The sequence below is a fragment of the Galleria mellonella genome, unplaced genomic scaffold (assembly GCF_026898425.1).
Source record: "Galleria mellonella isolate WM207_F2 unplaced genomic scaffold, CSIRO_AGI_GalMel_v1 utg424, whole genome shotgun sequence".
Lineage (NCBI taxonomy): Eukaryota > Metazoa > Arthropoda > Insecta > Lepidoptera > Pyralidae > Galleria > Galleria mellonella.
Window position 1 is genome coordinate 2646240 of NW_026442097.1, and position 114768 is coordinate 2761007.

Consider the following 114768-nt stretch of genomic DNA (forward strand, 5'->3'; position numbering starts at 1 on the left):
TAGCAATATCTATATGTTTTAGTTACAATATGTATATAGTGGTTCAATAACGATTATCATAAAAGTCTGTTATCCAAAAAACATTTTTTGAATAACACAGACTTTTGATATATTCGAAAATAGATATCCGACCGATATGGGCGATATCGAAATGTGTGTATTGGTATTGTAAAATCTTTATTTTACATAGTTCATACTGAATACATTAAAAGATTTAATATACAATGGCGGACTTATCCCATAAAGGGATCTCTTACAGTCGACCTTTGAGAAGCTGAAGGAAAACTGTAGAATGTACAATATGTGATGACAGTTTTTCCCGCTATCAGTGTCCAGATACAGATCGGTATCTATATTACCTATGCCTACTAGACAATCCATAGATATAATTTAATACCTTTTTTGTAAATATATACATATTATATACATAGAAAACACTCAGATCAATACAAACAGACACACTCCTAAATACAAATGTTTGGATTGTGTGAGCATCGAGCCCGTGACCATCGGAAGACGGTGTGTTATACACTGCACCACTGTGGTCTTGCAAAAATCACAATAATCTGATATTATTGTGAAATTTAATAATATATAATAATAAATGTAAACACCTGTATTGACATACAAATTTAAATACATTGATATAAAGGAAAAACCAAGATTCACGATCCCATACAAAAGTGGCACTTAAAACTGTTCCCAAATTAAATTGAACAAATAAAGTGGCCGTTTCTTGTCAGCCAACAGCAGTGAACATTATCAAAGCTTGCCAACGCGCCAAGCGTTTTAACTTTTTTTTTTATACAACTTAGAATGGCAAACAAGCTGACGGCCCGCGTGATGGAAAGTGGTAACCGTCGCCTATAGACATGAGCAGTACCATGGACATAACAGAGTATACTGTTTCGCCCATGATACCTCCCATACGTTGCCATTTCTGAGGACTCAAGTGTTATTCCTCTGTACCCAGTAAATTCACGCCATATCCCACCCGTCAAACCGAAACACAGCCATGCAAACACAACTGCTTCACGGTTGAAACAAAAATGAGACAGAGGTACACAAGCAATCGACTTTTGTACAAAGTCTCCCTCTGGTATTAATAAACCCTATCACCCGCAACACCGGAGACATCGCAGGTGATGCTGGCCTTTTAAAAAGGAATATGCTCTTTTCTTAAAGGTTACGATGTCGTATCGGTTCGGAAATACTGCTGCTGGAAGTTAATTCCAAAGAATGGTTGTGCGTGGAAGAAAGTGCCTTGAAAAACGCACGGTGGAGGACCGCCACTCGTCCAGATGGTTAGGATGGAACTTTAATTAAGTAGTGTATAATTTGGTTAAATATTTGCTTTCGATGTACACAATTTTTAGTACGATTGTGTATCTTGTGTTTTCTTTATATCAATGACGAAATGATATTTATAAATTATAAAAATGTTTAAATACCACACAATATTTAGTCAAGAAATATTATTATATTAATAAATAAACACTTTAAGAATCACAGCGCATTTAATTCCTAAAAATGGAAGTCTTTGTCCACTTTAAAAATAATATAAACACCTAAAGTGGATAGTGGTTGGTCGCGTTTATAAATTCACATATCATGAAATAATACCGTTACGTCGGATTCTACCGTCACAATCTCAACATCTAATGGCGTCCTTTACCAGTCAACCATGAGGCAAGCAGAAAAAAAAAATATATATTATATCGCGACGGTAAAATCGTACGATATTATATCGTACTACGATCAATTATAAAACGCTTAAAAGGAAACTGGGATCGATTCTGAAGCACCTTTCCTATTAACTTATATTTTAAATTATAATTTCGCGAAATTACTATTTCATGGACCATCATAGACTAAAAAATTAAATAATTTTGACTTAAATCAATTATAAATTTTGTTTATATTGGTCCTTGGTATATAGACTTCAATGTCGATATATGGTGACTCCGTACGGGCAAATACAGTGTAGGACAACCCTCCTACTACATAGAGTGACGACCTAAAATGCATTGCAGGGAGTCAGTGGCTCGGGACCGTTCTTTATGGCAGTCTACAGAGGAGGCCTTGTTCAGCAGTGGACGAATAATGGCTGAAATAATGATGAAATAGACTTGGCTGTTATATTAAAGTGAAATTCTTAAATTTAGAGATAGGTTTAGAGCTTCAGAATCGATCCTAATGTTTATAAAAACTACTATTGCATATTTTCGATCTCCACAAGTCATTTCACACTTGCTAATTTAAACTTTATACACAGTCTCACATTCAGTCTATATACAGCTTTATTTACAGTAGGAATAAAGTACATATTCCAATATCACTTTTAATAAATGTAATACATACATTCTTTTAATATCACTTTTTTTTAATTAAATCAATGTTATGGTCCTTTCCAATAGGGCAGTGATTGTATATTTAGCAAAGGTTGTGACAGTAGCTCCATCTAGTGTTCCCGGTTCGGTACTAACCCTAAATGGTGTAATCTCCGCAATGGTACCATTAGAGGTGTATAATATATAGCAATAACTATATATTGGCCCAATAACGTATATATTAAAAAAGCAGTTATCCAATATATAATATTGAAATGAATATCTGCCTGGTACAGACATTATTGGAATGCTTGATGACCTTTTTTTACACCAGCAATGTCCAGAGAAACCCAATATATAGATATCAGAACGGTATAGATATTACTCACGTCTAGGTGTAAAATAACAATTTTATGGGTTTGACAACCCTAGTGAGTCGTTAGGAGTCGAAAATACAGGGTCAAATCCAATTAGAGTTATCATTGTAAACTCAAACCCCAAATAGGAGTCATACTTCACCGGGAGAGCTTTGGGTCAAATTCCAAGTAGTACGTTCACTAGACGGGCGATGTAGAATCTCGATTAGGGTTGTACCTTGTGACGGTGAAGATGCGGAGTGTAACCCAAATAGGATTGTCACTAGTGGCGGGCGTGGTGCTAGCCCCAAGTGGGGTCATGTCCCCGGCGGCGGGACGTCCGCTAGCCCCAGCTGGGGTCGTACCCGTGCCAGGCGCCGGCGGGCGCCAGCCATACCCGACGGCCGCGAACGAAGCATGACACTACGCCCCTGTAGGCCGTACGAGGTACGCCGCTCTGTATAACAAACGATATCTTCACGACAGGTCTTTCACGAGGTAGACACAGAGACCAGCCTCTCCTAAACAAGTGGCGATTTAATCTATCGATAGATACGTTATCACTGCCGCGGTTTTCATTTCAATTCTCATCCCAAAATCATATATGAGCTAAAGTTTGCCGGTTATTTGCTGGTAAATCTTGGAGTAAAAGTAACTAATTCATTATCATCATATCAACTATTAAAGGCCTACTACTGAACATAGGCTTCCCCCCACTAGGAATTTTTGCTAGCAGTTGCCACGCTTGGCACACGGGCTGGCAACCGCAATTAAGCTTTCGTGATGTTTTAATAGGGACGCTGCTGGTCATCCCTCGAGCATTAAATTCACTTAGTCGCCTTTTACGACGCTCTTACGACATAGGAAAGGAAGGGGTAGCTCATTCTACGCCGGGACCACACGGCGAATTTATGTGTCGTGGACTACTACAAACTACTCACTCTAAAATCGTCCATGAGTCCAAGTTTCTTGGCTGCTTTCTGGTAAGTCTTCGCGTTGGAGTAGCTCACTCGGACGGCGGGAGGGTCGCCGCCCACGGGCAGGGACACTACCTCGTCCGCGGTCGACTCGGGCAACGAATACACCGTCGACATTAGGGCTGCGTCGTAGTTTTCCTGCGAGGCAATCAATATTAAATGTTAAAACGTTAAAAGCAAGCACTGTTTTCGCTTGTACTGTATTTTCTAATGACTACATAATAAAAGGATCTACATAATACGTCACCAATTCTGAACCGATTTTAATTATACATTTTCTAATTGATAGGGTACTGCTTTTTCAAATATATTTAATATATAAAATTCTCGTGTCACGGTGTTTGTTACCAAACTCCTCCGAAACGGCTTTACCGATTTTCATGAAATTTTGTATGCATATTCGGTAGGTCTGAGAATCGGCCAACATCTATTTTTTACACCCTTCAATGATAAGGGTGACCCACCCCTAAAAATTTTTTTTTTATTTTTTTGACAAGTTTTTTTATTTTTATATGTTTTTTAAGCGCGATTTTTATATCCCGCAATAGGGCTGCAAGATGTCAATCGAATATAATAATTCTAATACGATAAATTTTCAAATATAGTTCTAAAAATATATATATATATATATATATATATATATATATATATATATATATATATATATATATATATATATATATATATATATATATTGTAACTTGTTTTCAAATATTTGCACGCCTGACCCAAGTAAATTTTCTTTCTTTTAGTTTATAAGATCTAATGTTCTATACATAAAATCATAGAAAATAAAAATATTATTATTACGTACGTTACGTATTTAATTGTATATATTTTTTCTTTAATTATATATATTTTATAATCATCATTAAAATAAGTACTAATTACATTAGTATTTTTTGTATAATATCTATTTAAAAAAACTACTATGGACTTTTCATTCAACAGTGTGTTCATAATGCGAGTGTCCGTGGATGCGTGCGTGCGTGCGTGCGTGCGTGTGGTCGTGTGCGTGTGTTCACGAATGAAGTAACATACAGCTAGTTACTATATATAATTTTAACGTAACAAATACCTTGAGTAAGTAAGTGAGGTTTAGTTTAGTGAACTCCACATAGTCCATGTTGAGTTGCATCGCACGAAGGTGCATATCGTAGAACAATCCTTTACTCACGCCCACCTGCGAAATGCGAATTAATTCTATATATATATTTATATACATATGCTAAATATACTAATACATATATTTACCAGAGGGAGATCGATCGATCAAATATGTTTACAATTGATTGACTTATAAAGTAGCAAACATAAAAAAAATACAAATGAATTGAGAACCTCCTTCTTTTTGAAATCGGTTGAAAAATAAAATCTTTCCTCTTTATAACATTAGATAAATATAATAAATATGAAACATTAAAACTATATCGACGTACCTTTCCGAATGTGAACGTCCTGGATATCTCGGGACGGATGCACGCCCTGCCGTGTGTGTTCTCAGGGTTGCGCAGCCAGTCGTCGAAGAATCTAGAAATAACAGAAATAAATTGATTGATAAAATTTACAATATCAACAGAATTTGAAGCCGCATCACTCAACGAATCAATTAATCAATCATCTTTATTCATATACATATGTTACAGACACTTATGATACGTAATTTTATAATTATAATAATTACTATATATATATATATATATATATATATATATATATATATATATATATATATGTATATATTTCATTCTCACCTATCATCTTTCACTGGTGCCCTGCCAACGTATACCGATAGCACAGGCGGGGTTAACATACCATTATCATCATAAAAAAGCCCAAATCCAAAAAATGATGATTCGATGCAACACTTTGACAGTACCCGAATAAACTTCTCCTTAACCTATCATCTGTCACTGATACCCTGGCGTCTGATATTCACGCTCTAGGCTAGCGCAGTTTGAGCTGAAACCACGGAACAGGACCATCCCTCACTGGTGTCTCGCCAGCGTATACCGATAACGCAGGCGGAGTTACCATCCATAAAAATCCCGTACCCGGGTAGAAGATGATGAGATACAGCAGTTCTGGACAGTACCCAATTATCTTCTCCCTCACCTATCATCCCTTCCTGACATCCTGGAGTCTGATACTCATGCTCCAGACTAGCGCAGTTTGAAATGAAGCCACGGCGCAGAACCATCCCAGTTCCTTACTTAATCTTAACTTCATTCTTACCTATCTTGTTCAGTTACCCTGGCATCTGATACTTACGCCTCAGGCCAGCGCGGCTCCAGCTCGAGCCACGTGTCCCGGCGTAGGGTCCACCCCAGCCCCGGGAAGAAGTCGGTGCGATGCAGCAGCTCGGGCCTGGTCATGTCTATCACATCCTTCTTGCCGTTGTCGTTCCATGCCGATATACACCTGGGTAGTATTTTATTATTTACTAGCTATATCCCACGGCGTCACTCATGTGAATTGGTATATAAAAAATGCTATGTTACTATTCTAACAAGCAAACTTACTTCGACATTTTTACTAAGTTAATTCTGTTATGTCCAGGGTACTGTTTATGTCTATAGGCGACGGTTACCACTTTCCATCAGATTGGCCGTCAGCTTGTTTGCCATTCTAAGTAGTATAAAAAAAAATTATTAAAGTGAGTTTGTTTGTTTGTGTGTTACTTCTTGGCGCCTTAACAGCTACTAATTTGTCATACAAATACTATTTGAGATAGGGAAGGACATAGGCTACTATTTCTTATTGTATTTAATTAATGAATGAACGTGCTATGGTCACGCAGGCAAAGTTGCGGGTAAAAACTAGTTTGAAAAAGATTAATAATAATTAAAATAAATCATAACCTAAGACTTGGTCCCATCATGTTTATATCGTTTCCGCATTTGTTGGTAGCAGAGCATGATTTCAATTAACGAGTTATGGGCCCAGCACAACAATACCATATTACATTTATTAACCGATGTTGATAAATCTTCTATTTACACCCATTTTAATCTGATATTTTATGATGTTTCTTTTTATTGTTTTTGAAACGAAATCTCGAAATATTTAATCTTAATTCGTATTAAAATGTATGCTTACCAGAGACTGGGATCTTTAAGCAATAGTGGATACGTGCCGCGGAAGTATTCGAAGAAGTCTTGCGATATGTCCAGGTCGTCTGCGAACAGCAATATAGGCCAAATCATCATCACCATCATCGTATGGTGGTCAGGGCTCTGCCGCTATAAAATCTTACTAATACAGGAGAGTCTTTATATCTATGTGTCTTTATGTCTATGGGCGAAGGTCATGTTTAGATGAAATGATAACTAAATTCATTCAAATTTAATTTATTCTATTAGTATTTTACAAGAGACGAAATCTATGACGGAGATATTGAAAGCTGTATATACATATGTATGTAGTTTTTACCCCATTACGGAGGGAAGGGGCGTATGTGCTCTGATATAGAATGGGCCACCCCTTCTTTTCCCGTGGGTGTCGTAAGAGGTGAATAAGAGAGGCCGAGGGATGGGCAGCAGCGTCCCTTTTAAAACATCTCTAAAACTGCGGTTGCCAACCCGCCTGCCAAGAGTGGCAATTACTGGCAAAACTCACCTTATGGGGAAGGCTCATGTCCAGTAGTGGACAGTTAACGGTTAAAATAATAAGGTTATTGTCGAATCCATCACAGTGGGTCAACTGACCTGCTTTCATCATCACCTATCATCGTTCACTAAAGCCCCGAGCGAGGTTGCCATTCCATTATCATCCACAAAAAAATAAACATTTATTCCTAATAAGTGATAATATTAAAATACCTCTGGTATTGCAGGCGTTCATAGGCTACGGTAATCGCTTACCATCAGGTGGGCCGTATGCTTGTTTGCCACCTCAGTGGTATAAAAAAAATATTAAACACAACACATAACACGATAGATATTTAAAAAAGGTCAAATATTAATATATTTATAAATAAACAGGGTGAAGTTGTACGTAAAAATCCTCATTAGGTATTACGGTCGTGAGCATATTATAACTGACCTTCGACAATAATCACGGCTTCGTGTCCCAGCGTGTTGAACACGTGGTTCAGTGCGAACTTGTAGTGGCGCGCAATCTTGTAGTACCCCCTGAACTTGACCTTGGCGCGGGGCAGCGGTATCTCCGAGAGGTCCGGCTGCCGCACCACTGTGATCGTGGGGTCGGCATTCGTGAAGTTTTTTATCACCTGGTACGTGGCGTTGTGACCGCAGTCCTTGAAGATAAAATAAAAAAAATTGTCACATTTTTTTTTTATTATTATAAACATTTACAATAACTTTTAGCAGCAGCGTCCTTCTTAAAACATCAAGAAAGCCTAACTGCGATTGCTAGCCCGCCTGCCAAACGTGGCAACGACTGACAAAACCTCTCTTATGGGGGAGGCCCATATTCAGCAATGAACTGTTTTTTTTATGGATGAAAATGGTATGGTAAGCCCGTCTGCGCTAACGGAATACGCTGGCGGAGCACCAGTGAAGGGTGATAGGTGAGAATGAAAACAGGCCAGTTAGCCCATCATGATGAATTCATCAGGAATTAACCATGATAGTTTCCAGGGGGAACCGCGAGGAGGTCGACCTGGTTGGGTATATTGCTAGCAATGGGATTCTCAGTCTCCATTACTAACAATCCCTTTCCCCTCAGCAATGAACTGTTAACGCCTGATATGATGAACGACGGAACATATTAGGACAGAAGGAAAGAAATACATATTTTTATTCAAGTAAACTTAGATTTAGTGGGAGGCCTATGTCCAGCAGTGGACGGATAATGGCTGGAATGGTGATGATGAAACTTAGATTTAAGCAATACTAAATAGTCTTTTTTTATTATCGCCCATTCGGAACGCAATTTCAGCCAAGAAGAACGGACAAGAAACTCAGCTGTTGCTTTTTTCATAGTTTAAATTATAAAAACAATGAATTTGTGTGAATACAAACTATTAAACAGTATTAGGTCATAAAATTTTTAAATATATAATATACATATTTAAAACAGATCAATAAGTGCTTTATATTATTCTCAATTTCGTGTATAATATAGTATATGTCATATATGTGTAAGTATATTTGTTATTCATATATATTTATTCGTTTATATATGTAATTTTATTATGTATGTATATCAATAATTACTAGTACCGCATTCGAGTATTCTGACACTTCCCTATGGTTGACTGGGAGAGAGTGCTTTTAGCATTAAGTCCGCCATGTACACATATTTGTACTAATGAATAAATAAATAAATAAAATAAATCAATTACAATAATGGAAATTATTAGTTTAATCTTAGTATCACAACATCGTTTACGCTAAGTATATTATCGCTTTATTTCATTATGCATTTTTATAACTTGCCCATAAGCGCTTATCTGTAAACGGCTTATCTGCAATGACCTAAATCGACAGTTATGTTTGTTCTATTCTAATACAATACTACAATCTAGGTGTTTTAATGTCTTAATTCGACTGTTTTCAAATTGTTTATTATTTCGTGCTCCTATCTACCATACTAGGAGGACAGTCCCATTCGTGTTTCAACTATAAAGCAGTTGTGTTGCACGGCTGTGTTTCGGTTTGGTGGGATATGGCGTGAATTTACAGGGTACAGAGGAATAACACCTGAGTCCTCAAAAATGGCAACGCACGGGGGTATCATGGGCGAAACAGTATACTCTGTTATGTCCATGGTACTGCTCATGTCTATAGGCGACGGTTACCACTTTCCATCAGGTGGGCCGTCTTGTTTGCCATTCTAAGTTCTATAAAAAAAAACCCCGCCAGCGTATACCGATAGCGCAAACCATTACCATTCCTTTATCATCCATTAAAAACTATTCCCTTACTATCCCATTAAAAAGCACCATCTCGACGTGTACTTACCTGACTAACAATAATCGGGAATGTATATTTGTCTGGTCTATACTTCACCAAGTTGTCCAGGCATCGCTTCACCGTGACCCTGTCGCATGCTATAAGCAGCACGGGCAGAACTACATCCGCTGTATCTGAAATGAACAAACAAACATAAAATTCTGAAACTTCTTTTGCATTGAGCTAATGTTTTTTTTTACAGCACAGGGGGCAAACGAGCAAGCGGCTCACCTGATGGTAAGTGACTACCGCCGCCCATGATCACCCACAACACCAGCGGCATTGCAGGTGTGCTGCTGGTCTTTTAAAAACGAATATGCTCTTTTCTTGAAGGTTATGTTGTCACATCGGTTCGAAAATACTGCTGCTGGAAGTTGATTCCAAAGAATGGTTGTGCGTGGAAGAAAGTGCCTTGAAAAACGCACGGTGGAAGACCGCCACAGTCCAGATGATTGGGATGAAACTTTAGTTTGTGACGGGTTGTATGTGAATATATGTATCTATGTATGTGTTCTTTCTATGTATATATCAACATATCATCCTTTAACTGTCCACTGGTGGACATAAGCCTTCTCCATAAGGGGAGTTTTGCCAGTAGTTGCCACGCTTAGCAACCGCAGTCAGGTTTTAGAGATGTTTCAAGAGGGCCGCTGTTGCCCATCCCTCGCTATCCCTTAGTCGGCTTTTACGACACCTACGGGAAAGGAAGGGGTGGCTTATTCTATGCAGGGAAGACACTACAACTATATATATATATATATATATATAAGTTGCCACGCATGGCAGCCGGAATAGCAACCGCAGTTAGGCTTTGGAAACACTATTATCATTAATGAGTGTGTACACGAATTATCCATTATGCTGTGTGGATAATGGCCTAACTGCGCTCACATGCACAAACAAAATTATTTCTCGACATAGTTTCTTTAAAAGAAAATATAAAGATTTGCTTTTAATAAACCCTCACAAATATTATTATCTTGTTTTTATATTATACATTTTATTTTTATTTCAGCTGTTAATTGTCTAAGCCTTCCCTATAAGGGGAGTTTTGGCTGGTAGTTGCTACACTTGACAGGCAGGTTGGCAACCACAATTAGGCTTTTAGTGATGTTTAAAGAGGGACCCTATTGTTCATCTCTTGCCGTCCCTTAATCACCTCTTACGACACATAAGAGAAAGGAAGGGGTTGCCCATTCTATGCTGGGACCACACGGTTTTTATATATTACTATATCTTAATCAGTATTAGCTGTATCTCGTGGCGTCACATGGGAGAATTGGTATATAAAATATTCTATGTACTAAGTTAGGGTATAACCTACCTATGTAGGGGGAAAGGGATTGTTATTAATGAGGATCTGACAACCCTATTGCTAGCAATATACCCTATCAGGTCAATCTCTATGTGGTCCCCCCTAGAAACCATCATACTGAATTCTAAGTGTATTCATCATGATGGACTAACTAGCCTGCAGTTTCATTCTCACCTATCATCCTTTACTGGTGCCCTGCCAGCATATAACGGTAGTGCAGACAGGATTACCATTCCATTATTACCCATTGAGAAAAAAACCTACCCCTGTACCCATTTTTATTCAAATCCATTAAGTAGTTTTTGTGTGAAAGAGTAACAAATATTCATTCATTGTGTAATAATGAATGGATACTTGTTACTCTTTTATTTTTGTATTTATTTTATTGATAATATAGAAGCCTTATGATGCTATCCTGTCTACCTGACCATCAGTCACAGCACTTTATCTAAGCAGCTATAAATAATATTGATTTTCAAGGGAGTTAAAAAACAAAGAATATTTTTAATATAGTTGTATTTTTTTTTACCTCATAACTCAGTCAGTTTTAAACCCATTTGGAAAATTCTTTCTTTATTTAAAATGATATACTTACAGATTTGTCCCCTAGAAATAATATCAAAATCGGTTTAGTACTTTTTAAATGGAAATAACTAGTATTGTCACAATTAAAGTTAGTTTTTTGTGGGACACAATCTTTGATTAATCATTAAGTTTTCCAGCAATCCATATTTAGATAAGAAAATATTTTACCAAAGGGAGGCTTTGTACAAAAATTGCTCGCTTGGATACTTCTGTCCCACTCATGTATATGCTGTCAAGCAACTGTTCTTGCATAGCTGCATTTTGGTGTGATTATAATTCTAACTAACTGAAGAATGAAATATGAAATGATAACGAAATCATATGGTAGGGCAAGAGGGGAAGGGATTGTTTGTAATGGGGATTAGTAGCCCCATTGCTAGCAATAGTTCCTGTCGTGCCGACCTTCTAGTGGAAACCATTATACATACATACATATCTGTCACGCCTGTCTCACCATTATACTTAATTCATTATGATATACTAAATAACCTGAATTAATTTTTAATTGTCATCCCTCACTGAGGCTCCATCGTTAGCACAAACAGGGTTACCATTCCATTACCACCCATCAAAAAAATCACAGGCTAGGGAGACTGCATAATAAAGTCCTCAGAAATTGTAATACAGCTGTCACAGTGCATCCTGTGATCTCTGTGATGCTGTTCATGTTTAAAGATGACAGTCACAACTTTCTATCAAGTAGATCAGTAACTTATTGTCTATTCCAAGTTGCATTAAAAAAAACTTACCTGGCATCAAGTTCCCTTCATTGCTGCTATCCTTCACGCCATCATTAACCCTAACTTTCTTCAAATGTTCCTTTACTTTATCCAACAAAATACGACTTTCACTCAGTTGGCTGTCCATTTGTTCTTGTAAATGATCTATCTTATTTTCAATATCTAACAAACTATGCTTGTTGGAAACCGTCTTTGGTAACTCTATTATTGATGAATGGGACACAATAAACCATAACAACACTAAAACGGCACAAATAATCAGTAGTTTCTTTATATTCACCCGCATTTTGAATGACAAAATTCTAACTCATAACTATTTATTATGTAGTCCAAGGCATTACCATGATTGTTACGTTGCAACGTTAGACGTTAGACCGTATTATAAACAGTAAACATATTCGTTTCGTCAACAGGAAATAGTAATAATTCTTCAGTAGCATAGAACTTTAGAGTACTACTGAAATCTGATTATAAAATAAATTATCTCAACTGTATATTGATATCAATAAGTAAAGATAAAAGTGACAGTTAATTAGTACGGTATTTAAGTTATAATACGCTAAATTATCATAATTATTATTCTATTCATGGTCTCAAAACAATATAACAAGATCGCAATTGTGAACTGGGAACAAAAGTGAATCGAATTGACAGTGACAGTTAAGACACTAGTGACACACAACATCAAGAAAAACTCAAAGTCAAAAACGAATGACAGCTTGTAGTAATCAACCGTTATATTCTTAATCTATGGATTACATGTTCGTGTATCAATTTCGCAAACAGTGGCGCTTGAAAAATTTTCAATGAATTCTAGATAGTATATACTTATTGTGATTAATTTAAAAATACTCTGTAGTTGCCTTATCTGTGGTAAGAAAGAAATGTTTTTATTCAAGTAAACTTACATTTAAGCATTATTAGTAATTTTTTTATTACCGCCCGTTTGGAACGCAATTTCAGCCAAGAAGAACGGACATGAAACTCAGCTGTTGCTTTTTTCAAAAAGTTTAACAATATAAATAGTGAATTTGTGCGAATACAAACTAGTAAGGGATATCAGATTATAAATTTTAAAATATATAGTATATAATTAAAACAAATAAATGATTTTTTTTCTTTCTAGGTAAATAAATCGGTTGCAATGACCACACTTATGTCTGGAATTATTAAAACAACAATATTGATTTTGATTTTCTTGTTTTCTTATATATAAGAACCATAAACATATGTTATTAAATCATAAACATATACATATATGTATATGTTATAATTTGTGTGCTGTAAGTAATACAAATAAATTATTCATCTATCTAAACATTATACTTGTTTGAATAAATTCATATCTCGGCAGCTAAGACACGCAAGTTACATGCTAAGTTCCGGGTCATAAATATTTGTGGTAAACATTTTTTATAACAAATTTTTGGTTCGTCCCCGCCTCATCGACAAAACAAGCAATGTTAAACATCTGAAGAATTTTGAGTTTTATTTGATAATTGGCATTTATGATAAACACGTTTCACTATTTTTTTTTATAATGGACGATAATGGAATGGCAACCCCATCTGTTATAATGGTATACGCAAATATCATTTATGTCTGCGACTGAAGGACTTGTATCCATGGTCATGAATAAATTTAAAAAAAAAAATAATGGTATACGCTGGCGGAGCACCAATGAGAGATGATAAGTAAGAATATAAAGGCAGAAAGAGAGGAATTAATAGACATCAATAATTTACAGACTTATTCTCGTTCGATCACATTTCTTTATATCGGTCTCAGCTCAAGTGGCTTTCCATTCGTAAACGCAGAAACGTTAGAACTCTTTGTACCCTCTACAGTCTTCTTCGAAACCCCCAGTCTCCTAACTACTTAAGGAGTAAATTTCAGTATCTTTTTGAAACTCACGATCGTAACCTTCGTTTCAATAATACTCTCCAACTATCTATCCCCTCTCATCGTACTGGTTGCGCTTTAAACTCTTTTCTCCTACATTCTTCACGACTCTGGAACGCGCTTCCTGATGATATTAAGTGTTAATACTTTTTGGTTGGTTCCAAATTTTAAATGCGGTGTGACACCTATTGCGTGTTGCCTAGCAATTGTTGACTGTCGTTTATTACGAAAATAGAAAATTAGTAGGTGATTTAAATATTATTTTATTTAAACATCAAGTGATATTGTGTGTTCATTTATATATATATATATATATATATATATATATATATATATATATACGAGGTCTGTCCGGAAAGTTCGTATAAAAGTGTTCTGGAATGCGAGAAAGAGGAGTGGGGAGGCCAGGTAAGCGCAGGACCCCTTCCTTATGTCCCTAACAATGCTTCAGTTCTGGTCTGACCGCCGTGCGGTGCGAACTGGCTTGTCACGCCATCTGTGAAGTTACCTCTTAACGAAACCCCGTCGGCATGGAGCCCGCTTCCGTTGAAGAGCAGCGCGTCGTAATCAAGTTTCTCTCGAAACTCGGCAAGAATGGCCGTGAAATTTTTGCCGATCTCAGAACAGTTTATGGGGATGATGCTGTGAAGGAACCAACCGTCCACAAGTGGCTAAAAAGATTCAGAGAGGGCCGAGAAAGAGTTCGATGTTCGGGGGATTGTCCATCAAGAATTCGTCCCTCCAGGCCAGACAGTTGATGGAAAATTCTACGTCGATGTGCTCAGACGCCTCAAAGCTCGTGTGGCACGAGTTCGTCCAGAATTGGCGCGAGAGGGGCGTTGGATTCTTCACCACGACAATGCCCCTGCCCACACCTCTCTTGTTGTCCGTGAGTTTTTGAGTAAAAATTCCATTACGGTGACCGAACACCCCCTATTCGCCGGATTTGGCCCCGTGTGACTTCTTCTTGTTCCCAAAAACCAAATTGGTACTTCGGGGGCGGCATTTGGGGGACATAAATGAGATAAAAAAAGCTACGACGGGGCAGCTGAGAAACCTACAACCAGAGGACTTTCAAGGAGCCTTCTCACAGTGGAAACGGCGTTGGCACAAGTGCATTATGTCACAGGGGGAGTACTTTGAAGGGGATAAAATTGATTTACCTGAATAATTGTAAAATAAAATTTTTAAAAAACTTTTATACGTACTTTCCGGACAAACCTCGTATATATATATATATATACACGGAACGATCTTGGCGCAAATTTTTTTCATTTGAAGTTCGTTTCTTAGAATTTCGTGGACCACGGTTTTGCCCAAATTAAGCTCTTCAGCCACCTGTCTGACCGTTAAACGACGGTCCCCATTAACACAAGTTCGAATTCTTTCCACGTTTTCGTCGGAATGTGAAGTGGAAGGACGTCCTGAACGTGGGTCATCTTGAACGCTTTCTCGGCCCTCTCTGAATCTTTTTAGCCACTTGTGGACGGTTGGTTCCTTCACAGCATCATCCCCATAAACTGTTCTGAGATCGGCAAAAATTTCACGGCCATTCTTGCCGAGTTTCGAGAGAAACTTGATTACGACGCGCTGCTCTTCAACGGAAGCGGGCTCCATGCCGACGGGGTTTCGTTAAGAGGTAACTTCACAGATGGCGTGACAAGCCAGTTCGCACCGCACGGCGGTCAGACCAGAACTGAAGCATTGTTAGGGACATAAGGAAGGGGTCCTGCGCTTACCTGGCCTCCCCACTCCTCTTTCTCGCATTCCAGAACACTTTTATACGAACTTTCCGGACAGACCTCGTATATATATATTGTGTTATTTGTTTGAACCTTATAAACTGTATAAGTGAAATCTACTGACAATTCTGCTAATTCTTACTACCAATCTTTGAAGAGTTCCCTTACTGTTCAAGGAACAAGGTTCAAGGTACGAATTTCTTTAAGTTTAAGAGAGTACCGACTGAACAGTCTTTCAAAAAAAAACGTTTACGCTTACTTTTTTACTTTATCCGAGCAGTAAGTGCTTTATATTATTCTTAATTTCGTGTATAATATAGTATATGTCATATATGTGTAAGTATATTTGTTATTCATATATATTTATTTGTTTATATATGTAATTTTAGTATGTATGTATATCAACAATTACTAGTACCGCATTCGAGTATTCTGACACTTCCCTACGGTTGACTGGGAGAGAATGCTTTTAGCATTAAGTCCGCCGTGTACATATATTTGTACTAATGAATAAATAAAATAAATAAATAATTTGTAAATATACCACTATTAAAAATCAGCACACTGTCTTGTCATGAGCGTTCATCTGTCAATTTTTAAAAACAATTGAACATTTTTAAATATCGAATCAAACTGTGTCCTACATAAGTTAGCTATTAAAAATCGAACCAAATGTAATAGTAGTTAAAATCATATGTTTCCAATACACCAAAAATAATTGCCTACAGCTTATTAACTAATTAAGCGACGCAGCGTAAATTAGAGGCGCCGGGGTCGCATACCGAAACGATTTCAACCGCAGGTCGCGGGTTCCATGTCAAACAACGCGGAAACGGTTGCCTACACTGAACTGTCAAATATTTATCTCCTAGTTGGGTTCCGTGGGGTGATAAAGGACCTGTATTTATATTTTTACATATTCTTTTAATGGATGATAACGGAATGACAACCTCGCCTGCGCGGGAAAGAAGGGATTGTTAGTAATGGGGATTATTAGCCCTGTCAGGTCGACCTTCTCGTGGTTCCCCCTGGAAACCATTGTGATTGATTTATTGTTAGATTCGTCGTGGTGGGCTAACTGACCTGCTTCATCCTCACCTATCATCCTTCACTGGTGCCCCGCCGGTGTATACCGATAGCGCAAACAGGGTCACCATTCCATTATCATCCATTAAAAAAAAATCTCACCTGCGCTAACGGTATACACTGGCAGGGCACCAGTGAGGGATGACCGGTGAGAATGAAAAGGCAGATCAGTTAGCCCATCGTGAATACACCTGGGATTCAGCAGGATGGTTTCCAGGGAGGACCACGTGGAGGTTGGACCTGAAAGATATTGCTAGCAACGGGACTGGTAGTTCGCATTACGAACAATCCCTTCCCCCTATCTTTACACAAACTAAACTTTCATCTCAACCATCTGGACAAGTGGCGGTCTTCCACCGTGCGTTTTTCAAGGCACTTTCTTCCACGCACAACCATTCTTTGGAATCAATTTCCAGCAGCAGTATTTCCGAACCAATACGACAACATAACCTTCAAGAAAAGAGTATATTCCTTTTTTAAAGGCCGGCAGCACACCTGCAATGCCGCTGGTGTTGTGGGTGATCATGGGCGGCGGTAGTCACTTACCATCAGGTGAGCCGCATGCTTGTTTGCCCCCTGTGTTGTAAAAAAAATCTTTACATATTAAACTTTTAATATTTTTATTAAGTAAATGTAAAACTGTAAGTATTATATATTTAGGGCTTTTTTTATACCACAAAGGTGGCAAACAAGCATACAGCCCGTCTGATTGTAAACGGTCACTGTAGCCTATGGACGCCTGTAACACTAGGTATGTCACGTGCGCGTTGCTGACCCTGAAGAAACCTTAATATACCCTTTTTGAAGAACCCCATACTGTAGCCTCTAGAAAAAATCTCGGCAGGAGTGAAGGTTTTTTTTTAAAGGGTGATAATGGAATGGTAACCCCGCCTGCGCTAACAGGATACGCTAGCGGAGCACCAGTGAAGGGTGATAGATGAGAATGAAAACAGGCCAGTTAGCCCATCATGATGAATTCATCAGGAATTAACCATGATAGTTTCCAGGGGGAACCGCGAGGAGGTCGATCTGGTTGGGTATATTGTTAGCAATAGGATTCTCAATCTCCATTACTAACAACCCCTTTCCCCCCGGTGTGAAGGTATTGTTAATAATTGTGATAAGTGGCTTCATTTTATATCCTGTTACATCGTCCTCCACGATACCTACGTAGACGTTTCGTAGACAGATTAGTTTGGAAAATCAAGCAAACTTTCTACTCTGAAATAAAACGGTAGTTTAGTTTCAATCATCATAAATATGGAATCAACACGAATCCTAACTATTAGAATAAGAAATATATATACCTACCTGTTATCAAGTATTTTGAGTTGTGTTTTATTTTTAATGGGTGATAATGGAATGACAACCCCACCCGTGCTATAGGTATACACCGGCGGGGCACCAGTGAAGGATGATAGGTGAGGATGATGAAGCTCACTGCCCTAGTGAGCCCATCATGACGAATTCAATAAGAATTGTTCACGATGGTTTCCAGGGGGAACCACGTGGAGGTCGACCTAATAGAGCAAATTGCTAACAATGGGGCTGTCAAACTCCATTGTTAACAATCCCTTTCTCCTCAGTATTATAAGTTGATTTAAATGTATGCTTCATTGGCTGTCCTTAAATAAATAATAATAAATATATGTCCATGGTACTGCTCATGTCTATAGGCGACGGTTACCGCTTTCCATCCGTGTGGGCCGTTAGTCTTTGCTATTCTAAGTTGGATAGAAAAAAAAAACAAAGGACTACAGAATTATTTTTTCTTTAGCTTTTTTCAATCGACTACAAAAAGGTGGAGATTCTCAATTCGATTGTATTTTTTTTCATGTCTCTTACCAAATTACTTCGTCAGTAGTAAACCGATTTGGAAAATTCATTTTTTTATCTGAAAGAACACACGATTACTTACATATCGGTCCCATAGAATTTTTATCGGTCAAATAGTTTAGTTTTTTAAACAAAATAACTGGTATTGCCATAATTGTAAGTTAACATATATCCACTTAATTAACCGTAAAAAATAGGCTAATCAAGAACTTTTTCCTTTTAGGAGTCCCTTGAAATAATGTGCAAAACCGCATACAAGTTCACCGTAATCCTAACATGGCAGTTTATTCATAACGCAGAGCATCAATCAACTATGAAAAAAAAGTAGAGAAAAAAAAACTAGCGCCATAAAGGAACGCGCTAATTATGACAAAATATGTCGGTTGAATGAAAGGGCGCGCGGTTTTGCGTTATTTATTGTTTTTGTTATAAGAAACATTTGTTACAGTTTTAAAATCTTGCTTTTGCTAATATATTGTGAAATGGCAATTTTTCATGGTTGGTTTCGCTTATTTAGACTTTTAATAATATTTTTCTACGAAGCGCATCAATTATATGAGTTAACATCTACATTTCGTAAAATAGCAAATTACTTTAATTTCGTCAGAGTTCACGATTAAACTAACTTTTTCGTTATGACGAGATGTCTACTAGATACAAAGTGATTGCAAAGTTATATAATTATTATATTTTTTTATAATACCTAAATATTGTTATGTTAGCCATTCTAAAATGGCGAACATGCTAACGGCCAGTTAGAGGAAAGAGTTAACTATCGCTTATAAATATGGACAGCATCGTGGGTCACCCACCCACCTCTACGTGTCATTTCTAAGGACCATGGTGTTATGTTTCCATACTTAGTAATTACACAAAAAGAATAATCATAATTTAAGGTTTTACAAAAAAACATCGACTTTAATTATGGTAAATCCAGTTAATTTGATTTAAAAACTAAACTACTCAACTAATTTTAATAAAATTTTAATGGAACTAACCTGAGAGTATATCCTTTCAAAAAAAAAAAAAAAAACTATAAATCGGTTTATGAGTAACGTAATTAGGTAACAAAAATAATTAAAAAAAAAACATATGCAGAAGCTTCAAGTTGCTCAACGAGCTATGGAAAGAGCTATGCGCGGAGTTTTTTTGTGTGATAGATTCCCAAGTGAGAATCTGCAAAGGGACCAAAGTAACCGAAATAGCCTGAAGAACAAGCAAGCTGAAGAGGCAAAGGGCTGGCCACATAGATCGAAGAATCGACAGCCGATGGAGAAGAAAGGTTCTCAAGTAACGACTCCATAGAGGCAAATACAGTATAGGATGAATCCCCACTAGATAGAGCGACAACCTCGAATGCAGTGCAAAGAGCCAACGGATGCAAGTAGCTTGGGTGGAAGTGTTCTTTGTGGTATTCTAATGCTTAAGTGAACAGTTTATGGCTGATATGATGATGATGATGATGAAACATAAAACAATACAATCAAATTAAGAACTTTTTTTTTTGAAGTCGTTTGAGAATCGTTACGTTGCCACATAATAAAAAATTGTGCACCCCAAAAAAACCGAGTTCAATTGTGACAAAACCAGTTATTTCCTTCTAAAATCTAAACTACTGAATTGATTCTGATAAAATGTCTATGGGATGAATCTGTAAGTATATAATTTCAAATAAAAAATAAATTGGTATAAAAGGCACGGAGTTATGAGGTAACAAAAATAAAAAATAAAAAAAACAACCGAATTGAGAATTACCTTCTTTTTGAAATCAGTTGAAAATATAATCATTTAAAAAGTCCACCAAATCAGTTGATCATTATACTGTTACCCGAATAAATCAATTAAACAGTCGCGACTTACAATAAATCCGTCCATGCCAACTCGTGTTCTATTTCAACCACATGACGCGTCCAATTAAACAAACTAACTAAATAATTATCACAATTAATGAACGCGCACATATCTCACGGGGATCCTTAAATAAATTCCAATTTGATGTACAAAGAGGCGCGCGCGCATCCGTTCTCGATCCAGACACACCCACCGACTCCCATTGGCTCCACTCTAATTATAACACAGATGAGATTCCAAATAGCTATTTGCAACGTTTAACGCTGCACGACAAGAAATAAACTTTATAAACAACACTATAAAGTTGAAAATCGTAGTTGATGCTTTTAAATACGGTGAACAAAAGTGTCATCCGAAAAGACGCCCATTAGCCGAAGCTTTCCATCTTCATTCTGTTCAGACACATCTTAAGAAACAAGTGCATGAAATTTGACGGCATTCTGAACCTTAATACTGTAGAGATAGGGACAGAAACTCGGGTACAAATCATGATGTTCCACAGAAGAGGCAGTTAACATTCTCGGCGCAGTCATTTCAGCGATCCAATTTGACAAAAACGGATCGTTAAAGCTTCGAATTGGATTAAATTATTGCGTGTCAGTTAATACTCCCTCTCCTACCTGATTTTGGATGTGACGTGAAGAGAAATCTGTTGTTCATAGTGTCCTTTGACTCGATATAACGCGGACGATTAAAAAAAATTAAAAAAAAAAATTAAAATGAGTACGCACGAAACAGAATCGTCGATGGATGTCGACGATAAAGAGGAAGATACGAAAATCGAAAGAACAGAAACGAAATTGACTTTTTCCATTGACAACCTCCTTGCAGGTAAATTTGAGAAATACGGTCAGGCAAAGGAAAAAACTAATACGGATAGTGAAAAAGTAAATCCTTCGACGAGCAGTGTCAATTTGGATTGTTTCGCAAGTTTTAAAGAAAGTGATGTGAATTGTGCTTCTGATGATGATGATGGAGCGAGCACAGTGAGTTCGGAGCCTGTTGATGTGGAAAATTCAACAATAGAAGATCTCCACGAGTTTGCCGATGGGAAATCGGACTATCAACAATCAGGTAATGATAAAGCTTTCAAAGAAATTTACATTAAAAATTATACCTATAAATCAGAATACCAGAATTAAACAGAAGGAGATTTTGTACAAGAGTCGTTTACTTGGACAGCTCTGTCCCATTCGTGTTTCTACCGTGAAGCAGTTATGTTTGCATGGCTGTTTCGGTTTGAAGGGTGGGCTATGACAGTGAATTTACAGGGTATAGAGGAATAACGCCTGACGTAGGTGTAATCAGGAATAGTAATGCTTAGGAAGTATGATGGGCAAAACAGTATACCCTGTTATGTCCATGGTACTGTTCATGTCTATAGGTGACGGTTACCGCTTTCCGTCAGGTGCGCCGTTAGCTTGTTTGCCATTCTAAGTTGCATAAAAAAAATCAGAATACTAGGCGACTTTTAGCAAGTGTGTTTTCTATCCAGTTTCGGTAACAAATCTTGTCTCGAGTCTGAAAAGTTGAAGTCCCCGAAAAGCGTTTTGTAAAACGCTTCCTTCTATATTTAGGGGATATGGACTTTTCTGTGGGCTTAAAGTTGAAGTCACAGTTAAAAGAGCTCACCAAAGTTGGACTGGGGTCAAGTGAAAACACGCGGCTAAATAAAATAATATATAAGTGAGAGGAATTAGACATTCTTGGCTTATTCTTAGGTAATACATAGATTTAGAAGCCGAGAATAAGTTTCTTATTTATTTATTTACTCTTTATTATATATATATATATATATATATATATATATATATATATATATATATATATATATATATATAGCGATATATTAGCGATAAGATAACCTTGGTGAGAAGAAAAGAATAAGACAGTAGCTATTTGGCGCAAGAAATATAACTATCTAATAAAAAAACGCTCGTGTTAAAAAATCATATGAATACCATACGTACACCTAAGTAAATAAATAAATAATATTACAATATATATTATAAATGTATTATGTATTTTATATATTTACTTATGTAATAGGTATATATTATTATAAGTACTTAGGTAATTAGGTTAATTATTATAAAAAACCTTCTAAAAGGTATTATTTGTTATGTAATAATTTGTTTTACCAATAGAAGTTATTGCTACCATATTTTTTTCATATCACTTTAATTTTGTGGCGATTGGCTGAAGCTGTAATTTTTATTTGCCCAGCAAATTCGTGACGCGCAGACGCACAATTCCGAGTTATAAATTCAAGTAGGTAATATTTTAATTCTAGTTAGATACTAGAATTAAAATATTACCTACTTGAATTTAATTGTAATTTTAGACACAGTACAATTAAAATAAATACACATAATGTTAACAGAGATTTTAAAAAATAATTGTTCGGTTTCTTGCGGTCTCTTCTCGACAGATAGACTTTCCGAGCCCTGCATTTATAAAAAAAAATGTCAAAAAAACAAATCTATTTGAATAAAAATGATTTGAATTTGAATTAAATATTTTTTTTTTTATTTTTTTTTAAATTTAAACACATCTCGGTGTTCATAAGTAATTATCAATCTTAATTTTGTTAAGTAACCAGTCACTGTATTTTTTTAAGCAAAATCTCTCCATTGGTATATGTATCTAATATTATTTCCCAAGAAAAGAGGCGTGGTCCCTTAAAAAAGGTGCGATATGTGCTCTCAAACATGTCCTTGCTTACAGCTGAACGCACGACTCCTAATCATGGGGTGAGCACCAGATAATTGGTGGGTATAGCCCACCCGGCCTCTCTTTAAATATGCCTATGAATCTATTTTGTTACTTTTTTGATAAATTTATTATATGTGGGGGGAAAGGATTGTTAATAAAGGGGATATAACAGCTCCATTGCTAGCAATATACCTTATCAGGTCGACCTCTACGCGTTTCCCCCTGGAAATCATCGTGGTGGACTCATATCGAATTCATCACGATGGACTAACTGACCTACATTTTCATTCTCACCTATCATCCCTCACTGGTGTCCCGCCAGGTGCAGCGCAGGCGGGATTACCATTCCATTGTCATCCATTAAAAAAATATTATATACATTCTTATATATAAAATTCTCGTGTCACGGTGTTTGTTACCAAACTCCTCCGGAACGGCTTTACCGATTTTTATGAAATTTTGTGTGCATATTAGGTAGGTCTGAGAATCGGCCAACATCTATTTTTTATACCCCACAATGATAAGGGTGACCCACCCCAAAATATTTTTTTTTATTTTTTTGACAATTTTTTTTTATTTTTACTTTATTATAATTTAGCATTGAAAAATACATACAACTTTAAATTTTCACCGTTTTACGATCAACCCCTGTATTTTAATCGCGATTTTTATATTTCGCAATAAGTGGTAAAACAACGTTTACGGGATCAGCTAGTATATATATGTAATTATTTATATTTATAATAAGTTTACTATTGTAATCTTTTGGAGGAAACAATAAAGAGTATCTATCTATCTATCTATATTTTTTATCGATAATGAATGTTAGGTTTGACGTGACAAATTGACATGACAAAAGTGACATTCAGACATTCCCTATGACGCTGGCATAGTGTTGGTAATGACTAGAATTGTTTTTATACAACTTAGAATGGCAAACAAGCTGACGGCCCACCTGATGGAAAGTGGTAACCGTCGCCTATAGACATGAGCAGTACCATGGACATAACAGAGTATACTGTTTCGCCCATGATACCCTCCATGCGTTGCCATTCCTGAGGACTCAGTTGTTATTCCTCTGTAGCCTGTAAGTTCACTGCCATATCTCACCCTTCAAACCGAAACACAGCCATGCAAACACAACTGCTTCACGGTAGAAACACGAATGGGACGAAGGAGCCCAAGCAAACGACTTTTGTACAAAGTTTCCCTCTGGTGTAGTGTAAGATTACGTTAATTTTGTATCTAATATGAACTGCCATTTTGTCAGTGATTCTTTTGCCTAGTTAGTTACTATTTATGTTGAATGTATTAAAAAAAAAATCAATTAATAATTGTAAATTACGTTATAAATATTATATTTTCGTATTTAATAATTTTTATACACATTTTTTTTTATAAAATATTATCAATTTATTTTCATAATAATTAATTATTTTACAAAATAATTATTAGTCATTCAACGACTCGGTGGTAGTCCTAATCAATGAATATAAAAATGGCGATACCCTTTTGGAAAGGGCAGTCGTGTTCGGAACGTGTAAGAGAAGGGAACTGTAAAATATAATACTATCAAGACAAGCAGAGTGTTATTTTATGTCGATTACTTTAAAAATAGTAACAGAATAAGTATTTTATAAATAAAATAATTAAGGTTATGTTCAACCATGTTATGTTTGAACATACAACCAAAAAAAAAGTCGACTACCAATGTGGCAAAACCAGTTACAGTGAACGCTCATAAGTGACTTATTTGAACTAATTTCAATAAATAAAAATATTATTGGGAAAAGTTGCTTATAGGGAAAAAAGGAGTATAAAAATATTTTACCGTCTGGAAAATATTTTTCCTTATTTCTTTTACTAACTAAGCTGAGTAGAATAAATAAAATATAAAGAATGTTGCTTATAGAGAGGTTGCTTATATAGAGCGTTTACTGTATTTCCTTAAAAAAACTAAACTACTTAAACGATTTTAATAAAACTTCTATGGGTATCTATAAGTATATCCGTTTAGAAAAAAATGGTTTACAACACAAGAGTTATGAGGTAACAAATATTTAAAAGAAAAGAATAGGAAACCTCCATTTTTTTTAAGTCCGTTAAAAATTAAATAACAGCAGTAAGAAATTTGATATTTGTTCATTAAAAATTATAAAAAGCAAATGGCGTTCGCGCCTTCGCGGGCTATTTCCCTTTGCGGTTCTCTCATGCTTATAGATTCATTAGAAAAGGAATGATTTTTTACCCATTAGGGTAAAGATGGAATGGTAACCCCGCCTGCGCTAACGGTATACGCTGGCGGGGCACCACTGAGGGATGTTTGGTGAGGACGATAAGGTAGGTCAGTTAGCCCATCGTGATGAATACACCTGGAATTTCGCACGATGGTTTCTAGGGGGGAGCACGTGGAGGTCGACCTGAAACCCTTTCAGCTATTATATTGCTAGCAATGGGACTAGTAGTCCACATCTCTACACATAATATCTCACTCGAATAAACAACTTCAAGGTATTGTAGACTTGGGCATTTGATATTAATTTCTGCTTGATACCACCACGCGTTCTCAAGAAGAGCTTTGGTAGACGGACAGACAGACGGTAAACAAAATGATCCTATAAGGGTTGTGTTGTTTCTTTTGAGATACGGGACCCTAAAAATCTACATATGGTAGATAGATAGATAAATCTTTATTGTTTCCTCCATAAGATTACAATAGTAAACTTATTATAAATACAATACCAGAGGGAGACTTTGTACAAAAGTCGATTGCTTGTGTACCTCTGTCCCGTTCGTGTTTCAACCGTGAAGCAGTTGTGTTTGCATGGCTCTGTTTCGGTTTGAAGGGTGGGATATGGCGTGAATTTACTGCGTACAGAGGAATAACACCTGAGTCCTCAGGAATGGCAACACATGGTGGGTATCATGGGCGAAACAGTGTACTCTGTTATGTCCATGGTACTGCTCATGTCTATAGACGACGGTTACCACTTTCCATCAGGTGGGCCGTCAGCTTGTTTGCCATTCTAAGCTGTATAAAAAAAAACAAACAATTACAAGAAATAATCACAATGAGAAAACAATGGTAATTATATTGAATGAAAAAATAAAAATATAACTACACAATTTATCCAAATTATTTAAATTCGAATCATCGTTATTTAAATAGACTTGTTTACAAACACTTTTAACCCTTAAAAGCCTGATTTTTTTAATCAAATTAAAAAATATATAAGTGTATCCTTTACTGTGTTTACTAATGGGGAAAAATAGTAAAAAAAATTCAAGACAATATTTTTATATATTTATTTTGAAAAAAAAAAATCATTTGGTAACATGTAAACAGCCAAATATTAAAATAAAATCGATTGTAGGCGCCCAATGCGATTTATAACCGCGGTATCAAATTTGAAATCTCAGGTATTTAAGGGTTAAATTGTAATTTTTCTTTTACTTTTCTTTTACTGCAGAGTTCGGAAAGTTATCTGTTGAGAAGAGCCCGCAAGGACTCGACAGTTGCTCTTTTAAATCTCTGTTAACATTATATGTATTTATTTAAACGTACTATATCAAAAATTGCGAGTACATAGTCGTTAAAAGCCCCTACATGATCGACTAACACCATGCACATATCGTCACAGTCGTAGAATACTGACGAATCTTTATACGTAATATTCGTCAGATCCGTCAGTATTCTACGACTATGACGATTTGTCATTCAAGTAATCGTTTAGTGTTTAATAGGTATTGTTCAATAAGTGTTTTAATAACTTAAATTTAAGTAATTTAAACTTATTAGAAGGTTTATTATTTCATGACCAATCACATTCGGCTGTGCAATGCGTTCTTAAACTTTATCAGATCTCCGCCCACCTCACATGAAAAAATCCACACGCCTTGCTCTATAATGCACACACGACACACGCATATTACTTTACTTATTATTAAAGTCTATGGTCAAATTGAGAATAGATTAATATCGTTTGTCTGTTAATATTATTTGTCTATAGTCTCACTGAATGTCAAACATAACCATAATACGAGTAAATTATAGTTTTACGAAATGTTTCTTTTTGATGGGTGAAAATGGTATGGTAACCCCGCCTGCACAAATGGGATACGCTGGCGGAGCACCAGTGAAGGGTGATAGATGAGGATGAAAACAGGCCAGTTAGCCCATCATGATGAATTCATCAGGAATTAACCATGATAGTTTCCAGAAGGAGAACCGCGAGGAGCTCGACCTGGTTGGGTATATTGCTAGCAATGGCATTCTCAGTCTCCATTACTAACAATCCCCCTTTTACTGAATGTTAAGCATAACCATAATAAATTCATTACTATATATGTTATGGTCAAATTTCAACAACGCGGTGACCACTAGTCCTATAAAAACTTTATTATTGCCTAATTTTCTTTTTATTATTATTAATAGCTGATATAGATTTTTTAGATGTTTAACTATTCCGTAAATAAGTGAATTATGTTCCACAACGAAAAAAAAACCTATTTAAATTCTGGCAAAATGAGCTATTTTAATTTAAAAACTAAACTACCGAGCGAATTTTGATAAAATTTAAAAAAAATCCGAATATATCCTTTAAAATAAATAAAGAATTTACCAATTCGGTAATTTTTTAAGGAGTTATAGGGTAACAAAAATGATAAAATACAACCAAAATATCCTTCCTTTTAAGTCGGTTGAAAATACAACTGAGTTAAGCATATAGATATATACCTATCTAAACTTCAACCTTTTGAAGTAGTTCTAAAATCATTAATCATCCATTAAATGTCCACTGCTGAACATAGGCTTCTCCCTTAGACGTTTTTTTTCAACGGGTGTAAATGGCATGGTAACACCGCCTGCTCTATCGGTATACAGTGGCGGAGTACCTTCTTCTTTTCATTTAAGAGTTTCCTCTTGTCGGTGCAACTAATTCATGCATCTTCCTCCAGCCAGCTCTATCCCAGGCCATATCCTTTATCTCCCTATACGACATGACGCCTAGTGTTTCCTTTATCTGTCCCATGTAGTTAATCCTCGGTCTTCCTCTTCCTCTTTTGCCCTCTATCTTTCCTTCTACTATGCTCTTAAAAAAATCGTCATGTCGTATAAGGTGGCCCAGCATTTTGCCTCTTCTATTCTCTATTATTTCAACCAATGTTCTCTTCTCGTTCACTCTTTTTAGTACTTTCTCGTTCGTTAGTTTTTCTGTCCGGCGGAGTACCTACCAGTAATAAAATTTATCTTATCTTATTTTCGCATATGGGGTCAGCTAAGCCGTTGCACGTCGACCCATATGGATCTTTTGTGCTTCCCCCTGCCTTATACCATCATTTCATTGATCCTATGTGTTACTCTAACGATATCCCGCGGTTTAAGATATCCTGTAGTCCCCTGGCTCTGGATAAGCCGTTCCCAGTAGACTCATACGCATACTTGCCATACGCATACTTGTGCAACTGCGACATCAAGTGTTCCATGGATTCCAATTTCTCCCCGCACAGTCTGCACAGTGTGTCCGAAGATAGACCCATCTTGTGTAGTATATGCCTTATTGGCATATGTCCAGTTAGGGCACCCATAATGAGTCTTGCCTGTTATCTGCCACCGCTGTAGATGAGTTTATCCCATCCCTCGACATTGTCATTTAAGAACTTTTTAGAATGTCTAAGGCCCTTCAAAGTCCTAGTAATAAAATTTACTATTATTATTTAGTACTAAAATTTAAGTCCAGATGATTTAAGGATTTTTTTTTATACAACTTAGAATGGCAAACAAGCTGACGGCCTAACTGATGGAAAGTGGAACCGTCGCCTATAGACATGAGCAGTACCATGGACATAACAGAATATACTGTTTCGCCCATAATACCCCCCATGTGTTGCCATTCCTAAGGACTCAGGTGTTATTCCTCTGTACCCAGTAAATTCACGCCATATTCCACCCTTTAAACCGAAACACAGCCATGCAAACACAACTGCTTTACGATTGAAACACGAATGGGACAGAGGTACCCAAGCAATCGACTTTTGTACAAAGTCTCCCTCTGGTATCAGACATGTCTTTGCATAGCTGAAAGCTTAGCTCGTATCCATTAAACAATTCTGGGATGGGCATGAGCCACCATGCCTCCGTTTAAATAAGCCTATGCTGGACAGCTGTGTAAAATGTATCTAAATAAAACGAAATTAAAAATTTTAAGTAACACCCATGCTGATGACCTTGAAACGCCGGTACAGATCTTTATAAACTGTAGCTAAAAACCGTCTTAATCACATTAGCTTTCAAACAGAAAACCTTATCATAATCGGTCCATTCGTTTAGGTGCTACGATGTCACAGACATATCAAACAGATACGTCAAACTTATAGTACCCCTCATTTTACAACGGAGATTTTTTTATATGGATGATAATGGAATTGTAACCCCGCCCGCGCTATCGGTATACACCTGCGGGGCACCAGTGAGGGATGATAGGTGAGGATGAGGTAGGTCAGTTAGCCCATCGTGACGAATTCAACAAGAATTGCTCACGATGGTTTCCAGGGAGTACCACGTGCAGGTGGACCTAGTAAGGCATATTGCTAGCAATGGGGATGTCGAACTCCATTGCTAGCCACGATCGATCGGCGCTACAATCGATCGATTATTCGATTCTTAACCGAATGTCCACACACCTCGCGGATATGAAGCGATTACATTATTATTAAGTTGGAGGGCAGTTAGTGAACTCGTCCTTGCACTCGGCTTGAGATCACGTACCGTCGCGAATCAAGAGCATATAACCGAACAGTGAACTAGGAGATTTTCATATTAAAGATCAAATATTGTATATTTAAAGATATTTGTGTAAGACTACCAATCAAGAATCTATAATAGCATCCAGTCAAAGGTGGGAAGCAGTGCGGCGCATGAGATTCCTTCAAGTAAGTGCACGTATTTTCTTAAATATTGTAATCGCTTCATCCTCATTATCAGAAATAAGGACAAACGTATTTCCACCGCTTAACGGTGTCCCTACAATACATTTATTACATTACGAAATAGTTTTTCTGCTCTTAGTCTGTTTATTTACAGTGGAACCATGTGGAGGTGGAGAAATAATAAAAATATCATTCACTGTGAAATACAACAAATCTATGCTAAAATATAAAAAAAAAAATCTGTTATAAATCTTCATTATGTTGCCAAAATCGCAAAATTGCAACTTATTCCATCAAACATCGCCAATAAGTCGCTATAATGAGCAATTGAAAAGAAAAATGCGATAGTGCGAATAATATTTATTACCTGTCAACCATTAAACGTAACGTCTCCAAACATTCTCTGTTCCAAACTCAAATTAGCCGTTTAAATTGCTTTCCTGACGTCCGGCGCATATATAAAGCGCCATATACACGCGCCAGAGGTGAGCACTGATGTCTCATTTTCTAAATTTGTTACGAAAAGATAAATCTTGCTGCCGTTTTGAGTCTCGTTAGCTAAATCTCTCTCCCCCGTAATCATTCACTGGTTCGGAGAAAAAAAAAAAACTTTAGAACATGAAAAGAACTGTCTCTTGACTAAAATTTAGTTACTGGTTTGAGCTCATTAAAAAGCTGTAAAATTCTATTACGAGAGAACGGATGGGAGTGTATCCGAACAAAACACATTTATTTTTCAGCTTCGAAATTTGAATCGTTTGAGTTTATACTCTATATTTAAAGTGATTAGGGCGTTAATATATAGATTGGCAGTAATTTAAAAGAAAATTATTTTTGTTTTTTTTTCTACACAATGGCGGGCAACAAAGACATTGCATGCTGACAAGTGACGATAAATTGACATTAATTGCTTTACCACTGTCAAAGTGGTTTGTGAGCTTGTTTTTTGTACAGAAGGAGTTTATTCCAGTCGCTGTGGTCGCTAATTAATTTATTCGCAACATTATTAAGGTTGTCTTGATATATTGTTAATTGATTTTAGTTTCACAGACACCGTCTTTTTTTAATTAAAAAATAAATAATAACTAATTGAAAATTGCTAATCAATCAATAAATATTATGATTATTACACTAAAAAAAATGTTTACGACTGTAATCCTCAATGAGGTAGTCAGTGGGACTCATTGTCTGTTGCCATTATTATTATTATTTCAGCCGTTAATTGTCCACTGCTGGACATAAGCCTTCCCCTAAGGGAAGTTTTGCCAGTAGTTGCCACGCTTGGTAGGAAGGTTGGCAACCGCAGTTAGGCTATGGAGAGGTTTTAAGAAGGACGTTGTTGTCCATCCCTCGACTGTTAAATTCCCTTAGTCGCCGCTTACGACACCCATGGAAAAGGAAAGGGTGGCCCATTCTATGCCGGAACTACACGGCTTGTATATAAAAAGTTTATGCAAATTAAATCAGCTTTTTAAGCTTGATTGAGTAACAAATATCTAAAAATCTAAAAAAGTATTACTGATACCAATATTTTATCTATTACAGTATTAAGTACGTACAAATTATGATGTATACTAAACTTACTATATGTATATGATATGATATGCTATATAAAAGAAACCATTAGTTTATTGTGAAATGAAAATAGCTACAAAACTGTCATAACTCAGACGGCGACGAAATATTTTTTATGGCAGCTCTAAAACGTTTTCAAAACACTAAAACTTGACACTCGCACTCATTATAACATTATAACTGAAATACAACCCGTTCCAACACCGGTGTATCCTTGGTGAGCATCTTTAATGGTCCCGGAATATATAATAAATTGCTCGAACATTAATTCCGTCCAACAAACATAATAATTCATTCGTAAAAACTAAAATCAGAGAAGTTTCAACTTTATTACCTTTGTCGGATCGTTTCTACGAGTTTAAAAAAAAATAAAAGTCATTACTTTCGCGGGCTCATTAGAGCGCTCGCGGGTTGTTAAACGGCGCTGGCGTCGCATGATATCCAAGATGGCGGGGTGTCGGTAGTCGAATGACACGTTGATATATTGCCACTAATTACTCACACGGAGAGGTGTTTATTGAAAATAGCTGTTAGGTGACGACGTATCGTGTCCGCTTCAATTTTGTACGGCGCTAAAGTTCGCCAAGAATGGTTTCCGCGTCGGCCAATTGTTTCATTCAAATGTGCGATAGTCTAAGACGGTAGTCAATTGTGATAATTCTGGACTATTAAAAATTTTAATCGTCTTAATGTAAAACAGTAAAAAATGTGGCCATCGCTACTACTGTGGATACAGGAACATTTATTTATTTTGCTAGAAACTACAATATAAAATTTTTGTCAGTTATTGTATTGATGTATATATGTATGTATTCGAATAGTATTCTGGAAGTCTGGAATTTAAATTATTAAATTTTAATTTATTTAATGACAAAATTGCAAAGAAATATTCCAGGCTCATTTACTAAAAAGTTCAAATTGTAATTAATTTTTATAAAGTTAAACTTTCGGATTATTTACACATATTTAAATACATTCTCGAGATTAATGGCGATGAAAACTTTTTGCAGGTAAATAATATCAAAATACAAGTACCTGCTTCTTTATTGTCGACGCTTCGACGTGGATTGTACCACGTCGTGATCACGACATTTTTCATGGCGTAAAGTCCAGATAGTAAATTTAATTATTCAAATTGTAACTAGTAGAATCGAAATTTATGATATCCGAACATAATGTTTATATAGTAATATAAAGTAATGAGAGAAATAACTTTATTATAGTTTATGTAGCTGTGGGCATCATTTCAAACAATTCCTTGGACCACAATCCGTTATTCAAACGGACGCCTGTAGAAGTTTTAAAAACATTTTTTTTTTTATTTTCCTCTTACTATCCAGGTCCATGTTCCTCTAGAGGCAAGCGAGCACGCACGGCATTCAGCGCGCAGCAAATCAAGAGTTTAGAGGCTGAATTTGAGAAGAATAGATACCTATCTGTGGCGGCTCGAGGGCGGCTGGCCAGACAACTGCGACTCACCGAGACACAGGTATCAACGTCAAATAACAATTAAAGATTGTGTCCCACAAAAATCCATGGGAGGTATCATGGGTCAAACAATATACTCCCATATGTCCATAGTACTGCTCATGTCTATAGGCGACGATTACTACTTCTCATCAGCTTGTTTGCCATTCTAAGTTCCATAAAAAAATTAGTCTTCAATTGTGACAAAACCAGTTATTTTGATTTAAAAACTAAACTATTGAACAGATTTTAATAAAATTTCTATGCTACCAGTCTGTAAGGGTTTACAGGTAAAAAAGATTTTTCCAAATCGGTTTACAACAAATGGAGTTATGAAGTAAATAACATAAAATAATACAGCCGAATCGAAAAACTCCTTCCGTTAAAGTCGGCCGGAAAAAAACATATTTTGGAGTTCCTATAGATATAATGATATATATTTTCGTTAAACTAACTTAGAATGGCAATAAAGGCGACGGTCCTCTTGATGGTAAGCAGTTACCGTCTTATATAAACGTAAATAGCACCATGAACCACACTCTCAGTATCCTCTGTGACACCCATGATACCCTCACACGCTGTCATTCTTGAGAACTATGGTCTTACGTGCTCTTTATCCTGTAATTTTATATATTCCGTATTTTTTATAATCACATTAATCGAATTTTTATTAAACTAATTTTCTTTATATACAGATTAAAATATGGTTCCAAAATCGCCGAACAAAATGGAAACGGAAATACACCAACGATGTAGAACTTCTCGCACAACAGTATTATAGCAGTTTAGGAATTGTCGCACCACGACCTATGTTTGTCGGGGATAGATTGTGGATATTCAACTATCCTAACAGAGTGCCGCCCACTCAGCAACATCAATGGATGAAATCGCTTAACAATATAGCGAATTTGAATACACACAATCAAATTGTCGAAAGAAACATATTTAGGCCGATACCGAAACCGGAAGTGTCTCCATTTTTAATCCCACCATCGACAAGTTATCCGAGCGAAAGAGTTTTCATGAACAACTTGAATTTGGCGGGAAACGTAAACGTCAAAATTCCCGCGCAAAATAGACTAGTGCCAAGGGAGGTTTACAGTAATATGGCAACTGCACAGAAGACAATGGACGTATATAAAAATAACATTTTAAGCCACAGCAGTCCACCCCAGGAGCCGAATGTAGATCATTTAAGAAGACTGGAAGAAAATTTTAGTATATAGTTTTATTACGACTTCGTTAATTCACCTCTAACTACTAGCCTGTTTCAACAAAATCTAATGAAAAGTTATAACGGTATAAGAGTTTTGTTAAAATTATCAGAAAAAAATACTCAATCTAGATCTAAATAGAATCAGAGACATTAAATATATTATCTTATTATATTTATTTCGTTAAGTTCTAATGAAACAAACTACTTTTAAATACTAGCCAAAGAAAATATAATTTCCTATAAAGATTGACTAGCTACCTATATTTAATTCAATATATATGTACTTAAGATTTAAGTAGGACGGTATTGAATATATTTGTTTTGTCTTGTAATTAAAAAAAAAAAAAATAATAGATATAAATAAATAATTGTATTATACTGTTTTTTATTGACCTTTTTTACGTCGCATTAGCATACATACATACATATCTGTCACGCCTGTCTCCCATTAGGGTAGGCAGAAACAATGGAATGCCAAATGCTTCGATTGTTTCAAACAAACCTCTTTCGCTTCTTCCACATTCATTCATTAGCAATAATAACAAAATTCACTGTATTCATAAAATTGAACTATTTTCCCTAAAGCCCCCATATTCAGTCATTATAATTCTTAAATTATTTATTTATTTACTCTTTATTGCACCTCATAAAGAATAACACAAAAACTATGGGGGAAAAGGGATTGTTAGTAATGGAAACTGAGAATCCTATTGCTAGCAATATACCCAACCAGGTCGACCTCCTCGCGGTTCCCCCTGGAAACTATCATGGTTAATTCCTGATGAATTCATCATGATGGGCTAACTGGCCTGTTTTCATTCTCATCTATCACCCTTCACTGGTGCTCCGCCAGCGTATCCCGTTAGCGCAGGCGGGGTTACCACACCATTTTCACCCATAAAAAAAAAAAAAACTATATTACAGTTATGAAGTACAAAAGCGGTCTTATCGCTAAAGCAAGCTCTTCCAGACGACCTTTGGGTAGAGGAGGAAAAAAGAACTATATTTAATAACTAATCTGTACCATGTACTAATCTGTACCAAATAAATATAAGTAAATAATAAAAAATACATAACAGTATATCCAATAAAAAAAACTTTTTTAAAAGGGACGGGAAAGGAAAGGGTAGTAGGCCACCCCTACAATGCCACGACCACACGGTCATTTATTTATAACTTTATAAATGTAAGTTTGTAAAGTTGTTTATTGAACAAATACAAAGTTGTTTGAAAGTTTATTACTCATTAACACATTACAAGATAATAATCAAATTCGAGTCATATTTATTGACAAAATATCGCGTACATATTTAAAAAAAAATAGTTTTTAAATCTATTTATCTATAGATAAAATAGTCGATATGGCTTGGGTACCTCTGTCCCATTCGTGTTTCAACCGTGAAGAATTGTGTATCGGTTTGAAGGGTAGGATATGGCGTGAATTTACTGGGTACAGAGAAATAACACCCGAGTCCTCAGGAATGGCAACGCATGGGGGGTATCATGGGCGAAACAGTATACTCTGTTATGTCCATGGTACTGCTCATGTCTATAGGCGACGGTTACCACTTTCCATCAAGTGGGCCGTCAGCTTGTTTGCAATTCTAAGTTGTATAAAAAAAAATTATATAAAATATATTTTAATACGTAATTTATTATTAATTGATTATAAATCAGTATCGGTATACAAAATGTGATTTTTTAATTTTATTGGCGACCGGCCGATGCAAACTCTTTAGACGGTATTATACTTTTTTATATATATATACATTTACTTTTAGAATGTTCTTATTATTTGTTATTTCAATTTTATATTTTTTGACATATACATCATATTGTTCTGTTCCTTGCTTGCTGTTTAATACATTTTTTTTCGCTACTAAATTCCGTGTCTACATCATTTCATCACCTCATCACAGTCCACCGCTCCGTAATAATTTTTTTTCTGTTAAGTCGTATTGTCATTATTATGCTTGGAATCAGTAAGAGTTATTCTCAAGCTCAATAACTTTGTTATTAATATGTGATAATAAATATGAAGTAAAGTAAATGTCTGATATGATAAAACAGTGTCACAGTTTTATCTGTGTCTGATATGTCTTTTATTATTTAAAAATATTAAATAAGCATCAAATTGTGTAGTGTAAACCAGAGAAATTTGGGGGGAAAGGGATTGTTAGTAATGGGGACTGAGAATCCCATTGCTAGCAATATACCCAACCAGGTCGACCTCCACGCGGTTCCCCTTGGAAACTATCATGGTTAATTCCTGATGAATTCATCATGATAGGCTAACTGGTCTGTTTTCATTCTCATCTATCACCCTTCACTGGTGCTCCGCCAGCGTATCCCGTTAGCGCAGGTAGGGCTACCATACCATTTTTATCCATCAAAAAAACAGTTCATTGCTGAATATGGGCCTCCCCCATAAGAGGGGTATTGCCAGTAGTTGCCACTTTTGGCAGGGTGGCTAGCAATCGCAGTTAACCTTTGTTAATGTTTTAAGAGGAACGCTGCTGCTAAAAGTAATTGTAAATGTTTATAATAATAAAAAAAATTGAGAGACATTCTTTTTATTTTATCTTCAAGGACTGCGGTCACAACGCCACGTACCAGGTGATAAAAAACTTCACGAATGCCGACCCCACGATCACAGTGGTGCGGCAGCCGGACCTCTCGCTACCATACCATTTTCACCCATCAAAAAAAAAACCAAAGAAATTTCTGTGGTTAGCCATTTTGTAACTTGGCTAAATAGTTATCAAGTTGCTCTGATTATTAATATATTAATAAACACATAAGGTGAGCCGTATGCTCGTGTGCCCCATGTGTTATAAAAAAAATATACACTATGAAGTTCATTCATTCAATGACACGTATTTAATATAGATCGAAGTGGCGTTAAATACATTTATTTGGATTTTTGTCTTAGATTACGCAATATAATAAGTAAGAACAATGGCAGCGACTAAGAACTTTTTTTTATTTAGGTATTTAAAAGAGTTTAAAAAAACCACTCAGAAAGCGACAGTGCCCCACTCTCCCCGGAGGGAGCGAACGATCATCGAGGGCTGATGGTGAACCACCATCGCCCGCCTCACGCTCAGGGTACCGCGCCACGTCTCGTCATCGTGGCTTGTGTGCCCTCACATATTGCGAGTTTCTGGGTGAAGAGCTTACTATAGAAATGATCCTATGAAGTAAGGTCTTGCCGATACTCATCGACGGCAGGGAGGTCATTCTTCGCGAGAGAATCTTTATAGCGCGCTGTAGAATTCGTGTAGAGACATCTAGTGATAAATGTAGGAATCTCAGAGCGCCCAACTAGTACACGTAGTATTTACTTACTAGGTGAGCACGTAATAAAGCATTTAACTCAATGAAGCATTCGTAGCACAGAAGCACAAATTTCTAATAATGTATTTCGTAAATAATCCGACAATATATATAAAAATGTTACAAATATTGCTCATGTTGCCACAGTAGTAATAATAGTTAGAAGGCATAGGTAAAAAATTTATGTAATCTAATATATAAAATTCTCGTGTCGCGGTGTTTGTCACCAAACTCCTCCGAAACGACTTTATCGATTTTTATGAAATTTTGTGTGCATATCGAGTAGGTCTGAGAATCGGCCAACATCTATTTTTTATACCCCTCAATGATAAGGGTGACCCACCCCTAAAAATTTTTTTTTATTTTTTTGACATTTTTTTTTATTTTTATTTAAATATCATAGCATTGAAAAATACATACAACTTTAAATTTTCACCCTTTTACGATCAACCCATGTTTTTTAAGCGCGATTTTTATATTCCGCAATAGGGTTTCAAGATGGCAATCGAATATAATTTTCATGTATAGTTTATAATACAATTTGCTTTAATTATATCTTTTTTTTTAATTTAAATTAATCATCAAGCCTCACCGGTCGATAATTAATCAACTACCAATCGATCAGTTACATTACGGAGTAGGGATGAGGACGAAGCCGACCTCCTTTTCTATTTTCTAGAAATTATGTATTTGGCAAAACAACGTTTGCGGGGTCAGCTAGTCTAATATATAAAATACTCGTGTCGCGGTGTTTGTTACCAAACTCCTCCGAAACGACTATCGATTTTTATGAAATTTTGTGTGCATATCGAGTACACAAAATTTATTTTTCATATCTATTTCATATTTTTTAACATCTATTTTTCATACCCCTCAATCATTAGGGTGACCCATCCATATTTTATTTTTTTTATTTTTTTGACAACATTTTTTAGTTTAATTTTGTTATGATTTAGCATTGAAAAATATATACAAATTCAAATTTTCACGCTTTTACGATCAACCCCTGTTTTTTAATCGCGATTTTTATATGCCGCAATAGGGTTGCAAGGTGGCAATCGAATATAACAATTGTAGTACAAGAAATTATCATTCATAATTCTCGAAATAAGGTATATGGTAAAACAAAGTCTGCCGAGTCAGCTAGTAATAATATAATAAGTAATATGTAATGCGTTATATTGACTGGAAGGGGTCTCTTTTAGAGATAAGCTCAGCTTTGCTTACATTCTTTATAATTATTATTGTTACTGTATGTTTTAATACAATAATAGTAAATTACTGCAGCGGCCAGCAGCCTCCTTGGTAGCCATGTTTCGAAGTATAAGGTCATTCCATTTTTAAATTACAGGACAGATATGAGTTTACATAGTAATTTATCTGGCCGCAAAACACGACAGATATGGATTTTCATACAACTTTTGCCGGCCACTGCTCGCATGTATTTGGCCAGTACGGCAATTTTGATTTATCTTGAAGAAGACTGTCAAAATAATGCTCACAATTTCCAAGCATGTTTGAGAAAAGAATATTATATGCAAATCCCAAACTGCCATTTACAATAGTAAACATAATATTATCTTACAGATAAACAAAAGCATCAGTTTTAATTTTAGTTCATCAATTATGAAGCCTTTCACATTTTTTGCATAAAACAACGCAAAATCAGAGATTTTAGGGTTCTGGGGGCCTACCATAAAATGAAATTCCGAATTTTCGGGCTCAATTTCGTGTTTTTGTTCGTACCTAAATCGACCCAGTAAATGGAGCTTAACATTTCGTTCATCATAAATCCTATCCTAATAGTCCAGAGGAACGATATTTTAATATTTTTAATAATTTTAAATGGCATGTTGTATTATGTAATTTTAACATCAAATTTCTATTTCGTTCGTCCTCGAAATTTCGGAAAATATTTCATGGTAGGCCCTCTGGTTCTAATATACATTTTGATACCTGAATTATATAGATAAACGTGTAATCTTAAAAACAGAGTTTTTAAATTGTTACTTTTCTATTTATTATGTACTTATTTCTTTCTAATTTTCAAGGCCGTAAAGTATGCTAAGAGGCAGAATTTTGGGGTCGTCGTTCATTATCAAAGAAATATAAAGTTGATATTATATCTTTATTAAAACTTGGTGATTATTCTATAAATTGAGACAATGTTATAATTTATTTTTTATTTTTAACCCAAATACCTAAGTAAATTGAACATAACTGAACCGAATTTTTTTTTTACTAAAACTTGCCAAAATCACATTATTGATTACATACATTATTAATTAAAATGATACAAGTATGTACACGTATACGTTTACTTGCGCCTGCGCAATAGTCCTCTTAATCACTAACGAGATTAAATAAATAACGAGAAAAAAAGCTTAATTATAAAGGATACATATCAAATTACCCCCATCATAGTCAGATAAATATCTCTTAACTTATTAGTATTCTCAAAACTATCAACAATGCAGGTATTATCTGGCTAATCCGTCAATAAAAGCAGAATGAACCCACTATAAAATACCATTCCATTTTAGAAAATATTCATTCGATTTTCAACTGCCGCTTCACCATTTACCCGCCAAAATATATTTTTTTATTTTTCTTTTTCAAAATGGCTGCGAAAGCAACTGTCACGTTGGGTTTAATATGTTTTTTTTATTCACTGCTAGTGACCGATTGTTCTTTTTTAAAACCAAACAATGTTCCAAGAGTCGGTAGAAGCAACGAAGCTGAAGGGCCGTTTGTTCAAGACGCGGCTGGGTATGTTATCAAAACTAATAAAAATATACCTAGAATGGGAAGAAGGAACTATGACTCGGTAAGTATTTTTTTTTTTTTTAATAGGTAATAATAGGCACTATTGTGTTGAACTGTCACTGATAAGATCGATCTAAAGTATAAGTATTGTGCCACCTTTGTAGTGCTTTGCGTAATGTTCTCTGATCACTATTCAGATAGGTACTTTTTAAAAGTTGCGCCTAAATTTATAAACACTTATTTACGTAATTCAGGGAAAAAGGGATTGCTAATAATAGGGTCTAACAACCCCATTGCTAGCTTTTTACTCTATGAGATCGCTTATAGGTTCCCCTTGAAAATCATCGTGGTTAATGCTCAATGAATTCGTCATATTGGTCAACTGATCTGTTTTCATCTTCACCCTATCATCCCTCACCGGTGCCTCGCCATGGTATACCGATAGCGCTGACGGAGTTACTATTTTATATTTACCTATTTAAAAAAAATCTACGTAACTTAAATACAATAATTTCCCATGTCACTTAAATATTTTTAAAATATTTGTTTTACATAATTATAACCGCATTTATTTCCAGGAAAATCATTACGATATCCCAAAAATATATTCTTTACCGACGGAAGCCTTTGGACAGTACGGAGGTATGATTTGATATTTTAGTAATACAATAAATAATAATAATATTGTAGTATACAATATTTTGCAAAGCAAAAAAAAAAAAATCGTGAACATATATATTCATAAACGATAAAAAATTTATTGTAATAACTATCGGTTTAATTTACGTATATTTTAGTCGATAAAACTCGCGCTCACGTCATAGCCGCTCATGACTAAGGTCCTGGAGGATTTCGAAACTAGTCGCGCTTTCACCACTAAAATACATGTAAATTAAACAAGTAGTTAATTACATTAAAATATAATTTGTACCCGTACTTACGAGACTATTAACGATAAGATTTTATGCCTAAATATTTAAATTTAGAACATTGAGTAAATTGTTTGTTTAATGTAGCACAAAGAGAAACAGTTTTTTTAATCGACACAAAATTAACATGAGGTCGATTTAAGGATTGTAAATATTAAATCCATTGCAAAAAAAGAGTGTGTGTTTTTCCCTTTTATAAGCGTTAATTAGAAATTTCAGTAGTAAATCACCTCATGAGTATACTTAATTATGTTTCAGACGATACTGCAATGAGGTATAATCAGGAACAGCTAAATCAATATGGCTACCAATTAGAAAACATGAAGAAATAGCAGTATTACACGGAAATATATGTTAAGCACAATATTGTATTACGACCCCGGCATTCTTGACTCAAGACTATTCTACTGAACTGAATTGCTAGTCACCAATTTACTTCAACTGCTTATTAAATTGCGATATTATATTTTTATTTATTCATTGATCACTGATTTTTTATTGTTTCATTTAATTCTATTTATCTAATTTCTCTGATATTATGCTTTTAACATCTCCATAATATCCTTTAAAATATTATTGCGTGAAATGAAACGTAGAAGGCAACTGTCAATGTACGTCAAATGACGATAATCCTAATAAATTGTGTTGTACGCTCAGTCGTTCTTCTATCTTTTTTTCTTTTGTTAAATAGCAATATCGCTTACTTTTTCACACGTGCTACCGTAAAACTTATTAAATGTATCGTCTTACAACATTAAATTTTCCAATATTTTCCACTTTTTGTGTGGAGCAAATTATCTTATTTATTTATATATTTAATTAAACAAAATTATCTGGGAAATTTAAATTAATAAAAATGGTGTTAACTGCGGACGTCCATTTGCCAGAGGAATCAGATTTGACCGTTCCTGAGGTCAATTTATCTGGACCAACATTGATTGCTGGATCGTTCCATTTAGGAAAATATTGTGAGCAAGCTAATAATGTGAGTACCGATTTTGTTTTTCCTTAATATTATTTCATAATATCCTTATGTATAATATTTTTATTTGTTGTTATCCAGCGAAGGAATTGATTGCATAATCAGAGCTGTATGAGGTTATGTTTTGATGCATTATTTTAAGATTTTTGTTCTTTATGTTGATTATAAACACATAATTTCATCTAGTGCCAAAAATCAACTATATTTCTTTAATTTTTTTTTTAAAACTTGTTTTTATCATAAATATAAAAACCATAAATTATTATTTACATTCTTTACATAAAAAATTAAATAGACTTTGATATTATTAAAACATTCCTAAGAGTACCTACTGACTAATACGTCCCATCTGTCAGTGTCTGATTACTCCCGATTTTTGTCTTTCTTCTAAATCATATTCTTAAAAATGATTAAAACAGTTTAAACATTTAACTTTATAACATTGGTTATAAGTAAACCTTTATTCATAGATGAGACATTATAAAATTAAATTTAATAATATATATGCTTAAGTATTTCCTTTCCTATATATATATATATATGTATGGTATGGTATATATGTATGGTATATATATATATATATATATATATATAAGTAAGATTTACATTAATTACTTTTTTGTTCATACAATCTTCCAGGAATTCATGTTATGCCGTTTTGAAGAGAAAGACCCTCGAAAATGCATCAATGAGGGTAAAGCTGTCACCGCTTGCACTATGGAGTTCTTCAGGAAGGTGAAACGGTCGTGTCTCAGTGAATTTAATCAATACGCTAACTGTATTGATAAGAGCTCCGGTGACTTTGGATTGTCTCAGTAAGTTCACTCTATATAAAAATTTTATTAAAAGAATCAAAGGGAAACTAGAAATGTCATCTCACACACATCTCACTTATTTTTTTCTAATGGATAATAATGGAAGGTGACCTCCTTTGTTATATTGGTATAGCACCAGTAAGCCATGGTTAGTGAGGATAGAAGAGGGAAACTTTGTTCAAAAGATCACTTTTCGATTGCTTGGGTACCTCTGTCCCATTCGTGTTTCAACCGTGAAGCAGTTGTGTTTGCATGGCTGTGTTTCGGTTTGAAGGGTGGGATATAGCGTGAATTTACTGGGTATAGAGGAATAACAACTGAGTCTTCAGGAATGGCAACGCATGGGGGGTATCATGGGCGAAACATTATACTCTGTTATGTCCATGGTACTTAGAATGGCAAACAAGCTGACGGCCCACCTGATGGAAAGTGGTAACCGTCGCCTATACACATGAGCACTACCATAGACATAACAGAGTATACTGTTTCGCCTATGATACTCCTCTATGCGTTGCCATTCCTGAGGACTCAGGTGTTATTCCTCTGTACCCAGTAAATTCACGCTATATCCCACCCTTCAAACTGAAACACAGCTATGCAAACACAACTGCTTCACGGTTGAAACACGATTGGGACAGAGGTACCCAAGCAATCGACTTTTGTACAGTCTCCCTCTGGTATTACATTATTAGTCATCTGGAATACATAGTCTGTGATATTTATTGTGTTATAGCAATGATGATCACTACAGGGCAGGCCATCATTTTGTTTGTTATTTTATCTTGCTTAATAAAAAATAGGCATATGTGTCGTCAGTTGATAAATAGTTATTAATAAGGGTACTAGGGTTATGGGTTATTTTTTTTAATAGGTGATAATGAAATGGTAAACCCGCCTGCGCTATCGGTATACACTGGCGGGGCACCAGTGAGGGGTGATAGGTGAGGATGAAAGCAGGTCCGTTAGCCTATCGTGATGAATTCCACTAGAATTAACCACGATAGTTTCCAGAAGGAACCACGTGGAGGTCGACCTGATTGTGGAGGTGACCATTACTAACAATCCCTTTCCTCCCAGAGTTAGGGCGTAAGGGTAATATATGGCAATATCTATATATTTTAGTTACAATATCTATGTACTGATTCAATAACGAATATGTTAAAAGTCTGTTATCCAAACTAATATTGGATAACAGACTTTTAACATATTCGAAAATAGATATCCGACCGATATTGGCTATATCCAAATTGGTGATGACCTTTATCCCGCTATTAATATCCAGAGAAACCCAATATATATATATATATATATATATATATATATTGGATCAGTATCCATATTTTTCACGCCTAGTTACCATAGACTATGGATGTCTGCAACACCAGGAATGTCCCGTATCGTGTGTGTGTTGCTAACCTTGCGGAAACCTTAATCCACTTTTGAAGTACAGAAACTAATAGTGAAGCTTTGGCTTCACACTTCTAATAAGTGTTTATTTATGCCTATAGGGGACGGTTACTACTTCGTGTCGGGTAGGGGGTGGGAGGAGAAGCGATTGTTAGTAATTGGGCTTAATTTACTAGCAATATCAGGACAATCAATTAATAAACAGGTCGACCTCCACACGGTTACCCCTGGAAACCATCGTGATTGATTATTTTTCAATTCATCACAATGGACTAATCTGAGCTACTTCATGCTCATCTATCATTCCTCACTGGTGCCCCAACAGTGTATATCGTTAACGCAGCCAGGATTACAAATCCATTATCATCCATTAAAAAGAACTACTTCTAGTCACGTGGGCTGTCAGATTGCTTGCCATTGTAATTTAAAAAGAATTTGCACCATATGAAAGTGTGATTAATGATTTTGACATCTATTTTCAGTTGCCGTAAGACTCAAAGTGTGTTTGACAAATGCGTGTTGGACAATTTAAATTTGGAACGTCCCGACTTCGGGTACTTCTGTGAAGCTCGCGTCCATGATACCAAAAGGTATGTTTTACAAAAGATTCTCAATTTTTGTTTTTTTTTTTCTGTATTCAGTCCTGTGTTTGTGCCATATACATTTTATTTCAATGGATGTCACTATTTTTTGTTAAGATTTATATTAAAAGAACTTTTAGTTATAAATCAATATAAGATCGATCTTGAAGTATCTTGAATTTAAAGTATAAAGGTGCTTGGAAGAGATCGCTCTTAGCGATAAGGCCGCCCATTTTTTTCTCAGTGTAATATTTCCTTGTAATTGTTTGTATCTATAATATGTTTACTATTGTAATCTTATGGAGGAAACAATAAAGAGTATCTATCTATCTAATCCTGAAAAGGTTTGTTACTGAATCATCACAACTGATTCTCGATTGACGAAGATAAAACTTCGTATAAACGTAAAAAAATACAGGGTGGCCCATAAGTCCGACATAGAGAAATGAAAAGCCTCCACAATTTTTAAGTTGTTTTATAAAATAACTATTATTGTTGCAGACCAAAACCCCTGCCGGAGCCCAAGGCGGAGTACCCCGATGCCACCCCAGCCTTACCCGACGACGCGGAGAGAAAGCCAGCGCGGTTTGGCTCTCGCTTCTACTGGATGACAGAGTAGACCTTCATCACGGATAAGGATGATGTCGCAAGATTAAATCGAAACATTATAATTTGCTGTCCCTGATTGATCATATATTTGAAGAAAACAGCCACCTGTTTGTCACCTCAGTGGTGTCAAAAAAAAAACAAAATGTTTTACATGCCACAAAAGTTAGAGGTCATATCTCTAAATGTATATCTAATAGTCAGTAATTTGAACCGTGCTTAATGTATCCAGTCCAGTTCCGTTTAGAAGCATAAAAGTACCCTGACAACTGTTCAGGTTTTACGAAGCAACATTTGGGAGAATTTCGGAGGCTGCGGTTACGCGTTCCAAATCACACGTTTGAAGTTTCTTCGGCATTAAAAAGACTGTATATATAGTCTGTGGTGCCTATTATAAATAAAAATATGGCATACTAATAGATTATTATGAACCTACTTGCACGTCATCCGAAAATACCATTTTTATATAAAGTAACAGATTAGTATCAGTTTTCCTGTTCCATATTATATAGCATTTAAGTGTAATTTATATATTTATAAGCGTAGTTTTTGTCTCCAACCACAATCAGGGCTATACCTATTTTTTTTTTGTCTAATATGTTACTTTACATAATCAAATAGTTATATTAATGATTTGTAGAATAAAATGTTGGATTTATTATTTGTTTTAATTATTTAAATTTCGAAATTCATTGTATGGCTACAATTTTTTTTTTTTAATGGAAAACAGTGGAATGTTATCCCAGCCGCCACTAACGGTAAATATTGGCGGGGCACCAGTGGTAGGTGATAAGTGAGGAGAAAAGCAGGTCAGTTAGTTCATCGTTAAGAATTTTACAAGAATTAACCACGATGATTTCCAGGGGGAACCGCGTGGAGGTCGATCTGATAGGGTACATTGCTAGCAATGAAGCTGTTAGACCCCATTACTAACAATCTCATTTCCCCAACACCCATACCAGTTCGATATTTACATTCATTACTAGCAGGTTCTAATTGTCTATATTATACATTGGATAATCTATTGATTAATATGTCTGTTATTGGGCTAAAATATCTAAAGATATTGTAACTACAATATCTTTATATTGGATCAGTATCCACATTGCTCATGCTTAGTTACCATAGACTATGGATGTCTACAACACCAGGTATGTCCCATATCTGTGTTTGCATGGCTGTGTTTCGGTTTGAAGGCTGGGATATGGCGTGAATTTACTGGGTACAGAGAAATAACATCTGAGTCCTCAGGATTGGCAACGCATGAAGGGTATCATGGGCAAAACAGTATACTCTGTTATGTCCATGGTACTGCTCATGTCTATAGGCGACGGTTACCACTTTCCATCAGGTGGGCCGTCAGCTTGTTTGCCATTCTAAGTTGTATAAAAATAAACAAACTGATATAAAAAAAAGAAACTAGAATTTGTATAAACCGTCGCGCCCTCATAGTCAATTGCGTCAATTTATTTGCACTTACAACGCCCGATGGATAAAATTTTAGACCCTTATTTGATGGTTAAATTCAATAATGGAATCCATACATTGGAATGCATGTTAAAATTATTTTGATTCCCGTTATCGCTTCTAAACGGCTGAAGAAATTTAGTTGAAATTGTATAACTATGAACACTTCTTGAAAAAGTCGAAGCAATGAAGAAAGAGTTTAATATAATTTTCATTAAATTGTATAAATTCTACTCCAAGGAAGTAGGAAATACATACTATATAACATTTTATTTAATTGTGATCCATAAAAAATTCTATAATTATAGTGAAACAATTATGTTGTTATGAGTGACAGTTACTTATTATGGTGTTGAGTACATTTATGTGCACACATATACATATATACTATTAATTTAAATGTAATTGGAGAAAAAACAGAAATTATACGTTATCATTCAATTGTTATAAACTCTAGCAATTTACAATATATTATATAATGAGTGAGTCGTTTGTGTTTATGCATATACCGCCATTTTTTATCACAGGAGTTTTTTTTTTATATATATACAACTTAGAATGACAAACAAGCTGACGGCCCACCTGATGTAAAGTGGTAACCGTCGCCTATAGACATGAGCAGTACCATGGACATAACAGAGTATACTGTTTCGCCCATGATACCCCCCATTCGTTGCCATTCCTGAGAACTCAGGTGTTATTCCTCTGTACCCAGTAAATTCACGCCATATCCCACCCTTCAAACCGAAACACAGCCATGCAAACACAACTGCTTCACGGTAGAAACACGAATGGGACAGAGGTACCCAAGCAATCGACTTTTATACAATGTCTCCCTCTGCACATCGCAATATGTGTGCTTCCGGCTACAATTTGAAAATATAATTAGTTTAATAGTACGTTATACTAAGTCTATGGTTAGCTATGATCTCATTTAGGTGAATTCTTTTAAACAATAAATATCTTAAACCGTAAGTTTATGAAACTATATATATGAGTGAAACGGAATGAACAACATTTGTCAATCTCAAATATGACATTGACAATAAGTAAATATTTTCCTTTAGGTACTTATAACGTAGTATTAGTGCTTGTATTTTAGCTTTTGTTTGTTTCTTCAATCCTATAAAAATAATGTGAATTAAATTTTAAAACTGTAAAAAATACAACTTAATTATTAACATATACCAAAAAAATATTAGTTTTACAATTTTAAATTAAACAATTGACTTATAGTTATCTTTAAGTGTAATACTCTACCTCTTGAAATAACCAATGTCTACCTACCTATTTATATAAACAAACATGAATTATCACAGTCATAATAGTGAATACATGGGTGATAATCGACAAATGTTCTATTCTGGCCATAATGATGAATCCGATCCGCCATCACCTGCATCCAAACTCCAACCTGTCCAAAGAGACAACATGAACAGAATGTGGATATTAAGGGAAACGTTGTATGATGATCCTGATTTGTTTCATGATTTTGATTCGTGAGTATATATTTCTTTTTATGTAATGTGGATGTGAGTACTAGATATGGGTAATATACAATATTTATATATTGAGTTCTTTTGGACGTTGATGACCATTATTGGGCCAATATGTATAGACATTGTAACTACAATATATATATTTTTTTTTATGGGTGAAAATGGTATGGTAACCCCGCCTGCGCTAATGGGATACGCTGGCAGAGCACCAGTGAAGGATGATAGATGAGAATGAAAACAGGCCAGTTCGCCCATCATGATGAATTCATCAGGAAATAACCATGATAGTTTCCAGGGGGAACTGCGAAGAGGTCGACCTGGTTGGGTATATTGCTAGCAATGGGATTCTCAGTCTCCATTACTAACAATCCATTTCCCCCCTAGATATTGCAATATATTACTTAACCTTAGTAAGTACCTAATCCTTTTTATTGGGCTGGAGGGAGGGTGAAGGAATTGCTAGTAATGGGGTCTGACCACACCATTGCTAGCAAATGTACTCCATAACATTGTGGTTAATTCGTGTGGATTCTTCACCTTTCATCTCTCTGGTGCCCCACAGTGCAACAAAAGTGCTGGCAGTATACATGCGCTCGCATATACTACTTCAATCCCAATCATTAAAAAAACCTTTTTTAAGGGGCCAGGTCCACCCATGAAAATAATATGAAATACCCCAATATTTGCTTATACAAAGTAGTGGCTAAAAAGCTAGTAGTGATTTTTTCTAATTTCAGTCCACAAGAAGACTCTCCCATAGACAACACTGCTGATATAGCACCCACCTACTCAGTTGGCTACGATTGGACAAAGCAACAATGGCAAAAAGCTGGCAACTTCCAAGGTACAATCAACCAGACTTGTCCAGCACCACAGCAGACAAAACAATTGGGCAAACAAAATAAGTTCCTAAAGAATGTGATGGTTAGTTTATCTCAACCGGTTAAATTAAGCAAGGCCGAGAGGTTAGTATTTACAGACTTTTTATTTCACTGGCCCGTGTAGTTCCAGCATAGAATAACCCTTCTTTGCATGATTTTTTTTTATTGTTGAAATAAATCAAGGTTAATCAAGGAAAAACGGTTAAAAAATAAATTTGACAGCTATATTTTTTTTCTGCAATGGACAATATGCAATATCCAGACACGATCACTTAAAGTGAACTTGTTCTTTTATATAATTTTTGAGTATTCAATGTTATGATGGAAATTTTCACCATTATGCAAAGAAGGATGGAAATTTTCACCATTATGCAAATACCATTATGCATTATTAAAGGTTTGAGAAAAGTACTATAAAAGCCTTGGCCACAACAAGGTACCGATGGACTCATGTATGTGTGCCTCGGCTACGCCTCGGCCCACATTTGCATGTTCGTCCATCAATGCCTCAGTTGCTGGCCGCTGCAGTAATGTACTATTTTTACATAAATGGATACACTTACAGATTGGTCCTATAGATATTTTATCAAAATCGGTTCAGTAGTTTTATTTTTCAACAAAAATGATTGGTTTTGCTATATTTAATTTATTTTTATTTTATTCTTTATTGCACAATAAAACTTTGTACAAATGGCGAACTTAATGCCATATGGCATTCTCTACCAGCTAACCATTGGGTAAAAACAGAAAGCGTATGAAGGACAGATGTGATGAAAAATATATGACAATTATAGTAACACATTAAGGCAATACACAATATAAATATAATATACACATAAGAAATTCACATATAATGCACATAAATTAATGTTGATTTTTTTTGTAGACACAATTTAATTATAGTTTTTTTTTCAGTATGATGCAAAAAATGGGCTGGCAAGGCGGTGCCTTGGGTAAAGATGGCGTCGGAATTGTGGAACCTATTGCTCCTAATATTGCCTATGTAAGTAACATCTGTTTTTGTCTGTAGAAAATACAAGGTAGCATTGTTAGAGCAGTGGGACGGCATTCCTTAAGAAAATGTTAAAAAAATTGATAAGATCAATGAAAAACAGACTGCAGGCTGTAATAAGGGTATTGATTTAATAATTTTTTTTTTCAATTTTTACCATTTTTTGTTTAATTTCCAAAATACGGGACCTAGTCTCTTTTCCTAAATTTCCATTTTTCCAACTCTTACGTTCAGACATAATTAAATCACGATTAAATGGGGATGTCGGTAGGGGCCGCCCTAGACGGACGTATGTTTGAACAAATAGGCGACGTGCTGAAGAAGGGCCAAATTAAAAGTACCCGTAACCGGCGAGCGTGTATGAAAAGATTGATGAATGTGGAGGAGGTGAAAGGGGTCTGAGGGCCTACCATGAAGTGTTTTCCGAAATTTCGGACCCAAACGAAACAAATTTGATGGTAAAATTACATAATACATGCCGTTTGGAAATATCAGAAATGTTAAAATATTGTTCCTTTGGACTTTTATGATAGGATGTATGACGAACGAAATGTTAAACTCCATTTATTGGTCCGATTTTGGTATAAACAAAAACACGAAATTGAGTAATTTCGGAATTTCATTTAATGGTAGACCTGATGATGCTGCTGTTTTAATCGAAGCATTTTGCATCTCATTTTTTCTGCCCATCCCAATAGTAGACAGGCGTGACGGATATGCATGTATGTGTATCGATTCAATTTTTATTTATGCAACTTAAAATGGCAAACTAGCTGACGGAAAGTGGCAACTGTCGTGTATAGTTATGAACAGTACCATGGACATAACAGTGTATACTGTTTCGCACATAATACCCCCCATGCGTTGCTATTCCTGAAGACTCAGGTGTTATTCCTCTGTACCCTGTAAATTCACTGCCATATCCCACCCTTCAAACCGAAACACAACCATGCAAACAACTGCTTCACGGTAGAAACACTAATGCGACAGAGGTACCCAAACAAACGACTTTTGTACAAAGTCTCCCTCTGGTTTGACTTACTTAATTAGATTATGTTACAGGCAACGAAAACCTTGGGTTTTGGACAAGAGAAAAAGAAAAAAAATCCGCCTCCGATTAAAAGAAATCAAAAGCCAAAACGCGCGAGACAGATGCAGATGCGCGAGAAGAGACCAAATTTCAATTTGAACGTTCTTTTACATATATTTGCGTTCGTTAGAAACAACGCCGAAACAGTTGTGGTGTTCGACAAAACTCTTCTTAACGCCGAAAGGAAAGCGATACACCAATGGGTGAACGATGTGATCAACGACGAAGGTGATGGCTACGACGAGATCAGCCCTGAAGAGTTGGAGGTGGTGAAGTTGATACGTGAACATAACAATTACGTTTTGCACACTCAGAGCGAAGGGAAGATGCCATTTAGGTCAGTTCAATGATTTATACTAACATTATAAAGAGGGAACGATTGTTTATTTGTAATGGACAAACTCAAAAAGTACTCAACCGATTTTTAGAAAAGAAGAGGTTTACAATTCAGTTGTATTTTTCTATGTTTGTTACCTCATAACTCCGTCAGTTCTGAATCGATTTGATAAATTCTTTTTTATCTGAAAGGATATACTTACAGACTGGTCCCATAGATTATCAAAATTGGTTTTGTCACAATCATTTTGTTTTTATGGGACACAATCATTAATTATTCTCGTTGTATTCTTTCTTTGTGTTTTATTAATATGTAAGAGAATGAATTAATTGCACCGACAAGAGGAAACTCTTAAATGAAAAGAAGAAGAGAATAAACATTGTTATAATTATTTTGTGTTATTTCTCAGCTTATTTATTATTATTTTGTGTTATTTCTCAGCTTATTTATTATTATTTTGAGTAATTTCTCAGCTTATTTATTATTATTTTGTGTAATTTCTCAGCTTATTTATTGTTATTTTGTGTTATTTCTCAGCTTATTCAGCTCAGCTGGTTTTGAAGTGACAAGGACGGGTTTGTTACAAAGTCACTTGTTCTCATGTTTTATTTTATTTAGTGGGAATGTCAGCAGTGGGACTATTTAGAAATTTACTATTGTTGATTTCTGTAGTTTAATGATAAATGTTCTATTAAGATGCAGTTAATATAATGAGTTCTGTAGACACTGGGATAATACCGGTAGACGATATGATAGTCGGGATTATGTCTATTATTATTAAATTATTTCATTACAGAGAACTAACTATATTTAAAGAGGCACCAACACATGTTTATCTTATAACACCAAATGACTTGAGAGACGAAATAAACACAGATGATTCAGACAAATCGGAATACGAGACGGTTGCTATTGATGGAGACTGTGCACCCAGTGGAGGCGATGAAAAGGAAAAAGGTAGTGATGCGAAAAGAGAAGATGCTAATTGTATAAAAGGTAGCATAGAAGACAAAGAACTGGCACCATACGACAAATTGATAGAGTACTTCATTGAATTCTCTAAAGAACAGGACTATACAGAGTTTAGATTTTTAGGTCTGTACAATGCTAACGAAATGGACGCTTTAAATGAGTTCTGGAGGAATATATTCATGTATTTAAATAGAGACATGACATCAATAGATACAAGGTATCTACCTGCGTTAACAAATGAAGAAATTTCGTTCACAGTGAACCAAGACTGTAATGGATATGATGTGTGAGTATTTGTTTGAAGCAGTTGTGTTTGCATGGCTGTGTTTTGGTTTGAAGGGTGGGATATGGCGTGAATTTACTGGGTACAGAGGAATAACACCTGAGTCCTCAGAAATGGCAACGCATGGGGGGTATCATGGGCGAAACAGTATACTCTGTTATGTCCACGGTACTGCTCATGTCTATAGGCGACGGTTACCATTTTCTATCAGGTTGGTCGTCAGCTCATTTGCCGTTCTAAGTTGTATAAAAAAGAATATTTGTTTGTTTGTGTAACACCTTTTTATATATTTTTTATTGCGTTCAAAATATACTGTAATAATAAATTGGTAACAAATTAAGCAAAGGTGAACTTCTCTCTAAAATAGATCCCTTCCAGGCAACCTAACATAGTAGCAAGGGGGGAAAGGGATTGTTAGCAATGGAGTTTGATATATATATATATATATATATATACACTACGAATCTACTTGATCTATACACACTATTTTGCCACTCATTCAATTTAAGAATTTAACACAAAAAAAAAAGAGACAAAACAGTTCAATAGCTAAAATAGGTTTATAAGAGGTCTGTTGTTTTGATGAATAACGGAATAAATTATAGGACATAGAATTATTAAGAAAGGAACGAGTACAATAGCAGACTTGTACCATAAAAGGGATCTTCCAGTCAACTTTAGAATGTCTGATGGAGATAAGAAAATAATAGCTTTCTAACCAAATACTTGTCTTTTTTTAATGGATTATAATGGAATAGTAACCCCGCCTACGCTAACGGTATACACTGTCATGGCACCAGTGAGGGATGAGGATGAAGTCAAGTTAGCGGGACCATCGTGACGAATTCACCAAGATTTCCAGGGGGGACCGTGTAGAGGTCGACCTGATGGCAAATTTCCCTATATTGTTAGCAATCGGGCTGCTAGACCCCATTATTAACAAATGTTATTTTCTTTGAGGTTAAAAAGTTAATTAAACTAATTTTTTGTTTCAGAATATACAAACACGTAAAGGACAGTCGACAGTAATAAGAATTATAGATATAATATAGATTAAGACTTAATTATGTATTATATTTAGAATATTAACTTATTAAAAATGATGATTTTGCCATATGTTTTTTAATTTTTTCATTTTAATCCAATGAAACCAATTATTTAGTACAAATTCTCGTTTAATTAAAAAGAGGAAAGAATTTTTGCTCAAAAATGCATAAATTCAAAATAATTTTAACCGATTTTAAAAATATTTTCACCTATAGAAAGCTACATTTTTTTTTAATAGACAGTAATGTAATGATAACCCCGTCTGGTGGGGGGAAAAGGATTGTTAGTAATGGAGACTAAGAATCCCATTGCTAGCAATATACCCAACCAGGTCGACCTCCTCGCGGTTCCCCATGGAAACTATCATGGTTAATTCCTGATGAATTCATCATGATGGGCTAACTGGCCTGTTTTCATTCTCATCTATCACCCTTCACTGGTGCTCCGTCAGCGTATCCCGTTAGCGCAGGCGGGGTTACCATTCCATTTTCACCCATCAAAAAAACCCCCGCCTGCTCTATCGGTATGCGCTGGCAGGGCACCATTGAGGGATGATAGGTAATGATGAAGCAGCAGTTAGCCTACCTTGACACAATATCAATATCTAACAATAAATCAATCTTGATGATTTCCAGGGGGAACCACGAGGAGGTCGACCTGACAGAGTATATTGCTAGCAATGGGGCTATCCCCATTACTAACAATCCCTTCTCCCCCTATAATTGTGTACTGAACTATGTTGTTTCATTTGTGATTTCAAGAAGTATGTGATTGGTAGATCGCATAGGGTTTCGTCAGTAAAAAAAGTAGATCTTGGGTCTAGTCAAGTCGATTATCCCTGCTATATAGGATATATTTAGTACATAGTTTACTTTATGTACCGTTCACACACGGGCGAAGTCGCAAGATACAGTTAGTCATAAATAAAACCAACTAATTGTAAAGTCAACATATTTATTCACTATATTTACATATGAGATGTTAAAACACAATTTCAGTCTATGCCGTCTAATCGCAATACAAGTAATACTAACATTTGACTTTACATTCGTGAAATAATAAAATACTTTGAAACATCATCCATTATATATGTCCGCCATTTTGTTGACACAAAAATCGTTATAAAGAAATATAATTTTATATACATATAAAGAGATGCAATGATATAACAAAGTTGATATCTTAATTTTTATGTCATTACAATTTACAATTAATTTAAAATAAATTTCGACTAAAGTATAAAAAAAAAAGAAAATTCGTTTGTTCCTGTTGTGCCACTATTGTTATTACACATATTGCTCATAGACACGTGATACCATTAATAAATTTGTCTATTACTCTTCCATTCAAATTAGGAACGAAAGGAATCAAAGTGAGATACTTTTAAAAATACGCTGTGTCAAGTGTCTATGGAATTTTTATCTCATTTTTTTAACATAACTTTACGGCTTTGGATGTTTCCTTTAGCCTATTATTAATATGTATAAAATGATACAGTTAGTATTGTGACATGACAGGAACAAATAAAACAATTTGACGGGGCAATAATTAAGCTAAATAAGTTATCAGTCTAATAGAAATTGGATATGTATTCAAAAGAAACAAATTATTGCTTAATTAAAGCTTATAGTTTGTATGACTTATTGGCGTAATAAATAGTATTGCCTAATAATATAATGTTCAGAATAATTTTAAGACTTTATTCCCCAAAAAACATCGACTTACAACATGGCAAAACTAATTATTTTAATTTAAAAACTTAATTACTGAATCAATTTTAATAAAATTTCTATGGGACCAGTCTGAAACTATATCCTTTCAAGTAAAAAAAAAGGTATTTTCCAAATCGGTTTACAATGGAGTTATGAGGTAACAAAAAAAAAAAACATACAACCGAATTGAGAACTTGTTTTTAAGGTCGTTTGAAAAAAATTCTGTAATTGGCCAAATTTAATAAAGCAAATGTAGTTAAAGAAAATCTTATTTAAACAAAAGATTTTTTGTTTATACATAAACAGATGTCAGACAAACTATTTTAGTAAGACATCTAAATATGTATTCAACACCTGTCTATGGCAAGTATAATTTTATGTGGTAAGACCGAAAGAGTTGCCTAGTATCCATTGTATAAGGTTTAATTAAAAAAAAAAAAATTGTACAGACTTCACCCTATATGTGTTTAAAATAAGATTGCGGAAGTAGGCCTGTTTGAAATACAGATTATATTTTTGGCGCCAAAGCAGTCATGTTCTATTTGTGGTATTTTTTTTTTTATTTAAAATAGACAAAAGCGATGTGTTTCGATGAGGATTTAAAAATAAATGGCCACTTGTAGAATTTGTAATTGTTACTTCAAATATTTTATAAATACCATTTTTAAATAATTCACTTTAAATAAAATCAGTCAATTTGTCAAATTTAAAAAGAAATCATAGCCATAGACTTATATTAAAATAAAGTTGCCTTACTAAAAGGTAAATAATTTATGTATATGGCAATATAGAATTATATTTAAAATATAATTAACTAATTTAATTCGTGGTGTATAATAAAAATGTCTTTTATGAAACTACAGAAATAAAAGCAGTCTATAATAATATCACTTAAAGATATGGCAACACTACGGGGGAATATTATTCTAAAGGTTTACCATTTAACTGAGCTTTATGTGGTAAAGGGGGCGTGAGTGAGATAGAAGACAGCAAGATATATAGGTTAATTATTAACTTAAAAATGTTAATACGTCACGAGTCGGTTCTGAGGCGGTATTTATTTACAACTACCTCTTTATCTAATATTTCAATTTGATAATTTCGCGATTTTACTGTATTAAACTTAAATCTGTTAGAAATTTAGTTCATATTTGTTTTCTGAAAAAATATTTCGCTGGTATATCAAAATAAAAAAATTATAAACAGGTGCAGAGAAAAGGTGAAATAGAATTGAATCCTTATGTTTATTTGCTTTGAAAATTCCTCCGAGAAACCTCACCACTGCGCATATATGCAGGACTCAGTTAAACAGTACACCGGTCACAACAATTCAATCTAAAATAGACCTTATTGATTTCATACAAAGACTTTCTTTTGAACATAAGTTCTGCACATTGAAATTTTGAAATAAAATCTATTTGAACTATCGATTTTTTTTCGGGTACACTCAACTCATTAAAAGCTTTAATGAGTTACTTCGTAAGGTCTCTTTTAGCTTGACTCATTATGTTTCTTATCAATTAAAAGACGCTGCACACTGTCGATAAATACAACGTTATAATAATAAAAAAAAATCTATTCTATTTTCAAATCTATTTTAAAAGCGGTCATCCTTAAAAAATCCTAGTCTATGGTAGAAAAAAATAGCGATCAGGCGACAATGCGTAACGACTGTTAATCATTACCATAGATAAAAAGTTTTTTTTTCCTATGACATTACAAAAACTTACCGAGACTTATTTACATTATGTGGTTATTACAAATACCACATTTATGGAGACACATATTAGTTGACTTCGAGATCTGGGAATGAATTTAGAATGTAAAATGTCGTAAACAATTGAAGACATGAATGGATGAAGGCGACATGCCCTGATTTCGGAATTTCACCATTTTACGAACGGTTTTTTTTAGCAACATTCTGACACCATAACTTATAGTTAGTGTACATATAATACCTCCATACATGCACATCATAGAGGGCAATCGAAATTTTTTTTTATTTAATTTAAATTATTTTCAATACAATAGGGGGGAAAGGGGTTGTTAGTAATGGAAACTGAGAATCCCATTGCTAGCAATATACTCAACCAGGTCGACCTCCTCGCGGTTCTCCCTGGAAACTATCATGGTTAATTCCTGACGAATTCATCATGATGGGCTAACTGGCCTGTTTTCATTCTCACCTATCACCCTTCACTGGTGCTCCGCCGGCGTATCCTGTTAGCGCAGGCGGGGTTACCATACCATTTTCACTCATCAAAAAAAAAATACAATGTAGATACAATAATTCATTCAATACAATACACATTCAATACAAATTAATAAGTGAAGCTTCCCAGCTATAACATTCATTTTATGGGTAATTCATTTGCATATCGTGCTGTGCAGCTGTGGAATAAACTTCCCGTGGGTATTCATGAATAGTCCGTCTAGCAGTTCCTTCAAGAAGAGACAGAGAGGGAGAATCTCTCTTTCCAATTTCGTTTGAATATTATTGACTAGAACACTGTCATTATTGTGTTCTCTTATATTTGATACTAGCTGTTCCCCTTCGCCCGCGTTTCCGTCGTTTTTCGTAAAATAAGTAGCCTATGTCCTTCCTCACGGTTCAGTGGTTTTGATGTAACAGATACATTTCCGTTCACTGCTCAGCTCCTATTGATCGTAGCGTGATGAAAAGTGTATAACCTGCTCAGGAGTATGAAGAATAATTGTACCAAGTTTCGTTAAAATCCGTCGAGTAGTTTTTGTTTCTTTTTATATTTTTTTTTTTATACAACTTAGAATGGCAAACAAGCTGACGGCCCACCTGATGGAAAGTGGTAACCGTCGCCTATAGACATGAGCAGTACCATGGACATAATAGAGTATACTGTTACGCCCATGATACCCCCCATGCGTTGCCATTCCTGAGGACTCAGGTGTTATTCCTCTGTACCCAGTAAATTCACGCCATATCCCTCCCTTCAAACCGAAACACAGTTATGCAAACACAGCTGCTTCACGGTTGAAACACGAATGGGACAGAGGTACCCAAGCAATCGACTTTTGTACAAAGTCTCCCTCTGGTATATCGAATTTCTATAACGAACATACAGACAGACAGACAAAAATTTTACTGATTGCATTTTTGGCATCAGTATCGATCACTAATCACCCGCTGATAGTTATTTTGGAAATATATTTCATGTACAGTATTGACTACAGATTTATTACTACATATACTAATAGACAGGCGTAATAATGCCAAAATATTGTACGACATCTGTATGTATGTATGTACACGCGACATGTCCATCTTCATCCATTCCCGTTTTCAAATCTATTTTGACAACGTTTAGGTGTTTATTACCCTATCACATTTATGGGATCACATATAATGTATTATACATATAGTAAAGTAATTTAGCCGATTCAAAAAACAGCCAGAACTATATAAATACAGTCACGAATACAAATGTATTGTGCAGACGATATTATGTATATGATAGTGTAATAACACCCTTAATAATCACATATTAAGGTCCATTATTTATAAATTTACGTCACATTATTATCACACAATGAAATATGTATGTTATAGCCAAAATTCAAAATACAGAAGCTCATATTAAGTCTAATATTACTTAATGGGGGGAAAGGGATTGTTAGCAATGGAGTTTGACAGCCCCATTGCTAGCAATATGCCTTATTAGGTTGACCTCCACGTGGTTCCCCCTGGAAATCATCGTGAACAATTCTCGTCAAATTCGTCACGATGGACTAACTGGACTGCTTCATCCTCACCTATCATCCTTCACTGGTGTCCCGCCGGTGTATACCGATAGCGCGGGTGGGGTTACCATTCCATTATCATCCATTAAAAAAAATACTTAATATTTGATTATAAATTGATACTGTTTACACAGAATAATCTGAACAGAGGGAGACTTTGTACAAAAGTCGTTTGCTTGGCCACCTCTATTCCATTCGTGTTTCTACTGTGAAGCAGTTGTGTTTGCATGGCTGTGTTTCGGTTTGAACGGTGGGATATGGCAAAGAATTTACTGGGTACAAAGGAATAATACCTAAGTCCTTTGGAATGGTAATGCATGGGGGGTATCATGTGCGAAACAGTATACTCTGTTATGTCCATGGTACAGCTCATGTGTATAGGCGACGGAAACCACTTCCCATTAGGTGGGTCGTTAATTTGTTTGCCATTTTAAGTTGCATAAAAAAAAGAAACATCGATTAGATTATTGATCGATAAATAAGTGATAGTATCTTTTTTTTTACAACACAAGCGGCAAACGAGCATGCGGCTCACCTGATGGTAAGTGATTACCGCCGCCCATGATCACCCACAACACCAGCGGCATTGCAGGTGTGCTGCCGACCTTTTAAAAGGGAATATGCTCTTTTCTTGAAGGTTATGTTGTCGTATTGGTTCGGAAATACTACTGCTGGAAGTTGATTCTAAAGAGTGGTTGTGCGTGGAAGATAGTGCCTTGAAAAACGCATGGTGGAGGACCGCCACTCGTCCAGATGGTTGGGATGAAACTTTAGTTTGTGACGGTGGTATATCTGTCCAGTATCGATATCCGAGTCTATTCCGGTTTGACTATAACATACATACAAATATAATTACAAATACTTTATTATTTCGGAGGTATCTACAACTTTACAAGCTCTTATTTAATTAAGCTGAAGTGGCAATGAGCCCAACAAATAATTCGAAGAAACGACTGAAATATGCTCGAAATGACTCTGTACAGGTAGTGTAAGGCAGATAAAGTGGCTCTTTTTGGCAGTTTTACGGAGAGGCCTATTTTTAAGAACACAATATCTCCTACTTTAATTTTTGATGTGGTAACACTGAACCCAAAATGAAATATTTATAAACATATTAATAAAGGCAGCATCCAGCTTATTTGATAGAATATTAAAAAAAAAAAAAATATGGGAAAAATTACTGGCTGTTAAAGCATGAATAAAATATAGAATGAACATTTAAATATTCGATTCTAAATTTAAAAAAAGCAAAACGTGACGATAATTTCGAACGCGGGAAAATTCGTAACTGTGTTTAACGTTTAAAACTTTGACGTGTATAATTATAATTATAACGTAATATAATAGCTACACTATATTGTAGGGCTGCCATCTTGTCAAAATTAATATTATTCTACCTCCTGTATTAAATTTTTACACAATGCTTCTATAGTCCTGGTGTTAGTAATACGTATCAGTCGCGTGGTTGTTAGTACTTACACATAGAAGTATCGAGTGATGCGTGAATCAGGAACGTCAAAAATAAATAGGATTATTTAAATCACGTAATAAGACTGTACAGCTTAGTTCCTTTACCTTTTGCATTGTTGACAAACCGGTAGTAGTAGATAAATTGTAAAATTTAAATTTCGAAGCGAATATTATTAGTGTTTTTTTTTCACTGGTAACGCGTACTCGATACATCGACTTGTCATTTTTTGAGTATCATTCGATTCCCTCAGTCATTTACTTTGGTTTGTGTATCGTTGGCAAGGAAGATTATTGTTATTGTGATGCTATTTCTGGCTGCGCGTCCTGTAAACGAAATAGATTGTTTTTTTTTACACTATATTGCACGAAGGAAAAAAAAAATACAGTAAATATTAATGAGAAGTGATACAAAAGGCGGCCTTATCGCTAAGCAATTTTATTATTATGAATGAATGAATAATTTTAGTTATGTGGCGTCTTTTTACACGACTGTTCAAAAAAGGAGTGTACTGTTTTTAGGTTCATGTATATATCAGAGTTTCTTTCATCATTATTTTACATATTAGTTATTAACTGTTCACTGGTTTGGGGGGAAAGGGAGTGTTAGTAATGGAGACTGAGAATCCCATTGCTAGCAATATACCCAACCAGGTCGACCTCCTCGCGGTTCCCTCATCTATCATCCTTCACTGGTGCTCCGCCGGCGTATCTTGTTAGCGCAGGTCCCGCCTGCGCCATACCATTTTCACCCATCAAAAAAAAAAAACTGTCCACTGGTGGACAGCCTTCACCATAAGGGTGGTTTTGCCAGTAGTTGCTATGCTTGGTAGGTGGGTTGGTAAATGCAGTTAGGATTTGGCGATGTCTTAAGAGGGATGCTCCTCCCTCGACCATTTAATTTTTAAATTCAAATCATCTTTATTCAAATATACTTGTTTACAAACATTTTAATTTTTTTTTTTAAATCTGTAGTGTTCGGAAAGTTTGTATTTGTTGAGAAGAGTCCGCAACAAACTCAACAGTTACTCTTTTAAATCTCTGTTAACATTATGTGTATTTATTTAAATGTACTATGTCTAAAATTACATGGTCGTTAAAAGCCCATGCATGATGGACTAACACCATGCACATTTGCCATTCAAGTAATCGTTTAGTTGGTAACAAATTGATTTTGGAGAAAGAGGTCTCTTCATTTCACCATAACTTTTAAATATTTGAAAAGATTTGGATGTATGGTTTTTTTTAATGGGTGACAATAGAATAGCTAATCCCGCCCGCGATATCGGTATACATCGATGATATCGCGATGGCACCAGTGGAAGATGATAGGTGAGAATGAATGCTGGTCAGTTGGTTCACTATGATGACTTCGACAAGAATTAACCACTATGGTTTCCAGGGGAACTGCATGGAGGTCGACCTGATAGGTAATTTATTTTAATGTGTGATAATGGAATGGTAACCCTATCCGTACTATTGGTATACACCGGCGGGGCACCAGTAAAGAATGATAGGTGAGAATGAAGCAGGTCAGTTGGCCTATCGTGACGAATTCAACGAGAATTGTTCACCAGGGGTAACCACGTGGAGGCTGACCTAATAGGGCATATTGCTAGCAATGGGGCTGTCAAACTCCATTGCTAACAATCCCTTTCCCCCCAATATATGGGTACGGTTTTTTTTTTAAAGGGCGAAAATGGAATGGTAACCCCACCTGCGCTAACGAGATACGCTGGCGAAGGATCAGTGAAGGATGACCGATGAGAATGAAAACAGGCCAGTTAGCCCATCATGATGAATTCTATGGGTAATGGTTAGTATGTTTTTATTTGTGGTGGCAGTGCGTAAACATACCTACCGCGCGGCGAAGGCGGCGCCGGTGGCGGCCAGGGCCAGCACTGCGCAGAATGTGGCGCTGGCGGCGGCAGGCGGCGCCGCGTCCGCCACCGCGCGAGACACCGCGCCGCCCATGTACGACGCCGACACCAGCAGCCCCAGCGCTGTGCACCTACAACATGATTTGACCTTCAATAGATGGTAGTGCCATGGTAACCCCGCCTGCGCTATCGATATATGCTGGCGGAGCACCAGTGAGACATGATATGATCATATTTCTTCATTTCATATAGTACGGGTGTATCAAATTTCACCAATTGGTTTAGTTTTTTTAATGGTCCTTCGAGCCGGATATTTATTATAACAGTTACTGTGACGTACCTCAAATTAGCGGGATACTTGTGCACGACCGCGGTGACGACCGCGAAGAAGACGAGCGTGGCGAGCCCCCGGTACGCCGCCTCCACCACGTACAGCAGGTGCTCCTCCTGCACCAGGTAGAGCGCCGGCGCCAATAATACCGACGCACCGCATATCACCACTGCAAACAATAGCAAGTTCAAATTCAAATAATTTGTATTTAAATAGACTTGTTTACAAGCACTTTTAGGTAATTGTTTTTTTATAAGTGCAGTGTTTAGAAAGTTGTTATCTGCAGAGAAAAATGGACCGGAAGGACCGAAATCATAGTTAAACAAAATATCAATTGATGTATTACCATTTAAGATTTGGTCCATTTGGACATGAAATAAATTTAATACAGTGTAAATACTAGTGTGGCGATAGTCAAAAAGAACAATTAAAAAAAAAATCACCACCACCAGAGTTATATACATAACTCTATGGTGGTTCTATCTGGTGGGCATTCTTTTCTTAGGTGGGGAAAATGGTAACGACGCCTGTGCTATCGGTATACACTGGCGAGATATCGGTGAGAGGTGATAGGTGACGATGAAAGCAGGTCTGTTAGTCCATCGTGACGAATTCTATTAGCTGTAGCCACGTTAGTTAGAGGGAATCACGTGGGCGTCGACTTAAGAGGGTATATTGCTAGCAATGGCATTATTAGTCCGTATTACTAACAATTTCTTCTCTTTCAACAATGGGACTAGTAGATCAGATTGCTATCAATCCTTGTGGTATTTTTTTTATATAATTTAGAATGGCGAACAAGCTGACGGCCCAGCTGATGGAAAGTGATAACCGTCGCCTATAGACATGAGCAGTACCATGGACATAACAGAGTATACTGTTTCGCCCATGATAAGTAGATCGTGGTGGTGGTGACGGTGGTGGTGTTGGTGACGGTAGTGGTGGCGGTGGTAGAGGTGACGGTGGTGATGGTGGTGTCGGTGGTGGCGGTGGTGTCGGCGATGGTGTTGGTAGCGGTGGTGGTGTTGGTAGTGGTGGCGGTGTTGTTGGTGTCGGTGGCGGCGGTGTCGGTACTGGTGGCGGTGGTGTGGGTACGTACCGGCGGGGCGCGCGGCGCGCGGCAGCAGCGCGAGCGGCGCGGCGAGCAGCGCGGCGCGCGCGGCGGCGCGCTGCTCGGCGAGGGGCGCGGCGAGGCGCCAGGCGAGGTCGGCGTGGCGCGCGCAGCCGCCGCGCACGCCGCGCACGCTGCTGCCGCGCAGCACGCACCACGCGTCCAGCTCGCGCCCCACCTCCATGTCCGTGTCGATTATGCTGCACACCCAGCCGCACGCGGCAAGCAGCGGGGTCGATAACAATGGCAAAACATCTAACTTTAATACTTCGAGCCGGATTCACACTTTTGGAACGCAAAAATCGACTTCTAGTTAAAAAAAAAAATATTTGGCGCATAATATTAATAATAATACAAACTAAAACATAAAAAACCATATACTTAAAAAAAATTAAAATACACAATAAACTAAATAGAAATTATGCGACCAAAATGGTCACCACTCAACTAAATGTTTAGGCATTCATACACATAACGTCTAAACGCTGATTTTCTTTGGAACCAATTTTATTACTTTATTTTTAATTAAAGTATTTTATAAGTGGTAATAAATGCAGATTCGAGAGCATTCTTTATGGCTATGGAGAAAGCCTATGTTCAACAGTGGACGAATAATGGCTAAGATGATAATGATAATTATTTCACTATACATATTAGTTCACACTAGTGACATTTTTCATTTTGGTGATTTATGGGAGTCTGCAGTCAAATTGGTTAAAAGACATCTTTAGTGAATGCTACATTTGACACACTTAAATACACACGTCGTGTCAAATGGACTAACTAGAAATACAAATAAGAAATTATATAGTATTTTTAAATACATTGTTACTTCTAAATATTGTATTATAACCAATATTCAATTCATTAGTGGCACAGTTAATTGTCCATTGCTGAACATAGACTTCCCCCATGAGACGGGTTTACATACACACTGAGGTATATAACAAATATACAATTAATAACAAAATTCACAATAAATCTATTAACAACTAGCAATCCAACCCGGCTTCGCACGAGTAGACAGGATTTTAGAAAATCAAAACATATAACAAAAAAATATCAGCCAATTCATCTGATTGGTTATTATATAACATTTCATATGTGATTCCTTAAATTTTATAACTTTTTTATTTATGAACCGGTTGAAATAAAACAAACACTAAATGTTAAGTGGGGCAAACCGTAACGCGTTAAAGAAAACCGTATTCAAATCGGTAAAACCGTTTTTGAGATTAGCGTGCTCAAACGCACAGACAAACAAACAGACAAAAATTCTAAAAATCATTGTTTTGGGTTCTATTACGTTCATAAAGCCCCCCCATAATAGTTTTTCTTATATATCTTCCATGTGCAGACAGCGACCAGTTACGACTTTATTATTATTTTCTACCTTTAAATGCCCACTGCTGGACATAAGCCTTCCCCATAAGGGAAGTTTGTCCAATAGTCGCTACGCTTGGCAAGCGGGTTGGCAATCGCAGTTAGGCTTTTAGAGATGTTTTAATAAGGATGCTGCTGCCCATCCCTCGCCGTCCCTTAGTCGACTCTTACGACACCCACGGGAAAGGAAGGGGTGGCCTATTCTATGCCTGAGCACATACGGTAATTACGATTTTATTATATATATATATATATATATATATATATATATATATATATATATATATATATATATATATATATTAATCGATTAACTTAAAATCACTCACGTGCTATTCACAAAAGTGGACCCCATGAAGACGGTATATGACGACTTGATGTTCGCGAAGGCCACATGGTCGAACGAGCAGTTCCTGAATGTCACATGCGACATGAGCATGTCCCTGAAGGCGCACTCCACGAAGGTCACGTTGGTGAACTCCACGTTCTCCATAGTGGTGTTGTAGTGCTCCTCCACCAGCGTCGTGTTCTGGATTATCGTCTTGGACGCTTCGAACTGTGCGTTCGACATTTTGAGCACGGTCAGTGGTATGAACGATGACAGGTAGAACTGAAATAGATGGTTTTTTTTTTTAATAGTTTTAAATGGCATAGGTTTAGTATTAAATTGCAAACAGAAAATGTGGAAAATTATTAATTTAATTTTTTTTATACCACTGAGGTGGTAAACAAGCATACGGCCCACCTGATGGTAAGTGGTTACCGTAGCCTATGAACACCTGCAATACCAGAGGCATTATGCGTGCGTTGCCGACCCTGAAGAAACCTCTTTACCCCCCTTTTGAAGAACCCCACGCTGTAGTCTCTTGGAAAAACCTCGGCAGGGAGCTCATTCTACAACCTGAGTGTTTGTGGGAGGAAATATTTTTTTAATTAATAGCAATGTTAAGAAAATGGCGAGCTTTGTTTTTAACAGGGTTGGGTAATATAATATATAATGCAATATCTATGTATATATTTTAGTTACAATATCAATGTACTGGTTCAATAATAAATATGTTAAAAGACTGTTATCTAAAAATCTAAATTACCAGAGGGAGACTTTGTACAAAAGTCGATTGCTTGGGTACCTCTGTCCCAATCGTGTTTCAACCGTGAAGTAGTTGTGTTTGCATGGCTGTGTTTCGGTTTGAAGGGTGGGATATGGCGTGAATTTACAGGGTACAGAAGAATAACACCTGAGTCCTCAGGAATGGTAACGCATGGGAGGTATCATGGGCGAAACAGTATACTCTGTTATGTCCATGGTACTGCTCATGTCTTATGGCGAAGGTTACTACTTTCCATCAGGTGGGCCGTTAGCTTGTTTGCCATTCTAAGTTGTATAAAAAAAAATATCGAATAACAGAATTTTAACATGTTTGAAAATTGATATTCGATTTTGTACAAAAGTAGTTTGCTGTCCCATTCGTGTTTCAACCATGAAGCAGTATTTCAGCATCTTGACATGAGTAGATTTTGTAGGGAGGAAAGGGATTGTTAGCAGTGGAAATTGACAGCCACATTGCTAACAATATTAGCCCTATTAGGTCGAGCTCCACCTGGTATCCTCTGGAAACCATCGTGAACAATTCTTGTTGAATTCGTCACGATGGGCTAACTGACCTGCTTCATCCTCACCTATCATCCTTCACTGGTGCCCCGCCGGTGTGTACCGTTAGCGCAAGCAGGCTTACCATTCCATTATCACCCATTAAAAAAAAAATAGATTTTGTAAGGTACTTTTAATTTATACAAGCTAATGTTTTATATCCAAAATTATAGCAAATAAAATCATTATGTTTGTGTGTTGTTGATGCAGTGAACGTGATCATCACCTGTATGGCCACAGTGAACAGTAGTACGCCGCCGAGCGAGAGCGTGGTGGTACGGTACGCGCTCGAGAACAGCTGGAAGAACGCCTGCCAGAACTGCAACAACCAATAAATTAACTGTTTTTTTTTATACCACTGAGGTGGCAAACAAGTATACGGCCCACCTGATGGTAAGCGGTTACCGTAGCCTATGAACGCCTGCAATACCAGAAGGTATTACGCGCGCGTCGCCGACCCTGAAGAAACCTCTTTACGCCCCTTTTGAAGAACCCCATGCTGTTGTCTCCTGGGAAAACCTCGGCAGGGAGCTCATTCCATAACCTGAGTGTTCGTGGGAGAAAACATCTCTGAAACCGCGTTGTACGCGACCATTTAGGCTGTAAGGTATGAGGGTGAACTCCCTGTCGATGGCGAACTGTACGATGATAGAAAGTGGCCGCAGGCATCATATTGAATAATTCCTCTGAGCACAATCCGTTGTACAAGCGGTAGAACAATCGGGGTTATCATTATCACCTATAAAAAAAAAACATGGGCGTGCGTGCATGTGTGTAGCGTGTAGTGTGCGTACGTTCAACTGGCATGCGTGCAGGCGTGTGTAGTGTGTAGCGTGCGTACGTGTAACATGAGCGGGAATGCATGTGTAGCGTGCGTGCGTAAATGTAATAAGGGTGTGCGTGCGTGTGTGTAGCGTGTAGCGTGCATGTGTGTATAGCGTGAGTCGCGCGCGTGTGTGTAGCGTGTGGCGTGCGTGTGTGTAGCGTGTGGCGTGCGTGTGTGTAGCGTGTGGCGCGCGTGCGTGTGTGTGGCGTGTGTGTATCGTGTAGCGTGCATGTGTGTGTAGCGTGTGGCGCGCGTGCGTGTGTGTGGCGTGTGTGTAGCGTGTGGTGCGCGTGTGTGGCGTGTGGCGCGCGTGCGTGCGTGCGTGCATGCGCGTGTGTCGTGCGCGTGGCGCGTGTGCGCGTGTGTCGTGCGCGAGTCGCGTGTGCGCGTGTGTGTAGCGTGGGGCGCGCGTGCGTATGTGCGCGTGGCGTGTGTGCGCGTGTGTGCGCGTGTGCGGTGCGCGTGCCGTGCTCACCATCTTGACGCCGTGGCGCACGTGCGCGAGCGCGGGCGCGGGCGGCGGCGGCCGCTTGCCGGGCAGCGCCAGCTCGGGCAGCCGCGCCTCGCCGCGCCGTCCGCACACGCGCACCACGTTGCCCGCGTGCACGCGCTGCATACGAACAACCGTACCATTCAACCATATCTTACTTCATTATATACCAAATTGTATATAAATGATTAGAATCAATCGTTATTAAAAAAAAAAAAAAAAAAAAAAAAACTAGTGACTTTCTTTACATAACTGGGATATTACAATAGATTGGGACAAAAGGTACCCTATAGCGTTCTCTATCCCAAATATTATGTATATAACGAATTTCACACCAACCAGTTAAGACGTCAAAAAGGGATAAACAGTATCACTTTTATGATAGTAAAGATTATTGTAATACGAATTTAAATATTTGTATTATATTATATCCATAAGAGATTTATATCCGACTCAAATAACATTTAGTCCTTCGAGTCGGATTAATTTACAATGATGCTGCGGTGGAGTTTTTATAAGTTGGGTAGAAAAAGTCGCACTTGGCAACACTGTATGTTCAACAGTGAATAATTAAAAGTAGAAATGATGACGATGATGACAACTCACTTGGTAGACCATCATGGCGTCAACTTCCCGGCCCACCTCCAGTAGATACCGCGGCGACTCCGGCGTCCATATCAGACTAATTAGTGATGCCAGTATGGGTAGAGTGCACAGCAACAGGTACCTGTGGAATAGGGATGGAGGAAGGACTATTAATATACTTGCCGTTTCCCCCAGCTTCACCAGTCCATATCCAAGTAAGTATCTACTGTTTCAACACACAATGTATTTTATTCATATTTCTTATTTTTATTATTAATTTCATTAAGGAATTTCGCCATTGACTCTTGGCCACAAAACAATAACATGAGTTGTGACCATTTTGTGTTACTGTGGCCCACACATGAAAGAAGGAAATTGTTATTTTATATATTTTGTTTTTTTGTCCCTTTTTTGTTTTTCATTCTTTTATCTCTTTTTATTGTGTATTGTGTGTGTATGTGTGTATTATTATTTGTGTGCTATAAGTAATGCAAATAAATTATCTATCTATCTATTTACTAATAACTATTACGTTATTTCAGTATAGTTTATTTAATATATAAGTATTGTTATTATACCTGTAAAAATAGTATTAAGCGTTATATATTTAAATAACTAAAATCAAACAAAAATAAATAACGAATGCTTGGGCGAGAAATATACTATACTTGCTTAGAATACATAGATAGAGTATAGAGCCTCAAACATGGGTCCACTTTTTGTCACCAAATCGTCAAATTAGTTGACTCGTTTCTTTTTATTAATCTTCTATATACTCACGCACACAACGTAACTTGACGTAATCTATATTTAATTATTTAATAAATAAGTTTTGCGCACTAAAAAGGTGCAGAATTTATAAGACGAAGTAATTATATAGATGTTATAAAAACAGATAGATAGATAATTTATTTGCATTACATACAGCGCGTTTTACAATGATTAAAAAAAAAAAAACACCAATAACTATTTATCGCGTAAAAGTGTATGTATCTATCTATTTACTAATAACTATTGATATTTCAGTACAGCAGTGTTAACTTAAATTACCACTTTAAACTGTCATATTGAAATAACATAATCAAATAATACAAATAAAATTAATATTACAATATTTACATACATGGGCCAAACATAACATACAAATAAAAAAAAAATAAAAAAAAAAAATTAAACCTGTGATGTAAGTACAAATTATGGGAAATGAGTAAGAAAAATATTTAATCCAATGTTCAAACGTCTATGTATTTTTAAAAAAAGAATGACAATTTGCAATTTATACTGCGCGCGCAACCTCGCATGCGCTCTGTTATTTATAATTTATTTTTCTACAGAAAATCAAAAGGTTTAGTTATATATATATATATATATAAAGGTTTGTTATATGCTCTGTTTCAAATACAGACTAAAACGAGTATTATTGGAGAAACAAAATAAAGGAGAACATAACTATCGGTAGTATCTGATCCTCAATATGATATTTTACTTATGTGTGTATGTATATATATGTGTGTGTGTGTGTGTGTGTGTGTGTGTGTGTGTGTGTATGTATATATATATATTAGTATTTAACTAGTATCAAGAAATAATTCTTGTAAAAAGTAATGAACAGGGGTACCCTGCACTTTGGTTGTTTTGTAAGAGAGGGACTGGCTGAAAACCAGCGCTGTGCAGCTGTTCACATTGCGCTGGGACACTCACAGCATCCGCTGAGCCGGTTCCTTTTGCCGGGTGTGCGACACTTTTTGTATATGTCATTTATATTTTATATTGTAAGTTTACTGGCAATAAATGTTTCTATTCTATTCTATTCTATATATACAATATATATAGGGCACAAAATGATAATTTTCAAGAGTGTCACCTGTGCCAGGCGCTGAAGTGCTCCTTGTTCTCTATGAGCGTGGTGGCGCCGGTGAGCGGCAGCGTGGCGGCGGCGAGCGCCGGCGCCAGCAGCGCGCCGCCCGCCGCCGCCGCCAGCGCCGCCGCCAGCGCGGCCCGCCGCCCGCCGCCCGCCGCCAGCTCGCCCGCGTACACGTACCCCGCCGGCACTATGCCGCCCGACCCCATCGCCGAGCAGAACCTGCCCGCCACCACCACCGGTCCCACTCACCACACACACACACACACACACACACACACACACACACACACACCGACAGTACATATACTGCAAGTGTATTTATAATTAAAAAAAAATCCGTCAAGTGCGATATGGACTCGAGCTACGAGGGTTTCGTACAATTATTTTTTTATGCAACTTAGAATGGCAAACAATCTGACGGCCCACCTGATATAAAGTGGTAACCGTCGCCTATAGACATGAGCAGTGCCATGGACATAACAGAGTATACTGTTTCACCTATGAAAGCCCCCATGCGTTGACATTCCTGAGAACTCAGGTGTTATTCCTCTGTACCCTGTAAATTCACGCCATATACCACCCTTCAAACCGAAACACAGCCATGCAAACACAACTGTTTCACGGTAGAAACACGAATAGGTGACAGAGGTACCCAAACAATCGACTTTTGTATAAAGTCTCCCTCTAGTAAATCAAGTTGGATTTTCTTTGTGAAATACCTACAAATTTATGGTTTTCGCATTTTTTTCGTTAATTGTAATACATAAATGACATTGCTTCTTGCCAAATTTCACGATTCTAGTTCAATGGGAAGTATAGGTTTTGATTCTCTTGTCAAAATATGATATAAACGGCCGTATCTTTTGATTGCATCGATTCAGAAATTTAATACGTTCACGCATTCCTAAGAAAAAGGGTCTTGACAAACAGACGGACAGACAACGAAGTGATCCTATAATGGTTCCATTTTTTCTTTTAAAAATGCGGAACCTTAAAAAGAAAAAATCCCGATTGCCGTACAGAGTTTTATTTTTTATACATTTGTAAATAGAGCTATACACTTAACATGGCTTTTTTTTATTTATGGCCAGTATCATAAGTATTCCATGTAAAGTTTTTAAAGATACATCAAAATTTGTTCAGGCATTTAGAAGTTTTGCTGTATGGCCCCAGCATTGAATGAGTCAACTCTTCTTTTCCCATGGGTTTTGCAAACTGAAGCATGAGCACCAGCGTCTCTCTTCGAACATCATCAAAACCTGTAATTGCCAACTCACTTGCCAAGCATGGCAATTACTAGCAAAATCGTATGTTCTGCAGTGGACATGAAGTTATTGGTGTGAGACGCTCACCTGGCCATCATGAAGGTGCCGTAGGTGGGCATGAAGGCGGCGATGGCGGCGAAGACCGCGTTGACGGCCAGGCACGAGAGCAGCGTGCGGCGGCGGCCCAGCCGCTCGGCCAGCGCACCCCAGCCCACGCTGCCCAGCGACGCGCCCACCAGGCTGATCAGGACTGCCCACATACAGTAACATATTACAGTGCACGCTCTATATAACTCTATATATTACCAGAACGAGACTTTGTACAAAAGTCGATTGTTTGGGTACCTCTGTCCCATTCGTGTTTCTACTGTGAAGCAGTTGTGTTTGCATGGCTGTGTTTCGGTTTGAATGGTGGGATATGGCGTGAATTTACAGGGTACAGAGGAATAACACCTGAGTCCTCAGGAATGGCAACGCATGGGGGGTATCATGGGCGAAACAGTATACTCTGTTATGTCCATGGTACTGCTCATGTCTATAGGCGACGGTTACCACTTTCCATTAGGTGGGCCGACAGCTTGTTTGTCATTCTAAGTTGTATTAAATATATATATATTTTTACATTTGTTACCTCATAACTCCGTCATTTATAAACCGATAACGAAAATTCTTTTTTTAACTGAAAGGATAAACTTTCAGATTGGTCCTATAGAAATTTCATTAAAATCGGTTGAGTAGTTTAGTTTTTAAATTGACATAACTAATTTTGCCTCGTTTCAAGTCAGTTTTTTTCATGAAACACAATCTTAAATTATTCAGCTAATTCTCACCGAGCCAATTCTTCTCGTGGGGCAGTATGCAGAGTTCCATCTCGGCGGAGGGCAGTATGAAGGGTATGGCGGCGAGCTCGAGCGACCCCCCCGCGACCGCCAGACCCACCGCCGCCACCACGCGTACCTGTGACAGCCCGCAACCAGCCTGCAAACATAAACATAAAGGAAGTCAGGTCAATGGCTCACCTAGACTCCCCCCCTCCCTAAATTAGCCTATTTTCAATGGATGATAATGGAATGGTAACGCCTGCGCTAACGGTATACGCTGGCGGGGCACCAGTTACGGATGATGGGTGAGAATGAAAGGGCAGGTCAGTTAACCCATCGTATTGAATGCACCTGGAATTCAGCACGATGGTTTTCAGGGGGGACTACGTGGAGGTCGACCTGATAGGGTATATTGCTAGCGATGGAACTGATAGTCCGCATTACTAACAAAACTTTTCCCCCCTAAATTAGCCTATTAATTTTGATAACAATACGGTACGCAGTACAAATAGGTGAAAATGGAATGGTAACCCCGCCCGCGTTATCGACACACGCTGGTGAGGTATCAATGAGAGATTATCATCTCTAGATGAGGATGAAAATAGGTTTTTTTGATGGGTGAAAATGGTATGGTATCCCCGCCTGCGCTAACAGAATACGCTGACGGAGCACCAGTGAAAGGTGATAGATGAGAATGAAAACAGGCCAGTTAGCCCATCATGATGAATTAACATCAGGAATTAACCATGATAGTTTCCAGGGGGAACCGCTAGGAGGTCGACCTGGTCGGGTATATTGCTAGAAATGGGATTCTCAGTCTCCATACTAACAACCCTTTTCCCCCCGATGAAAGCAGGTTAGTTGACCCATTGTAACGAATTCCACAAGAATTGGCCACAATGGTTTTCACGAGGAGTACTAGGGTGTTTCCTGTCGCATTATATTAACATGGTGCAACACTTGGTGATCGCAAACGGACCTGGCTTAGCGCATCCTGGTGGAACTGTTCCAGTACACTGCTGTCGTTATAGTCGAGGAGTTCACCACTCTCGCCGTCCGCTCCTTCGTCCGGGGGACTTGTCGCTGTGTTTGCATTGTTCCCGGGCTCGCCACCGGCCTCTGTAGATTTAAGCAGTAACTATTAATATTTAAAACACCTCTAAAAGCCTAACTGCCAATCCGCCATGGGGGAAGGGATTGTTAGCAATGGAGTTTGACAGCTCCATTGCTAGCAATATGCCCTATCAGGTCAACATCCGCGTGGTTCCCCCTGGAAACCATCGTGAACAATTCTCGTCGAATTCGTCTCGATGGGCTAACTGACCTGCTTCATCCTCATCTATCATCCTGCACTGGTGCCCCGCCGGTGTATACCGATAGCGCGGGTGGGGTTACTATTTCATTATCACCTATAAAAAAAAAGAACTGCCATTCCGCCTGCTAAGTACGGCAAAACTCCTCTTAGACTTCCCCGAGTCTTATATTCACTAGTGGATAGTTAAAGGTAAAAATGGTGAGTGATATGTACTTAATTTTGGACGTGTGGTTCTGGCATAGAATATGCCACCCCTTCTTTTCCCGTGGGTGTCGTAAGAGCCGACTAAGGGAAGGTGAGGAATGGGCAACAGCGTCCCTCTTAAAACATCTGTAAAGCCTGATTGCAGTTGCCAATCCGCTTGCGTGACAACTACAGACAAAACTCCCCAAGGTCATGATGATGATGATGAGGCACTTGATGGATAGGTCTTGCACAACTTGTACACTCTCGATAACTTTGGACTGTATAGGTCTCTCTGGTAACATTTTTATATGTTTAATAGACTATTATTATATATTTTTTCATTTATTTAATTTAGATGCATACAGACATAATGAACAATGAGGTACGCTGCTGCCCATCCTTCGCCCTTTGTTAGTCACCTCTTATGACACCCAAGGAAGGGGTGGCCTATTCTATGTTGGGGCCACATGGACAATACATACCATGAATCCTTGCAAATAAAAATTTAAATTGATTTTTAACACATCATAGAAGGTTAAATATAGATAGAAAATAGTTTCTTCAGGGTCAGCAACGCGCGCGTAATACCTCTAGTATTGCAGGTGTTCATAGGCTACGGTAACCGCTTACCATCAGGTAGGCCGTATGCTTGTCTGCCACCTCAGTGGTATAAAAAAAAGAAAAGAAATCATCACCGACCAGTAAGCCTCTCATCAGTGTAAGTCATGGTGTGCGTTATGGAGCCGAAGCTGCCCAACTTGGAGGAGTTCTCGGAATCAGACCGCGCGCGCACCAGACTCGCTTGCTCCTCCGCCATGGTTGTTTTTTACTGTGACTGTGCTGGTACAACTTGCGCGAAACATCTAAAAACAACAATTACACTCGACATTCTTGTTATTTTTATAATATATTAATGTTGTGTAGTGTTGGATGGCAAAGAAAGAGGTGGGTTGATGACATAATAAAATCAGCAGGGAAAAACTGGAAAAATATTGCTACAGATAAGGGAAGAAGGAAGAGACTTTTACCCTTGGGGATCATTAAAGTGAAGACAAAGATGTTATGAGAAAATTTTAATAGGTCTGTTTTTTGTTTTATACAACTTAGAATGGCAAACAAGCTGACGGCCCACCTGATGGAAAAACCGTCGCCTATAGACATGAGCAGTACCATGGACATAACAGAGTATACTGTTTCGCCCATGATACCTCCCATGCGTTGCCATTTCTGAGGGCTCGGGTGTTATTCCTCTGTACCCAGTAAATTCACGCCATATCCCACCCTTCAAACCGAAACACAGCCATGTAAACACAACTGCTTCACGGTAGAAACACGATGTTTCTGGGTCTTTTATGAGAATGGGCATTAAATGTTATATAATAAGATACCAAAGGATATTTTGGACCTACATTGAAACACTTATTGAACAAAGCCTATTATTAATACACATTAAATAATTACTTAAATGACAAATGTGCATGGTGTTAGTCCATCATGCACGGGCTTTTAATTATCATGTAATTTTAAACATAGTTCATTTAAATAAATACATATAATGTTCACAGAGATTACAAGTAGTAAGATAAGAGTATCTGTTGAGTTTCTTGCTGGCTCTTCTCAACAGATAAGAACATTCCAAACCTTGCAGTAAATTAGAAAAAATGATGATTTTAAAATCTTGCTTGTAAATGAAGTATATTTGAATTAAAATGATTTATATTTGTTATTTTTTTAAACATTTATCATCATCATCATGTTGCCTTTATCCTAATTATTTGGGTCTGCATAAGTTAGTAGCAAAGTAAGTTCATTAAATTATATTGTCTAGGTATACAGAGTGAAATCAAAATAGTAAGAAAACCACTTTTTTAAATAATTTTAGATATCTTTACCAGAGGGAGACTTTGAACAAAAGTCGATTGCTTGGGTACCTCTGTATTCGTGTTTCAACTGTAAAGCAGTAGTTTTTGCATGGCTGTGTTTCGGTTTGTACGGTATAGAAGAATAACACCTGAGTCCTCGCGAATGGCAAGACATGGGGGGTATTGTGGACGAAACAGTACACTGTTATGTTCATGGTACTGCTCATGTCTATAGGCGATGGTTACCACTTTCCATCAGGTGGGCCTTCAGCTTGTTTAAAAAAAAAGAAAACATGAATAAAATATTTACACCTTCCTTACTAGGAATAAGGATCTGAAGTCATAAAGTGGGAAGATGGGTGGACGACCTGAAAGCAGTCTCTAGGTCCCCTTTGGTTACAAGTGACAGCTGATAGAAAACAGTGAAAAGCTCTGGAAGAACAAATGCCAGGGTATATATTTTTTTTTTGATGGGTGAAAATGGAATGGTAACCCCGCCTGCGCTAATGGGATACGCTGGCGGAGCACCAGTGAAGGGTGATAGATGAGAATGAAAACAGGCCAGTTAGCTCATCATGATGAATTCATCAGGACTTAACCGTGATAGTTTCCAGGGAGAACGACGAGTAGGTCGACCTGGTTGGGTATATTGCTAGCAATGGGAGTCTCAGTCTCCATTACTAACAATCCCTTTCCCCCCTAAGTCAAGGTATATTGTAAATAGTTTAACATTATTATTTAAGATAAAATGTACAAATTAGTCTGGAAACAAAGGCTTTATTATTATTATTACTAGGAATAAAACTTATCAAGATGATAACCACACAATAGAAACTAGAAGCCTCTGGAAACTATTGTAGATAATTCCCAGTAAATTCAACACAAGAACAAGGAAGAAACAAGGTACATAAACAATGCAAATTTGGTGCTTCAAATTTATAACTTGGAGAATATGCAATAATTCCATATGAATAGTATTATTTTGGGGGGCGTAACTGTTTTACATTTCTCTCATACCGCCCCTAAAGGCACCACCAGGGTCAGTGGACACCCTACCGCCACTGATATCTAAAATTATATATATTACCTAAAAAATATATTTATTAAATAACATCTAATATTTGCAGCCAACGTCGGAAGCGATTTAATGGACATTTAACAGCAATTAATGGTACCTGTCCGTCGACAGTGGGCAATTTATCCAATTTAACACATTGCGGGGGAGACGATCCAACTAAACAAAGCGGACAAAGTTCACAGAAATAAACAAAACTATAAATATCATATCATTAATTCATATTTGCGTAGACGTAAAGCTATAAAACTACTAATTTACATTGTTATCAATAATTATAATAGCCACAACTATAAACTTACTTTGAATATCACACACAAATTTATTATTTCATTAAGTAAAAGCAGCAATTCATTAACAAGAAAATAAAATAGAAAAATAATAAAAATTAAATATGATTTTTTATTTAATAAAAAAATATGGCTTGAAAAAACACAGAGCGACAATTGAACAATGACATTATTTTTATATGGTGTATATAATACGATAAAATTAAAAACTTGTATATTTTAAATTGAAATTAGTTACTACTTCTTTCATTTATTCATATGTTTACAGGTAGAAGAAAGAGAGAGCTTCGTAAATATGCAATGTTACCTACTTGCCACTAAATTTAATAGAGTTATCACATGACATTAAATTGAACGAATGGAAGTTATTATTAAAAAAAAAAAAAATAGTGTTGTATAATTTATAAAAGGAAATAAAATTTGAAAATATTACAATTACGTATAGTTATTACTGTTCATTTATTTTTAAAAGACTTCAAAGAAGGAGATGTTACTTTATTTTACTATATATTTGTATATATTAATTGCAATATCTTTTTTATTTGTTAACGATTACTAATGATTATCTTTTTAATTTGGATTATAAATTTACTGTCAGGATCTCATCATAATAGTTTTTTTTTTTAATAGATGTCTTCTTCTAAAAATTATAAATCAAATTACTTTGTTTACTCAGTTTATTAATTTGTTTTAAGGTAATAATAATATATTAAGCAATATATTTAATATTGACATAATAATTAATAATTAATGAGCTTAAAAAATAATTTACTTAAATGAATCGATATAAATACTATAAAAAATATAACTTACAATTTTAAAGCATGAAACAAAGTTTATAGCTTTGCATTTATTTTTGTTGTTTATACACTAAAAAGCGGTGCTACACTGCTGCTTGCTAATATTAAAATATATTTTTTAAATTACATTGTGATTATTTATTGCTCGTGTCGAGTGCAAAATTGGGAATAATAATTGAACTTTTAGAACCTGCTGCACTGTTCACAGTAAAACATTGTACTATTTCACATATAACAGTTTTTAAAAGTATTACAAGTCTTTATTTTATTTCCGTTTGGATTGCAAAAATTTGCACACATTTCGAGTATCACTTTTACCACATTCACTTAATTCCGTAATGCTACGCGCTCAGTTTATACTAAGAAGAATACCAATATCTAACAATTAGATTAATAAACTGATGTATTTTTATTTGAATTGAACAATTTTATGATTTAACGACGCACCAAATTTATGCGTATGTTTTTGTAAACGAGCTGCAGTTACTACTTTTCAAATTAAGAGATGGTTTTCTTGTGCTGTTCTCTGATATCAGTAGTTTAAGGTCAAGAGAAAGATAGAATGAATATGTTTATAGTGTATTAGAAAGAGAAGTCGATTACAATCAAGGCAATATAAATGATATATCAATCTAAGGACTTCATCTAAAGATAAAATGTAAAGTATTATGTGACAAAATGCATTTATTTTTTACAATCTTTATATATAGAATAAAAAATTAAGATCGAAGAATGTATTTTCATTGTAAGAGTGAAAATAAAAAAGGTACAAATTATGAAAGTTATAACTCATTATATTATATGTATTAAATAAGGAAATAATTGTACATTAAATAAAATATAGTAAATACTTTATTTTAATAAATTACAGATTATTTAGATTTATATGTTGTGGATTAGTAGTTTTGCTATTACATATTATCCAAAAATCTGTGCGATAAATCTTTAAATTTCTGTCCCCTTGTGTATCTTTCATGATATTGATCGCAACACTTCTGGAATTGCGCATGCGTAAATTTTTGCACATGTGAAGTTTAATCTTTCAATATTAATGCGAATATATTTTTTTTAATGTATTATTAAAATTAAAGTATTTAGAATTATGTAAAGAATTTTAGAGATTGCTATGAAAAATAAATATTTGTTTTTCATAATCAAGTGGTTTTTCAATCGAGTTCGTGAACTTCATGTAGTGATTATCCTGAATCAAAAAACTCGAATAAGAAATCGAATCCTTGTTTGGGTATTCAACAATTTCATTACACCTAACTTATGTTAAAACATAAGTTAGGTGTATAATTGCTGAAGTTTACTGTTAATGAAAAAAATGTATAAATTAATATTTTTTCAATAAACAATTAAAGAAAATAAATAAAATATTGAAATAGAAGAATAAAAAACAACAATGAAGACGGGACTAATATTTGAGTACCATGAGTATTTGAATTTTATTATAATTATAATTTGAAACCATGCCTATATACATAAACAGTAGCATAGCAGAGTATACTGTGTCGCTCATGATACCCTTTGTACGTTACCATCCTGGAGAACTAAGGTGTTAAGTGTCTGTAACCAATAATTTTATTGCCTTATACCACTCTTCAAATGGAAATATTGAAATATTTACCTATCCTAATACAATAATTGATCATTCAACTATCTGAGTACCTAATAGGTATTTGAATAAGTACATAGATTAAAGAGATTCAGTACTCATTTTCGCATGATTCCGCTATTAACTCTGCTAGAAGTACTTAAATTTTTGCAAATTGTACCTAACAATTGAATGAAAACTAAATATCATATGACTCGGACATCACTATTCTATTGTGATTGTGAGTAAATGTCAAAATTTTACCGCGAAATTTTGTCTTTATTTGTTTTTAAATTACATTTGTTTTCTTTTTTTTTTATAAAATGCCAGAAATGATTGGCGATAATGTGCAAATTAAATTGATAAGAAAATATTTAAAGCTGAAAATAGTGGAGAATAATGTGCTCTTTAGGAATCATAACCAAGAAAAGTGTCATGTGTATGATATAATTAAACGGACTATTTTACAAGGGGAATCTCATTCTGCTCTTGTGATAGGGCCTCGGGGTAGCGGCAAAACTACAGTGAGTGCTTTCAACTTGGCAACCGGCAGGATACCTATAAAATTTTCCCATTCTTCTACTGTCTTCAACTTCCGTTTTGTTCTTAACACAATCACACCAGTTATCTTTTCCTCAAGATAGGATACTCTGTGTTATGAGGAATATTAGGTGGCGTAACTGAAAACATCTAGATCTGTGCCAATTTTGGTTTGAAGGGTGGGGTATGGCAGTGAATTAACAAGGTACAGAGGAATATCACCTGAGTCCTCAGGAATGTCAACCCGTAGGGAGTATCATGGGCGAAACAGTATAATTTGTTATGTCCATGGTACTACTCACGTCTATAGGCAAGGGTTACCACTTTCCATCAGCTTGTTTGCCATTATAAGTTGCATAAAAAATATCAAAATAAATACTTTTTTAATTTAGAGTGAGTGTTTTCTTGCATGTAAACACTCCTTCTAAATTCAAAAAGTGTTTATAATGAATGATATTAATGAATAAACTATTAATTTTTCACTCCCGCTGCAAAAAGAGGGGTGTTGTATATTTGATGTGTTTGTCTGTCTGTCTGTGGCATTGTAGCTCCTAAATGAATGGAATTTGTTTGTCATTCTAAGTATCGTAAAGAAAAATATCTTTTAACCTTTTTGCAGCTGATAAACTCTGTACTTTATGAGCTCTCCAAAGAAGTGGACATAGCCAGTGATGCGATCGTAATAAAGTTGAATGGCTTGGTCCATCATGATGACAAGATTGCCCTCAAGTCCATCACAGCCCAGGTACAGACAGTTTCAATAGAACTTAATTATAATTTAGGATGTTTTTCCCAAAAACAAAACACCTATTTCAATTGTGACTAAACCAGATTTCTGTAAGATCAATCTATCCGAAAAATATTTTTTTATCCATTTCAGATAAAATTTTTTTTTTCGAAATTGGTTTACAACTGATGGAGTTTTGAGATTACAAACAAAAAAAACAACAGACTTCAGAACCTTCTTTTTACTTCAAAAAGTACTTATATTATTCTTACCCTTGAAAATACTAATTTATTTTTTCTATCTATCTACCCATGCAAAGTCGTGGCAGGATCGCTTATGGTTCTATAAAAGAAAGAAAGAAAGAAAAATAATTTATTTAGTAACATACATAGACAATGGGGAAGGGATTGTTAGTATTTCAGGCTACCAGCCCATTGGTAGCTAGCTCATATACCCTATCAGGTCGACCTCCATGTGGTTCCTCCTGGAAAACATTGTGCTGAATTCCAAATGTATTCATCATGATGGGCTAACCGACCTGCTTTTTCATTCTCGCTGTCTATCATCTCTCACTGGTGCTTCACCAGTGTATACCGTTAGCACAGGCGAGGTTACCATTCCATTATCTTCCATAAAAAAAACATACATAGATATTACAAAAGGTAACAATAAAAACTAATTCCAGCTCTTACTCAGCACGTGTCAGGAATCCTTACAGCTCACAGATGCTGGTCTTCCGTAAATACTAAAACTAATAAAAAAATATTTAACACCAATTTGGTTTATCCAGATGCAACTGGAAAATGCAGTTGGCGACCGTGTCTTCGGCACCTTCGCCGAGAACCTCTCGTTCCTTCTCAGCTGCCTGCAGAGCGGCGCCGACAGACGCTGCAAGAGTATGGTCTTCGTGTTGGAGGAATTCGACATGTTTTGTCACAGTGGACGCACGCAGACCCTGTTGTATAACTTGTTTGATATCACACATACGAAGCAAGCGCCCATGTGTGTGTTGGGTTAGTATTCATCATCGTCATGTCAGCCTTCAACTGTCCACTGCTGAATATAAACCTCCTTGGGGGGTTTTGCCAGTAGTTGCCACATTTGGCAGGCGGATTGGCAACCGCAGTCAGAATGGCAAACAAGCTGACGGCCCACCTAATGAAAAGTGGTAACCGTCGCCTATAGACATGAGCAGTACCATGGACATAACAGAGTATACTGTTTCACCCATGATACCCCTCATGCGTTGCCATACCTGAGGACTCGAGTGTTATTCTTCTGTACCCAGTAAATTCACGCCATATCCCACCCTTCAAACCAAAACAGCTATGCAAACACAACTACTTCACGGTTGAAACACGAATGGGACAGAGGTACCCAAGCAATCAACTTATGTATCATCATCCCTCGCCCTTCCTTAGTCGGCTCTTACGACATGCACGGGAAAGAAGGGGTGGTCTGTTCTATGCCGGGACCACACGGCAATGTTGGGGCCACACACAGTGCAAACAGCACAAAGTGTATGGGTAAACACAGTGTGGACTGGCTGACTGGCTCAAGACCGTTCCTTGTGGCAGTCTATGGTCGAGAGCTCCAAGGGTCCAGCAGTGGACAGACAATGGCTGAGATGATGAGATAATGAGTGTAGAACAACTAGTGATTCAACGCAATTAATATATTTAATAATAAATTAAAAGATTTTTAATCAAGTTTCAAAAGGCAGGTTAGGTAGACCATCGTGTTGAATTCACTTGGAACTGGACGTGATGGTTTCCATGGAGAATCGCGAGGAGGTCGACCTGACAAAGTGTATTGCTAGCAATGGGCCAATCCCCATTACTAATGGTCCTTTTTTATCTCAGCCCATTGCTAACAATATGTCCTACCAGGTTCAACCTCCAATCGGACCCTTTTGGAAACCGTCACGGTTAATAGTTGAAACTGCCAGGGTAGACCAACTGATCTGGTTTCATCCTCACCTATTATCTCTCACTGGTGCCCCGCCACCGTATACCGATAGCACAGGCAGGGTTACTATTCCATTGTCACCTGAAAAAATCTAGATTTTAATTTCAGGTACAACGAATCGTCTAGACGTTATGGAGTTATTAGAAAAACGAGTCAAGTCTCGTTTCTCCCATCGGCACATATTCCTTTTTTCTAACCAAGATGTAGAAGTGGACGGGCGTGAAGCTCCTGCAAGGTCACCTTTAGAGTTATACAAGGAACTACTAGTTATTCTTTTGAGTATGCCAGCGTGTATTGGCAGGAGAGATGTCGAGGAAACGCCTAGGAGGAGGAAAGCTAAAGGGAAGACGTCAGGTAATCCATGTCCACAGTATAGAAGAGATTTAAAAGATTTTTTTACTACTTTCGTGGTGTTGCGATTGGTACGCTCATTGTATCAGCCATTGACTGCTGAAGATTGACCTTCGCTTTTTGAGGAGTTTTGCCAGTAGTTGCCACGCTTGGCATGCGGGTTGGGAATCGCAGTTAGGATTGGAGATGTTTTAAAAAGGATGCTGCTGCTCATCCCTAGACCATTAAGTTCTCTTAGTTGCCTATTATGATAAATAAATGGAAAAATTTGACAAGAATTAAGGACGATGGTTGCCAGATCTCCAATTTAAAATGGCAAACAAGTTGACGGCCCACCTGTTTGAAAATGGTAACCGTCGCCTACAGATATGAACAGTACCATAGACATAACAGAGTAAACTGTGTTGCCCAAGAAACCCCCCATGCCTTGCCATTCTGGAGGACTAAGGTGTTATGCCTTTATACTCTGTAAATTCACTGCCATATTCCCCCCTTCAAACCGAAACACAGCCAAGCAAACAACTGCTTCACGCTAAAAACACGAATGGGACAGAGATACCCAAGCTGATGTCTTTTATACAAAATCTTCTTCTAGTGAGAGCTTATATCAATGGAGCTATTGTATACTATGTTATTAGTATTCCTTTACCCCTGGGGGGGGGGAAGGGATTGTTAGTAATGCGGACTATCAGTTCCATCACAACCAATATACATTATCAGGTCGACCCTTATGTGGCCTTCCCTGGAAACCATCTGTCGAAATCCAGGTGTATTCATGATCCTGGAGGATGTGCTAATATACCGACGCATCCCCCGAGTGGTAGGGTGAGCACGCCATCCACCCTATCTTGAGAGAGGAGACCTGCTCTTACCATCAGGGGGCGGGTCGCTGCCGTTGGAGATGTGGTGAGTGCGAAAGCGAACCCATGTCTCCGACATATGGCACCTCGAGGGTATATCGTCTGGTTTTTGGTGGGTACACCCCCACCTTACGGGGGGATTCCCACAGTACCCATTCACCTCCCACAAGATGTATGGGTCTGTATAAAGCATTTTCCAGACGTTAAAAAAAAGGTGTATTCATCACGATGGGCTAACTGACCTACCTTTTCATCCTCACCTATCATCCCTTACTGGTGCTCCGCCAGCGTATACCGTTAGCGCAGGTGGGGTTACCATTCAATCATCATTGATTAAAACAAACTTTTTGCCCAAACACACCACTAACGTTTTTGTTTTTTTTTTTTGCAGTAAACATAGATGAATTAATACAGACAGACGATTCAAGTAACTATACGATTCCAATTGAAGATTTGGAAAGGTGTAAAGTGGATATTAAACAGTTTAGATTGGATTCAGCGTTTATTGCAGACTGGAACACTCATATACAGGCGTTGGCTGCAACCGACTCTGTTGTGGACTCGATAGAGAAATTTTGCTATTATATAAACAATGAGCAGATATTCCGAGATATTTTGGTGAGATACATTATTTATTTATTCATTTACACTTTATTGCACCATTTATAAAATAGTAAATACATTTAAATGTAATAAGAAATGACTGAATGATTCGTCCGTGTGCTTGAGCGAGTTTAAGGGACTGCCATGTTGTGAGTTCTTAATTCGATTGTATTTACTTTTTTAAATATTTGTTACTTTTGTTTGTTTTACTAGAGAGAGAATTTGTACAAAGTAGTTTGTTTTGGGCACCTCTGTCCCATTCGTGTTTCGGTTTGAAGGGTGGGATATGACAGTGAATTTACAGGGTACAGAGGATTAACACCTGAGTCCTCAGGAATGACAACTCATGGGGGTATCATGGGCGAAACAGTATACTATGTTATGTCTATGGTACTGCTCATGTCTATAGGCGACGGTTACCATTTTCCATCAGGTGGGCCGTCAGTTTGTTTGCCATTCTAAGTTGTATAAAAAAGCCTTTGGATGGAGAAGAGTTAGATACGGTAATTATAAACAGTTTGATTGTAGTTTATAAATTAACAGTTTCAGATAGTGTCACATCTTTCACCAAACAAACCGTACATCGACGCAACGGATGTCACCGCGACCATAGACAAAACAGTGGCGCCGGAGCATAGAGTGAAGCTGTTACAGTCGTTGTCTATACTCGAGTTGTCTCTGGTCATAGCGATGAAACATGGCATGGAGATCTTCGACGGGCAACCAATGAATTTTGAAATGGTTCTGCATAGGTATGTCGGTTACTATGTTTTTTTTTTTTAATAGCCATTTGTATAAGTAAATCAATGACATATGCCACTTTTAGATGGCATATCGAGACGAAACATATTTTTGGGTTTTAAGTTAGATCTTCAGGAATAGAACTGTGAAAGCCGCATTCAATATCGTGCAGAACTTTTTTTTTATATACAACTTAGAATGGCAAACACGCTGACGGTCCACCTGATGGAAAGTGGTAACCGTCGTCTATAGACATGAGCAGTACCATGGACATAACAGGGTATACTGTTTCGCGCATGATACCCCCCATGCGTTACCATTCCTGAGGACTCAGGTGTTATTCCTCTGTATCCTGTAAATTCACGCCATATCCCACCCTTCAAACCGAAACACAGCCATGCAAACACAGCTGCTTCATGGTAGAAACACGAATGGGACAGAGGTACCCAGGCAATCGACTTTTGTACAAAGTCTCCCTCCTCTCATTCTATGCCGGGACCACATGGCAATCATCTAGTTACTAAAATGATATTTTTCCATTGCAGGTACACAAAATTTGCAAACGCCAATTCCTCAACGCAGACTGTACCCAGACCAGTCATATTGAAGGCATTCGAGCATCTGCAAGCCTTGGAAATAATTCTACCAGTTCGTAATTCCGACTCGATATACAATGCAAGCGACACCACTGCTAGTAGAGTGCAGAAGGAATATAAATTATACACTCTGGCGGTACCCATTGAGGACATCAACGAAGCCGTGAAGAATTTCAAGGCTCTGCCCACAGAAATCAGTCACTGGTACAATAATTCTGTAGTTTGATTGAAACAATATACCGTTTACTACAGGAAGAGTTTGTATAAAAGTTCTTTGCATGGGTACTTTTGTCCCATTCGTGTTTCTGCCGTGAAGCAGTTGTTTGTTTCAATATGAAGGCAGTGTAGTTTTGTTTTAGATGGGTGAAAATGGTATGGTAACCCCGCCTGCGCTAACGGGATACGCTGGCGGAGCACCAGTGAAGGGACAATGAAAACAGGCCAGTAAGCCCTTCATGATGAATTCATCAGGAATTAACCATGATAGTTTCCAGGGAGAACCGCGAGGAGGTGGACCTGGTTGGGTATATTGCTAGCATGGGATTCTCAGTCTCCATTACTAACAATCCCTTTCCCCCCGGCAATGTAGTTATTAGGTATGAAGGCATAACACATTAGACTGCTGAAGGGGGAAAGGGATTATTAGTATTGCGGATTACCAGCCCCATTGCTAGCAATATACCCTGTCAGCTCGACCTCCACATGGACCCCCTTGAAATTGTGCTGAATCCCAGGTGCATTAATCACGATGGGCTAATTGACCTGCCTTTTCATTCTCACCTATCATCTCTTATTGGTGCCCCGTCAGCGTATACCGTTAGTGCAGGCGGGGTTACCATTCCATTATCATCCATTAAAAAAACGCATTAGGTAGGAAGTCTGTCTCTGGTATTACTACTTTCCATTAAATATGTCGTCACTTCATCATGGACATCAGAGAATACTCTAATGCCATGGTACCCATGAGTTGCCATTCTTGAAAACTAAGGTGTTATACCTGTTTTTACTCTGTAATTAGATTGCCATTATGTCACTCTTCAAAGTGTTTTTTTTTTTTATAATTTCAATTGCAAATGTTAGTATTTTGTTTTAATATATTTTTTTTTTGTAAAATAATAAAAAAAAGTATTTTTCTATAACTATTTTTTTATTTACAGTCGATATCACATAATTAGAATTAATTATTTGGTTACAATAGATTAAATTTTTATTTCTTATTTATAAAAAAAGTCAAATTGTATTACTGTTTTAAATGAGAAAGTTTGTAAGGGTGTATGGATGGGTAAGAATGTATGTATGGACGGGTCGTACATATTTACATGTGTCCTCGTCATATCGTCTCATCGCCATTGTTACTATCATACAAAAACTATTGAATGGATTTGAATTTAATTTGGTACATGGGTAGGTTATATTCTAACTTATCATATATTTTATATAAGTATTCTGCAGGAAATAGCTAATATCTAAAATATATAGATATTGCTATATATCAGGGTTGACCAATTGGACTATTAGTGCAGTAGATCGTAGCAAGGCAAAAAATATAATATTTTGCTAATCTAGCGGAAGATGCTCAGACGCAATGCTCACACTAATATAAATAAGTAGTTACTAAGAAAAAGTTTCAGTGATATGTGTTCTCTCTTAATAAAAATAAAAAAAAAAATATTACATAATTGTGTACAGAACTATGTTGTTTCATTTGAGATTTTAGGAAGTATGTAATTAGTAGGTTGCACAGGGTTTCGTCAGTAAACAGTAGATCTTGGGTCTAGTCAAGTCTGCCACCCCTGCTATATTATCCACCCCCTAAATTTTATTGACTTGTATTCCTAATTTAAAATTTAATTTACCCATCTCAGATTTGTATCAGCAGTCGATACATCCCTCTTGTAGTCATCTTCCCCGAATCTGTGCCTAAACCTGTCTTGACTAGCATTAATCTCTTCTACGTCCTTCAATTCGATCACAGACAATTCCTTTAACTTTTTCCCTTTGACACCTTCTACTTCCGGCGCGATACGAACGCGCGATGGCCCGCCATTTTTGAATTCCGCGCCGTCCAGCTCGTGCGCCATAGAGTCGAGCGCTCTATGCAAATCGTTTTCAGGGTTGCCAGGGCGTTTGTTTAAAAATCCATTTTTGTATGCGCCTTCGTGTTGGTTTTGATCGTTTATGAATCCGTTATTCGTAAATAAACGAAGTTTGTTGCCTTTCTTTTGATTTGACTGCATCTGATAAGTACATACAAATTATAAATAATGTTTACAGTAGGTTTTTTTATACAACAGATCCGATATATTAAAGGGGGCAGGGAGAATGTTGGGATAAGGGCAGCCTGCTGGCAGCCCTATTATTAGCAATACACTCCCAGCTCCACTGAAAACTATCGGTGTTAATTCCTGGTGATTTTTTCATGATGGTGGTCCATCCATTGACTTGACTTTATCTTCATCTATCATCACTCACTAGTGCCTCGCCAGTGCATACCAATAGAAAGAACGGGGAAACCATTCCATTATCATCTCATTAAAAAAAATAGAGAGTTCTTAAGAAAAGAATGAGTACAATAGCACACATAAGTTTGCTATCTTCAAAGGTATATGTATGTATAATTTTTACTAATATTATAAATATAAAAGTGAGTTTGTTTGTTTGGTAGGAAATTTGGTATACACTACTCTTAGATTATATAGATAGAGTGTCTCCATAGAGACAAATGCTTCGAAAAAAGCGATTCAACTTTTTCATACAATTTTGGGTGATAAATAATTATGAGTGATTCCTTTATAACTTTTATATTTATTTTATTTTATAATTTCTGCATCTTTTTAGTGTGTAAACACTCATTTTATTCATTGAATAATACGTCAAGATACATTGTATGCGTAAGTATATAGAATATTAATAAAAAAACGAGTTAGCTATTTTGAAAATTAGCTGACAAAAAGTTGACCCGTTTTTGAGGCTCGATGCTCTATCTATATAATCTAAGACACTATGGTATGGAGAAGAGCATAGACTACTTTTTATGCTAATCAATAAGCATATCCACGGGGCCCACCATGAAATGAAATTCCGAAGTTTCGGACTCAATTTCGTGTTTTTGTTCATACCTAAATCGGCCCAGTAAATGGAGCTTAATATTTCATTCGTCATAAGTACTATCATAAAAGTCCAAAGGAATAATATTTTAATATTTTTAAAAGGTAAGTATTATGTAATTTTAACATCAAATTTGTATTTCGTTCGGTTTCGAAATTTCGGAAAACATTTGGCCCAACATGGTAGGCTCTCTGGTCACGCGTACGAAATCGCGGGTAAAAACTAGTCTATTTTACTGAACTAGGTGTTATTTTGCGTTTTGATTATTTGATTGGTATTATTTTGTTTAATTCCGCCACCATTAGTATGATTACCAACTGAAAGGTTGTGAAACTTCTGCTAGTAATAGTGATCAATCTTCGAGTGTTGCCAGTTGCACACATATCGTCGTAGTCGTAGAATACTGACGGATCTATATTATGTAATATTTATTTATTAATTAGTACATATATGTGTACATGGCGGACTTAATGCTAAAAGCACTCTCTCCCAGTCAACCGTAGGGAAGTGTCAGAATACTCGAATGCGGTACTAGTAATTATTGATATACATACATACTAAAATTACATAAATATAAACGAATAAATATATATAAATAACAAATATACTTACACATATATAACATATACTGTATTATACACGAATTTGGGAATAATATAAAGCACTTACTGCTCGGATAAAGTAAAAAAGTGAGTATGAACGTTTTTTTTTGAAAGACGGTTTAGTCGGTAGTCTCTTAATGGCATCAGGATCCGTCAAGATCCGTCAGTACTCTACGACTATGACGATATTAATGGTGGCGGAATTAAACAAAACGAATAACCAAAGCTAGGTTAGTACAGGTAAGAGTTACCTCTTTGAGCTTGTCGACGACTAGGCTGTGCCCAGTGTTGACACCAATACCTCCTATTTCTTCGATACTGTTGGAGCGATGGTACGGCCGCAGGGCTGACACAGCGCGCGAGATGCCCACCTTGTAAATTTTAATTTGCATGATATTAGTGCTCTGAGGAATTGTTTGGATTGATACCTGCTGCTGATTTACACTATCGTACAACCCGCTACAAACTAAAGTTCCATCCCAACTAACTGGACGAGTGGCGGTCCTCCACCGTGCGTTTTACAAGGCACTTTCGTCTCCTTTTTTTTATACAACTTAGAATGTCAAACAAGCTGACGGCCCACCTGATGGAAAGTGGTAACCGTCGCCTATAAACATGAGCAGTACCACGGACATAACAGTTTCGCCCATGATACACCCCCATGCGTTGTCATTCCTGAGTACTCAGATGTTATTCCTCTGTACCCTGTAAATTCACGCCATATCACATATCGTCTACGTACAACCACTCTTTGGAATCGACATCCAGCAGCATTATTTCCGAACCGATACGACAACATAACCTTCAAGAAGAGAGCATATTCCTTTTTAAAAGGCCGGCAGCACACCTGCAATGCCGTTGGTGTTGTGGGTGATCATGGGCGGCGGTAGTCACTTACTATCATACCAGACGGAGACTTTGTACAAAAGTCGTTTGCTTGGGTACCATTCGTGTTTCAACCGTAAAGCAGTTGTGTTTGCATGGCTGTGTTTCGGTTTGAAGGGTGGGATATGGCGTGAATTTACTGGGTACAGAGGAATAACACCCGAGTCCTCAAAATGGCAACGCATGGGGGTATCATGGGCGAAACAGTATACTCTGTTATGTCCATGGTACTGCTCATGTCTATAGACGACGGTTACCACTTTCCATCAGGTGGGCCGTCAGCTTGTTTGCCATTCTAAGTTGTATAAAAAAAAAGAATAATTAATTACATAAAAGCAAGATAAAGAGGCAACAATGGGCGACCTTATCGCTAAACAGAAATCTCTTCATACATTGAACGTTAAAAATTAGTAAAAAAAAGACATTTACCTGACCATGTCGTATCCTGTGCTCGGTCAGATCGGCCCCCAGCAGCTCCTCATAGGGGTCCATCCTGATAGCCATCACTTTATCGATGAGCCATAATAATGCCATAGTCACCACGATGGCCCACGTCATCAGGCACACAGCTGTGAGGGTCTGTACGCCAAGGAGGTACCAACCACCGCCTGAAGGGGAAAAGAGATAAAAATAATGAGGTCTACCAGACACATTGCTAGTAATGCATGTCCATTAAGTCGACCTCCACGTGGTTGCCTCTGGAAACTGGAAAGCGTTGTGGCTGCTTCTTGAATTGGTCACTATGTGGCAACTGACCTGCTTTCACCATTACCTATCATCCCTCACTGGTACGCCGGCAGCGTATAGCAATAGCGCAGACGAGGTTACCATTCTATTATCACCTACAAAAAAAATCCCGAATGATTCTGAAACTAGACGGAGTTTTCTTGACCACATTTTAAATTAAAAACTTTTTAACTTTTTCTTTTTTAAAAGCCCGGCAGTACATCTGTAACGTTTTATAGACGGCGGTACTCACTTGCCATCAGGCGAGCTGCATGCTCATTTGTCCTTGTGTTGTAAAAAAACCTACCTTTGAATAATCCAGATCTTCCATTGGTCGTTTCCAAAGGTATTGGGTTGTCGGCGAACAGACCAACCGCTATTACACCTGGTAAATAATAAATACAAGGCAGTATTAATGGTAGGCCCCATGTGGTCCCAGCATAGAATAGGCCACCTCTTTCTTTCCCGTGGGTGTCGTAAGAGGCGACTAAGGAAGGGCGAGGGATGGACAGCAGCGTCCCTTTTAAAACATCTCTAAAGCCGAATTGCGGTTGTCAATCCGCCTGCCAAGCGTGGCAATTACTGGCAAAACCTCCTTAGGGGGAGGCTTATGTACAGTAGTGGAAAGTTGAAAGCTGATATGATTACGTATTATAAAGTCAGAAAAGTGATTTTATAGGCTTTATTTCGTATTTTTAATTGTGTTGTAATTTTCCTATAATAATGTCTCCCTTGGGGGGATTTATGTTCAGCAGTGGACAGCTTATGTCTTCAAATTTTCTGGTATTTTGGATGAAAAGATGTGTTTCAAAAGACGTTTTTACTAAATTATGAAGTGATCAATCTGGGGTTATGAGTAAATGTTACTTTCACCAAAGACACAATCGAATTCAGAGCCTTTTCGAATGGAATTGGTTTGACTTACCCCAGATACCGCAGGCCCCGTGTACGGCGGAGGCGCCCACTGGGTCGTCGACCTTCATCTTGTCGAATAGAGGGCCAGAGATGGACGCTATAGCTGCTCCTATCATGCCGATTAGCAGGGCCTCCCAGGCGCGGTACAGAAAACAGCCAGCTGGGAATAAAGCGACGGTAGGTACAGTTAGAAGGGGGTAGAAATTAACCTCGATAGTTTTTAGGGGGGATTGCGTGAAGTTCGACCTGACCTGGTGTCGTTCATATCAATGAAACAGAACCACCTTATCATCGCACCGTCCGCCGTCGATAGGGAATTTATCTTCACACGTTAAAACCTTAATGGTCTTGTACAGTGGGGTTTCAAAGGAAGTTTTTTCCGTGAACGCTCGGGCTTCGGCATGAGCTCTCTGCCGAGACACATTTTCCCCAAAGACTACAGTATGGGGTTTTTCAAAAAAGGGTATCTTAATATGCCTTTGCCCTTAACTATCTTTATATGCGTTGCCGAGCATTAAGAAACTTTATTTTTTTCCTGATTGGTAACGCATCCGTGACATTTCTAATATAGCAGGCGTTCATAGTATTGTTTGTAAGTATTGTTCATCATCATGCAGGGTTAATGACTTTTTTGCTATTTTACTTAATTATAAGGCAAAATTTCATCAAAGATTAATGACAACAAGTAATCATATTGTAAAGACGGTATTCCTCACAGCATACCTGACGACAAAAGATTTTATAATGAAATAATATAAATTTGTATTTTGTTATTAATGTGTATTTTAACAATAATAGTTTGTATAATTAATAATGTAACTGTAAACTATGGGTATATACCTGAAAATAAAGCGAAGCGACCGCAGTGAGCATTTACCATAAGACGGGCTGTTGCTGCTTGTTTGCCGTCTATGTGGTATAAAAAAAAATTAAAGATTTTAGACGGTACTATGCCCTGAAAGTAATTATACTCACCAGTTATAGAGACGAGGGCACCTAGGATGCTGTTAATTAGTTCCATAACTTCAGCTTTGCCTTTGTTCTTTATCAATGTGAATCTGCCAAAAAAAAAAATTAAATTCCATAATCTTTTGAGGGCAAAGCAATTAACTGAGTTGTGACCGTTTTGTATTGTTATGGCACACGCACAAAATGAAAAAGTGTATTTGGCTTTATCTATTTTTTTTAATCATTTATGTTATCTCGCTTTTTATGTATATCTGTACATGTTTTTTTTTATACAACTTAAAATGGCAAACAAGCTGACGGCCCACCTGATGGAAAGTGGTCACCGTCGCCTATAGACATGAGCAGTACCATGGACATAACAGAGTATACTGTTTCGCCCATGATACCACCCACGCGTTGCCATTCCTGAGGACTCAGGTGTTATTCCTCTGTACCCAGTAAATTCACGCCATATCCCACCCTTCAAACCGAAACACAGCCATGCAAACACAACTGCTTCTCGGTTGAAACACGAATGGGATAGAGGTATCCAAGCAATTGACTTTTGTACAAAGTCTCCCTCCGGTAAATAATGTAATACTGGTAAATACATGTTATAATTTGTGTGCTGTAAGTAATGCAAATAAATTATCTATCTATCTATCTAAATTATACTGAATGGGCCACCCGTTCCGTTCGTGTGGATGTCGTAAGATTAAGGGAACTTAATGGTCGAATAAGACAGCGGCGTCTCTCTTAAAACATCTCTAATGCCTAACTGCGGTTGCCAACTCGCCCGCAAAGTGTGCCAACTACTGGCCAAACATTTATTATTGGGAAGGCCTATGTTCAGCAGCGGCCGGTTAACGGCTGATATGATGATGATGATGATGATGAACATGGTGTTATACTATTGTACTCTGTAATTTAACTGCCATAAGGATGGGAAACTTTCAAACCGAAACTCCATGTAGGCACAGTTTTTTTTTATGGGTGAAAATGGTATGGTAACTCCGCCTGCGCTAACGGGATACGCTGGCGGAGCACCAGTGAAGGGTGATAGGTGAGAATGAAAACAGGTCCGTTAGCCCATCATGATGAATTCCTTAGGAATTAACCATGATAGTTTCCAGGGGGAATCGTGAGGAGGTCGACTTGTTAGGGTATATTGCTAGCAATGGGATTCTCAGTCTCCATTACTAACAATTCCTTTCCCCTCATGTAGGGACAGTTGCCTTACGACAGAAACACGAGTGGGACAGAGGTACACAAGCAGATGACTTTATATAAAGTTTCATTGGTAAAACGCGTATCAAAACTAATATTATAAAGAAGAAAGATTTGGAATTTGTACTAAAGTAATTTTCTTGAGTACCTCTGTCCTATTTCGTGTTTCTACCGTGAAGTAGTCGTGTTTACATGGCTATGTTTCTGTTTGAATAGTGGGATATGGCAGTGAATTTACAGGATACAGAGGAATAACACCTGAGTCCTCAGGAATGGTAACGAAACAGTATACTCTGTTATGTCCATGGTACTGCTCATGTCTATAGGCGACGGTTACCACTTTCCCTCAGGTGGGCCGTCAGCTTGTTTGCCACTTTAGAGTGGCAAACAAGCTGACGGCCCACCTTTGTCAATTTTAAACAATTTTTTTTTAAACTTAGGTTTAAAAAAAAATTGTTTAAAATTGACAAACTCAATAATAACTCAAGTGATTTTTAAAATTTCTTTCACCTATAGAAAGTCACATTATCAGAGATTAATATGGGCTATATTTTCGAGAAAATCATGCAAAGCCAAGACTTTTTTTAAGCCACAAAGATGGTAAACAAGCATACAGACCGTCTGATAGTAAACGGTCACTGTAGTCTATGGTCGCCTGTAACACTAGGGGTGTCAAGTGCGCGTTGTCGACCCTGAAAAAACCTTAATATACCCTTTTTGAAGAACCCCATAGTGTAATCTCTAGGGAAAACCTTGGCTATGAGCTCATTCCACAGCCTGAGCGTTTCCAGGGAGAACCGCGTGGAGGTTGATGTAGTAGGGTGTATTGCTAGCAATAGGGCTGTTAAATCTCATTACTAACAATCCCTTTCCCCCCAATATATATATTGAATGTATACTTGCAGGAGTCCGAAGCAGCCGCCTCCAAATGAGCCCATCATTGTCATCACAGCTGCTCTAGCCGCGTACTGCCATTTTGCTCCGCTAACCTTTTAATCAAATTCATAAAAATAAATGCGAATTTGTAACGATGGATGAGAAGATAAATGTTTATTTATGTATTTAAATGTTTGTTACTCTTTCACATATAACCTACTAAACGGATTTGAGTTTTTTTTTATAACTTAGAATCGCAAACAAGCCCACCTAATGGAAAGTGGTAACCGTCGCCTATAGACATAAGCAGTACCATGGACATAACAGTGTATACTGTTTCGCCCATGATACCCCCCATGGGTTGCCATTCCTGAGGACTCAGGTGTTATTCCTCTGTACTCAGTAAATTCACACCATATCCCACCCTTCAAACCGTACATGGATAGGTTTTTTTAATAGTAACCCCGCCTGGGCTGGGGTTATCGTGGGCAAAACAGTATACTCTGTTATGTCCATGGTACTGCTCTTGTATATAGGCGACGGTTACCACTTTCCATCAGGTGGGCCGTCAGCTTGTTTGCCATTCTAAGTAGTATAAAAAATGCTGTAGTCTCTTGGAAAAACCTCGTTAATGCTTATTTTTTAACTAGATCACATCAACCGGGTTAACCATCATAAATATTCAATTCCACTAATACACATAATTTGCAGAATTTTCTCTTAATAGCAAACATTGGCGTGCTATAAATTGACGGACATTTTGTTTAACTACGCCACTTAACGTGGGTTATTTAAGTGAATACGGATAACAGAGCGGAATAATTTAATACTAATTGGTTAAAGACTAAATTAACTATTCATGGTTAAAGATAAATTGTTTGTAATATGTCCCTGGCATTGAAATGTACGTAGTTTTATCTTTATGATTTATTTCTATAGAATTTAATGAGAAGCCAAGTTTCAATGGATCATACATTTATTTTGTGAATAATTACGTACATACATAATAAAAATATATTTACATACATAAAAAATAAATCCGTAAGAAATTTATAAAATTTACATTTGGAGTATAGCATTTTATAGGTGTGAAACATGCGTTTTACTTATATACATATATTTTATATACCAGAGGGAGACTTTGTACAAAAGCCGTTTGCTTGGCCACCTCTGTCGCATTCATGTTCTACCGTGAAACAGTTGTGTTCGCATGGCTGTGTTTCGGTTTGAAGGGCGAGATATGGCAGTGAATTTACAGGGTACAGAGGAATAACAACAGGAAAAACTCAGGGGGAAAGGGATTGTTAGTAATGGAGACTGAGAATCCCATTGCTAGCAATATACCCAACCAGGTCGATCTCCTCGCGGTTTCCCCTGGAAACTATCATAATTAATTCCTGATGAACTCATCATGATGGGCTAACTGGCCTGTTTTCATTCCCATCTATCACTCTTAAGTGGTGCTCCGCCAGCGTATCCCGTTAGCGCAGGCGGGGTTACCATTCCATTTTCACCCATCAAAAAACACCTGATTACTTAGGAATGGCAACGCATGGGGGTACCATGGGCGAAACAGTATACTCTGTTATGTCCATGGTACTGCTCATGTCTATAGGCGACGGTTATCAGTTTCCATCAGGTGGGCCGTCAGCCTGTTTGACATTCTAAGTTGTATAAAAAAATATTTAAATAGACTATAAATCATAATTAAATAACTAGCGAATTTTGCGTTAGTTCGGCCATTTCTAGAGCATGGATGAAAATTTTACGAAAGAGATTTATCGAGCACAAATGAATGGAGATGTCGGTAGGGGCCGCCCTAGACGGACGTATGTCGACCAAATAGGCGACGTGCTGAAGAAGGGCCAAATTAAAAGTACCCGTAACCGGCGAGCGTGTATGAAGAGATTGATGAATGTGGAAGGAGCGAAAGAGGTTTGTTTGAATCGAAGCATTTGGCGTTCCATTGTTTCTGCCTACCCTAATGGGAGACAGACGTGGCACATATGTATGTGTGTACAATAAATTGTATTTTTAACATATTTCTATTGTTTCTGTCATATAAAGTTACTTACTCCATAAGTGCTCCCGGAGTTAAATGCCAACCAGCCCCACCAGAGGACAAATGTCCCCATCACGGCATTGACAGGGTTCCCCAGGGGCAGTGGCGCGTTCCCGTTGGCGTATCGCCCCAATCGGGGACCCAGCATCAATGCAGAAGCGAACGCTGATGAGCCACCTATGTGTAACAAATAAAAAATATTTATAAAATAGTTTTATAGAAAAAAACAACTCTGAATAGAATGAACTATGGCGTAAGAGGCGACTAAGGGAACTTAATAGTCTAGGGATGAGCAGTAGCCTCTTAAAACATTACCAAAAGCCTAACTGCAATTGCCAATCCGCCTGCCAAGCGTGGCAACTACTGGCAAAGCTCCCAAGGGGAAAGCCTATGTTCAGCAGTGAATAGGGAAAAAAACCATGAATTAAATAACCCTAACACATTCTTTATTTCATATTAAACTAGTTGTTTCCCGCGGTTTCACTCACTTGAATTCTTTCATATTTATAATATGTATTAGTATATTACAAATGTGGAAGTGTGTCTGTTTGTTTGTTTGATACCTCTTAGTGCCTTAACGGCTTAACCAAACATAGATGGAGAAAAGATATCATTACTGGGGACTACAGCCCCATCACTACCCTGCCAGGTCGACCTACATTCGATTCCTTTAGCAATGATCGTGGTTAATTCTTGTAGAATCCGTCACGAAAGGCTAACTGACCTGCTTCATCCTCATCTATCATTCCTCACTGGTGCCCCGCTGGTATATACTGATAGCGCAGGCGGGGTTACTATTTCATTTTCACCCATGAAAAAAAATTTATATATTTATTTATTCATTAGTACCAATATGTGTACATGGCGGACTTAATGCTAAAAGCATTCTCTCCCAGTCAACCATAGGGAAGTGTCAGAATACTCGAATGCGGTACTAGTAATTATTGATATACATACATACTAAAATTACATATATAAACGAATAAATATATATGAATAACAAATATACTTACACATATATGACATAAACTATATTGTAAACGAAATTGAGAATAATATAAAGCACTTACTGCTCGGATAAAGTAAAAAAGTGAACGTGAACGTTTTTTTGAAAGACGGTTTTTTTAATATACTGCCAGCAATGGGGCTGCAAGTCCCCATTACTAACAATGTCCTCTTCCTTCCTCCTGTGCATTTGTAACACGTACCAATGAGGTGTACAGGTCCAGAGCCCGCGATGTCGACAGCTCCCAGCTTGTTGAGGAACCCATGGGAACCCCACACCCAGCCGGCCGGCACGCAGTACACGATTGTGTTCAGGAATGAGAACATGCAGTACGCCTTGAAGTTACATCTGATGGTAAAAACCATACTTTATTTTGTGTCCCATTAAAAAAACTTCAATTGTAGGAAAACCAATTTTTTTGGTTAAAAAACAGAATTAAATATAAGTAGTTTTGTTTCCAATGCATCATAATGGAATGGTAAGGTCCCGCCTGTGGTAACGGTATACGTTGACGAGGCACCAGTGAGGGATGATAGGTGAGAATGAAAAGGCAGGTCAGTTAGCTTATTGTAATGAATACATTTGGAATTAAGCATGATGGTTTCCAGGGGGACCACGGGGAGGTCGACCTGACAGGGTATATTGCTAGCAATGCGACTAATATTCGCTATTATTAACAATCCCACCCCCCAATATCAGAAGTTATTGTGACAAACAGACATAGTGACATTACATTACATTACATTACCAGAGGGAGACTTTGTACAAAAGTCGATTGCTTGGGTACCTCTGTTCCATTTTTGTTTCTACCTGTTTTTGTTAAGCAGTTGTGTTTGCATGGCTGTGTTTTGGTTTGAAGGGTGGGATATGGCAGTGAATTTACAGAGTACAGACGAATAACACCTGAGTCCTCAGGAATGACAACGCATGGGGGGCATTATGGGCGAAACAGTATACTCTGATATGTCCATAGTACTGCTCATGTCTATAGGCAACGGTTATCACTTTGCATCAGGTGGGCCGTCAGCTTGTTTGCCATTCTAAGTTGTATAAAAAAACTTTTAATTTTTGTTACAATAAATAGAAAAAAAAAGTATTATATACTTTAGGAGTTTTTTTTTTTACGAGTATATCTATGAGTTTAACCTTTAGTGAGTTCCAATAATTTTCTCACCTCTCCGCCATAGCTCCGCTGACTATGGTAGTGGCAGTGGTTGCAAAAGATAGCTGGAACAGGAACGACGCGAAGACGGGGCCCATGAGGGCGTCGCCCACCGGTGGGTCCACCAGGAAGTCGCCCACCCCGATGAATGGATTCGAGAAGGCGCCTTCGCCGAATGACATACCATATCCAAATATCCAGTATGTCAGGCCTAAAATGTAATGCATTAGAATTCTACCGAATTTATCATGGGATGTGCTCTGAGAAATTGTTCGGATTGATACCCGCTGCTGACTTTCACCACCGTATAACCCGCCATAAACTAAAATTTCATCCCAACCACCTGGACGAGTGGCGGTCCTTCACCGTGCGATTTTCAAGACACTTTCTTCCACGCACTCTTTGGAATCAACTTCCAGCAGCAGTATTTCCGAAGCGATACGACAACATAATCTTCAAGAAAAGAGCATATTCCTTTTTAAAAGGCCGGCAGCACACCTGCAATGCTGTTAGTATTGCGGGTGATCATGGGCGGCGGTAGTCACTTGCCATTATGTGAGCCGCATGCTCGTTTGCCCCCTGTATTGTAAAAAAAAATATTTGTCACGCCTGTCTTCCATTAGGGTAGGCAGAAATCGTATAGAATATTGGTATATATAATATAGAGGTAGTATAAATACTTTTCTCTTACCGCCCAAAGAGATGTCAGCCAAATTTTTCATCATAATGTTGGCTTCGTTCTTTATTGATACACATCCTGATTCCAGCATGCCAAAACCTAGGATAATATTTTTTCGATTAAGTGTGACACAATCATACAAGTTGTCCGGTCTTCAAGTTAAGATGTCTTATGTTATTAGGAATCAAGCTAGAATACTCTAGGGCCACAAATTAGAATGCCCAGATCCGAATCGATACTGAAAAAATTGCTTTACTTTAGGTCCGGTTGGAAATCGGATTTGTGACCTCATTTCTGCAAGTACTTAAATTAATAAATTTATTTTATTTTTATTTATTACAAAGTTATATAAATAATTAATTACATACATTTACAAAATATTACGTGGTAATACATGCATGCTGATTATATGTAATTTATAATGTTTTAATCAAAAAATAAAATAATTTAAAAATTAATCAAAGTAAATTATATATATAAAGGGAAAAAATGTTGGGAAACTTGATACGACACGACGACCTTATGAAAATTATAATATAAGGTAAAATAGAAGAAAGGAGGGGAAAAGGGAGACTAACGCATAGTTACATCAAGGAAAAGGTTTTTTTTTATATGACTTAGAATGGCAAACAAGCTGACGGCCCACCTAATGGAAAGTGGTGACCATCGCCTATAGACATGAGCAGTACCATGGACATAACAGAGTATACTGGTACGCCCATGATACCCCCATGCGTTGCCATTCCTGAGAACTCAGGTGTTAATCCTCTGTACCCAGTAAATTCACGCCATATCCCACCCTTCAAACCGAAACACAGCCATGCAAACACAACTGATTCACGGTTGAAACACGAATGGGACAGCGGTACCCAAGCAATCGACTTTTGTACAAACTCCCTCTGGTAGATTAGGTAAGTAGAGTATAAGATTAGTAGAGCTAGGTATGTCGGTGTCGTGTCGTGTCGTATCAAGAGGTGAAGAGACTCGCTGAAAATCGTAGTGAGTGGCAAGAGCTCCACCGACAAGAGCGCAGCTCTTAAATAGATAGATAGATAGATAGAACTTATATTTATAATCCATATCCGACCCAAAGGTCCCCATAAAAATTGCGGCATTTCCACGTTGCTCCAGGGCCAAAACATAAAAGAGTCATATCCCCAGAATCAAATCCAATAATAAAGAAAACAAAAGTCAATGAAAAACGACAAACAGAGTCCAATAAATTAAAAAATAATATGAATGTAGTAGATCTCACTATAGAAACAAGTAATAAGTTTGATGGCTTGAACACAGATGTAGAAGACAGTGAAGCTGTAATAAATAAAACAAAAAAGATATCTTCTAAACCACCACCTATAATTCTATATGGAATCGAGGACCTCAGCAAACTTGCCAAATTTATCGAAGAAGTAATAGGTAAAGAAGACTACACATTCAAAATAACTTCCAAAAATCAATTAATTATATCCTCATTCAATGTTGAAAAATATAAGTCACTTATTGAGCACATACGAAGCAAAGGCCTAATTGGACACACTTTTACAAGAAAAGAAGAACGATGCCAAAAGATTGTCATCAAACACCTTCATCATTCCACTCCCAAAGAAGAAATAATAAAAGCTATAGAAGAAACAGGAAATAAAGTTAAAGGCGAAATAATAATTGCAAGAGTCAAAGGAACAAAAGAACCTCTTAATACTTTTTTTGTAAATCTAGAGCCACATGAAAACAATAAAAGAGTCAAAGACATAACCTACATCTATCACCAGCGGATACAAATACAGGATCCAAAAAAAACTAGCAATATAGTACAGTGCATGAGATGTCAACAGTACGGTCATAGTAAAAACAATTGCATGAGACCCTTTCGATGCGTTAAGTGTGCCGGACCTCACAAAACTACAGATTGCAATATCGGGAAAAATGTTCCAGCTCTATGTGCGCTGTGTTCAGGGCAACATCCAGCTAACTACAAAGGCTGTCAAGTTTACAAAGAAATAAGAGCAAGGAAGATGAGAAAAAATATCCAGAGACCGCAAAATTCTAATAAACTAATTGACATTACAAACAATAAATCAGAATACCCACCATTACCTAAAATAAACAAGAAACAAGATCCAAAAGAAGAAATATATATGAAAGAAACCCAGAATAAAATAATACCTGCATACAGCGAGATAGTAAATAAAATAGAAACTAATTTTAAAGTGAACACACGGAAAGATCAAAAAACAAGAACAGATGACTCTAAGTCACAGAGAAACAATCGTAACGACTATGAAAGTAACGCAAGTAAAATAAATTCACATGAAACTACCACCTTACATAGAATCGAAGAGCTATTCTTAAAACAGTCAGAAAAAGTCGACCGTATCTTAGAAACCATGACTTCACTGATGAATCTTGTCACAAAGCTAATCAGTAAGAATGTCTAAAATGGATTTTAAAATAGCAACATGGAACATAAACGGCTTACTTCCCAATAGTGACCAGTTAGAGATTCTAATAAAAACACATAAACTTGATGTCATCCTCATATCAGAGACACACCTTAATAATAGTAAAACATATAAACTAAAAGGCTATGATGTCTATAATACTAACCATCCTGATGGGCGATCGCATGGTGGTACAGCTGTTATCATTCGGAATAACCTAAAACACTACCTGCATAATAAAATTGAAGAAAAATACCTGCAAGCTACAACAGTTACTGTTATGGATTGTAAAGGAACATTAAACATTAGTGCCATATATTGTCCACCAAATGAAAAAATCAGCGATAAAATATTTGCTACCTATTTCAAGACATTGGGTCCTAGATTTGTGTGTGGAGGTGATTGGAACTCAAAGCATACATTCTGGGGGTCTAGACTGAGTACAACAAGAGGAAGACACCTAAAAACTTGTGTTGATAGATTGAAACTACATCCAATGTCAGCCGGTGAACCAACTTACTGGCCAACTGATATCAATAAGACACCTGATTTGCTTGATTTTTATATAGTGAAAGGATTGTCCAATCTATATACCGTTGTGGAATCATGCCTTGATGGCTCCTCTGATCATACTCCAGTAATAGCTACAATCAGTACTGTCATATTAAAGAGAAAAAGACCCATAACCCTGTATAATGAAAGAACAGATTGGGACGCATTTGCTGATTATCTGGAGAATAGAATTGATCTGAAGATTAATCTAAAAACTGAAGAAGATCTAGATGATGCGACATTTTATATAACCAACCTAATACAAGAAGCAGCATGGCGTTCATCCCCAGACCTGGAGGAAAAAGATCGGGCACCTTACATAACAGTAGAGATACGGGAAAAAATTTGTGAAAAAGAAGACTACGTAGAAAGTGGCACCAAAGTAGGAATATGTTTGATAAAAAAGCCTATAATAGATCAGCGAAAGAACTTACGTTGATGATTGATTTGCATGTGAACAATACACTGGATAACAAGCTTAAAAGTTTATCTTCCACAAAAAAGGATGATTATTCATTGTGGAAAGTAACAAAAAATTTAAAAAGACCAATTCAACACATACCACCACTTAAAACAAAATCTAATACGTGGGCCCAAACAGACGAAGAAAAGGTTCAATTATTTGCTGAACACTTAAAGGAAGTCTTCACTGCAAACCAGTCAGATATGATAGGATTTGAGGAAGAAATAGATAGGGTCTTGAATAGTGATCAACAACTTTCTCCTATGTTGAAACTTGTCACACCTAGGGAAACAGCGGGATATATACGCTATCTAAAAAATAAAAAGGCACCAGGCTACGACTTGATAACAGGAGAAGTGCTCAATAAACTGCCCAGAAAGGCTGTGGTATTCTTGACTATGATATTTAACGCTATCTTTAGATTGCATTACTATCCTGCGCTCTGGAAAGTATCACAGATGTGCATGGTTCGGAAACCTGAAAAAAGTCCCAACGAAGTTACATCATATAGACCAATAAGTCTCTTGCCTACAATGTCAAAAGTCTTTGAAAAAATATTACTTAATAGATTGAGACCAGTTCTAAATGAGAACAAAATCATACCTAATCATCAGTTTGGATTTAAAGAAAAACACTCAACAATTGAACAGGTGCATAGAGTTATACAAAAAGTGAGAGAATCGTTTGAAAAAAAAGAATATTGCTCTGCTGTATTCCTCGATATAAAACAAGCTTTTGATAAAGTATGGCACAAGGGGTTGTTATATAAACTTAAAACACAACTACCTAATTCATTTTATATGATTTTGAAGTCTTATCTTGCAGATAGAATATTCCAAGTTAAATCTGGTGAAGCTTATTCAAAATTCTACAATTTATGTGCGTCGGTCCCGCAAGGGTCCGTTCTTGGACCTGTACTATATTCAATATATACGGCGGACTTACCTATGACAAACGATATAACAATAGCAACTTACGCTGATGACACAGCATGCTTGGCAAGTGACACAGATCCCCATGTGGCATCACAGAAAATTCAAGCACAATTAGATCAAGTTGATTATTGGTTGGATAAATGGCGAATAAAATGTAGTACAGAGAAATCCCACCACATTACATTCACATTAAGAAAGGGAGATGCAACACCGGTGCAAATGAAGGGACAAAATCTACCAAAAGTAACAAGTGTTAAATATCTGGGAATGCACCTGGATAGAAGACTCACTTGGGCAAAACATATTAAGACTAAGAGAACTCAGGCAAACCTGGAATGCAAAAATCTATCATGGCTAATAGGAAGAAATTCAACACTATCATTAAACAACAAGATGCTTGTGTATAAATGCATAATAAAACCTATATGGACTTACGGGATCCAACTGTGGGGTTCTGCTAGTAATTCCAATATAGAGATTTTACAGAGATTTCAGAACATAATTTTAAGAAACATTACTAAATCTCCATGGTTTGTTAGAAACGAGGAGATACATAACTATATGCAAATTAATACTGTTAAAGAAGAGATAAGGATGAACAGCAAAAAATATAAACAGCGCCTTATAAATCATACGAATGACCTGGCTGGAGAATTACTAACAGCACAACAATCTACAAGACTGAGACGATGGCTTGTATTGAACCTTGACACTAGAGTTTGAAGAGCTCTACAAAATCATTCTGAGAGAGCTGTCAGTGGACTGCTTCTCAAAACGCTAATTTTCACACATGACTCTATCTGATTATGGCTGTTATGGAAGAGCCGATTGCAGATAACAAGAAAAAAAAAAAAAAAAAAAAAAAAAATTTCCACGTTGGATTGCCAGAGATATCCTTTGAGTCAGATACGAACCGGAACACGTAATTTAAGTCATTAAATAAATAGATAGATAAACATTTGATTTGATTCATTTATGACACAAGTAAATTAACAAATGAGTTAATATAATCAAATTAATTACATTTTTTTTTTAATATAAAACAAACGGTAAAATACGAAAATATGTTTTCGCCATGTGTCGCAGTGACCCAAATAGGCTACAGCTCAGTGATAGTTTTGCTTAAAAGTAAAGCGCTGATTGTCAGCTGCAGCCTGAAGTTAGGTTACACGGACGCGTGTTACGAACCCTCGAGACAAAGATAAAATTGTATTATATAGGTAAATACTTATATAAATAATGAATCAATACATATAATAAAATTGTAACTTTGTTTTATTTCAAATGGTTCGTAAATAAAAAAGTTATATCAATCTAAAGAACCACATATAAAATGCTATAAAATAACCGATTAGTTGAATTGGCTAAAACTTTTTTATTATATGTATTGATTTTCGAAAATTCTGTCCACTCGTGCGGAGTAAAGTTGGATCGCTAGTAAATAATATATTTGATTAATTAACTATATAAATAATACTAAATACCAACCTGTCTGCATGGTAAATATTATAAACGAAGAGGTCAAAATCCAGTTGGTGTCTTCCAAGTCGATTTCGAAGTTTTCCTGTAGGTTCACTGTTGTATTTGTAAAGTTTGGGGACCTCAGTCCCGTATGCGGGTATAAAGTTTCGTTTGCCTCCATTTTTTTCTTATAATTGATTAAAAAAAGTATGCTTTATTTTTTTTTTTAGTAAAACCATTAAGATTACGTATTCATGTTGACAGTTCTTTATTTAAAATTTGTAATTAATAAAACTTTATTTAATGTTTTTCTTCTTTTTTTTTATTCTTAATTTAAATTATTTTGATTACGTATGTCTTGGATGTTAATTATTCAATTAAGTCACTGTTTTTCACTAAATTATACAAGTAATTTATTTTACATATTTTTTAATTAAAAAATTACTATTTATTTATATTCAAATTACTTATATTAAAACTGCACGTTCACTGTAATCGTATTTTAAATATGGCAACACAGTAATATATTTTTTTATTCAAAAAAAGAAAATTAACCGTTTTCATCGACAATCGGATTTGAAATGAAGCGCGTCGTTCTGTTTTAAACTGTTTTATATGTACTTTATGTTGCCACTTAGTTGCCGCGTGACAAATATACGAGTGTACGAAATAATTCCTATAGAATTATTATTGTTTACTAAATTTGAGGATGGTCATGTAAAAATTAACACATTATACATGGAGCTTGTATGAATTAAATTTTTGCCTATTATTTTTTGTTTTGTTCAATTTGGAACGGCAAACAAGCTGCCGGCCTACCTGATGGAAAGTTTAAAATTGCCTATAGATATGGACAGCGTCGTGTCGGATTTTGTCATTCTATAGGGCCACAAAGTACATAGAAATAAAATAATAATTGAGGTGTTTTTTTTAATGGATGATAATGGAATGGTTATCTCGCCTGCGCTTACGGTATACTCAGGCGGGGCACCAGTGAAGGATGATTGGTGAGAATGAATAATCAGATCAGTTACTTTAACACAGTCTGCTGGGGGAAAGGGATTGTTAGTAATGGAGACTAAAAATTCCATTGCTAGCAATATACCCAACCAGGTCGACCTCCTCGTGGTTTCCCCTGGAAACTATCATGGTTAATTCCTGATGAATTCATCATGATGGGCTAACTGGCCTGTTTTCATTCTCATCGATCACCCTTCACTGGTGCTCCGCCAGCATATCCCATTAGCGCAGGCGGGGTTGCCATTCCATTTTCAACCACAAAAAAAAAAACACAGTCTGCTATCGTCGTTTAGTAGGTAATAGTACAAATTAAAAACCGATTAATTGAAATGGATAAAAACTCTTTATTGTTACCTTCAAAGAATGATACAGAAGGGATACACAAAAAAAAAAAATACAAACAGTAACATAAAAGTAAGATGAAGAGGCAATAATTGGCGGCCTTATTGCTAAATAGCAATTATTTTCGTGCTACTTTAGGATTGAGAGTTTTTATGTTTCTATTTGTTACTGTAGTGAGTGTTGAGTGTTTCTGCCGCCTCCCAGCTCGATTCCATGATTGTATACTCTTTCAACTTGTTAAAACTTAATATTTTAAGAGTGTCCATGTTTTTTTGTTGATTTATATTTTTTAAAAAACGTTTTCTTTGGCCCGTAACCCCAAGAACTCACTAAAGTGTTTCTGTTGTAATTTCAACAAAACTTGATATTATTTTGTTTTTTTAATGTGGTCAAATTGAGAATGGCTTATTTATTTATTTATTCATTAGTACAAATATGTGTACATGGCGGACTTAATGCTAAAAGCATTTTCTCCCAGTCAACCATAGGGAAGTGTCAGAATACTCGAATGCGGTACTAGTAATTATTGATACACATACATACTAAAATTACATATATAAACTAATAAATATATATAAATAACAAATATACTTACACATATATGACATATACTATATTGTACACGAAATTGAGAATAATATAAAGCACTTACTGCTCGGATAAAGATAAAAAGTGAGCGTGAATATTTTTTTTTGAAAGACGGTTTAGTCGGTAGTCTCTTAATGGCATCAGGAAGCGCATTCCAGTCGTGAAGAATGTAGGAGAAAAGAGTTTCAAGCGAAACCAGTACGGTGAGAGGGGAAAGATGTGTCAAACGTGACCATAATAAATTCATTTATTACAATATATGTTATGGTCGAATTTCGACCACGCAGCGACCAATAGTTATTATTAATTCAGCACTAAACCTACAGTTCATTATTCTCAACTTTTTACGTACATACATATCTGTCACGCCTGTCTCCCATTAGGGTAGGCAAAAACAAAGGAACGCCAAATGCTTCGATTCCATTTTTTCTGTATGATTTATATACTTGTATCTTTAAAGTATACCTACTTTATCATCTTACAAGTCACTTACGATAATTTATTTGCGTAAATCTTTACCTGTAACGTTTACAAACTGTGTCAATGTTATATTATTTTTTTACGCAACGTAGAATGGCAAATAAGCTGACGGCCCATCTGGTGGAGAGTAGTATCCGTCGCCTATAGGCGTAAAAAGCACTATGGATATCAGACAGAAAATGGGAATGAGATAGAGGTGCATAAGCAGACGTCTTTTGGAAAAATCTTCCTTTAGAAAATTCTAAAATCCGTTATTGGCTGTATTCATAAGAGACTTAGCATGTAAGTTATGTTTTTAAGAGCTGTGGATTTTTGTATAAAATAAATAAATAAATTAGAGTTTCTAGCAATATAGGGTGTGTTAATCCTTTGCACGGGGGAAGGGATAATTAGTAATGCGGACTACCAGTCCCATTGCTAACAATATACCCTGTCAGGTTGAACTCCACGTCATCACCCCCGGAATCCATCGCGCTGAATTCCAGGTGTATTCATCATGATGGGCTAATTAGCTTGCTTTTCATCTTCACCTATTATCCCTCACTGGTGGTACTCCGTTGTCGGTTCCCTTCTCGTAATATGACACATGTACCCTCCAAAGTAACCATGCTCGGATATTACTTGTGTCAGCCAATAGGTCAGTGAGTCTTGACGCAGTTTGCCCATTTATAATTTTTCGCCAATAATGCCTTCGTTAAGCAATACAACCTAAAATTGCTTCGTCAATGTTCAGAGGAATATCAATACATAATATGGGGGGGGGGCATTGCTAGCAATATACCTCAATATAGCTCAGGTTGTCTCCACATGGTCTCCCCTGGAAACTATCATACTGAATTTCAGGTGTATTCACGCCAGCGTATACCGTTAGTGCAGGCGGGGTAACCATTCTATTATGATGCATTAAGAAAAAAAGATATACCATATGGGTAGCCATTTTTGAGGATTAAAGTGTTATTCCTCCATATTCTGTAGTTTGACCATAATTTTTTGCTTTTAAAATAGAAACAAAAAAACTACGACAGCCTGCAGACCGGAGATTAGTTTAGCCTAGATGGCGCTGAGTAATATATCCAGCGATTTAGTTATTAAATTATTCAATTTCACTAAACGTGACTCCCGTAAACATTACCATGGACACAAAACAATAAAATAAAACAATACTGTAAAAATAAATAAATGTTTTGTCACGATGTTGTTTTAAGCAGTAACATAATTGTGATTGATTACTCTCTTACAAAGTATGTTTTACTTCAAATAAAAAGAGACTTGAAATGTAAATACACATACCTACAAAAACACACTTGCACTGATAAAAAAGATAGCCAGTCGTATACATTGCGGAGAGAAGAGTTTATTAATAAGGGAGATTAATTAATGATAACGAAATGGCAACCCCGTCTGCGCTAATGGTAGGTACTACTGGTGCACCGCCAGTGTAGGCGGGGCACCAGTGGAAGATGATAGATGAAGATGTAAAAGCAGGTCAGTTAGCCCATCGTGATGAAAACATCTGGAATTCAGCACGATGGTTTCCAGGGTGAACCGCGTGGAGATCGACCTGTCAGGGTATATTGTTAGTAATGGGACTGGTAGTCCGCATTACTAATAACCTCCCAAATTTTATCAAAATCGGTTTATTAGTTTAGTTTTTAAATCAAAATAAATATATTTTTTTTAACCGACTTCAAAAAGAAGGAGGTTCTTAATTTGGTCGCATTTTTTGTTTGTTACCTCATAACTCCGTCAGTTGTATACCTATCAAATTGGAAAATTCTTTTTTTTTAATCTGAATTAAAAAAAACCCTTAGAAATTTTATCAAAATTGGTTCAATAGTTTAGTTTTTAAATAAAAATAACTTGTTTTTTCACGAAGGAAGTCGGTTTTCTTATGGAATACAGTCTTAATTATCACCAGAGGGAGACTTTGTACAAAAGTCGATTGCTTGGGTACCTCTGGCCCATTCGTGTTTCTACCGTGAAGCAGTTGTGTTTGCATGGCTGTCTTTCGGTTTAAAGGGTGGAATATGGCAGTGAATCTACAGTGTACAAAGGCATAACACCTTAGTCCTCAGGAATGGCAACGCATGGAGGTATCATGGGCTTCACGACACACTCTGTTATGTTCTTGGTACTGCTCATTCTATAGGCGACGGTTCCCGCTTTCCATCAAGTAGGCCATCAGCTTGTTTGTCATTCTAAGTTGTATAAAAAAAATAGCTTAAATGAAATTTAATTTCACACTGTGATTTGTGCTTCAGTTAATTAACAAGTTAATAGCAAGTGTTAAATCAAACAGTGTGACCAGTTTGTACCAACTACCAATTAGCATTTTCATATCATTTTTCGCACAATTTCAGTTCAGACTATAATAATGGTGGTTATAAGTGGATCCAATATGAAATTTATTCATCACGATTACACAAATATTAAGATCAATTTCGTAATGTTATCGTGGAAATTTCCCTACCTATTTAGTTATAGGCAATTGACATCAACTTTGTCAACAAAATAGGTGATAATTACATATATATTAAAATAGTTACATCATCTATCTGTAAAAATAGAAATTTCTACATAGTGTAATAGTATTATTATATTTATATGCATCTGTATTTTTGGTGAATTAATTATTATTATTAATACCCAAATATAAAATAATAACAATTAGAAACAATGTTAGCAAAGGCGAACTTATCTCTAAAAGATATATATATATATATATATATATATATATATATATATATATATATATATAAAGTAAAAACCTTCCACACGGTAACTGACCCATACCACTGCTAGCAATACACCCTATCAGGTCGACCTCTACGCGGTTTCTCCTGGAAACCGTCGTGGTTAATTCTAGTGGAATTCGTCACAATGGGCTAACTGACTCCCTCACTGATGCCCCGCCAGCGTATACCGATAGCGCAGGCTGGGTTAATATTGCATTATCACCCATTAAAAAAAATACCTGAGTCTTCAGGAATGGCAACACATGGAATGTATCATGGGCGAAACAGTATACTCTGTTATGTCCATGGTACTGCCTATGTCTATAGGTAACATAATTCACCTAACAGGCGTTGTTTTATTATCCTCCTATCGCCATCTATCGGTATTTTATATTATTAAGGTAAAAATATAATTGATTGATAAGTTGTAATAAATACCTAATAAACATTTATAAAATTCATTAAAATCGGTAAGCGTTTACAGAGATTGTTATGAATAAATACCGTTACACGAAATTTTTATGTACCACATTAAGATGATAAACATCAAACTATAATTCCTAATTTAACATAATTGTCGTCTGTTGTTGTTATTTCTAACGCAATATTTGAGGCATTTAGACGCGCATATTATTTAAAAAAAAAAAATTACTCATACATTATTTATCATAGACAATACAATAAAAATATAAAAATAGGAATATCAAAAATTTACGTTTTGCAATTATCGCCATCTATACTGACGAATAACAAACTTGCAGTTTACTGATAGTACCGATATGAAAATTACTTTGTGCAATTTTTGAAACTGTTTGAAAGTATTTTTGCTATTACACGCTAGATGGCGCTTCTTAATACAAAATTTTAGTTTCAATAGATCGCGTTAGTTGTACAACTATAAAAATTAGACAGATAGATAGATACTCTTTATTGTTCCCTCCAAAAGATTACAATAGTAAACTTATTATAAATATAAATAATTACAAGAAATAATCACAGTGAGAAAACAATGGGCGACCTTATCGCTAAGAGTGATCTCTTGCAGGCAACCTTTGGATAGAGAGGAGTAATTATAAACAATTTGGTGGGAGGCACGATGAAAAATTGGGTATATTAATTAAAATTAAATTGTTGTAATTTTTTTTACAACAGTTTTTCCATTTCCATTCTACAAATAATCAGTGATTTTATTTATTAAAATAAAATTTATTTGATATTTCGTATATATATTATTATCCGTGTTTCAATTATGTTACTAATTTTCTAAATTAAACTAATCTTCAGACTAATGTTCAGACGGAAGCGGAAAAGAATCAGTAGTAATATTTATTATTATTATTTCAGCCATTAGCTGTCCACTGTTGTACATGTCTTTTTTTTTTATACAACTTAGAATGGCAAACAAGCTGACGGCCCACTTGATGGAAAGTGGTAACCGTCGCCTATAGACATGAGCAGTACCATGGACATAACAGAGTATATTGTTTCGCCCATGATACCCCCCATGCGTTACCATTCCTAAGGACTCAGATGTTATTCCTCTATTCCCAGTAAATTCACGTCATATCCCACCCTTCAAACCGAAACACAGCCATGCAAACACAACTGCTTCACGGTAGAAACACGAATGGGACAGAGGTACCTAAGCAATCGACTTTTGTACAAAGTCTCCCTCTGGTAAGATCCCTCCTTCCCCATAAGAGGAGCTTTTCCAGTAGTTGCCACGTTTGGCAGGCGGGTTGGCTAGTAATATAGACTATAGGCACTCTATACGTCCCTATAATAATAATTTATCGTGTCTGATCAATCTCCATCTGGTTTCATCTGGAAACAATGGCAAATTTTACCGCTTTCTAAAGGTGGTAAAAAGCATACGGCTCTTCTAATGGTAAATCGATACTGTGGCCTATGGACTTCATCATCGGTTATCAATTCTAGTGCTATCATGTATAAAAGCCGTTTGCTTGGCCACCTCTGTCGCATTCATGTTTCTACCGTGAAGCAGTTGTGTTTGCATGGCTGCGTTTCGGTTTGAAGGGCGGGATATGGCAATGAATTTACAGGGTACAGAGGAATAACACCTGAGTACTCGGGGGGAAAGGGATTGTTAATAATGGAGACTGAGAATCCTATTGCTAGCAATATACCCAACCAGGTCGACCTCCTCGCGGTTCTCCTTGGAAACTATCATGGTTAATTCCTGATGAATTCATCATGATGGGCTAACTGGCCTGTTTTCATTCTCATCGATCCTAGTGCCATCTATTAAAAGTAATCCGAAGTAACAATTTCCATAGAGATATGAAATTATTATTTTTAATTTTTTTATTTTT

At 36.7% G+C, this 114768-nt stretch overlaps 8 protein-coding genes and 1 non-coding gene across 15 annotated transcripts; 5 read left to right on the forward strand and 4 right to left on the reverse strand.

The window, feature by feature from the left end:
• Positions 1–345: 345 nt before the first annotated feature.
• LOC113515981 (alpha-1,3-mannosyl-glycoprotein 2-beta-N-acetylglucosaminyltransferase) lies at positions 346–12864 on the reverse strand. The gene is made up of 9 exons (XM_026900303.3): positions 12231–12864; positions 9591–9715; positions 7708–7921; positions 6763–6841; positions 5935–6084; positions 5103–5193; positions 4742–4846; positions 3628–3801; positions 346–3143 (listed from the first exon to the last, which is right to left on the reverse strand). Exons 1-9 carry the CDS (start codon positions 12505–12507, stop codon positions 3030–3032), a joined length of 1329 nt encoding a protein of 442 aa, XP_026756104.2. The 5' UTR covers positions 12508–12864; the 3' UTR covers positions 346–3029.
• An 8129-nt stretch (positions 12865–20993) lies between these two features.
• Positions 20994–34663, forward strand: LOC113515391 (homeobox protein MSH-B). Its single transcript, XM_026899579.3, has 3 exons — positions 20994–21712; positions 33199–33347; positions 34021–34663. The coding sequence occupies exons 1-3, from the start codon at positions 21358–21360 to the stop codon at positions 34549–34551; spliced, it is 1035 nt and encodes a 344-aa protein (XP_026755380.1). The 5' UTR covers positions 20994–21357; the 3' UTR covers positions 34552–34663.
• Positions 34664–37553: 2890 nt separating this feature from the next.
• Positions 37554–37751, reverse strand: LOC113516273 (small nucleolar RNA U3). Its single transcript, XR_003402227.2, has one exon. It is a non-coding gene; the product is annotated as a small nucleolar RNA U3 (small nucleolar RNA).
• A 2252-nt stretch (positions 37752–40003) lies between these two features.
• LOC113516173 (uncharacterized) lies at positions 40004–42056 on the forward strand. The gene is made up of 3 exons (XM_026900556.3): positions 40004–40704; positions 41222–41285; positions 41831–42056. The coding sequence occupies exons 1-3, from the start codon at positions 40498–40500 to the stop codon at positions 41902–41904; spliced, it is 345 nt and encodes a 114-aa protein (XP_026756357.1). The 5' UTR covers positions 40004–40497; the 3' UTR covers positions 41905–42056.
• Positions 42057–42308: 252 nt separating this feature from the next.
• On the forward strand, positions 42309–46622 carry LOC113515908 (NADH dehydrogenase [ubiquinone] 1 alpha subcomplex subunit 8). Its single transcript, XM_026900204.3, has 4 exons — positions 42309–42557; positions 43194–43369; positions 45259–45366; positions 45859–46622. Exons 1-4 carry the CDS (start codon positions 42429–42431, stop codon positions 45974–45976), a joined length of 531 nt encoding a protein of 176 aa, XP_026756005.1. The 5' UTR covers positions 42309–42428; the 3' UTR covers positions 45977–46622.
• A 1862-nt stretch (positions 46623–48484) lies between these two features.
• On the forward strand, positions 48485–54621 carry LOC113516135 (uncharacterized). The gene is made up of 6 exons (XM_052898392.1): positions 48485–48929; positions 49667–49894; positions 50726–50813; positions 51885–52249; positions 53046–53507; positions 54500–54621. The coding sequence occupies exons 1-6, from the start codon at positions 48736–48738 to the stop codon at positions 54531–54533; spliced, it is 1371 nt and encodes a 456-aa protein (XP_052754352.1). The 5' UTR covers positions 48485–48735; the 3' UTR covers positions 54534–54621.
• A 2189-nt stretch (positions 54622–56810) lies between these two features.
• Positions 56811–79766, reverse strand: LOC113515381 (synaptic vesicle glycoprotein 2A-like). 6 transcript variants are annotated; one of them, XM_052898253.1, is made up of 14 exons: positions 79433–79766; positions 75915–76078; positions 74694–74833; positions 73724–73871; positions 72981–73143; positions 71629–71847; positions 69786–69906; positions 69165–69299; positions 68090–68182; positions 66542–66822; positions 64818–65029; positions 63728–63887; positions 63369–63518; positions 56811–61834 (listed from the first exon to the last, which is right to left on the reverse strand). In XM_052898253.1, the coding sequence occupies exons 2-14, from the start codon at positions 76030–76032 to the stop codon at positions 61816–61818; spliced, it is 1959 nt and encodes a 652-aa protein (XP_052754213.1). In that variant the 5' UTR covers positions 76033–76078; positions 79433–79766; the 3' UTR covers positions 56811–61815. The 6 variants fall into 6 exon arrangements, with proteins under 6 accessions (XP_052754213.1, XP_052754214.1, XP_052754211.1 ...); XM_052898254.1 differs by lacking the exon at positions 79433–79766 and adding an exon at positions 79256–79384; XM_052898251.1 differs by lacking the exon at positions 79433–79766 and adding an exon at positions 78455–78611.
• Positions 79767–80271: 505 nt separating this feature from the next.
• Positions 80272–88262, forward strand: LOC113516059 (origin recognition complex subunit 4). 2 transcript variants are annotated; one of them, XM_052898283.1, is made up of 7 exons: positions 80272–80485; positions 81999–82124; positions 82897–83119; positions 84183–84428; positions 85677–85903; positions 86432–86640; positions 87175–88262. In XM_052898283.1, the coding sequence occupies exons 1-7, from the start codon at positions 80369–80371 to the stop codon at positions 87449–87451; spliced, it is 1425 nt and encodes a 474-aa protein (XP_052754243.1). In that variant the 5' UTR covers positions 80272–80368; the 3' UTR covers positions 87452–88262. The 2 variants fall into 2 exon arrangements, with proteins under 2 accessions (XP_052754243.1, XP_026756208.2); XM_026900407.3 differs by lacking the exon at positions 80272–80485 and adding an exon at positions 80712–81363 and having other exon boundaries at positions 87175–88260.
• Positions 88263–88865: 603 nt separating this feature from the next.
• Positions 88866–107545, reverse strand: LOC113516153 (putative ammonium transporter 2). Its single transcript, XM_026900536.3, has 12 exons — positions 107298–107545; positions 101434–101520; positions 100755–100953; positions 99783–99928; positions 98588–98751; positions 96540–96625; positions 94437–94519; positions 93472–93621; positions 92854–92931; positions 92250–92428; positions 91187–91306; positions 88866–89462 (listed from the first exon to the last, which is right to left on the reverse strand). The coding sequence occupies exons 1-12, from the start codon at positions 107449–107451 to the stop codon at positions 89073–89075; spliced, it is 1836 nt and encodes a 611-aa protein (XP_026756337.2). The 5' UTR covers positions 107452–107545; the 3' UTR covers positions 88866–89072.
• Between the last annotated feature and the right edge of the window lie 7223 nt (positions 107546–114768).

What these genes read in the sequence shown, in the direction of transcription:
- LOC113515981 (XM_026900303.3), bottom strand. Translation starts at nt 12,507, where the DNA reads ATGCGGGTGAATATAAAGAAACTACTGATTATTTGTGCCGTTTTAGTG. An exon ending in GGACGTTCACATTCGGAAAG is followed by an intron (nt 4,847 to 5,102) that starts GTACGTCGATAT and finishes CGCATTTCGCAG; the next exon opens with GTGGGCGTGAGTAAAGGATT. An exon ending in ACCTCACTTACTTACTCAAG is followed by an intron (nt 3,802 to 4,741) that starts GTATTTGTTACG and finishes ATTGCCTCGCAG; the next exon opens with GAAAACTACGACGCAGCCCT.
- LOC113515391 (XM_026899579.3), top strand. Translation starts at nt 21,358, where the DNA reads ATGAGTACGCACGAAACAGAATCGTCGATGGATGTCGACGATAAAGAG. An exon ending in ATCGGACTATCAACAATCAG is followed by an intron (nt 21,713 to 33,198) that starts GTAATGATAAAG and finishes CTTACTATCCAG; the next exon opens with GTCCATGTTCCTCTAGAGGC. An exon ending in TGCGACTCACCGAGACACAG is followed by an intron (nt 33,348 to 34,020) that starts GTATCAACGTCA and finishes CTTTATATACAG; the next exon opens with ATTAAAATATGGTTCCAAAA.
- LOC113516173 (XM_026900556.3), top strand. Translation starts at nt 40,498, where the DNA reads ATGGCTGCGAAAGCAACTGTCACGTTGGGTTTAATATGTTTTTTTTAT. An exon ending in GAAGAAGGAACTATGACTCG is followed by an intron (nt 40,705 to 41,221) that starts GTAAGTATTTTT and finishes ATTTATTTCCAG; the next exon opens with GAAAATCATTACGATATCCC. An exon ending in AGCCTTTGGACAGTACGGAG is followed by an intron (nt 41,286 to 41,830) that starts GTATGATTTGAT and finishes ATTATGTTTCAG; the next exon opens with ACGATACTGCAATGAGGTAT.
- LOC113515908 (XM_026900204.3), top strand. Translation starts at nt 42,429, where the DNA reads ATGGTGTTAACTGCGGACGTCCATTTGCCAGAGGAATCAGATTTGACC. An exon ending in ATTGTGAGCAAGCTAATAAT is followed by an intron (nt 42,558 to 43,193) that starts GTGAGTACCGAT and finishes ACAATCTTCCAG; the next exon opens with GAATTCATGTTATGCCGTTT. An exon ending in GGTGACTTTGGATTGTCTCA is followed by an intron (nt 43,370 to 45,258) that starts GTAAGTTCACTC and finishes ATCTATTTTCAG; the next exon opens with TTGCCGTAAGACTCAAAGTG.
- LOC113516135 (XM_052898392.1), top strand. Translation starts at nt 48,736, where the DNA reads ATGAATTATCACAGTCATAATAGTGAATACATGGGTGATAATCGACAA. An exon ending in TTGTTTCATGATTTTGATTC is followed by an intron (nt 48,930 to 49,666) that starts GTGAGTATATAT and finishes TTCTAATTTCAG; the next exon opens with TCCACAAGAAGACTCTCCCA. An exon ending in AAATTAAGCAAGGCCGAGAG is followed by an intron (nt 49,895 to 50,725) that starts GTTAGTATTTAC and finishes TTTTTTTTTCAG; the next exon opens with TATGATGCAAAAAATGGGCT.
- LOC113515381 (XM_052898253.1), bottom strand. Translation starts at nt 76,032, where the DNA reads ATGGCGGAGGAGCAAGCGAGTCTGGTGCGCGCGCGGTCTGATTCCGAG. An exon ending in ACCAGGATGCGCTAAGCCAG is followed by an intron (nt 73,872 to 74,693) that starts GTCCGTTTGCGA and finishes TTATGTTTGCAG; the next exon opens with GCTGGTTGCGGGCTGTCACA. An exon ending in GGCACCTTCATGATGGCCAG is followed by an intron (nt 71,848 to 72,980) that starts GTGAGCGTCTCA and finishes GGTGGCGGGCAG; the next exon opens with GTTCTGCTCGGCGATGGGGT.
- LOC113516059 (XM_026900407.3), top strand. Translation starts at nt 81,163, where the DNA reads ATGCCAGAAATGATTGGCGATAATGTGCAAATTAAATTGATAAGAAAA. An exon ending in AGCGCCCATGTGTGTGTTGG is followed by an intron (nt 83,120 to 84,182) that starts GTTAGTATTCAT and finishes TTTTAATTTCAG; the next exon opens with GTACAACGAATCGTCTAGAC. An exon ending in TTTGAAATGGTTCTGCATAG is followed by an intron (nt 86,641 to 87,174) that starts GTATGTCGGTTA and finishes TTTCCATTGCAG; the next exon opens with GTACACAAAATTTGCAAACG.
- LOC113516153 (XM_026900536.3), bottom strand. Translation starts at nt 107,451, where the DNA reads ATGGAGGCAAACGAAACTTTATACCCGCATACGGGACTGAGGTCCCCA. An exon ending in AATATTTACCATGCAGACAG is followed by an intron (nt 101,521 to 107,297) that starts GTTGGTATTTAG and finishes ATATTATCCTAG; the next exon opens with GTTTTGGCATGCTGGAATCA. An exon ending in ACTCCGGGAGCACTTATGGA is followed by an intron (nt 96,626 to 98,587) that starts GTAAGTAACTTT and finishes TTTGATTAAAAG; the next exon opens with GTTAGCGGAGCAAAATGGCA.